This window comes from Thunnus thynnus, chromosome 10 (assembly GCF_963924715.1).
Source record: "Thunnus thynnus chromosome 10, fThuThy2.1, whole genome shotgun sequence".
NCBI classification, from domain to species: Eukaryota; Metazoa; Chordata; class Actinopteri; order Scombriformes; family Scombridae; genus Thunnus; species Thunnus thynnus.
The window spans coordinates 4,891,243-5,035,421 of NC_089526.1; the positions used below are offsets into that span (position 1 = coordinate 4,891,243).

The 144,179-nt window shown below is 38.9% G+C and overlaps 8 protein-coding genes and 2 long non-coding RNA genes across 14 annotated transcripts; 5 read left to right on the plus strand and 5 right to left on the minus strand.

The window, feature by feature from the left end:
* Positions 1–1,418: 1,418 nt before the first annotated feature.
* On the minus strand, positions 1,419–6,397 carry LOC137190851 (programmed cell death 1 ligand 1-like). Its single transcript, XM_067600539.1, has 4 exons — positions 6,294–6,397; positions 2,928–2,983; positions 2,241–2,600; positions 1,419–2,107 (listed from the first exon to the last, which is right to left on the minus strand). Exons 2-4 carry the CDS (start codon positions 2,974–2,976, stop codon positions 1,896–1,898), a joined length of 621 nt encoding a protein of 206 aa, XP_067456640.1. The 5' UTR covers positions 2,977–2,983; positions 6,294–6,397; the 3' UTR covers positions 1,419–1,895.
* Positions 6,398–7,670: 1,273 nt separating this feature from the next.
* Positions 7,671–10,533, plus strand: LOC137190852 (uncharacterized). Its single transcript, XM_067600540.1, has 3 exons — positions 7,671–8,347; positions 8,675–9,034; positions 9,168–10,533. The coding sequence occupies exons 1-3, from the start codon at positions 8,299–8,301 to the stop codon at positions 9,377–9,379; spliced, it is 621 nt and encodes a 206-aa protein (XP_067456641.1). The 5' UTR covers positions 7,671–8,298; the 3' UTR covers positions 9,380–10,533.
* A 3,529-nt stretch (positions 10,534–14,062) lies between these two features.
* On the minus strand, positions 14,063–30,688 carry LOC137190853 (uncharacterized). 4 transcript variants are annotated; one of them, XM_067600544.1, is made up of 10 exons: positions 30,526–30,688; positions 17,473–17,542; positions 17,212–17,255; positions 17,060–17,125; positions 16,714–16,953; positions 15,678–15,707; positions 15,506–15,589; positions 15,098–15,182; positions 14,933–14,992; positions 14,063–14,835 (listed from the first exon to the last, which is right to left on the minus strand). In XM_067600544.1, the coding sequence occupies exons 2-9, from the start codon at positions 17,475–17,477 to the stop codon at positions 14,944–14,946; spliced, it is 603 nt and encodes a 200-aa protein (XP_067456645.1). In that variant the 5' UTR covers positions 17,478–17,542; positions 30,526–30,688; the 3' UTR covers positions 14,063–14,835; positions 14,933–14,943. The 4 variants fall into 4 exon arrangements, with proteins under 4 accessions (XP_067456645.1, XP_067456642.1, XP_067456644.1 ...); XM_067600541.1 differs by having other exon boundaries at positions 17,054–17,125; XM_067600543.1 differs by lacking the exon at positions 30,526–30,688 and adding an exon at positions 18,843–18,993 and having other exon boundaries at positions 17,054–17,125.
* Positions 30,689–32,577: 1,889 nt separating this feature from the next.
* Positions 32,578–34,508, plus strand: LOC137190556 (uncharacterized). Its single transcript, XR_010930236.1, has 3 exons — positions 32,578–32,717; positions 33,042–33,401; positions 33,528–34,508. It is a non-coding gene; the product is annotated as an uncharacterized lncRNA (long non-coding RNA).
* A 4,326-nt stretch (positions 34,509–38,834) lies between these two features.
* Positions 38,835–61,369, plus strand: tmod4 (tropomodulin 4 (muscle)). Its single transcript, XM_067600553.1, has 10 exons — positions 38,835–38,943; positions 51,542–51,718; positions 52,684–52,840; positions 53,911–54,030; positions 58,994–59,086; positions 59,665–59,795; positions 60,062–60,169; positions 60,265–60,408; positions 60,704–60,848; positions 60,961–61,369. Exons 2-10 carry the CDS (start codon positions 51,617–51,619, stop codon positions 60,981–60,983), a joined length of 1,023 nt encoding a protein of 340 aa, XP_067456654.1. The 5' UTR covers positions 38,835–38,943; positions 51,542–51,616; the 3' UTR covers positions 60,984–61,369.
* Positions 61,370–61,761: 392 nt separating this feature from the next.
* scnm1 (sodium channel modifier 1) lies at positions 61,762–66,539 on the minus strand. 2 transcript variants are annotated; one of them, XM_067600555.1, is made up of 8 exons: positions 66,381–66,539; positions 66,133–66,203; positions 65,921–66,009; positions 65,035–65,129; positions 64,598–64,698; positions 64,363–64,511; positions 64,145–64,232; positions 61,762–64,016 (listed from the first exon to the last, which is right to left on the minus strand). In XM_067600555.1, the coding sequence occupies exons 1-8, from the start codon at positions 66,429–66,431 to the stop codon at positions 63,905–63,907; spliced, it is 756 nt and encodes a 251-aa protein (XP_067456656.1). In that variant the 5' UTR covers positions 66,432–66,539; the 3' UTR covers positions 61,762–63,904. The 2 variants fall into 2 exon arrangements, with proteins under 2 accessions (XP_067456656.1, XP_067456655.1); XM_067600554.1 differs by having other exon boundaries at positions 64,145–64,256.
* Positions 66,540–67,559: 1,020 nt separating this feature from the next.
* Positions 67,560–70,921, plus strand: lysmd1 (LysM, putative peptidoglycan-binding, domain containing 1). Its single transcript, XM_067600557.1, has 4 exons — positions 67,560–67,681; positions 67,950–68,179; positions 68,783–69,099; positions 70,057–70,921. Exons 2-4 carry the CDS (start codon positions 68,000–68,002, stop codon positions 70,238–70,240), a joined length of 681 nt encoding a protein of 226 aa, XP_067456658.1. The 5' UTR covers positions 67,560–67,681; positions 67,950–67,999; the 3' UTR covers positions 70,241–70,921.
* A 413-nt stretch (positions 70,922–71,334) lies between these two features.
* On the minus strand, positions 71,335–77,781 carry tnfaip8l2b (tumor necrosis factor, alpha-induced protein 8-like 2b). Its single transcript, XM_067600558.1, has 3 exons — positions 77,392–77,781; positions 72,461–72,784; positions 71,335–72,164 (listed from the first exon to the last, which is right to left on the minus strand). Exons 2-3 carry the CDS (start codon positions 72,776–72,778, stop codon positions 71,922–71,924), a joined length of 561 nt encoding a protein of 186 aa, XP_067456659.1. The 5' UTR covers positions 72,779–72,784; positions 77,392–77,781; the 3' UTR covers positions 71,335–71,921.
* Positions 77,782–81,018: 3,237 nt separating this feature from the next.
* On the minus strand, positions 81,019–101,687 carry LOC137190866 (soluble guanylate cyclase 88E-like). The gene is made up of 18 exons (XM_067600559.1): positions 97,328–101,687; positions 96,973–97,029; positions 96,631–96,808; positions 95,950–96,082; positions 95,467–95,641; positions 93,323–93,414; positions 91,907–92,164; positions 91,603–91,747; positions 90,756–90,881; positions 90,384–90,504; positions 88,327–88,456; positions 87,778–87,924; positions 86,654–86,800; positions 85,913–86,069; positions 84,055–84,164; positions 83,479–83,568; positions 82,970–83,088; positions 81,019–82,229 (listed from the first exon to the last, which is right to left on the minus strand). Exons 3-18 carry the CDS (start codon positions 96,756–96,758, stop codon positions 81,860–81,862), a joined length of 2,448 nt encoding a protein of 815 aa, XP_067456660.1. The 5' UTR covers positions 96,759–96,808; positions 96,973–97,029; positions 97,328–101,687; the 3' UTR covers positions 81,019–81,859.
* A 33,155-nt stretch (positions 101,688–134,842) lies between these two features.
* LOC137190867 (uncharacterized) lies at positions 134,843–142,839 on the plus strand. The gene is made up of 3 exons (XR_010930312.1): positions 134,843–137,830; positions 139,836–141,644; positions 141,912–142,839. It is a non-coding gene; the product is annotated as an uncharacterized lncRNA (long non-coding RNA).
* Positions 142,840–144,179: the final 1,340 nt, after the last annotated feature.

A 144,179-nucleotide genomic window follows, 5' to 3' on the forward strand; every position in this document is an offset into this window, starting at 1 on the left:
TGATAATTATTTCTGTATAACGTTGGTGAACAGTGTTAAAATTTAACACCATTTTCGAGAAGTACAATGTCAATAAGCGTTTGTTTATAATGACCACAACAATCTTTTCATCACGTTTGTTGATCGTCTAACGTCATGAAAACTGTAAAACTGTGAGTTCTGACCTTCTTTCCAGAATTTATATCTTTAACTTCTCAACATTGATCTTTGTTGATTTATTGTAATATGTAATTGAAACAGAGATTTACTGTTGCTGTTTTTAATCCTGTCTGTTACAGTGAGCTCTTATTTACTGTCTGTTATTGATTATCAGTCTTTCACATGTATGTTTGAGAGAAAACCTTTGAACTGGAAACACTGGTATTAAGGATAAAGACCAGCAGAGGGAGCTCTTCACTGGAAGTCAGCTCATCTTGTTTAGAGATCCTCACCTGGCTGCAGGTTACAGCTGTGTGCTCATTTACACCTTTAGGCGCATTGAAACATAACAGATGTATCACAGAGATCTGCTACTGTTATGTGTTTTATCTGTGATATTTACTTAGAACTTTTTTTTGAGGATTTTTTTATTTGCTGACTGAGATTTTTTTGAAATAATTTAATTCTCTCTCTCTCTCTCTCTCTCTCTCTCTCTCTCTCTCTCTCTCTCTCTCTCTCTCTCTCTCTCTCTCTCTATATATATATATATTTACAGTGTATCTTCTTTTCTTGTAACATCTATTTATGTGTTTATGTTTTGTGTAAAGATCATAAAACAAAATGTTGTGGCCCTTTCTTGCCAATAAAGATTCAGACAGTCTGGTTCAGAGCAGTGCCTCACATGAACTCTTACTACAGATTCTGTGTTGTAATTAAGTATATGAAATATATACAATAGAACATGTACAAATACATAACAGTAAAGCATACTTAGAGTAACAACATGCAAAAAATTATGTGTGATTAGTTGTAACTTAGTTAAAACATACAGAGGTGCTAGTAGAGAACACAAGTTTGTAGAGTGTTTGGTTCATTTCAGACTTGTTTGAGGTTTGAACATCACAACTCATTGTTCACTGGGTTGGATTACCTATCAGGATGGACACACACAAGAGTCAAACTTTCTCTCATAAAAATAGGGATTTATTTACAATATGTACACATTATAAACTGTACATGAGGAAAGGCAATGCATTGTTAAATTAGATTTTGGAAACCTTACACCCTAAATAGATGAGACATATTATTTGACAAGAGCTTGGAACTCCTAATTAGCACAATAAGTCCTCATTAAGGATGACTGTCAGATGGTTGTGTTAAGATTAAGATTTCTTTTTTGTCTCAGCACTCACATACACTGAAACGAAATTTGACCTTTGCATTTGACCCATCCTCTACACTAGGAGCAGTTGTTTTGCCAGCACCAGTAGTCAGGGGAACTGACAGGAGCACACCTGGTAGCACCTGAGCCACGCAGCTCAGACGTAACTGCAGCTGTGCATCATCTAGAGATTTGGTGTGTTGCCTATTTTTTCCCGTGTGAGGCTTTTCTCAGCAAAAATAGAGTGAAAATGATCTGTTGACAGTCATATTGACATCATACCATCAACATTACACCTCTTAATATGAACTTAATGTTTATCATGAATAGTCCAACTAGACACCCTGGTGTCCATCATACACAACTTAAATAATTACCTTTATGTTCATCCTCTTTATACATACATAATCAATGTGTAAGTGTCCAGCATGTCCCAACACTCACAGAAAGCATAAAATCAAGGCAGGATGTGTTTTAATCATTATTAGTTTTTACAGTTTGTAATTTAAGTGCATGAAGCATCAATGTTGTTGCTATGGTTACCTGCCAGCCAATGGGAAACTGGTAGGTTTTGCTTCTTTGGTATAAAATTGAATCAAATTGTTTCCTCTGATCCATCTGCTAAACTGTCAGTTTTCTGAAATCCACCACTGGACCAAGTATAAATCTTGTTTAACAGGCAGAGAGTGAATGAATAAACAGCCAGTACAGATATAGCTGCTGCTGTCAGTCCCAGTACACAGTAGAGGCCTATCCTTTCCCGACTCGCTGTGTTTGGTGTCTCAGGTTCAGGCCAATCCCTCGCTGCTGTAAAGACACCAAACACATCTGTGTCATTCATGTGAAGAAACAACATTTCACTAAAGAAAACTAAATAACCACAACACATTAAGTTGAAACATATTTCATAGTTCTGCTGAGTTTTACTGAATCATCTTACCAGTGACATTGAGTCGGCCTTTTCCTCTGTTCAAACCATAATTTGTTTGCACTTCACACAGGTACAGACCCGAGTCATCAGTCCTGATTCTGGACACATGAAGTCTGATTCGTCCTTCTCTGAGGGCGTCTTTGTCACACTGAACTCGTCCTGCAAACTGTCCATCCTGAAACTCTGAGTCCTCAACACCCTCATATAGATGATACAGGACCAAGGGTTTAACATCAGTTAACAGTTGACAAATAATTATAAGTACGGTGGAGGAACTGTCAGCTTTGGTTGTAAACATCCATTCCAGTGTGATGTTGTGGTTCTCCTCTGCCTGGTAGGAGGTCTCTGTCACGTTCAATACAAATGTTCCTGTTGAGGAGACAGAGAGGGAAAGTGAGGACCAGACAAACTAAGAACTTTAACATTTGAGCCCTTAAACTCCACCTATATATATTTAGAAATACAGCTAAGTGTTTAAAGATACAAGAGTATAAAAAGGTAATGCATGATGCCAATAATTAATACAATCTAATCAATAACTGAAGATAGAGGATCTTCCCAACTGTCATCTACCAGCTTTAATAGTTCTAATGTTTTCACTGACATATTTTAAAATGGAAGTCATAAAATATGTTTGTGAGGCTGAAGGTTTATTCTGTTGTTCATCTTTATGTCAAACTGAAGGTTTAAACTAACCACAGACACAGGAGGTCAGGCTGATGAGCAGAAGGATCCTGCAGATCATCTTCTCCCTGTGAGAGGAGACAGAGGAGAGGAGTCATCAACACATGAGGTCAAAGTTCAGTCATCACACTTGTGAAAAGATAAGTCAGGTTTCATTCATGCATCACAACATGTGCTCATGTTCATCTTCCTTATTCTACATGACTGACCAAAGGACTTTTAGTCAGATCTCAGTCAGTCTACAGTTTGTTCTTCTATGAATTCAGTTCAAGTAACATGTTTTTAAAAGCCTTTCTCAGGTGTCTGTGTGCAGTAATGTAACTGTGCTACAAGATGCTGCAGGTTAAGTTGATTACAATATCTGAAGGTGCAGTTAATATTTCAGGGTTCTTCGTGTGGTAGGGAGCACTAGGAAACACTTCCCCCAAACTGATCTTGAACGCAGCCCTTGTCTGTTCACTTGCCCATCCCTTCCTATCAATCCGATTCTGATTATTGTTGATTGTTGATTATTGTTTTAGCTTCCTTGCTAGTGCTCCCTGAGTCTTACCTTTGCATACCACAGTGGTAAGTAGGGCCTGGACAACTATTTATTATATTGTGTATGAACAGGGCTGTACAGAGACCTTTAGAGGGGCAGGTGCTCAAACACCAAACCACCAACATAATTTACAGCATGATCTGCTGAATTATAGCAACACATATTCAAACACAATGTAACATGAAATCTTGTTCTTCTCTCATGTGGGAGACTATGATTTGCTCTGTGGTGTGTGTGTGTGTGTGTGCAGGTTGGATGATATATATATGTTCAGACGCAGCACTAGAGCAAGGGGCCTGTTTCAGAAAGCAGGTTCAGTCAAACTCTGAACTCTGAGCTGATGAATGCTGAGATGGGAAACTCTGAGTCTTCGGTTTCAGAAAAGATGATCAGAGTCAGTTCAATCAACTCTGACTATGTTCACTCTGAGTGAAGCACATGCGTGATGAATAAAAAAAGTCATCATCAATGGAGCTCCGATACTACGAGTCACTATGGCAACAGGTAAATAAAAGGCAGGACCTCTATTTTAATCCAGTGGACATAGAGATATGAATGCATGTGTGTGCGGACGCTGCACATTTATCTTTAAAAAAGAGCCTGTGTCAGAGCGGGAAAAGTGTCAATAAGTTCACACAATAAAGTTTTATTCAGTGTTGTCCATCAATTCATCATTTACCAGACTTACATTTCCTTGATGATGATAAAGTGGAATCTGACTGTGTATCAGGCTGCAGCTACATCGCATTTTAAATATATTTGTTCAGCTTTAATCTGACGGACAAAACACAGGAAGCAGCAACTGAAGATGAAAAATATAGTTAAAGATTTAAAACATATATAGATCAAAGACATAGAGACATGACTGTAGCTCTCAGTCTGATCCAGTAATAACGTGTTTGGTGATTTGCACTTGAAAAGGCGTCGAGGTTAAAATACAGAATATTTTAAATATTTAGACATCTATTTGTATCTCAGCTCAACAGCATTCAGTGACTTTATTTCAGCTTCTTCAACAACTGTAATAAATTTAAATATTGTCACTAAAATGCTGTTAAAACACGTTAAGATTATGCTCCCTATTTAAAAATCTCACTTTCAAACTACATTCTTCATCCGCATCACAATGCTGCTCACTCAGCATATTAACATATAATCTCCAATATTATAGGAATTATATTCCATCAGTGTGACCAATCACATCATGAGTGATAGAGATAATTATTCATTGATCCCACATGTCTAAAGCTTCATACCGATTGTTTAAATTGAAACTGAGATTACACATTATGTGCAATAAAGATTTCAGTGCAGGAGCTGCTCTAACAAACTGACAGCTGTCTTGTGCACAGAGTCACAGAGTTTAAACGGAAGGACAAGCAGAGGTTTTATTCTGAGCTGAGGGTGAATTCACACTGTGTAATATTTGAATGTGAAGGAAAAAACCGCTGTTCAAACTGACTGATGCGCATAAAAGCGGTAACTTTAGAAAGTCCTTGAGTAACTCAACTAATATCCAACCAGATAGTAAACCTCCACCAATGAATGTGCTTCGATATGCGCTAAAATACGGACTGAATGAATGAGGAGATGAAACAGCGTGTCTGAGTCTGTAAGAGAGAGGAGACAGAGAGAAACTCCGGGTTTACTTACTTACTTTACAGCCACCTCTTAACTCTATATTGTCTGTTTCTTTATCCACTAATTTTCTTTTCAGTCACATTTACCAGTTGTTTTATTTGATTTAATACTGTAGTTGTTGGGGGTAGGTGGACGGAGTGCCCAGCATGTGAGACATTGTGTTTACGGACATAAGTTTAGGTAAATTGTGTTCTAAATCACCACAGATGTTATCTGGTACACAGTGATTAATGTCACTGTTCTCCACACTAACTCTACGATGTTTCTAGTAGTTAACAGTTTGCTGTTATAGAATAAAGCATCTTACACTATGAGTGAAGTTGTGTGCACGGTTAGTTACTTCCTCCAGAATGCAATCAATGGCGATAATCGTCTTTCATCATATCATTTCTTGATCCCATAATGCAGGCAGGCAGGCAGGCGACCGGGCGACCGGGCGACCGGCAGGCAGTTGAGTAAATAACATGATGTTGTGAATGAGAGACCGAATCACAACGGTGCATGAAGGAGCGGACAAACCACAACTCTATCAGTTACCACTCATTAAAAACGGCCTATTCGTTTCCTCTCATTGAACGGAGAAAGTAGAATTCTTAATGATAATTGTACCTTCTTCTTACACTCACCAGGGGACCGTGTAAATACTACGCAGTGATGTCCTTATGGACAGGCGGAAAAATTGCATGTAAAGGCATGCAATAAATCTAAAACAATTACTCCTTACAGCCATGTGAAAAAATTCGCTCTTACATGTCACTGCCCACGATCATAACCTGTTCCATTCCCAATAACGAGTACTTTTGCATGACATAAATGAACATTGTTGAAGCTTAATACGGTTATAAAGAAGCACAATGTCAACAAACACGGCTACCATGAGAGAAAGAGCAGTGATGATACACTGCAGAGTGTACTTAATACACCAAATCTCTCAATGTTAATGTTCATCGTTGGATTGAGACATGAAAATATCACCTCTTGGCAAAAGTAAAATCAAACGTGCCTAACTCGAGAGTTTTTCCTCACGTTTCTGTACAAATAATCCAAAATGTAATTAAAATCCAGGAATTGACGGGATTACTCCAAACACAAACTCCAAACACAAATATCAGGTAGGCCCTACAATAACTATATCATTTCGATCATTTCAGTAAAATGCATGTTACACGTTTTAAAACGTAAATTAAAGTACTTACAGTGTGACAACAGCAGAGTAAAGTGCAGAGAATGTGAAAACGTGATGGTGTAAACAGCCGCAGAGCTTAACGAAGAACGTTAATAAGCTATGAGAGGCAAAGAAATTCCCTCAAAAGTACAGTTTCTTTCACTCACCCTCTTTCACTATTAAACATTGGTAACTCAACAAATCGGAATTCTTTTGCGTCATCAAAGACGAACAGTTTTGATGAAGTCTGTTTGAGAGGCGAATGTGTAGCCGTTCGCTTTTCCTACAAGTGCGAATGTGCAGTCATTAGCTGGTCCTGCGAGAGAGCATGAATATCCATTTGCTCTTCCTGCAAGTCGGAATATGCAGTCATTTGCTGTTCCTACAAGTGCGAATGTGTAACCAATTGCTCCTTCCTCAAGTGCGAATGTGTACTCATTAACTGGTCCTGCGAAAGAGCATGAATACCCCTTCACTCTTCCTGCAAGCTGGAATGTTTAATCACCCCCTGTTCATGTATGTGCGCATGTGCTGCCATTCCATCCTCCGACAACTGTTGGAACTGTCCGTAAGGGTAGTAATAAACCGTGCACACAACATCACTCATGGTGTAAGATGTTTTATTCCATAACAGAAAACTGTTAACTACTAGAAACATCGTAGAGTTAGTGTGGAGAACAGTAACACTAATCACTGTGTACCAGATAACATCTGTGGTGATTTAGAACACAATTCACCTAAACTTATGTCCGTAAACACGATGTCTCACATGCTGGGAACTCCGTCCACCTACCCCCAACAACTACAGTATTAAATCAAATAAAACAACTGGTAAATGTGACTGAAAAGAAAATTAGTGGTTAAAGAAACAGACAATATGGTGACGGTATTAATAAGTATTAATGACAATCTTTTACTATTAGATTCTGTTGAATTAAAATTGACTTCAGTATTCAAAAGAAAGACAAACAAGACTAAACCCTGATGTGCTGAGGCTGGTAAATGGGATTTCAGGCTACACTGAGGAGAGCTTAGAGGTGTTGCTGTATACTCACCATGCAGTCACAACAACCTAAACACACTCACACAGTAAACACATGAACCACTCATGTGTCTTAGTGTGTTTAACTACAACTATAACAGGGAAGAGACAATAAACTGGTAAAGAAATAAAACTACAGTTTACCAAACAAAGTAAGGATAGCAGTTGGTTCTAAAATGTGGAACAGTGTTAAATATGGCTGACACTTAGAACAAACCTAAAATTAGACAAAACAGCAGCAAGAGGAGACCAACAAGAGACATTTTACACATTAATATGGTCCTCCACCTTTATACACTGGCACATGCAGAGACAATATGCAGCATCAAATTATAATGTGTTTGACAAAACACAGCGAAGTAGCAGCGAAAACTCTTCAGTAAAGCTAAAGTTTTTTAAATTGACATTAGTGTTGTTTTAAGCGTCCCATTTATCTAGTGCTGTTCCTTTACATGACAGTAATGTTAATGCAGTTTGATAGTTTGGATAGCTTGACTGCTTATGCATTCCCACTGTGTGTTGTTTGTCCACAATTACTGTAATTATCACCATACGTGTTAAAGTTCTGCTTCATCCTCACTCCGATTTTTACATGGAAGACTTTTTACATTTCCAGAGTGAGTGAAGGAATCAGGAGAGAGAAGACAGAAGTGAGGAAGAATTGCAGGATGTAGTGGTGTTGAAAGAAAGAGAAACAGTTTACACCTGAATCATCTTGCAGTCTTGTAGCACAGTTACATTACTGCACACAGACACCTGAGAAAGGCTTTTAAAAACATGTTACTTGAATTGAATTCATAGAAGAACAAACTGTAGACTGACTGAGATCTGACTAAAAGTCCTTTGGTCAGTCATGTAGAATAAGGAAGATGAACATGAGCACATGTTGTGATGCATGAATGAAACCTGACTTATCTTTTCACAAGTGTGATGACTGAACTTTGACCTCATGTGTTGATGACTCCTCTCCTCTGTCTCCTCTCACAGGGAGAAGATGATCTGCAGGATCCTTCTGCTCATCAGCCTGACCTCCTGTGTCTGTGGTTAGTTTAAACCTTCAGTTTGACATAAAGATGAACAACAAAATAAACCTTCAGCCTCACAAACATGTTTTATGACTTCCATTTTAAAATATGTCAGTGAAAACATTAGAACTATTAAAGCTGGTAGATGACAGTTGGGAAGATCCTCTATCTTCAGTTATTGATTAGATTGTATTAATTATTGGCATCATGCATTACCTTTTTATACTCTTGTATCTTTAAACACTTAGCTGTATTTCTAAATATATATAGGTGGAGTTTAAGGGCTCAAATGTTAAAGTTCTTAGTTTGTCTGGTCCTCACTTTCCCTCTCTGTCCCCTCAACAGGAACATTTGTATTGAACGTGACAGAGACCTCCTACCAGGCAGAGAAGAACGACAACATCACACTGGAATGGATGTTTACAACCAAAACTGACAGTTCCTCCACCGTACTTATAATTATTTGTCAACTGTTAACTGATGTTAAACCCTTGGTCCTGTATCATCTATATGAGGGTGTTAAGGACTCAGAGTTTCAGGATGGACAGTTTGCAGGACGAGTTCAGTGTGACAAAGACGCCCTCAGAGAAGGACGAATCAGACTTCATGTGTCCAGAATCAGGACTGATGACTCAGGTCTGTACCTGTGTGAATTGAGAACAAATTATGGTTGGAACACAGGAAAAGGCCGACTCAATGTCACTGGTAAGATGATTCAGTAAAACTCAGCAGAACTATGAAATATGTTCCAACTTAATGTGTTGTGGTTATTTAGTTTTCTTTGGTGAAATGTTGTTTCTTCACATGAATGACACAGATGTGTTTGGTGTCTTTACAGCAGCGAGGGATTGGCCTGAACCTGAGAGACCAAACACAGCGAGTCGGGAAAGGATCGGCCTCTACTGTGCACTGGGACTGACAGCAGCAGCTATATCTGTACTGGCTGTTTATTCATTCACTCTCTGCCTGTTAAACAAGATTTATACTCGGTCCAGTGGTGGATTTCAGAAAACTTACAGTTTAGCAGATGGATCAGAGGAAACAGTTTGATTCAATTTTATACCAAAGACACAGAACACACAAGTTTCCCATTGGCTGGCAGGTAACCATAGCAACAACCTTGATGCTTCATGCACTTAAATTACAAACTGTAAAAACTAATAATGGTTAAAACACATCCTGCCTTTATTTTCTCCAGTAAGTGGCCATGGTATCAGAGCCATAATGAACCACTGATATACAACAATAACAGACTTGATGGAGGAAACAACGTTCTTGATCTTTACCTTGTTTATCATTTTGATATCAGGACTCCTCGTTAAACTTTGTTAGATCTGAAATGTGCACTTTGTTCACTTTATTGAAATAATGCTGAGAAGCACATCTACCTCATAAATCACCTCATGTGTATGATTTATTTTCAAATGAAATATAACATTAACATTTATATCCTGTCTATCGTGTGTTTGAAGCTTGTAATGAAGTATTCAGGTTAAGACCTTTCAGAGCTGCTTGTTCTCATGTGTTATGAACACTAGTGTTAAACTAGTGCCACACAGGAAGTGATGCGTTTGTTTATAATGACCACAACAATCTTTTCATCATGTTTGTTGATCGTCTAACGTCATGAAAACTGTAAAACTCTGAGTTCTGACCTTCTTTCCAGAATTTATATCTTTAACTTCTCAACATTGATCTTTGTTGGTTTATTGTAATGTGTAATTGAAACTGAGATTTACTGTTGCTGTTTTTAATCCTGTCTGTTACAGTGAGCTCTTATTTACTGTCTGTTATTGATTATCAGTCTTTCACATGTATGTTTGAGAGAAAACCTGAACTGGAAACACTGGTATTAAGGATAAAGACCAGCAGAGGGAGCTCTTCACTGGAAGTCAGCTCATCTTGTTTAGAGATCCTCACCTGGCTGCAGGTTACAGCTGTGTGCTCATTTACACCTTTCGGCTCATTGAAACATAACAGATGTATCACAGAGATCTGCTACTGTTATGTGTTTTATCTGTGATATTTACTTAAAATAACAGAAACCAGCAATTTCTCTGTTTAATATCTCAAACTACAACACTGGTGAAAGTGCTTTGTGGATGGACTGAAAATGACTTCAAATGTGTTCCAAGCTGTAAATGAATAGTGTCAGGCAAAGCAGTTTACTCCTTGTACCACAGATTAAATACCTTTGAATCACAGTGTAGAAGTTAATAGTCCAAATTCACCCATTCACGATTCTCACAATATCTTTTTTTTTTTTTTAAATTTGTAAACAAATTTTATCAGACTTTGTGCACACTAAGTGGCATCCATAAAACATCACTGGTGTTGAATTGTAAAATGTAACCATTATAGATTTTTTTAGTGTTTACAGTGGAAAAGTAAGTTTCTTGTTCATGAATCTGCTTGGATACTGACCTGCACAGACACATTGAAAAAAAGAGGATCCAAAACATAAAAAACAAACAAGAAATGAATGTCTTTATGTTAGATTACTATATAAAGAAATTGTAGACACACATCCTTTTATCAGAAATGCAAGTTTTATATGTGTACAATCATTGACAGTATATAATAAAGTCATTGCAGAAAGGTTGTTTTTTTTTTAATTGATGAATTAGAAATACTGTATGTTGTCAACTATCTGTTTCATTTCAGACATTTAAGGTAAAATCCCTGTTTCATGTCATTTCAAAAGCTTTTTTGAATAAAATGACATTGTGTGATTCAACAAAAGAGTGAAATAAATGCAAGAAATCAGTGCTGTAATTCCCTGTAATACAAGGGTGGAATATAAAAAACATCTATAACTTTACTGTCTATGTTAATACTTTGAGGGGAGGGGAGTGTGTGCAGGCAGGCAGCTGACTGTGGGAGGGTGAAGAGGGAGCTGAGAGACAGATGATGGGGGGGAGTTGGTGGTAGGAGCAGCCATGGGGGACAGTCCTCTGTGGCTGGGGAGGGAGAGAACCTCCATGTGAGGTTCAGAAGGTGACTGGGGACCTTGCTGTTTGGGTCCTGGCTGTTGCTGCAGGATCTTGCTGTTTTCAGCCAGCAACTGCTCTCTGTCCACCCTGACCAGAGCTCTACAACACACAGTCAGAGCAATAGAAAGGACTGTGTACATGCAAGTAGAGACTAGAGACATAATTAATGTGTTATATCAGTTTGGGAAAAGTATTTGTGGTGGACCTGTTTGATATTGTTCCATGTTGACCAGTCTACATTTTAGTGTGAAGAAATCATGTGTGTTTGGGGGGAAATCATAGGATTTTGTTTTGCCTCTTTACTGCCACATGCTGTCAAAAGTGTCAATAGTGCTGTCAAAAAGTGCAGTAATTATAAAGTGAAAACGGCTCTTATTAAACAATAATTTGCTGCATTATAAAGTGACTTTATCAATAAATGTGATACATGTCCTGATCACATTTATGGATTATGCTAGTCAAGGCAGCAATATTTCTCTGAGCAGTTATGAATATATTTAGAAAACAGGATCCAATGACTCCCTGAACGTGAGGAAAACAGGGAAGAGAATAAATAGTAGAAGCTGGTGAGTGTTGGAAACGCATTAGATGGTTTTGGACTTTTTACAGGCAATGTTGGACGTAAGAAAAAATGAAAATTAGATGAGTGTTAAGGGAACGAATAGAGAGAACCACTTCCTGAAGGAGTGTGAGTCTATGTAACCCTCTGGTAACTTGGGAACACTCTCTTTATTATATGGTCCCCCCGGATTGCCCCTATCATCCTGTAGATGATAAAAAGGTAAACACACACTTTACCTTTATATTTCAACATGACCACATCCGCAGCTTCTGTCTCTGTTTCATTCTCTCACTTACACTCTCCTCCATTCACCAGCTTAGAAAGATACAAAAAAACATACAAACACACAGAATTAACAAAAGTCACTGTCTATTTAGAGTCTAAACTCAGAGAGAACAATTTAATTGCATAATACCAGGTAAGGCTTAATTTAAGAGTAATGACTGACTATCTTGCAATACGATATAATATGGAGTGATCCATTTTTCTGTGTAAATATACAGTTCGTTAAATAAAAAATATGATGCACACAGCTCGCAGCATGACTTAATAGTTAGGGAAGAACGGGATAAATCGAGCCAGTGGGTAAAATGAGACACCCCCTTTATCTAGAAAACCATAAACAAAAGTAATAATGTGACCACAAATAAAGAAAGTATAGTTCACATCACTCAATCCATCTTGGACTCCAGCACATGAAAAAACAGATTTTTGTCATGTCAAGTGAATTCATCATGTTACTAAAGTTATCAGTCTTGTATCTTAATTAAGTTTTGGACATTATTACATGTTGATTTAAGTCAGTGTAAGCTACAAAACAAGGTCACAAACTGTGGATCTGAGCCACTGTGTGAAACAGTTTTGTCAAAATGGAGGTTGTGGGGTAAAATGTGCCAGTGATGTTGGAGCATGTTGAGTCAATGGTTCAATTTACCCCCCAAAATTATTTTCTGATATTCTAGAGACTAGAGACCCTGTTCATGTTAATGTTTAATCACCGTTACAAGTGTTACAATGTTGATGAATAAATACCTAATTGTTGACTAATGTTAAGTTTAAGCCAAACACAAACATGCTGTATATACAGACGAGTGACAGATTAAAGGAGAAGCCAACATAAAGTGTTTTAGTAAGGTGTTGGACCACCATGTGCCACCAGAACAGCTTCAATACACCTTGGCATTGATTCTACAAGTCTCTGAAACTCTTCTGGAGCGATGAACACTATTCTTCAAAAAGATATTCCCTCATGTGGTGTTTTGATGATGGTGGTGGAGAGCGCTGTCTAACACCTCAGTCCAAAATCTCTCATAGGTTTCAATTGGTTTGAGATCCGGTGACTGTGAAGGTCATAGCATATGATTCACATCATCTTCATAGTCATCAGACCATTCAGTAACCTCTCATGTCCTATGGATTGGGACATCCTGGAAGAGACCACTCCCATCAGGATAGAAATGTTTCATCATAAGATAAAGGTGATCACTCACAACATCTTTGTATTGATTAGCAGTGATTCTTCCCTCTAAGGGGTCAAATGGACCCAAACCATGCGGGCAAAATGCCCCCCACAGCATAACAGAGCCACCAGACCCCCTCACTGTAGGGGTCAAGCATTCAGACCTGGACCAGTTTTTCCTTTAATTTGTCACCTGTCTGTAGACACAAAAGCACATTTACACACACATTCTTTCTGTAGCTACAGTAACACACAAAGATCACAGTTACATCTTTACTGAAAATGTGTGTCCCTGCCCTGCCTCTTTACATACAACCATGCCATTCAGTACAACACTGGAAACAACATTGAAAAGTGACTCAAACGTGCCCTCTGCAGACCTGAACCAGTGGACCAGATGTTATAACTTCTCATCATTATTATATCTCACAAATGTAGTTTACAAGATGATACTTTGAATATTCCATCTTTTTGGAACATGAAATCAATTAAAATCCCACTTTTACAAAAAAAAAAGTAAGCTGGTTGCATGATGTGAGTTTGGGACAATATATAGTAACTGGTGGTGGAGGTATGTACAGAAAAAGAAGGTAGCCTGTTTCACACTTAATCCTTTTGTTTTGTTGACATTGACTTCACTTTCTAAATGTTTGGGGTCACAGTACAGACCCTACTGCTGAATGAGTAAAAATAATAAAAACTGCAACAAATTTCCCCCTTTTATTCATACTTTATTAAAACCAATATGTAGAAACGTATTGAATGTTTGCCACAAACTTGCACATTTTCTGACAGTGAGAAAATACAGAATACAGAAATGGCCATAAAGCATTGTTATTACACCAAATAAGGTGATATTTCTTGTTTTATATATGCATGAACAAAGTCGTTTTGTTTGGCAAAAAGTCATTCACAGACAGAAATGTACATGATGTCTAAATGTTCACATTACTTATATTTGGGTTTAATTACACCCCATAGAGGTCTAAAAGGAGTGAGAGGACTAAGTCATTGACTTCTTATTAACAAACTGTTATAAAGCTTCAATAACTGAAAGGTAGTGCTGTGTAAAAACTACTACCAACACCAATCACAGAAAATCAACTGTAATTATCAATGTTTTACAGCTGGGGACCCCTAACAGAAGTAATGCATAATTTTCTGCTGCGGACTTCTGAAATATGTCATCAGTTTAAAATCATGTTTATATGCATTTCTCATTTCTCAATTATGCAAAATCATTAAATGTCAAGCTGATAACACAACAGTAAGTACAGTATGTGTGTGAGCTGTTAGAATAGACTCCAGGACAACCAATAGAATGATGGCATGTTTACTTAAAGATATGAAAATACAAAATCTTTAGAGCTCAAACAAACCAATTTTAGAATTGATATAAGAGAATTGATTAGCAGAATTTTTAGTTTAAGCTGCATGGACACGCTGAGAAGGAGGGCTGTCATCAGTCAGTCCAGGATCACAGTCAGCGTCCCTGAAGGTGTAAAAAGTCAGCCCAGAATCAGTTCCCTTACTGTATCTACAATTGCACGTACTGTGGGGAATATGCTGCCTGCTAAATGTTCACTAACCTCTCACTGGTTTATCCAGAGCTTTGCATGCTTCTTAGGGGTTCAGTCACACCAGAGTCACTGAAACAAGTTCATATTAAAAAGCAGAAAGTGTTTCTTTTCTGTAACATCACAGTTTAAAATATGAATAAAGGAATTTTATGAATAAGACATAATTTCACTTACTTTGCTGGCTGTTGATTGCGGTCTCTGTTTCTCTTTTTACAGCAGAAATATGCAGTGAGACCAAAGACTAATATTAGTGCTAAACCTGTGGAATCAAGAAGTTGACATTTAATATAATTGTATAAATATACAATAAATGCAGCCCATGATAAAATTTAGATCTCACCTGGCTGTCTTTAGTTTAGGCAGCATTTGAAAGACAAGTAATTCAGTCATGAGAGAAAGCAAGTAGACAGAGGATGGCAGAGTAAAAGCAAGTAGGATTAGTAGCAAAAAGACAGATTTTACAGAATTGAATAATAACACTTCATGGCAGACATGGGTAACAGTAACAGTAACTTAGCCAGAAGTGGAAAAAACATGACATAGACAGACAAAGTATCACATTTATTGGTGTTCAGTACTTACCAAAAACTCCCCAAAGTCCCCATTTTGCATGGTCCTCCCTGACATTTTGTTGATCCTTGGTGGAGATGGGAGGTGATGTAGGAGCTGGAGGAAAGAGGAAAAGCTCCAGTCAATAGTCAATCACATCAGCGGGCAGCAGGATGAAAAGTGTGTATCTGCATGAAAAGCTTACCATTGATAAAATCACAAATGTTGCTACGGTCTAGTTGAAAAAAACAAGAGAAGTGTTACATAGTGTCAATCAACATACTGTACGAGTTGGATAGAAACATTTCATTGAGAACACATATAACTCTAGGATTTCATTTGACATGAAGAGTGTTTTGTTTTGCTTTTTGTGACATGTGCACTGATTTCAAGTCAGTAAAAAGTGGCAGCAGAGTGTTTTCAAGAGTTCAAATGTGGATGGTCTGGTAACTTTTAGCAGAGGGCAGAGATTTAATTTCTCTTCAACAAGAAATGATTACAACAAACAGCGCCCTCAGCTGGAACCATCAGTCCCTGACAACAAAGAAACTTTAAAACTGTATAAAGCACCCTCTCATCAGTCGACTGCTATCTTTACTGTGAGAGATTATAAGCCTGAGCATGATATGCAGCACCGAATCTAGTTTGAAACAATTACATTTACATGCACACTAGCATCCTGCTTTTATCCTTTGATCATATTCAGGATGTAATGTTCCCATTGAACAGGAAAAACCTCGTTCCTCTCCCTGTATCAGCAAGTGTGTGTTTAATTCCTCAACATCCCTGCTGCTAGTATGAACCCTGTGTGGTTTCTGGTTGTCTTGGTAACAAAATAATAGAGTAAATAAACAATGTATACAGGTGTCAGACAACATGTGTCATCATTACAATGTTGTTCTTCCTTTTGTTTGTTTTACGGACAAACTTCACATGACAGACTGAACAAAAACCTGGATAAGAGGTTTACATGACAGTATCTCTACCTCCTTCACAGTACAAATGTAGAATATTCAGGTTTTTCAATATTGTGTTGAAGGGTTATTCAGGTTTCTGAAACTTAGATATTAAGTTTTTAATGTGCAAATACAATAAAAACTCCTAAAACACCATCAAAGCTGGGATACTGGTGTGCATGTAAACACACTTGATCTGTGCAATCTGTTGTTTTCTGAGCCAGGTGTGAATGATTTCAAGAAAATCACACTGAACAGTATTTTAAGGGCTTAGAAAGTAAATACCTGGACATTTTTTGGTCTTCATATATTCATTGGCCCCTTCAAACTGACAGACACTATCTGTATCCCTGGAAATGAATGCTCGACCGGCATGCTGGCAGACAGTATTGGGTGGTGGAAGGCCTGTGCAACTTCTGATGTCAGTGTTACTGAAGACTAGCTCATCATTGCAAAACACACGAGTTACATCAGTGGCACATCCTGGGGTCTCGCAGAAAAACAGCTGCACAGGACTGTGTCCACCTGTAACATCATACATCTATGAAGTAACTCACATAAACTGAAAGGAAACATCTTTTTTTTTTTTTGATGAAGAGAATGACATAAACAAGAGAGGACGTACCCTGACCTGCAGTCACTGGAAAGCACTGAGTGAGTGTAAGAGCACACAGCAGCAGAAAGAGGAAGATTTGCTCTGTCAAGACAAAATTACAAACTCAATCTAAGGCTGGTGGTTGAGATCGGACCCAGTTTAAAGTTGGTAAATTGTCAGAAACCTACCTTTCATGTGAGAGATCGGTACTGTGAAGCTTTTCTGGGCTGTCCTATTAGAGACACATTCAGTTTCCCATCAGAAACTTCGCATCACAGAATTTCTAATTATCCCCCACCATGACACCCTTCATGTTGAGCACAACCTTTACCGCACACCACTTCCCTTACTGGAATTTGGTGTTAGCCTCAACTGAAAAACAAAATTTTCATGTTGCCATTCAAACATTGGATAGCACCACTTAAAATGAACTATAACCAATGACTTACTCCATTTCCTGCTCTGAGATAACGTTTCCTCTCTCCAAGTGATGGTCCGCTCAGTACGAATATACACGTCCTAAACAATAACACAAAGCACAAATGTACGTTTAGTTGGATTGAGCAGTGCTACAGACAGCAACCCCATAAGACAGGAACAGGGGGGCGTGTTAAATTTTTTCATATGATGCTTTTTAGATATATACACAATGTTATTACATATATTGACATCATTTTTTTCCCCTAAATAATGTGATCTAATAAAATTTCTAAAGCATTTTATGGGTCCAAACACCACTTTTGCTAGTGTCCCACAACTGTGGTCTCAATGTTGAGATATGTAAAATGAGCTAATTCAATTACAATATGACATTATTTCAAACGAAAGTGCTTCCTATACATATTAATTTACACCATATTAATTTTTTTGTTTACTAATCATTTAACCTCTGTAGAGTTAACAGTTAACAGTTTGCTGTTATGGAATAAAGCACCTTACACCATGAGTGAAGGTGGGTGTACAATTAGTTACGTCCTCTAAAATACGGGCGCTTCACAGCTCTGAGCCTTCACATGAAAAAGTCATTTTCCTCTCCTAATTGAGGTGGAGTTCAAGATAATAGTGCTTCCCCTGGCTGCATCTCTTACGTCAAAAATTGCGGACTTGAAACAAGTACCCCACTTTGGTCAGTACGAAACTATCCCAACATCACAAAAAATACCCCTTTCTTGAACGGCAAGAAAATAAAAGCATGAGTATATTTGAAGCTTAAAACTTATTAATTGTTACATGTAGCAAAGATCGCCCTTACATGTCAATATGCCCACTATTATAACCTATTCCATTCACAATAATACTTCTGCATAACGTTAATAACAGTGTTAAAATTTAACACCATTATACAGAAGTACAATGTCAAACAAGGCTATCATGAGAGAAAGAGCAGCGATGATACACTGCAGAGTGTACTTTATACACCACATCTCTCAACATTAACGCTCATCGTTGGGTTGAGACATGAAAATATCACCTCTTGGCAAAAGTAAAATCAAACGTGCCTTACCCGTAGTTTTTCCTCACGTTTTTGTGCAAATAATCCAAAAATTAATTAAAATCCAGGAATTGACGGGATTACTTGTGAAACATCACCGTGTTGGGATATTCTCTACTCTTCTCTTGTATATTCGGTAAAGTACCGGTATGAACGTCCTGAGAGACAGCTGTGGTATTATGATTATAACAGAAATCATATAAAAATGCAGTCAGCTTTTGTTTGTTTTCACAAATATCAGGTAGACCCTCCGATAACTATATCATTTCGATCATTTCAGAAAAATGCATGTTTCATGTTTTAAAAAGTAAATTAAAGCGTACTTACAGTGTGAGAACTGCAGAATATCTGGAGACGTGATGTTGTAAATATCTGCCGAGTTTCACGATGAAGTTGATGAACTATAAGAAGCACAGAATTCCGCCCTCTTTTGAACGATATATTTCATTACCCCTCCTCTTCTAGCAGGAGGGGAGATCTTGCCAGTTATGTTCATGTAGTGACGCCCAATAGTATCAAGGCTTTTCTAATACTTCCTAGCCCTATAGGGTTGGACATAGTTAATTCCCAGGTAGGGATTGGTTCATCGTCTTCATCGTCATCATCATCATCATCATCATCCCCGGAAATGTCACTCCGCAACTTTGCAGTCCTGTTACTCACAAGCAGTTGGCTCCAGTGAAAAGGTAGATCCGGAGGGTAGTAAGAGACCGTGCACACAACGTCACTCATGGTGTAAGATGCTTTATTCCATAACAGCAAACTGTTAACTACTAGAAACATCGTAGAGTTAGTGTGGAGAACAGTAACATTAATCACTGTGTACCAGATAACATCTGTGGTGATTTAGAACACAATTTACCTAAATTTATGTCCGTAAATACAATGTCTCACATGCTGGGAACTCCGCCCACCTACCCCCAACAACTACAGTATTAAATCAAATAAAACAACTGGTAAATGTGTCTGAAAAGAAAATTAGTGGTTAAAGAAACAAGAAAAAGAAAAAGTTAAGGTCAAAGAGAAACAGTTTACACCTGGCATTGACATGCGTCTTGAGTGACTGCTTGTGATCAGATCTCACTTCTGCGCTCTATATGTAAATAAACACGTGCATAATTTCTGTTTGCAAAGACCAAATGAGTTGTTTTTAACCGGCGGAAGGACCGGGGGTCCAAAGCTGTGTTCCACTTGTTCAATAACAAGATGAACAAATATCCCGTCTATTGATCTGCTCTAGCGCTGCGTCTGAACATATATATATCATCCAGCCTGCAGAGAATGTTGCCTTTGGCTGTGTGATGTTTATTAGGTGACAACAGCACACACACACACACACACACACACACACACACACACCACAGAGCAAATCATAGTCCCCCCTACACCAAGAAAAAAAAAACTTCACACATGAAGAAATAATCATCCTGCTCTCAAAATATGAACAAAACAAAGAATGTGAAAGAAGTGAGGAAGAAGTGGAGCGACCTTAAAATGCAGGCAGTTGAGGATTTCTACGACATGTCCCAACAGGAGGTGGACCAAAGCCAGATATGGGGCCATACTCTTCACTGGTTTTGGACACTGTTGGAGAGGACTCCCCCTCAGTAATTGGGATTTCATTTGGGATTGAAAGCGGCACAGCAGAAGAAGCTCCAGCGCCTGTTTCAGAAGCATCTCTCCCACCAGCAGCAACAGCAGCACCACCCCTCCCACCAACAGCAGCACCACCCCTCCTTCATGCTCCTGAACAACCCCTGCCCCCACCTGCAGAAGCATGTCTACCACCATCCCACCAACCTCCAGAGCCCACCTTTACTGGACTGGATGCAGACAGCCTACACAGTCCCCTGAGGATCGGTCCTGCAGCCACCCACCACCTGTTTTCATACAGATGCAAACTTCCTCCCATGTTATTATAGGGCTGTTATATTTACATTGCAAGACACGCTCTGCATAGCATTCAAGCACTAGGATTGGCCAGGCGTCCATGCTATGTACTATTTGCATGTTCAACACTGTATTATGTACAGCTTTGAGGTAGTTCATTGAGTATTTCCATTTTATTTGACAGTGAAACTCGCTTTTGTTTTTACATCACAACATTTATTTGACAGCATATTGACTTAGTCAGATTAGGATTTTACTTACAAACACAAATGATTAGTCAATAACATATGATAGATTAATCTACCCAACAGTATGTAAAGTTATTATTATTATTTTATTTTGACACAGAGAATATTTTGTGGGTAATTATTTGCCAATGTGCCACTTTCTATCCAAAGTGTCACAAGGAAAAAATTTTATTATTATAAGTCAGACATTAGCATTTTTTGAAATGAATACAACAAATATAACATAAAAGATAAACTGATCACAAGATCGCTTCCATATTTCAAAAGCAGTTAAGTTGGACTTCCAGCCTTGTTCAGGATAATAAATTTGTGATATACCAGAGAGACTTTGTAGATTAGTGTCCAGAAATGATTCACAGCCAAGGAATGTCATCATACAGATCACAATGTTGGGACGAGGTGTGGTAATTCTCAGCCAGAGCACCATGAGAAACTGAAGCAAAAGAGTTGTCAGTTCAAAGAGTATCCAGCTATACCTAAAGGAGTAGTTTGACTTTTTTTTTTTGGAACTATTCTTATTTGCTTTCTTGCCCAGAGTCAGATAAGAAGAGCCATACCACTCTCATAAAGATGTGAAGCTACAATCAGTAGCAGATTAGCCTAGCTTAGCATAAAGACTGGAAACAGAGAGAAACAGCTAGCCAAAGGTTTACATAAATGAGTTTTTGCTGGTTGCATGGCAACCTCATGGTGACAACAAGACTCCAGGATGTCACTGCTCCCAAAATGTTTCTTGAAGTACATTTTGCTGATAAAACTTTGCACTTTTACTTAAGTATAAGTTTACGTACAGAACTTCTACTTGTAATTGAGTAATTATATATTGTAGTATTACTACTTTTGCTTAAAGATCCCCTCCAGACAATATGTACAGATACTCTGCTTGGGACAATAATGGGCGTCTGATATGGTTATTCCACAAAAAAGTATAATTACCACTTTAAATGTAAAAAAAAACAAACCATCCACTTCCCTCTCCCTCATTAAAAATCCAGAATATATGAATATGCATGTATATTTCATTTTGGAAGTTTAACTGTTGGACACAAGATGTCTCCTACTTCACTGAAAAGTCCATTCCTGTCCTTCCACATCACACTTGTAAGTGAATATTAGACCAGGATTGGCTCCCAAACTAACTGTGATGTCACAAATCATAATCATAGGCCCACCCCTAAAAATCAGGTTTTCATGAGCCAAGAGAAAATTTCCACTTTCAGCAGACAAATGTGAAAACAGCCTTCAAGTGTCAAACTCTGGATATATGTACACCGATCTGCACAGTGAAGCTCAAACATCTAACTGTAAGACCAAGAAGAAAAATATATTTCTGAGTGGAGGCGGACTGCTCCCACCGCTTCAACTACAACATTTACTTGTGCCAGCTTGCACTTGTAGCTTATCATTAGATTAACAGTTGCCTGTTTGAGGGCAATGATTTGAAGAACTTCAGAGCTTCTGCATTTACATTGTTCGTGTCTACATGCTGCCATCTAGTGGCGGCAGGGGAGAGTGGTTTGTGTAGATGTAAACAACATACATCTACAAGTATATAAAATGACTCAAACATTTGTGATTTGGAAATGTAAGATGATGTATTGTATACAAATGTCCTAACCCAGAAATTTAAATTAGGAGATACTTAAACAAAGCTTTGAGACTGCAACTTACAATGCTCTTATCAAAGGGTTATTCAGGAAAAACAGTGGAATTACAATGTTACAAAGTTTTGGTAAAGTGAAATAGTCTCTCATTTTACTCTCACAGATGAATTCATCATCTTGTGCTAGTTCTCAAATGACAAGCCTGTAAATTACTGTAAGTACTTTTGCTTCTGTAAAATGATAAAAGAGATTTGACAGTTGTATATCTGAGCTCAAAAAACGAGTAGGCTCAATAAAATTGTAAAGTGGTGAATGAAAGACTTGTAGATGTTATGAGAGAGGAAAGTAGACATACACGTGTCAAACCAACAACTTAACCACAGCATTGTATTCAAAAGTAAAATGACAAGAGAGGAGATATTAGGTGGGGAAGCTTTGACTGAGACTGTTAAACATTAAATACAAGGAAGGTGTCAAGAACGAGGAAACAGTGAAAGAACTCCAAGAGAAGAAACTCGGAAAGCACCAACAAAAAGAAGATTACAAAGTTGACCATTGAGCAAAAATATTATGAATGTTAAAAAATGAAAGGATGAAAAGATGAAACTTAAATATGACCCAGGATTAGGTTGTGACAACTATTCCTAAATTCATTACTTACTTACTTACTCCTTCAACTACTAGTTTTAAACTAGTGATGTCAGACTGCATCAGTAAAACGTAGCTATAATGTCTTAGCTAGTAAAGAGTTTAGTATGCTAATATGTAAATCTAATGCTAGGAAACATCAGTAGCCATCCAATCAAAAGCAATGAATTATAAACTATAACTATAAAATCGCATCATGAGCTGTAACATCACTTCCAAAAATAACAGTTTTAGGGGAGCAAAACAGTATATTAATTACAAATCCCCAGAATGAGAGGGACATATGCTAACGGTGTGCTAACCTAACAACAGATGTTACTTGGCATTTGTAATTGGAGATATACTGTGTCCTTTTTGTATAAAGTAGTTTAAAAAGTAATTTAAAAACTTCCCAGTTAATATAACCTAATTACTAAACAGCATTTCAATCAAGTGTCAGCTATGTCAACCGTAAACTTCTTTTATGCTTCATTGTAAGCTAATGTTAGTTTTGTTAGTTATCTATGTGACAGTTACATCTGGCAGTTATTGGATGTAAGTATTCAGTACCTCTAACGTTACACATGAGCTAGTTTGTGTCTTGCAACCTATTTTAATTTAGTGATGTGTAAATCCCCATTTAGTAAACAAATTATAACTTAGGCTAAGTTTGAACTTACTGGTGCAAAATACTACAACTACTGCAATGGTCTTTTATTGTAAAGCATGTTGTGATATCTACTCTAGAAATGTGCGACAACTTTTACCTCAAGGAAAATTTGGGAAATACACTTATTCAATTTCTTGCTGAGAGTGAGATAACAAGATTGTCTGTACTGTAAATATGAAGCTACAGCCAGCAGCCTTTTAGCTTAGCTTAGTATAACAACTGAAAGCAGGGGGAAACAGCTAGCCTGGCGCTGATGGAAGGTAAATCCGCCTAACAGCACCTATAAAGCTGACTAACATTATTATATCTTGATGCGTCATCTGTCCAATAAAGCAAAATGTAAAAAGTTAATCCACAAATATGGTAGCATTGTTCTCATTTAACTCTAAAAAAGTGTTCCCAAAGTGTTGTTCCTTAAAAGGTCTCTGTTAGCATGAGATTAGAGTAAAAGAAACCCAAAAACTTTGAGAAGGGAATCACACTTGTGCAGAGGAGTTAAAAAGTGTCTCATTCTTATGGTGCAACTCAACTAAAAACCACTAGATGTCAGCCCTTCTCTTTATGTCTTCACTACGTTTTAATTGAATGACTGACGAGCACATGCTCCACTTCTCGCCCCCCTCTTTCTCTCTCTATGTGACTCTCTACCACCCCCCTCCAAGTGTTGGGGGGTGGAGTGGGGGGGTGGGGGTACAACTCTCTCCGGTCTCTAACTGTAGGCTCTGCCTGGCCGAGGGGCTTCAGCACTGCGCTTCTGTGAAGGTAGGTGTGAGGCTGCTTCCTTCTTTCTCTGTCGCTGTGTGTGTGTTTTGGGGGGATCTCGCCAGCACGCCGGGGTTGAACAACACTTTAATCTTTCCCTCTGGCTTGCCTGTTTGGGGGGCTTCATTTTTTCAAGCCAGAGTTTCTTGTGAGATTCTGGGTTTGTGGAATAGGACAAAGTTGCAGCATGAATGTGGGACATATGAGTTAATTGCTGTCCAAAACTCAAGTCCTTTTGTGCAGAAGTTTGGTGACTTGATAGTGAACTTTTCAGGCTGAAATGATCAATTTATGTCACTTTATGGAAGGCTCTTTTTTCCCCAGCTGCAGCTTCTGCAAAGGGCCAGCCAAAAGAACCAAATACTGTCACTCAAATGAAGCTATCAGTATGGTATGTGGAGGGGTTAAGCTTTCAAATAGCTGTCCATCGTTGTGCAGTTAATTCGTCACAGAGGATTTGGAGATGTTGTCTCAGTGGGCTGTAGAGTTTAGAGACCGGGAGGGTTAAGTTTGCCCTCTGCCTGTACATCCCCTCCAGCTAAGACCCATTAGTGCCTGACATTTGTATATCTGAATTGATCAAATTGTCTTTTTGTGGTACAAAAATAAGGTGGGTGGCCTTGTGACAATGTGACAAATATGTCTCTGTGTCTTAAAAAACATTTCCACTCATTGCTTCTTTTGAATATTTGCATCAGGGGCTTGCAGGAGGTGTAAACTGGCGCTGTCTTTTGTTAAAATATTATGAAATTAGTGTGAAATTAGTGAAACTAGTGCCACACAGGAAGTGATGCGTTTGTTTATAATGACCACAACAATCTTTTCATCATGTTTGTTGATCGTCTAACGTCATGAAAACTGTAAAACTGAGTTCTGACCTTCTTTCCAGAATTTATATCTTTAACTTCTCAACATTGATCTTTGTTGTTTTATTGTAATGTGTAATTGAAACTGAGATTTACTGTTGCTGTTTTTAATCTTGTCTGTTACAGTGAGCTCTTATTTACTGTCTGTTATTGATTATCAGTCTTTCACATGTATGTTTGAGAGAAAACCTTTGAACTGGAAACACTGGTATTAAGGATAAAGACCAGCAGAGGGAGCTCTTCACTGGAAGTCAGCTCATCTTGTTTAGAGATCCTCACCTGGCTGCAGGTTACAGCTGTGTGCTCATTTACACCTTTAGGCTCATTGAAACATAACAGATGTATCACAGAGATCTGCTACTGTTATGTGTTTTATCTGTGATATTTGCTTAGAACCTTTTTTGAAGATTTTTTTATTTGCTGACTGAGATTTTTTTTGAAATAATTTATTTTTGCTCACCTTATATTCTTTCTCTCTCTATATATATATATTTTACAATGTATCATATTTTTTTATAACATCTATTTGTGTGTTTCTGTTTTGTGTGAAGATCATAAAACTAAATGTTGTGGCCCTTTCTTGCCAATAAAGATTCAGACAGTCTGGTTCAGAGCAGTGCCTCACATGAACTCTTACTACAGATTCTGTGTTGTAATTAAGTATATGAAATATATACAATAGAACATGTACAAATACATAACAGTAAAGCATACTTAGAGTAACAACATGCAAAAAATTATATGTGATTAGTTGTAACTTGGTTAAAACATACAGAGGTGCTAGTAGAGAACACAAGTTTGTAGAGTGTTTGGTTCATTTCAGACTTGTTTGAGGTTTGAACATCACAACTCATTGTTCACTGTGTTGGATTACCTATCAGGATGGACACACACAAGAGTCAAACTTTCTCTCATAAAAATAGGGATTTATTTACAATATGTACACATTATAAACTGTACATGAGGAACGGCAATGCATTGTTAAATTAGATTTTGGAAACCTTACACCCTAAATAGATGAGAAATATTATTTGACAAGAGCTTGGAACTCCTAATTAGCACAATAAGTCCTCATTAAGGATGACTGTCAGATGGTTGTGTGATGTGACCTTTGCATTTGACCCATCCTCTACACTAGGAGCAGTGGTCAGCCGCAGTGCCGCACTCAGGAACCAACTCCAGTTGTTTTGCCAGCACCAGTGGTCAGGTGAACTGACAGGAGCACACCTGGTAGCACCTGAGCCACGCAGCTCAGGCGTAACTGCAGCTGTGCATCATCTAGAGATTTGGTGTGTTGCCTATTTTTTCCCGTGTGAGGCTTTTCTCATCAAAAATAGACAGTGAAGATGATCTGTTGACAGTCATATTTACATCATACCATCAACATTACACCTCTTAACATGAACTTAATGTTTATCATGAATAGTCCAACTAGACACCCTGGTGTCCATCATACACAACTTAAATAATTACCTTTATGTTCATCCTCTTTATACATACATAATCAATGTGTAAGTGTCCAGCATGTCCCAACACTCACAGAAATCATAAAATCAAGGCAGGATGTGTTTTAACCATTATTAGTTTTTACAGTTTGTAATTTAACTGCATGAAGCATCAATGTTGTTGCTATGGTTACCTGCCGGCCAATGGGAAACTAGTATGTTCTGTTTCATTGGTATAAAATTGAATCAAACTGTTTCCTCTGATCCATCTGTTAAACTGTGAGTTTTCTGAAATCCACCACTGGACCGAGTATAAATCTTGTTTAACAGGCAGAGAGTGAATGACTAAACAGCCAGTACAGATATAGCTGCTGCTGTCAGTCCCAGTACACAGTAGAGGCCGATCCTTTCCCGACTCGCTGTGTTTGGTGTCTCAGGTTCAGGCCAATCCCTCACTGCTGTAAAGACACCAAACACATCTGTGTCATTCATGTGAAGAAACAACATTTCACTAAAGAAAACTAAATAACCACAACACATTAAGTTGGAACATATTTCATAGTTCTGCTGAGTTTTACTGAATCATCTTACCAGTGACGTTGAGTCGGCATTTTCCTCTGTTCCGACCATAATCTGTTCTCACTCCACACACGTACAGACCCGAGTCATCAGTCCTGATTCTGGACACATGAAGTCTGATTCGTCCTTCTCTGAGGGCGTCTTTGTCACACTGAACTCGTCCTGCAAACTGTCCATCCTGAAACTCTGAGACCTCAACACCCTTATATAGATAATACAGGACCAAGGGTTTAACATCAGTTAACAGTTCACAATTAATTATAGATACGGTGGAGGAACTGTCAGTTTTGGTTGTAAACATCCATTCCAGTGTGATGTTGTGGTTCTCCTCTGCCTGGTAGGAGGTCTCTGTCACGTTCAATAAAAATGTTCCTGTTGAGGAGACAGAGAGGGAAAGTGAGGACCAGACAAACTAAGAACTTTAACATTTGAGCCCTTAAACTCCACCTATATATATTTAGAAATACAGCTAAGTGTTTAAAGATACAAGAGTATAAAAAGGTAATGCATGATGCCAATAATTAATACAATCTAATCAATAACTGAAGATAGAGGATCTTCCCAACTGTCATCTACCAGCTTTAATAGTTCTAATGTTTTCACTGACATATTTTAAAATGGAAGTCATAAAATATGTTTGTGAGGCTGAAGGTTTATTCTGTTGTTCATCTTTATGTCAAACTGAAGGTTTAAACTAACCACAGACACAGGAGGTCAGGCTGATGAGCAGAAGGATCCTGCAGATCATCTTCTCCCTGTGAGAGGAGACAGAGGAGAGGAGTCATCAACACATGAGGTCAAAGTTCAGTCATCACACTTGTGAAAAGATAAGTCAGGTTTCATTCATGCATCACAACATGTGCTCATGTCCATGATCCAGTAGTAACGTGTTGCACTTGAAAAGGCGTCAAGGTTAAAATACAGAATATTTTAAATATTTAGACATCTATTTGTATCTCAGCTCAACAGCATTCAGTGACTTTATTTCAGCTACTTCAACAAATGTAATACATTTAAACATTGTCACTGAAATGCTGTTAAAACACGTTAAGATTATGCTCCCTATTTAAAAATCTCACTTTCAAACTACATTCTTCATCACAATCCTGCTCACTCAGCATATTAACATATAATCTCCAATATTATAGGAATTATATTCCATCAGTGTGACCAATCACATCATGAGTGATAGAGATAATTATTCATTGATCCCACATGTCTAAAGCTTCATACCGATTGTTTAAATTGAAACTGAGATTACACATTATGTGCAATAAAGATTTCAGTGCAGGAGCTGCTCTAACAAACTGACAGCTGTCTTGTGCACAGAGTCACAGAGTTAAAACGGAAGGACAAGCAGAGGTTTTATTCTGAGCTGAGGGTGAATTCACGCTGTGTAATATTTGAATGTGAAGGCAAAAACCGCTGTTCAAACTGACTGATGCGCATAAAAGCGGTAACTTTAGAAAGTCTTTGAGTAACTCAACTAATATCCAACCAGATAGTAAACCTCCGCTAATGAATGTGCTTCGATATGCGCTAAAATACGGACTGAATGAATGAAGAGATGAAACAGCGTGTTTGGTTCTGTAAGAGAGAGGAGACAGAGAGACACTCCGGGTTTGTGGAAGAAAACCTGCCAGCGAGCAGGTTAGCTTCACAGAGTCAGTTACTGCGGTAACTGACCCAAAGTGTAAGTTAGCTCTCTTCTGAAACTGAAAATCAAGACTTTCCCTCATCTCAGGGTAAACAAACTCAAGAGTTTTCACTAAACCCGCTTTCTGAAACAGGCTCCTGATCAATAGACGGGATATTTGTTCATCCTGTTATTGAACAAGTGGAACACAGCTTTGGACCCCCGGTCCTCCTGCTGGTTAAAAACAACAACACATTTGGTCTTTGCAAACAGAAATTATGTACGTGTTTATTTACATATAGAGCGGAGAAGTGAGATCTGATCACAAGCAGTCACTCAAGACGCATGTCAATGCCAGGTGTAAACTGTTTCTCTTTCTTTCAACATCACTACATCCTGCAATTCTTCCTCACTTCTGTCTCCTCTCTCCTGATTCCTTCACTCACTCTGGAAATGTAAAAAGTCTTCCATGTAAAAATCGGAGTGAGGATGAAGCAGAACTTTAACACGTATGGTGATAATTACAGTAATTGTGGACAAACAACACACAGTGGGAATGCATAAGCAGTCAAGCTATCCAAACTATCAAACTGCATTAACATTACTGTCATGTAAAGGAACAGCACTAGATAAATGGGACGCTTAAAACAACACTAATGTCATTTTAAAAAACTTTAGCTTTACTGAAGAGTTTTCGCTGCTACTTCGTTGTGTTTTGTCAAACACATTATAATTTGATGCTGCATATTGTCTCTGCATGTGCCAGTGTATAAAGGTGGAGGACCATATTAATGTGTAAAATGTCTCTTGTTGGTCTCCTCTTTCTGCTGTTTTGTTTGGTAAACTGTAGTTTTATTTCTTTGCCAGTTTATTGTCTCTTCCCTGTTATAACTGTAGTTAAACACACTAAGTGTGAGTGGTTCATGTGTTTACTGTGTGAGTGTGTTTAGGTTGTTGTGACTGCATGGTGAGTATACAGCAACACCTCTAAGCTCTCCTCAGTGTAGCCTGACATCCCATTTACCAGCCTCAGCCCATCAGGGTGGACATTTATTGAACACCTGAACAGTATTTCTCACTAAATATAAAGTAAATCCTACTTAAGTCTTAACGTGTCTCATATTTGTATCTGTCTCTTACACTTAAATGAGTATTTACGCATAACATAAACGAACTTTGTTGTAGTTTAATACCGTTGTAGAAATGCACATAGTTAACAAACACGGCTCACATGAGAGAAAGAGCAACGATGATTCACTGCAGAGTGTACTTTATACACCAAATCTCTCAATATTAACGCTCATCGTTGGGTTGAGACATGAAAATATCATCCATTGGAAAAAGTTAAATTAAATGTGCCTTAGCCTACCCGAGAGTTTTTCCTCACGTTTCTGTGCAAATAATCCAAAATGTAGTTAAAATCCAGGAATTGACGGGATTACTCCATGAAACATCACCGTGTTGGGATATTCTCTACTCTACTCTTGTATATTCGGTAAAGTACCGGTATGAACCTCCTGAAAGACAGCTGTGGCATTATGAAAATAACAGAAATCATATAAAATTGCAGTCAGCTTTTGTTTGTTTCACAATAATCAGATAGGCCCTACAATAATTATAATGCCAATCATTTCAATGAAAAGCATGTTTCATGTTTTAAAAAGTAAATTGAAAAGTACTTACAGTGTGACAACAGCAGAGTAAAGTGCAGATAATCTTGAGACATATAGAAGCAAATTGTTGTAGAAACTCCCGAAAAATATTGAAATGCAGGAGACACAGAGAGTTCTCTATCATGTCTACTTCAATTTTTGTTCTTGAGCAGCTGTGAAGGTCTTCAGTCACACAGTTTACTGCTGACCACCAAAGCATGGCACACAATTTTATATACTTCTCCATGATATGCTGTTCTGAAAGTAAGAAGTGACTTCGCTATATTCTATAATGTGTTCTCTGCTTAAATAGAAACAGGAACTGTAATCTGCTGATCAGTGTGTTCTTCCGGAGGGAGTTACTAACCGCACAGCCACCTTCACTCATGGTGTAAGATGCTTTATTCCATAACAGCAAACTGTTAACTACTAGAAACATCGTAGAGTTAGTGTGGAGAACAGTAACACTAATCACTGTGTACCAGATAACATCTGTGGTGATTTAGAACACAATTTACCTAAACTTATGTCCGTAAACACAATGTCTCACATGCTGGGAACTCCGTCCACCTACCCCCAACAACTACAGTATTAAATCACATAAAACAACTGGTAAATGTGTCTGAAAAGAAAATTAGTGGTTAAAGAAACAGACAATATAGAGATAAGAGGTGACTGTAAAGTAAGTACGTGAACCCGGTGTTTCTCTCTGTCTCCTCTCTCTCACAGAGTCAGACACGCTGTTTCATTTCCTCATTCATTCAGTCCGTATTTTAGCGCATATCGAAGCACATTCATTAGCGGTTTGGTTTCGGTTTGTTCTCTGCTGCAGAAAGTTACTAACCATCCACCTGCCCCTCCTCTTCCTAATAGGAAAGATCGGCTCATATAGATCACATGTGAACTACGTCACTTTAGAAATGTTGAGATGATACGTATTTTGGAGATTTCGATATAATACGTTTTGCAGAAATGTTGATGTGATAAATTTTATTGAAATGTTAATATGCTACGTATTTCACGTGTTGAAACATAGATATTCAACGTTTCTGTGATTTGCAGAAACGTACAGTGCCAATGTTTTATTCTGGCGACCAGGCTGGACAAACAAGACTAAACCCTGATGGGCTGAGGCTGGTAAATGGGATGTCAGGCTACACTGAGGAGAGCTTAGAGGTGTTGCTGTATACTCACCATGCAGTCACAACAACCTAAACACACTCACACAGTAAACACATGAACCACTCATGTGTCTTAGTGTGTTTAACTACAACTATAACAGGGAAGAGACAATAAACTGGCAAAGAAATAAAACTACAGTTTACCAAACAAAGTAAGGATAGCAGTTGGTTCAAAAATGTGGAACAGTGTTAAATATGGCTGACACTTAGAACAAACCTAAAATTAGACAAAACAGCAGCAAGAGGAGACCAACAAGAGACATTTTACACATTAATATGGTCCTCCACCTTTATACACTGGCACATGCAGAGACAATATGCAGCATCAAATTATAATGTGTTTGACAAAACACAACGAAGTAGCAGCGAAAACTCTTCAGTAAAGCTAAAGTTTTTTAAATTGACATTAGTGTTGTTTTAAGCGTCCCATTTATCTAGTGCTGTTCCTTTACATGACAGTAATGTTAATGCAGTTTGATAGTTTGGATAGCTTGACTGCTTATGCATTCCCACTGTGTGTTGTTTGTCCACAATTACTGTAATTATCACCATACGTGTTAAAGTTCTGCTTCATCCTCACTCCGATTTTTACATGGAAGACTTTTTACATTTCCAGAGTGAGTGAAGGAATCAGGAGAGAGGAGACAGAAGTAAGGAAGAATTGCAGGATGTAGTGGTGTTGAAAGAAAGAGAAACAGTTTACACCTGAATCATCTTGCAGTCTTGTAGCACAGTTACATTACTGCACACAGACACAGAGAAAGGCTTTTAAAAACATGTTACTTGAACTGAATTCATAGAAGAACAAACTGTAGACTGACTGAGATCTGACTAAAAGTCCTTTGGTCAGTCATGTATAATAAGGAAGATGAACATGAGCACATGTTGTGATGCATGAATGAAGCCTGACTTATCTTTTCACAAGTGTGATGACTGAACTTTGACCTCATGTGTTGATGACTCCTCTCCTCTGTCTCCTCTCACAGGGAGAAGATGATCTGCAGGATCCTTCTGCTCATCAGCCTGACCTCCTGTGTCTGTGGTTAGTTTAAACCTTCAGTTTTACATAAAGATGAACAGAATAAACCTTCAACCTCACAAACATATTTTATGACTTCCATTTTAAAATATGTCAGTGAAAACATTAGAACTATTAAAGCTGGTAGATGACAGTTGGGAAGATCCTCTATCTTCAGTTATTGATTAGATTGTATTAATTATTGGCATCATGCATTACCTTTTTATACTCTTGTATCTTTAAACACTCAGCTGTATTTCTAAATATATATAGGTGGAGTTTAAGGGCTCAAATGTTAAAGTTCTTAGTTTGTCTGGTCCTCACTTTCCCTCTCTGTCTCCTCAACAGGAACATTTGTATTGAACGTGACAGAGACCTCCTACCAGGCAGAGGAGAACGACAACATCACACTGGAATGGATGTTTACAACCAAAACTGACAGTTCCTCCACCGTACTTATAATTAATTGTGAACTGTTAACTGATGTTAAACTCTTGGTCCTGTATCATCTATATGAGGGTGTTGAGGTCTCAGAGTTTCAGGATGGACAGTTTGCAGGACGAGTTCAGTGTGACAAAGACGCCCTCAGAGAAGGACGAATCAGACTTCATGTGTCCAGAATCAGGACTGATGACTCGGGTCTGTACCTGTGTGAAGTGAGAACAGATTATGGTTGGAACAGAGGAAAAGGCCGACTCAATGTCACTGGTAAGATGATTCAGCAGAACTATGAAATATGTTCCAACTTAATGTGTTGTGGTTATTTAGTTTTCTTTAGTGAAATGTTGTTTCTTCACATGAATGACACAGATGTGTTCGGTGTATTTTTTACAGCAGCGAGGGATTGGCCTGAACCTGAGAGACCAAACACAGCGAGTCGGGAAAGGATCGGCCTCTACTGTGTACTGGGACTGACAGCAGCAGCTATATCTGTACTGGCTGTTTATTCATTCACTCTCTGCCTGTTAAACAAGATTTATACTCGGTCCAGTGGTGGATTTCAGAAAACTTACAGCTCAGCAGATGGATCAGAGGAAACAGTTTGATTCAATTTTATACCAAAGACACAGAACATACTAGTTTCCCATTGGCTGTCAGGCTTCGCGCACTTACAAACTGTAAAAACTAACTTCTCAACATTGATCTTTGTTGTTTTATTGTAATGTGCATTTATTTAAATATTATTTATGTCTTTTTTTTTTGTTACATTTTTTTTTTTTTTTTTTTTGGACATTTTTTGTTGTTACAATACGCCCGCAAGAGGGGCATGTAAACACATGAAGCAGGAGAAGTAAGAAAAACTTAGAAGTTGTTAAGTTCAAGAAGAGCAACATTGTTGCATTGTTGAAGATTTATGTTTCTGTTTCAAGAAAGATATTTTGTGAAAGACTATATTTTTGTTTCTCAAGATTTTATTTGGTCAAGTGGACTCATTCCCTCTCGGTTGTGTGCAGCCAGCGAGGTTTGTTTGTTCACATGTTGTGTTGCATCACGCAGATGAATTTGCAGTCTGTGTGTGATGAGAATGTTTCTTTATTCTGTACAAATGTTTATTTGAACAGTTCGACGGTGGCTCATAGCGATTTATGGTGGTGATGATGATGAGAAATAAAGCCATCTGTAACTGAAGAACCATTGTCACGTGTATTTCCTGGAGGAAGTGATAGTGTAATTGACACTGAGATTTACTGTTGCTGTTTTTAATCCTGCTTGTAAACCTTTGAACTGGAAACACTGGTATTAAGGATAAAGACCAGCAGAGGGTCATAAATTTGCTTACAATTTATGCTTCAGTGTGATCTGACTTATGATCTTGCGGATTATTTTTTTGAATATAAAATGTTACTTGTGTATTAATATGTATTGCAACATATTAAAATAAGAAATTCAGGTGTACAAATTGAGGAATCCACTGTTGTTTTAAGTTTTTTCCAACTTTAAGAAATTAAAGTAAATTCTCTTTATCAATACTGCAACACTTAACGTCAATCACCAAACAGCAACAAAAAGGTGAGTTAACATTATGATTAGATGTTAACTGACTTACAACCTTGGTCTACAGCTACAGCTAGTGAAAAATAACAACGGTGATATTGAGTGGTGAAACCGTCAACTACAGCATAGGGTAACGTAACGGTACACTGTTTGAGATGAAATTGTGATGTAACACACACATAATGATAGCCCACACTGGCAAAAACTGTTATAAATTAGTAGCTGTTAATTAGAAAGTTATCTAACCCTGTATATTTGCTCGCCAACACTATAACGTCAATCTTTCAAGTTCAGTGCTAGTGCTATAACATAGTGTAATAAATTACTATGTTGACATTACTTTGTGTACTGTTTCAGGGATTTGGCCATGTCTGATCGTACACCAAGAAAAAAAAAACTTCACACATGAAGAAATAATCATCCTGCTCTCAAAATATGAACAAAACAAAGAATGTGAAAGAAGTGAGGAAGAAGTGGAGCGACCTTAAAATGCAGGCAGTTGAGGATTTCTATGACATGTCCTAACAGGAGGTGGACCAAAGCCAGATATGGGGCCATACTCTTCACTGGTTTTGGACACTGTTGGAGAGGACTCCCCCTCAGTAATTGGGATTTCATTTGGGATTGAAAGCGGCACAGCAGAAGAAGCTCCAGCGCCTGTTTCAGAAGCATCTCTCCCACCAGCAGCAACAGCAGCACCACCCCTCCTTCATGCTCCTGAACAACCGCTGCCCCCACCTGCAGAAGCATGTCTACCACCATCCCACCAACCTCCAGAGCCCACCTTTACTGGACTGGATGCAGACAGTCAGCCTATACAGTCCCCTGAGGATCGGTCCTGCAGCCACCTACCACCTGTTTTCATACAGATGCAAACTTCCTCCCATGTTATTATAGGGCTGTTATATTTACATTGCAAGACATGCTCTGCATAGCATTCAAGCACTAGGATTGGCCAGGCGTCCATGCTATGTACTATTTGTATGTTCAATACTGTATTATGTACAGCTTTGAGGTAGTTCATTGAGTATTTCCATTTTATTTGACAGTGAAAATCGCTTTTTTCTTTACATCACAACATTTATTTGACAGCATATTGACTTAGTCAGATTAGGATTTTACTTACAAACACATAATAATAACATATGATAGATTAATCTACCCAACAGTATGTAAAGTTATTATTATTATTTTATTTTGACACAGAGAATATTTTGTGGGTAATTATTTGCCAATGTGCCACTTTCTATCCAAAGCGTCACAAGGAACATTATTTATTATTATAAGTCAGACATTAGCATTTTTTGAAATAAATACATAAAATTGACAAATAAAATCATAACATAACATAACTCGTATAAAAAATTGTGAGTTCATAAACCGATCGCAAGACCGCTTCCATATTTCAAAAGCAGTTAAGTTGGACTTCCAGCCTTGTTCAGGATAATGAATTTGTGATATACCAGAGAGACTTTGTAGATTAGTGTCCAGAAATGATTCACAGCCAAGGAATGTCATCATACAGATCACAATGTTGGGACGAGGTGTGGTAATTCTCAGCCAGAGCACCATGAGAAACTGAAGCAAAAGAGTTGTCAGTTCAAAGAGTATCCAGCTATACCTAAAGGAGTAGTTCGACTTTTTTTTTTTTGGAACTATTCTTATTTGCTTTCTTGTCCAGAGTCAGAAAAGAAGAGCCATACCACTCTCATAAAGATGTGAGGCTACAATCAGCAGCAGATTAGCCTAGCTTAGCATAAAGACTGGAAACAGAGGGAAACAGCTAGCCAAAGGTTTACATACATGAGTTTTTGCTGGTCACATGGCAACCTCATGGTGACAACAAGACTCCAGGATGTCACTGCTCCCAAAATGTTTCTTGAAGTACATTTTGCTGATAAAACTTTGTACTTTTACTTAAGTATAAGTTTGCATACAGAACTTCCTCTTGTAATTGAGTAATTATGCATTGTAGTATTACTTCTTTTGCTTAAAGATCCCCTCCAGACAATATGTACAAATACTCTGCTTGGGACAATAATGGGTGTCTGATATGGTTATTCCACAAAAAAGTATAATTACCACTTTAAATGTCCCCTTCATTAAAAATCCAGAATATATGAATATGCATGTATATTTCATTTTTGAAGTTTAACTGTTGGACATAAGATGTCTCCTACTTCACTGAAAAGTCCATTCCTGTCTTTCCACATCACACTTGTAAGTTGAATATTGGACCAAGATTGGCTACCAAACTAATTGTCATGTCACAAATCACAATCATAGGCCCACCCCTAAAAATCAGGTTTTCATGAGCCAAGAGAAAATTTCCACTTTCAGCGGACAAATGTGAAAACAGCCTTCAAGTGTCAAACTCTGGATATATGTACACCGATCTGCACAGTGAAGCTCAAACATCTAACTGTAAGACCAAGAAGAAAAACATATTTTTGAGTGGAGGCGGACTGTTCCCACCGCTTCAACTACAACATTTACTTGTGCCAGCTTGCACTTGTAGCTTATCATTAGATTAACAGTTGCCTGTTCGAGGGCAATGATTTGAAGAACTTCAGAGCTTCTGCATTAACATTGTTTGTGTCTACATGCTGCCATCTAGTGGTCATCAAGAGTCATCTATACAATGACTCAAACATTTGTGATTTGGAAATGTAAGATGATGTATTGTAAACAAATGTCCTAACCCAGAAATTTAAATTAGGCTTTGAGACTGCAACTTACAATGCTCTTATCAAAGGGTTAATCAGGGAAAACAGTGGAATTACAATGTTACAAAGTTTTGGTAAAGTGAAATAGTCACTCATTTTACTCTCACAGATGAATTCATCATCTTGTGCTAGTTCTCAAAGGACAAGCCTGTAAATTACTGTGAGTACTTTTGCTTCTGTAAAATGATAAAAGAGATTTGACAGTTGTATATCTAAGCTCAAAAAACGAGTAGGCTCAATAAAATTGTAAAGTGGTGAATGAAAGACTTGTAGATGTTATGAGAGAGGAAAGTAGACATACACGTGTCGAACCAACAACTTAACCACAGCATTGTATTCAAAAGTGAAATGACAAGAGAGGAGATACTAGGTGGGGAAGCTTTGACTGAGACTGTTAAACATTAAATACAAGGAAGGTGTCAAGAACGAGGAAACAGTGAAAGAACTCCAAGAGAAGAAACTCGGAAAGCATCAACAAAAAGAAGATTACAAAGTTTACCACTGAGCAAAAATATTATGAATGTTAAAAAATGAAAGGATGAAAAGATGAAACTTAAATATGACCCAGGATTAGGTTGTGACAACTATTCCTAAATTCATTACTTACTAAGTTTGTGTGTAAAATCCTTCCTTCAACTACTAGTTTTAAACTAGTGATGTCAGACTGCACCATTAAAACGTAGCTATAATGTCTTAGCCAGTAAAGAGTTTAATGCTAGGATCTGTAGCCATCCAATCAAAAGCAATGAACTATAAACTATAAGTATAAAATCGCATCATGAGCTGTAACATCACTTCCAAAAATAACAGTATTAGGGGAGCAAAACAGTATATTAATTACAAATAATTACAAAAGCTGACTAACATTATTATATCTTGATGCGTTATCTGTCCAATAAAGCAAAATGTAAAAAGTTAATCCACAAATATGGTAGCATTGTTCTCATTTAACTCTAAAAAAGTGTTCCCAAAGTGTTGTTCCTTAAAAGGCTTCTGTTAGCATGAGATTAGAGTAAAAGAAACCCAAAAACTTTGAGAAGAAGGGAATCACACTTGTGCAGAGGAGTTAAAAAGTGTCTCATTCTTATGGTGCAACTCAACTAAAAACCACTAGATGTCAGCCCTTCTCTTTATGTCTTCACTAAGTTTTAATTGAATGACTGACGAGCACATGCTCCACTTCTCCTTCCCTCTCTCTGTCTCTCTCTCTCTCTCTCTCTCTCTCTCTCTCTCTCCCTCCCTATGTGACTCTCTACCACCCCCCTCCAATCTCTCTCAGCCAAAATAATAAAATGCTGACATCTCAAAGTGCCGTCTGTATGCCTGTCTCAGCGCAGCAGAGCTGAGAGCTGAAGCCTGACAGAGAGAGAGAGAGAGAGAGAGAGAGAGAGAGAGAGAGAGAGAGACAGAGAGAGAGAGAGGAGGGGGGGTGTTGGGAGGTGGAGTGGGGGGTGGGGGTACAACTCTCTCCGGTCTCTAACTGTAGGCTCTGCCTTGCCGAGGGGCTTCAGCACTGCGCTTCTGTGAAGGTAGGTGTGAGGCTGCTTCCTTCTTTCTCTGTCGCTGTGTGTGTGTTTTGGGGGGATCTCGCCAGCACGCCGGGGTTGACCAACACTTTAATCTTTCCCTCTGGGTTGCCTGTTTGGGGGGCTTCATTTCTTCAAGCCAGAGCTTCTTGTGAGATTCTGGGTTTGTGGAATAGGACAAAGTTGCAGCATGAATGTGGGACATATGAGTTAATTGTTGTCCAAAACTCAAGTCTTTCTGTGCAGAAGTTTGGTGACTTGATAGTGAACTTTTCAGGCTGAAATGATCAATTTATGTCACTTTATGGAAGGCTCTTTTTTCCCAGCTGCAGCTTCTGCAAAGGGCCAGCCAAAAGAACGAAATACTGTCACTCAAATGAAGCTATCAGTATGGTATGTGGAGGGGTTAAGCTTTCAAATAGCTGTCCATCGTTGTGCAGTTAATTCGTCACAGGGGATTTGGAGATGTTGTCTCAGTGGGCTGTAGAGTTTAGAGACCGGGAGGGTTAAGTTTGCCCTCTGCCTGTACATCCCCTCCAGCTAAGACCCATTAGTGCCTGACATTTGTATATCTGAATTGATCAAATTGTCTTTTTGTGATACAAAAATAAGGTGGGTGGCCTTGTGACAATGTGACAAATATGTCTCTGTGTCTTAAAAAACATTTCCACGTATTGCCTCTTTTGAATAATTGCATCAGGGGCTTGCAGGAGGTGCAAACTGGCGCTGTCTTTTGTTAAAATATTATGAAATCAAACTTGTAAACTTCTCGTTGGGTGCAAAGTCTATGCAGTCAAGATGTTCACGGGGGCCTCAAAATGGTTCCTCTGACACAATCTGAAGGAACCTAAGGCGGGGAGGATTCACACGGCTGGAAGTAGCTGACTTGTGAAGCTAAAATTAAGCTGAGGGCTGATATGGAATGTTACACTTGGGCGGTAAGACGTGGAGAAGGCGACCTGTGGATGGTGACAAATCTGGTGGCAGAAAGAAGACTTGGTCTGGTCATTTAAAAAGCCTCTCCACCCCTGCTACTATTACAGAAGAAATACACCTCTGCCCAAAGAAAAAAAAAAAGAAAGAGCAGTAAAACTAAGAGGGATGACTTCAAAGTTTATTTTCTGCCCTAGTTAATACAAATGCCCTGGAACAGGAGCCGAGTGTAAATCATTTTAGAGCATTTATGAGAGTATAACCTTTGTCACTGTGAAATCTAAACTCTTGTAATGGTCTTGGTCCACTTATTAAACTAAAGGGTAAATCCTCACTGTTGCTCGCCTCAATGCAGTGCTTTTCAAATGGAGTTACCCAATCTCCTTCCCATTAATGTTTAATGGATGAGAACAATACAAAACTATACAAGCTCACATGCCCTTAATCATGGTTTTACTGCACGAATCTCCAAAATAAGTCCCCCTTTTTCCCAGACTTCCACCCATCTTTGCTAAAAATAAAAAAAAATAACTGTCAGCGTGTTCTTCAAATGACTTTGTTAACTGACAAACTGAATCAAACTGAGGCACTAAGCCATGAAATAATTTTGTAACTTTACCCTTTACCCCATCAACAGATTGTTGAGAATGGAAAACCAATAATGGTTGCAATAATCATGCCATGTTAGTTGTAATTTTTGACAACGCAATCCACACCTCATGCAGTTAAAGTGTGGTTACATTAGCCCTCTTTTGAACTAAATTGCCTCTTCATTCATTACAAATACTGTGCACTGACAATATAACACTATATTCATTAAATGGAGGTTTAATCTGCTTGAATGATGGACTTTGGCTGATGTGAGTCGTCCCTATTTGCTTGACTTCCAGACCCTTCCGTATTATGAAGTGCCAAGTCGGATATGTTGGAGCTTCCTTTGGAAAAAATGAAGTGAAAATGTTCTATAGTCTATCTGGCCACTTGAGCTTTAGTTCTTTGGATATCCGTCTTGATTTTAGTTTTTATATGACATTATTAATCATTTTTAAAAGTTTGGCTCATTGTCTCGTCGTTCAGACAAAAAAAAAATAGATTAAAGGATGACCTCTTGCCCTACTTTCAGAAATTGTATACACTAAACAAATAATCCTCTCACCAAAAAAAAAAAGCAAAACCTACAAAGATATAAAAAAATATATATTTGAAAGGATTTATATTATATTCAATAGACTCAGATTTGATCAAATGCAACTGAACTTCAGCCTCACATGGAAGTGTAAATTATAAAGAAGCTCAATGTAAACTTTATATCTTAAAGCTGTGGTCACACCAGACTTTTATTTTCTGCATTTTCTGCAAATTCACTAATCTGTTTTTATACATACATATCCCTTACTCACCAATATGTGAAACATAAACCGCTCCGTTGTCAGTATTCTATTCTAAAGTCGTGACTGTTATGTGAGCCACTGAAGCGCTCAGCCTGTTTGTAAGAAAAAGTGGATGAAGATTTCAACAACAAAGAAAGATTATACTTTTTATTTATTTTGAAGGAGACGGAGGTCATATGACAAAAACAAGATGACGAGGAATTAATACATTTGTACATCAACTGTACTGAGATAAACCATCGTGTCTAATCATCCAGTAAATTAAAAGACAGTACTTAAATTCAATTAAATTCATTTTCAGTTGTTGTTCACGTTGTCAGACAGGTGATAATTCTACTTATTTATTACTGAGGTTGTAGTGGGTGGTAGTGGTGCACTGGAGTGCATTATATTGGAAAGAGTTTCTAATATTAGGTTTAAATAAAGACATAGCAGTGCATAAAGAAAATAAATGTCTATGAGCTTAATCTTTCCTCTTCACTTTGATGGTGTGAACAGCGTAGGAATTATAGCTTTAGTTGTTACTTGTGACTAAAGTTCTCCAATTTTAGTAGATCAAATATCATTTGACCAATTAAAACAAACTTTAGTAATGATATATAATATTTGGTGTCAAACTGTTTTCAGTCATTGATTGATTGATCCCAGAGGACACTTATATCTCTCCTGGTGATTCTATGCCAGACCTGAGCTGGAAACTGGACTTTTGCCTTTGGTCTGATTTTCGGTGAGTGACACACCTGCTCAGCTGGACTGAGGTCAGGTGAATGACATTGCCAGTGGAGAACATCCCACTGCTGGGTCATAAAAAAACTCCCTGGCAGCATTTGCAGTACATTTAGGATAATCCTCCTCCTGCATTGTCCTAAAATGACCTAAAAAGGGGGGCTACAGTTGCTTCACTGTTTACCCAGTATGGATGTGAACACAAAACTACTTAAAACCAAGTCAGCACTCTCAGTTTCAGTCATTGTTTTATTTCAAATGAAACATGCTGGTGCCAAAACAACATAAATGTGTCACTGTCTAAATGATGGACTCTACTCTCTATTTGCCATCTGATAGTTTCCCCCTGGCTGTTTACAGGTTATCCTGGTGCAGTCAGAGGGTGAGTTTATGCATCAACCTACCAATGGAGGTCTCACACCTGTCAAATAGGGACACATGACATCCATTACATTATTTAGAACATTTCTTTACTTTGTAGTCTGCATGCACAAACCCATTGCTGGTAATATACACATTTGTGAACACAAAGACCACACTAGATCTTAATAAACCAACAATGCATGTCAAAACACCTCTAATTCTTACATATATGACTGAAGAGGGTCCAGTTAACTCATTTATACCATGAATGTAAACACAATACAACATAGCATTAAATCTACCTTGAAGACAAGCAATTGCACCATAAATTGAAGTCTCTAGTGACACAAAGTTTAGCTAACAAGTAAGCCTGACTAGCTAACGTTAGCTGCTTCCACGCTAGCCTCAAACTGAAAGGTTGGTTTTGGAGTGAAAAGCACAAAAATACAATGTTACACGATGAAAGCTGTGAAACATCCAATGCACAACACAATATAGCATTAAATCTACCTTTGAATCTAGATAAATTGGACTTTCTTGGCAGATGCCGTTGCCGTTGAAATGTTCCATGCATGAAGGTCCTTCGTCTCTGAAGAAAAGCGTTTCTTGTCCGAAGGACAAATCTGTGGGCACATTTTACAAATCTGTGTGCATGGTTTACAAATCTGTGGGCACGAATAATGAATCTGAGAGCACGGTTTATAAAATGTGCGCACAGATTTACGCGATTTACCCCAGCAAACCCCAGGGGGGCTCTGTAGTATTCAGTATTAATTTTATTCACTGCATTTTCGTCACAGCTTTAGCTCTCAGGTTTTGTATGAATTGAGGCTTCTCATTAAATCTGAGTTGTCTGTCTCTCTGTCCCTTCTTGTTCCTCACTGTCCTGGATAGTTGTGATTATGACATTAATCTCAGGAGAATAACATTTGCTCATTGTTGGAGTAATGAAGAGAAATTCTAATCTGACTTGTTAAGGAGTCACATGTAGGTTGAATGTCTCTGACTGTACAACTTGTTCCAGGTCAGAACTTGTTTGTTTGTTCTTGTCAAACCCGACATCAGACCTGTGTCACATGTGAGGAACTAGCATACTTTCAGTTACAGTTTGAACATAGTAAAAGTGGTTGAGATGCAATAAGCTGTCGTTAATCAAAACTCAATAAAAGTTAGACATACCAGGCTCAACTCATGTCACCGCTTCCATAAAGAGAGCAGCTGCAGGTGCAGGAGATGGTTGAGATTTTGACTGGAAAAAGAAGCATTCAGAGCCAGCTGGCAGCGGCAGGTGACAGCCACCACCATCCTCCACTCCCAGTTTGTTTTGGTTCATATAGAATTCCCACTGGGACTGCTGGGGACAGATGCACATTCAGTCCAGTCTGTTTCCAGTGTGGTCAGAGGCTTCCTGGAATGTGCCAAATTAAATGTCAAAACAAATGAAAACACAAAGTTCACTCTTGCTGTTCAGTTTTCAAGAGTGTATTATCTGCTAGTCTTTGTATTTGTTCATGTCTTACCTATTGTATATTTCAAAGCTGACGACAAATATTCCCCAGGACTGTAAATATGTAAAATATTGATTTAATTTGGATTCGTACCTCTCTGTAAAAATCTAAAACAGGAAATATAATTTCATGGAATCCCAAATCAAAGTCAACATGAACCTTTGATAAAACTGTGTATAAAAGTATTAAGCTTTTCGAGTCTTTAACTGGCAGGCTGATATGCAGTCTGTAGCCCTCACTGTAAGCTCAGAACAATGAGCGAGGCTCAAAGGCTTGTCTGCGGGCAAACCACAGACTGTTCTTTGCATTAAAGCTTCTATATGTAAGAATCAGAAATTCCTTCTCATTAGTGACACCGGTGACTGAGCTGCAGTCAGCATCTTGTTGCTCATGCTTGTGCTTACTCTGAGAGCCAATCCGCACCGCCCAACCTGCAAAAATATGTGTTAATCAACCACCTGAACCTGACCCAACCCGCAAACCGCCAACTTTTTTTTACCAATTGTGTTTACCAAACACCGGTAGACTCAGTGAGCTGTGGCCGGGGAGGAACATGCTGCGGTTTTGTTTTGAAATGTGTGCTTATTACAACCTTTGGACCACCAACAGAAAAAACAAAAGGGGTAAGCTATGTTCTGTTATCACTTTGGAGCTTGTTTTCTGCTCCTTTTCTGAGATAATAGTGTTTTAGATGTGTATGCTCAGGAGTGGACGATTTGTCATTGCGGGAGTGTTTTGTTGTGAAATGTGTGGTGATCATAGACTATATAAAGTATGGACATAGTCACTGTGATGTCACCTATTGGTTTCTGAAGAGCGGTTTTGAAGCTCAAAGTGAGCCACTCTGGCCATCGCCATCTTGGCAGTGACTGAGTTCGCCTCACTCCCAGCCAATCCAAAATGGGCAAATAGGTGAGCCAAATGGCTGAAACAAGCCACCAAGCAGCTGGCGGACCTGTCACTCAAAGCAGCCATGTCCATCATTATGCATAACTTTACAGCTCAATAAAATTTAAACGGGTGAGTTATAAAAAAATTCACCCCCTGTACAGTTGTCATGAAAAATTAGCTATAGAGACCAAAACCATTTTTTGTACCAGGCTGTAAACATGTTTATTTCTGCTGTAAAGTAGGGCATTTTAACATGGGGGTCTATGGGGATTGACTCACTTTTTGAGCCTCAAGTGGCCATTCAAGGAACTGCAGTTTTTGGCACTTCCGCATTGGCTTCATTTTTCAGCCCCAGAGGTTGCTGCTTGGTGGTGATTGACGGAGGCAGCTAGCTGTCTCATTAGCTGGAGAACTAATATCTGCAGGGTGTTTCTAGTCAGATAGGACCATTTTTGTTGTGTTGTGTTGTGTCGTTATGCTGGTTGTTTGTTGATGTTAGTGGGAGAGAGGTAAGGCTCACAGAAAACCGTCCTTCACACAGAAATCAGTCCACAGGCTGTTACAGACAACAAAGAAAGTAGGGGAAGGTATTACTCATTGGCAATAAAAAAAAGATTAATACATGTAAATTGCTTCACAATTCTTATATATAGGACCTTTAAATGAAGTATAAACACTGAGAAACTATAAAAGGAAAGGTTTAGGTTATGGCTGATATTAATTATTACTCATTTTCAACATTTAAATGCCAAAACTAGATTTAGGATAGAGAATTCCAGACAAATGTTTCTGCAATACTAGCTCAAATCTGCGAAAACAATGGCATCTAATGTCAGGGAGAAAACTCCAATATACTGACAGTGATAAGAGATAAAGATAAACAAAGAGAGAGAGATAAACAAAATTATATAGTATTGGTCCGATTGAAAAAGGTTTGTTTTTAACTTGTCTCAAGATATATGACTAGAGTCTCCTCTTTCTTTAAGGTCACTTATGAAACCAGTTTGGAAATCACAAATTACTGCAGGCACAAGAGGTATCTGTTCTGCTCTTTTCATTTATCCTAATGGACACAAGACTATCACAGTTTGACTGATGCCACTTCAAAATAACCTTGTAAAAATATAGTATAATGTATGATTGACAACCAGTGTTGGGCAGTAATGCATTACTTTGTAACATGTTCCAGTAATGTTATTACTTTTTTCAGTAATGAGTACTGTAAAGCCCATGGCACATCAATCAAACATTCTCCAACAACAGGGAACATTCTAATGTTGGCAGTTGTCTAAAATGTTTCTTTGAAAACTAGCTGCTCATGGCACCCTGATCGAACAAAACAAACAAAACAGTTGACCAAACTTAACAGGTCAAACAGTTGACAAAAAGTCAAAATGGAAAGTGAAGAGGACATCTACTGTAATTTAGAGCAAGACATATTGGAAGAAAATCTGGAGCAGGACAACACAAGGGAGCTTTTCATCTTTGTCGTGAGCTGGAAAATGAAGACGGATTTTGTTTTGTAATCTTCTCTTGATTCGCACCAGAGCAGTACTACAGGCTGTTGGAAAAGGTTACACCACTTATAAGATGCCAAAATACTAATCACAGGGACTTCATCTGTACAGGGAAGCGACTGATGGTCACTTTGAGGTTTTTGGCAACAGGTGAGTACCAACTAGGCTAGCTTAATCGCGGCGCTGTGGCGGCAGTGTGTTTTCAGCTTAAGAGTCTTCCAGCTTGAAAATGGTGGTAAAACCTTTCATCCCGCACAAAAAGTGAGTTGAGTCTACATAGATTTATCCTCAACCTTGTCCTGAGCCTCCTTCAGGCCATAACCACCACAAAACAGTGCGTGTCAAAACACCTGCCCCTATTCTCTATCTACAACCCCCACACCGGCGGCTAGGCACACATTGATGTGCTGCCCCTAAAAAAACATATTTTTTTTCCACAGAAAAAGTTGTTTTGTACTTCAATACAATGTTGGCCAAACTACAGTGGTTACTAGTTGGTTGCTTGCTTTTCACTGTAGTTTAAACTATTACATGGATGTAGGAATGCTACATGATCATTGTTTGGTTCACAGAGCATATTCAGTGTATACGACTGCATGCACTGAACCGTAACGTCTGTACCATGATGGTTCGGGACAAATACACATAACATTACACCCCTACAACTCACCCATTGGCATTTCATTGTCCTGTGCTGTACTCATAGAACTTGAGTTACGTCTAGGTAACTACTATATTGACCAGCTGCATCGTGATGCTTCTTATTGGTGCCAGGGGTGGCACTTGATGTGTTGAGGTGGTGTGTTTTCAGCTTCTCCTCATCCTTTAAATCTCCTCCATCTTCCTCAACACTCAGTGTGATCCCGTGTTTGTGTCATTGGCTTTACACATTAGAGCCACACAGAGCAGATAAGAAGCTGTTAGGCATTAAGGAACATGTTTTTAACAGGTGTTTTTTATAGTTTTAGTTCTTACTGTAGTTAAATAAGGGGTTTGCATTCTCTTTTTATATCTCTGCAAAGCTTTGCATTTCTGTCATTCATATTAGTTGATTTGTATTCCAGCAAATAAAGTTAAAAGAAGCCCTGATACAGGAATACTTTTTTCTCTGCTAATGTGATCAAAGATGTTTAGAATTTAAATCAACTGGATCGTTGCTGAAAGCTGAAACATGATGCTGCCCTTTTGTGTCCATATTCTAATCTAGAGTGAGTATCTACTACTGTACTGGATAGGAAAAGTTGAGCATCTTATTATAATTTATTTCTAACAAAGAAACTGCCTTGAACTGTAGACTTGTTACTTGACAACAGTACAGATGCTTGGTCGCCATGGAAAATGATTCCAGTACCTGTAATGACTTTGCAGTTACTAAATTAAAGGGGACATAACATGATTTTTGTAATTTTCGGACATTTTTATATTGTAATACTGTTGAATGTCTATGTTAAACATGGTCAAAATTCTTGAGGTGAGCATATGTAGAATTTAGCCTTCAAATCAAAATCCAGGGCTTCAGTTTGCTATGAACGCTACGTTAGCAAAGTTACCTCTACTTCCCCAGTCTTAGTTGCTAAGGTTATTCATGTTCTCCACTCACATATTTCGGATCAGATTCGAGTTTGAACATGTACAGATGTATCTGAGAAGTTTATTTCAAGTACAGAAAGAGAAAAAGAAGCAAAATCCGACTACTATTGTTTATTTACGTAGCCTCTGGAGCTGGTGGAAGTTTCCTGAAGCTGGCCAATCAGAACAGAGTGGGCTCATTAGGATGGGGGGATCTTAAAGATACAGGAGCTAAAAACTGCTTTTTTGAACTGTAAATAATGATGAAAGATATTCCAGTAGAGCCCCAGAGTAAAAATACCTGAAACCTGACCTGGAAATGAGCATGATGTGTCCTCTTTAAAAGTGTTTCTCTGATATAAATTCAGAGTACACGTCTCAAAATTTTAGGCTCAGAGAAAAATACTGCATATTTTAAATATGCACATGATTCATTGAAGGTATTGTTTCACCAGCCATACGGTGTTAAGCATGTGAGTACAGACAGTCATGGGGAGTATCTACATTATGCATGTGTGTGTGTGTCTGTGTGTGTCCTCTCTAATATAGTGTAATCTGATCTGTGAATCCAACCAAACAGACGTTACCTTGAGACGAACAAGGTTATAATTACATGGTGTTTGTGTCACTGGAGCAAAGCAATGCAAGGTACACAGAACAGAACAGAGTAGAATAGAATAGAGTGTCCAAGCCTAGCATGTCTGATAACATTCATTAATTGCAGGGTTATCATAGGTCCTGGAATCGTTTTGGAGTACCATTCCCATGGCGACCGAGCTTCTGTACTGTTGTCAAGGAAACCTGATCATTTGGTTGTGGTATGTCAGGACCTTATGCTCTACTGTATAAGTCTTTGACTTGATCTGTTGACACCACAACCTCAAAGTAACAACACCTGCTGTCTTGATTCACTTTTACTTTACATTCAGTTTTTCATTTGAAGGGCCACAGACAGGACACAGAAATTTCAGTATTAGTATAATATATCTCCAGGTTTGTGGTCATACCAGTTACTCCTTGATTACTATATCAGATGCTGAAATTTGCTCTTTATATAATAAAGCAGCATTCATGTGGAAAGCTGAGAGACTGACAGCAGAGAGACAGGTTGTAGTTCTGATTCACATCTGGAAGACCTACATTCAAATTAACTTAATTTGAATGGAAAATCTCAAACAAAACTTCTGACTCACATGGCCGACCTCTAAGTCAATGTCAGTGGAGCTGATGATGCTCTCATATCTGGCTAAGAGATTTTATTCATGTCCATATACATCCATAACTCTACTGTGCAGATTCACTGGAATAGCACAAAGTAAATTCTGTTGCAGTGGAAATTCCAATATTTTGGAAAGTTTTCAGTAGCTTTAAGACAGCTGTGTATTACCATTTCATGAGACACTTTTCTGGGCTTTCTGTCCTGATGAGAATAGCTCTCTCCTCCTTATTGAGAATTGCCTCTTCAATACTAAATCCAGTTACTAGATAATATTATTGAGGTTGTTGTAGGGGCTGGCAGAGGTAACAAATGTTTATGTAGTTGAAGAAAAGTTGTGCTGATGGAATTCCTACTTGTTGTACACATTGAACATGACTCAAAATCCCTTTAATCAATCCAATATACACATGATTATATACTGATGCAGAAAGCCATCTTCTGTAAAGTTCTTGAACTCTTGTTGCCATCACAGATGTTAACTGTTACTGACATTGTACAAGCAGATTGGCTGCATGAAACCACATTCTGACCCGGACCGTGATGGGTTTTCTTCTCTGGCCAAGTTGGGATGAAATTTGGACTGAAAATGAAAACATTGGACCTCAAACCTGATAGCTGCATTACTCATACTTTGACCCAGAGGTATATGTATGCTATCGTTGTGGTATTTCCTCGTTTGAGGGCCCTGTGGTGTAGTTTGAACTCACTGCTCTTTGCTGTATCAAGAGACTGTTTTTATATTTGTCTTTAGGTGTTTGTGGCTTTTCATCACTGGGTGTAGATAAGCTTCGGGTGGGTCCACTACTGTATGAACGAGTGTCCGTCAATGATAAATAAGGGATCGCACTTTCCACCCTTCTCTTCTCTCATTCTGCTATTCTTAGTTGCTGTGTGGTGAGCTAAGGGTTTAGAGTTACAAAGACCTTGCTCTCTCTCTCTCTCTCTCTCTCCTTCACTTTCTTCACTTCTCCGCCTCTTCGCCTTTCAAACCGCAGGGCATCAGCGGTTTGTTGTTCACCTCTCATGTGTTTTTAAGATGAAAATAAGGCTCACGTAAGCATGTGATGGAAGCTGCTGCAGCATGTTTATACAGACTTTCTCCTTCTGAGTTTTGCAGATGTATTATTGGAAATGCATCTATTATTATCGTCACCACATTATTGAAGTGCTCTGGATAGAGCAGCTGATAAGCTCAATAAAACTATTTGGCAAGGACGGCGATTCACAGTCAGGGAGCCCCAGTGGTCCATGAGAGGATTCCAGGGGGTTCCCAGGTAAAATATCATTGAGTGTGCATAAAAAGGTTTGGTTTTTGAATATTCTAATCGGAGGTTTCATGTTTTCCATCTGCTGTGTTATCTGTTTACTAGAAATTTCGTAGGACTGTGTCTTATCAAGCAGCAGTCTGTTGCTCAAACTTCTTCTATTTACGATACGATACAAACTTGATATGATATGATACAACTTGGTACAATATGATGTGATACGATACAGTACGATGCTGTACATTAAGCATAGAAACAATAACATACGGTATAATATAATATGACACAAGATTATACGACAAAATATTGTGTGTTCTGTTTTGATGTGATATACAATATGAAACAACTGTGATAGGAAATTAAATGAAACAATATGATACAATATGATAAAATACTGTATGTAACAATACAATACAATACAGAAAATACAAAACAATACAATACGAAATAATCCAATATGATGCTGTACAAAAAATGCAATAAAATATGTACAATATCATAAATGATAAATGACAAACACGATAAGATAACATATGATATCATATAACATGATTCTGTACAATGTGATGTGATTACATATAATACTTTATGATATGGTACAAGACAATATTGTTATGTAATGATACAATATACAATATTATACAATAAAATAGTGTACATTATCATACAATGCGATTTAAAAAATGGTATGAAACAAATATTATACAATACTATACCTTTCAGTGCAATACAAAACAGTACTGTACATTACGAGGCAATTTTATACTGCAGAATATGGTATATGATGCTCATACGGTATGAAATGAAACAAAACAATACTGTACAATACAATGTGAAGCGCTACAATATGTAGATATGTCAGCTTTTTGTCTTGCATCAACAGGTGCCACAGTTTGTTTAAAGCAAATATACTGTTAATGTATGAAATGTATAAAATATCACTATAATTACATTAAATTGTTCCAAATACATTCAAACTTTAGGGGTTTTTGACATGAAAAAAAAAATACAGCAACTCACTAGTCACAAGTCATGATGAATTTTGATACATGAACAGAGGTTAGGGTGCAGATTCAGTTCAGTCCTTAAGTACTAAATGATCAGGGATGTTTTGGATGTCACACCAAGAACACAAGAAGAAAGAAAGAAAGAAACAAACAAAAAATCATTCTCATTGTGAATCACCCCTCCTCTCTGTCTCCTCTCTCCTCTCCCACAGTGCCATCCCACCCAAGGGTGCGTAGCAGTGTGTATGAGTGAGTGTGTGTGTATGTGAGCCAGAGCCTCACGAGCCATGTCGGATCCCAGGGACATTGACGAGGATGCCATCCTCAAGGGCCTCAGCGCCGAGGAGCTGGATCAGCTGGAGTATGAGCTGCAGGAGATGGACCCCGAGGTACGGTGGAGTGCTCGATTAGTCTTAACCTGCCAGGCAGTTGACTTGTGATCACTTTCTCTAATGCCACAAGGCCTTAGTGGTCAGATCTGATGCCTGAGGTCCTTAAATCCTTCATGTTTTTGTTCCTCCAGGTGGTCAATCAGTCTGTTCTGCAGCTAATTGATACCACTGTCTGAGGAACAAAAACCTGCAGGATACAGAACATCAAAAACAAGAAGTTTCAGTTAGACTTTCCTGCAATGATGTCTTCCTTTCAGTGAACCCACCAGTGATTACATTTGTAATGGACACAAGAAGTGAGCAAAGAAAGGCCCCTGCAGCCAGTAAAAGGAAGTGTTGCCACTACAAACTTTCTGTAATTAAAATAATGAAAGAAAGTGCTTCAGGCCTTTCTTCCTTTCAACGACAACCTGTCTAGCAGAAGTTCTTCAATTACATCTTAGATTTCAGTGTTTTTAATTCTGAAACTTAAAAATCAGCTCACATTTGTCGCCAGTGTTCTCGCAAAGTGCACCTACAGCGTGTGACCTATGTGATGTAATGTTGCTGTGCATTGTGGGACACTCAAACTATGTCTGATTACTCTGGGAAACCAAGTGCCACAGAGAGCTGGGAGAGAAACCAAAACTTATTGTGTATAATATGCACATAACGAAATGAAAAACCACAGATTTAAAAATTACCTCACAGTTATGTACATAGCTTAAACTGGTATACCCACTGCAGAGTGGTGTTACTTGGTTATTGCAGTCAAATAAAAACTAATTTCAGTAATCAAAGAAATTATTGCCGAAGTGTTTTCCATCTTCTAATGATAGATGAAAAGATCTGGATGTGGCAACACTTTGCTCACTTTCTACTCTCATTTAATCCACCCGGGCACTAAAACGATGATCCCGTCTCTCCCTGTTCTCCAGTCTTAATGCCACATCAACATAACATTTGACCTCCTGTTCTCCCAGAATGCCATGCTGCCAGCTGGTCTGCGGCAGCGTGACCAGACGAAGAAGAGCCCGACGGGGCCATATGACCGTGACGCTCTGACCCAGTACCTGGAGAAGGAGGCCCTGGAGCACCCGGACAGGGAAGACCTGGTGCCCTTCACTGGGGAGAAGAAAGGTGGGAAGAACTGTCACATTATATTTAACATAGCAAATTTACTTTTGCATTAATTCTTGTTGAAGGCAGGATTTTTATGAGTAACACATACAGAAATATAAACCACATGATCCTTTAATGGTGGAAAAAACAATTTTGTACTTTTTGTGCGCAAGCAGACAACATTAGAGGCATGTTATTAAAGAATTACAGTATATATGTATTGAATGGTCACAATAGCTGTTAACCTGTTTACATAAATCTCCACAGGTCTTTTCTTTGTCATCAGATAGCTGTTACAGTATTGCACTTTGTGATGCACCGCTGCACAGCTGCACTGGCTCTTAGTTTCAGATCTGTGCAGGGTTTTTGCAGCTCATTGAGTTTTGAGGCCATTTCCATCATAGTCGCACAGGCTGACATGTCCGATCTATACCAGGAAAATGACTTAATTGAGAACATTTGTGCTGCAGTTCCTGTGCAACTCATCTAATGAATGGAAACTGATAATAATAGAACGGGCATATGTAGGTTCTGTCTAAAATTAGGGTTTTTCAGAACAAAAACTGTGAAGATGAATGAGCACAGCACAAAGAAAAAAAAAAAAAGAAAGCACAATCTGGCTCCAGTGGAAAATTAAGTTTATTAGAGTTGCTCCACAAATCCGTGATAAGCCCGGGCTTACTCGTGTTTTGGGAAACATGATCCGAACAGAGCTTTTACCAAAACAGAGACAAATTTATGGCTTGAGACTTTCAGCTCGCAGAAATCCCATTAAGATCTTTAATTCTATGTCAGATGTCGCTTTCGGAAATTTTGGTTTGCAGACTACACATGAATACAAACATCAAAAATGTCAATCATCACTGCAAAATTACTTTTTTCTAAAATACTGGAACAACAAACTAAATCCTCTCTCCTCTCACTCTGTCTGGCTTTTTCAAATGCTTATTTCTATCCAGCTCTCACTTCTCTCCATCATCTATTTACAACAAAACTTCTCTTCCTTCCTGTCTCATTCCTGATCGTCTCTGTCTGTTTTGCCCTACTTTTCATCTCTTTACTCATCTGTTCTTTATTTCTATCTCCAGGAAAAACCTTTGTGCCCAAGGCAGCGGCGGAGATCCCTGAGCATGAGCAGGTGACACTGGAGCCGGAGCTCGAGGAGGCTCTGAAAAATGCCACAGACGCAGAGATGTGTGATATCGCAGGTTAGACAACCACCATAACTACTAGTAATAGTAATAGCAGCGGCGGTAGTTCTCCGTTCATCTAGTCATTTCACTTTTTCAGGTTCACTCAGTGCCCCATTGCCACATCAGACACATTCAAAATATCAAAAAGCCTATATCTTGCTTTGGATTTTATTTGCACACAAGAACCACGCAGTTCATGTTATTTCATTCAACTTGTTTTTGACTCCTTTTGTTAATTTCCTCAATATTATTTTGTGTTAATAGAGATGCAATTCATTTATATGGGATGGGTGTGAAGGGGTAAATGACAGGAGAAGTTTGGGAACCACTCTTTGAGATAATTTGAGCTGTGATATCACAAATCATGCTCATAGGTCCAAATTTTAAACTCTTGCCACTTTCAGCAGACTAATGCAAAAACAGCTTTCTAGATTCAAGATTCAAGCTTTAGTTAATTGTCATTTTCTTGTGTGCTTGCATACACACACAAAAACCGAAATGCTGTTCCTTCCAGGCCACAGCAGTGCAAAAACAACAAAAAGGATTAAAATATGTATCTAAAAAATCCCTTAAAAATGATAAAAACATATAAATCCCAAGAGTGAAAAAGAAAGAACAGTTAGCAGCACAGTGCATTTAGAGAGAAAGTGCATGTTTTAGTTCAATGTTGACAGCTGCTGCATGTGAATGACCAGCACTGATAGTAGGGGTTATATAATCCATTTTGCTGTCTAGAGAACAAACATTAGCCAGCATGATTGTTGGAACTGCTGGTTTGTATGGATTAGCAGTTTTTAGCCTAGCTCGCCCGGCTTCCGCATCCTGTCGCACTGCTTTTGGTGTTTCCTCTCTGGTGCAGCTCGGCCGTGGTCTCCTTTGGGCCCACTGGGCGTAGCAGACCAAGCTCACTCAACTGATTTAGCTCTCCAAGCTACTATTTTGGCCACTCTTCATTTTGGAGTGGTTATTAGAGATTGGAGAGTAGACTCTCAAAGGGCTAAGCCCCCAAGTGGAAGTGGAGTCACCCACCAGGTTGACTCACTGCCACAATGGCCATCAGCGATGTAACGATGATATTCAAGCTGAAATGAAGACCAGGTTTCATTGTCACACTGGGATTTGATTGACTCTTCTTCCTGTCATCTGTTTGTCCTCATGCTGCTTCACAGCAACAGGTGCTTATTAACCCATTATGACATACACTGCATAGTGTGACCTCAGTGACTCTGTGACCCAGATAATTCTACTTTACAGTAGTTATACAGTCTCTCTGCTGTTAGCTTCACATTGTTTGCCTCAACACTGAGACAGCTCAGTAGTCCCAGGCTAACAGACATGGTCAGACATGTGATGGGCTCCAATTCCCCACGCTCAGCAACACAAAAATAAATAAGCCTGGACTGAGGCCACCAAAGGAAGGGTGGAGTGGACGTGGGGATGGCGGGGGCAAAGATACAGTATCTGTTTGTAACAGACAAGTGGGCAGCAACTTTGTTCACAGATAGAAAAGCCACAGCTTTTCATGTTTCCTGAACCTGAAAATCATATTACTGACGCTTAGAATCAACAGTGTGATGAGAGAAGCATCTTGTTTGGAGTCATTTGGAAACAGTTCTTTATTGAAACGTCATTTAATCAATACAGGAGGTGTAGATTTGACAATTTATTCATGTACTGGAGCTGATCTTTAAGTAGTACACGCTATAGTAGAATAATTCCTAGATCACAAGTATTACAAGCAAACATTAAATTACATTACAGGGTGTTGTCTGCCCATCAACTGTACATGACAATTTGCCATTTGGCTAAATCTGACACAATTACATCATAATTATGGTAATTAAAGTGCCTTTTCCCATATATTTCCCCTATGTATTTAGCTACGACAGCTAATCCAGGGGGCGTAAGTCTGTGTTGGATTAAAAATTATTTCTTTAAAACTGAAGTTTATTTGCAAAGCTTTAGGAGGCGTATGTTGCTTGTTCCAGTAAACACAATGTTTGGATGTAGTCTGTCTTTCCTGAATCTCCACATTAGAGATGATGAGCACAAAGTTAGAATGATCTATACTCAGAATGGACACAATTATAAGAGTGAGACCTAGTTTGAAAAAAAATAACTTAATTTCCCTTTAAGTTACAGTAACTGATGTATCAGACTTACTGATTCACCTGAAAGCCATAAGTATTATGAAACCTTCTACATGTATATAATCGTTACGCTGAATAAATGCTAATGATATTATAATTGAGATTCAATTGAATCATAAACCATGTTTTCTTTATTGAGTGTGATCCTTTGACCACCCTGAAAACCCGGCCACACTCCTCTGACAAGCCAAACAGGCAGGCAGGCATCCGGAAAGGCAGAGCAGGGGAGCCTGTTTGTCCGGCTCCATCAGCCTGTCAAAGAGACCGTTCTAACCCTGGACAGAGTCCAGATGAAGATTAAACCTCAGTTAGCCTGTGTCAGTCTTTTGTTTGGGCTTTTTGGCAAACAGACTAAAAGGGGATGAATAGCTTGGCCGACCTGCTCCATGAGGCCAGAGAGAGAGAGTTAAGTCACCGTGAAGACTTAATTTTCACGTTTTATTCATGATATTAACACGTTGCTATATTGGGCTTTCTAGTTATCTGCAGTCTAGTTTGTGCTGCAAAGCTACTGTGGGTTATTCTCAGGGCCAAACTGATGACGTGAGGGTGTTCATGGCCAGTAACGCCCATCTGAGCAGGCAGCTGTCTCACTGGCCTCCCTCTCCTCACAAGGCCCTTCCCATGGTTCCCCACACCGGGTCAGGAGGCTGGTGGGTGGGAAGGTGGAGGGGTGGCTCCTGTCACGGCAGTTGGTGTGTGACACAGTTTGGTGCCGGCGGGTTACAACAAGAGCATGAAAAGAATCAGCATGTCTGCCTCCTCGTGGTCATAAACAGTAAAAACAGGAGAAATCTCAACATTACCAGTTCAGTGAACGCAATGTGGAAAATATTCACTCATTCATTCATTCTGGGTTTAAGTGTAAAAATGTAGGAGACATTTTGAAGAAATTATTCTGTTTTCTTTCAACACATGTAACCACTAATTAGTCTACTACTAATAAATCAAATTTCAAATTTTAAATAAAGTTAAAATACTTAAAATAGTGAAAATAAATAAGCTAGCTGGTTGAAAGTAAAATATGATACCAGTGGTAGAAAGTACCTTCTTCACTACATTTGGGAGATAATACTGTTTATTTACAGATTTAGATTTTACATATTCAGTTTATATAATATAATGCTATAGATTGAACTACCCAATAGTATACTGAATAAAATCATATAAATTGGCGCCATTTTGACCAATTTTAGCATCAAAATGCATCATTAATTCAATGAAATAATTTAGCACTCTGAAAGGGGCCATTCTGCTTAATAACTACTCTTACTTTTGATACTTAAAGCTACTGTAATCAATATTTATATATTAATAATGGATCAAGTGACTACCTGTATGTGAATGGGGTCGCCATCACTCGGCACTGCGGATCCCTACAACTCTGTTGCGCTTTTTAGCGTCCTTTAGCTCACTGTTTTGGTTTTTGCAGACTGCAAACTTTCTGTTTTGGATTACTTTCCAGACGTAGCTGTTTCGAGTGCAAAAAAGCCTCGATAAACCCTCTGTGTGCTTAGTGTCAAGCACTAAACAGCAGACAAAGTTAGCATTTAGCGGCTCTAGAAACACATATTTCTCCAAGGAGTTAGTGGACACCAAAACGGAGAAAAATTTAGAGTAAATATTACACTTTTATCCACCAGGTGGCAAGACACATGACTTCAAATCAATATCAATGTTCCTTTGTGTCTGTTAAGTGTGTAGATAAGCCACTTTGTTCTAGCGAGTTCACCAAATCAACTTAAGAGGTGATAATATATCAGACATGTGTTTACAGCTTGTTGTGCTGCCCCCAAGTGGCCAAAAATAAGTTAATGCACGTAATTTTACTTGAGCAAAATTTTTAATGCAGAACTTTTACTTGCAATGGAATATTTTTACATAGTGGTATTAATACTGCGTGATTAATTTTGTGCGCTACCTTGTGCTTTTAGTGTGTTTTTGTAGTTTAGGATCTTTTTAACTTGTGTAAAGCGTCTTTGAGTATCTTTAAAAGCACTCTGTAAATTAAGTGTATTATTATTAGTATTAGTATTAGCTAATACCAACCAAAGGATAACCAAAAACCAAAGGATATGAATATATTCTCCACTATGGCCAATTCTATGACAGAATGACGCATTGAGAGGATTATTTTTTTCAGTGTCTACTGTGTATTTTAAGAGCAGTTACAAAGTAAGAATTCAACATAGTGTATAAAGTTCATATTCTATCTCAGATAAGAAATAGTTTTGTATTGTATGTCATGAAAAATGTACCAAAAATGTACAGAAAGTCTCTGAGACTTAAGGGTCAAATCTATCTTCCCAGTTCATTCTCTATAGACCAACGCTGACTCTTCTTTCTCTAAACTGTGTGTGGTCTTTAAACATGAACATGATATCAACAGATGATATCACAGAGAAAGTTATTTCCACCCTCTCAGCCAGAAACATGTGTATTAAGTGTGTAAATATGTGGTATCATTATTTCCTCCGGGCCCCTGGAAACTGTGCGATCACAGCCTGTGACCGAGTTTCCTGCTGAGCTCAGACAACAACAATATCCTTATCTCGTCAAACAGACACACAGAGTTGAGCCACACATGAGCTGAGGGAACACCTAACTCTTTTTGTTCAAAATCTCTTTTTTTTGTCAGAAGTCAGAAAGTTGCAAATGCAGCAATGGAGATGATGCATAAATCGGTGCTGCCACAAAGCAACGGCACAGATTGGAAAAACAAACATGACAATTAAGAGTACAACCCAGGACATACACTATAATCTCACTCAAGCATCACAGATATTTTTATCTTGTCTTCATAGTGACTGTTTTTCTTGTACTTGCAGCTATCCTTGGAATGTACACCCTGATGAGCAACAAGCAGTACTACGACGCTTTGGGCACCCAAGGAACCATCGCCAACACAGAGGGCATCAACAGTACGTATGACCCGGTTTTATAAACATTTTTCCTTTTTTTTTTTTAATGGCAAAGATATTTTATGATCTACTATTGACACTGATAAGATGATAAGTTAAAAAGTTCACCACTAGTCAGATTCTTCATCTTGTTTACTTATTCTTTGATCAGAAAATGTCCTTATTTCAGTCATCATTTCGCTTATTTTACTGTACTTAACATTACAAAGTTCTTGCACATTTGTTTTATTTGAAGACTATATTAAACACATGCATTTGTGCACACAATAAGAAATTGGAAAAAAAGCATTGTTTTGTAATTGGTACTGAAACTCAGGTATGGTATTAAATGGCTTTAAATGTGCTGGACAGTAAGTGATTGGAAGTTACTGTATATAAACTATATGAAGAAAAAGAAAAAACTAAATATCAAAGGAAAATTTCATTGTCATTTAATGAAGGATGGAATGCAACTGTTGAACTCGATTACAGGCCGATCACAATCCATGAAAAAACATTCAGATATAGTATAGTGACCATAACATTGCGCTACAGTTTGTCACTCTGTAGCCTAAGCTGTTACGCTGTGTTTTCTTTAGGTGTCGTGAAGGCGGATCCGTTCAAAGTCTTCCCCGATGAGCCGCCCAACACCACCAATGTGGAGGAAACCTTGGAGAGAATCCACAGTAACGACAGCAGCTTGACTGAAGTCAACCTCAACAACATCAAGGTCAGCCCAGCAAGAAGAAACGGATCAAATGACCAGTGTGTCTTGTGTTCCCAAATCGCTTTTTAGACCCACACAGTTTTACTTTTTGCCATTCACAAGCTCTGAAAGTGACAATCATGCTTCCTGATTAACAAATATTTAAAAAAGAGTAAAGGGTTTAATCACTGAAATAAGCTGCTGTAGTGATCAGTTGATTGGTAAAACCTGCAGATCTGTGAGCCTCAGCCAAAGCTCGTAAAGGTGAAGCCCCTTTGTTTGTGTTGCAGGACATTCCCATCCCAACGCTGAAAGAGATCTTTGAGGCGATGAAGGGAAACTCTCTCGTGGAGTCTCTTAGCATCGCCGCAACCCGTAGCAACGACCCTGTGGCCTACGTGAGTACATCATTTTGTACGACAGCCGACGAACACTATTTATCGTCATTGTTTTGTTCTTTATAGCTTATATTTTCTACGTCTCTGTGTGTCAGGCATGTGCTGAGATGCTGCAGGAGAACACCAGCTTGCAGAGTCTTAATATCGAATCCAACTTCATCACTTCAGACGGCATGATGGCGATCATCAAGGCCATGGCCAACAATGCCACACTGGTGGAGCTCAAGATCGACAACCAGGTATGAAATAAAACATTACAACTGTGCACGTTCTGCACAGTAACTAATGCGGTGACACATAAATAATAAATATGTCAGATTTACTGTATTTTGAGGTGTAATCACCTTGTGTTAGTCAAGCATTATGAGCATGCGTGCAAAACTGAAAATCATCACTTTCATCTTGAAAAATGTGTAATAATTGATTTTTATCCAATTATACATTCATACGATGTAGCCAAAGTAATTTTTTATGCACTTGATACGGTTGACACTCTTTTTGAATGAGCTGCTTCTCGTCTTCTCTCTGGTACAGAGGCAGAAGTTGGGAGACTCAGTTGAGATGGAGATCGCCTCCATGTTGGAGAACAACTCCAGCATCCTCAAGTTCGGCTATCACTTCACCCAGCAGGGTCCCCGTGCCAGAGCCGCCATGGCCATCACACGAAACAACGACATGAGTAAGAAACGGATCTTCTTGCCTGCTTAGAAAATCAATTTTTAATGTGCATGTAGAGTTCTGGAAAGATAGAGGTAAATATTTATTTAATCTGATCTTTCTTCTCTCTGCAGTTCGCCAGCAGAGATTAAGATGAAAGCAACAAAGAGCGAACAGAAGAACAACCCCTTCAAGCGCCTGGAGCCTGCAAACAGACCGCCGTCGACAACCTTCTGCTAGCTTGTCAGTGTGGAGCACAAGAGCTGAATGAACTGCCAAACATCCATTTCATTTCATTTCATTTCATTTCATTTCATTGACCGCAGCCAGCTTTGTGTAGACTGCTGAATTCATCATAAAGGAATGTATAGGTCACAAGCAAAATGTGAAGTGTCTTTTTTTGTGCTTTTTAGTTTTGTGCGTCGCCTAAAAAATCATCCAAAACAAAAGGTTAACCCTTTTCATTCATGAAAACATTTTCAATATGGTGCTATCTGTGGGAAGAAAACTGTAAATACTTTAAATAAAATATATATTCAAATATTTTTTGTAAATGTTTGGCAAGTTTAATTTCATTGTTTCTACACCTTATTTTGACATGAGTATTTTATATTGGATATATGAGTATTACTCTTAACCGAAGCAGCACATACTTTGGTGCATTTCAGTATCTGCTGCTACAACTAGACATAATTGTTTAGCAGAAGCTCACAACAGGTGATCTTCTAATTCTTCACCATAATTAATCTGTATTAGATCCAGATGATGTGTCTAGTGAATAATAAACATTAAATGATGATATTCCCCAAGACTGATGTATACTGCAGCATTTTAAGGATGAACTCTTCATGTTAAGAAATGCAGCGCTTTAATCCCTTAATGTCTCTCCTGATCCTCTGACTTCCCCCAAGCACCTGAGCTATTTTTACCACCCCAACCCCGATGTGAAACATAACCTAGTCCACTGGTCTTGAGTTACCTTGTTCCAAATATAAGAACCAACTTTAAGAGGGTCGGACGAATGGTAGAGGCGGGGGGGGCACCCGTGTGCGCCCGTAGAGATTTATGAACAGAAACAGCTGCTAACCTCTGAGGATTTTGACAGCATTGCTTAGGTTCCTGCCTTCCCTCCGTCCCTTATTTTTTAAAACTTATTTCTTCATTTCTTTAAAACACTCTGACTTAATGTCAAGTCTGACATGACCAAGTAATAAACAAAAGGTCATGTTCAAAGCCAAGCAGGCTTCACGGACATTTGGTACCTTATAATGATTTAAAGTCAGCGTCACAGTCTATTCTGGGGGTTTTCCTTTTTGATCATTGTTTGGCAGTAAAACACAAGTGTATTTTTGGATTGTAATGCTGGGTGCCATGCATGCTGTGACAGATGTGTTTACCATATTGTGTTCCTTTATTTCCCTTTATTTGTCATATTTGCATCAGAGGACTATGTAAGTTGTAATGCTGTAAGAGCAAATACGATATTAAAGGTAAAAAAAAAAAAGATTATTTTGACTTCAAAAGATTGTACTTCTCTCATCATAACAAGTGTTTACACGCATACTGCCAAGTCTCCATGACGTGTGGGAAAGATCTTCAACATATCAAGAGCCTCCCCATGAGGCGGTGATGCTGTGAGCCCCAAAATAATGAAGTGAGCTTGCTTTAGACACGCATTAGTGGTGTCATCAGAAAGTAACCCATGCTAAGTCCTTCTGCCCCCTTTCACTAACCCTGACGGTGTTATCCAATTTATACCAACTCTACAGGAAGAGGCACCGAACGAACACCCTGTGAAGAACACTAACCGGTGGCTTCACTACCCAAATTAGCACCAATACCGCCCATCTGCTGCTGATTTACGGTTAAGCTGACTAAGGATTAGTCCTACCAGAAAGAGGTGATGGAACTAAATTGAAAGGCACGAGACAGGAAATAAAGGGGGATGAAAATAGTCTCACCCCTTCTATAGGTGACGAGAGTCAAGCGTTTGTTCAGTTTTCATTTCTGTTTTTCTGTTCCTGAGGGGTCCATGAGCAAGACATATTGACGCTGATGCTGGTGAGGTTAACATACTCAAGTCTGTAACACTGTGTAAAGTCACAAGAGAGCAGCGTTCAAGTGACATCTTGCCTCCAAGGTGGAACAATTTTTAATTATATAGCCAAATATCACAATTTTGCTTCAGGGGGTTTACAATCTGACAAGCATATCACATCCTCTATCCTAAGGCCCTTCAAGTGATTATAAAAATTATAGTGATAATAAAAATTGGTGTTGCTTTAAAGCACCAGTGTGTGAGATTTAGTGGCATCTAGCGGTGAGTTTGTAGATTGCAACCAAATGAATACCCCTCCCCTCACATTCACCTTCCAAGTGTGTAGGATAACCTACAGTGACCACAAACCTTGCGAAAAAGGCGAAAGTGTGTGGTTTGTCCATTCTGGGCTACTATAGAAATATGGCGGTGCAACATGACAGGCTCCGTGGAGGGGGAGCTGCTCCCTACGTAGATATAAAGGGCTCATTCTAAAGTAACAAAAGCACTATGATTCTTATTTTTGTGGGATTAAACACTAATTAAAACATACTTATGAATATTATATTCCATTTCTGCAAAGTCTGTTCTGTTAGATGCCACTAAATTCTACACACTGCACCTTTAATGTGCTGAAAGCGAAAGCGGCACAAGTGTCTTTTCTGATAGTGTCAGTGTGAGGTCTCTGTTGGGATTTTTGAAGTTCTACACATAGTGGCTTTAAAATAATGGGAATTTGATCTAAAAGCATACAAGCATAAAAATCATTTTCTGAGCTGAGAAAGTAAAAAAAGTCATTTTTCATGTAATTGTGAATTTAATAGCACAGTAAAAGGACCAACAGATGCCACTGATGATCAGTGGTGACTAACAGGATCTCTTACAACTTATCAGCAAAGTGAAAGATTTCTGGATTGTAAAAATCTGTTAAAAAAAACAGTCCTTGCACATGCAGCTGTTTCAAAACAGCGCTGTGGCCTCTAAACGTACCACTGTGGTACAAGTTAATCTGTGTTTTTCCCGCACATTTCTCAGTCCTCTCAGTGACTTGCAGGTGAAGGGGCGAGCGAAGGAGGCTCCTCCTCATCTGAATCAAACTCCACATTCTCATCTTTAACCCACTGGCCGCTCCGGTCTTGCAGCCACCCGTCACTACAAAAGCACAAAGCAAGATGACTAAGAATTATGAGATTGACATTGAACTGACATCCAATAGTGAGAATGTACAACTTTAGCCATTGTTGCTACGTTCCAGGTCAAATAAGAACACAATCCTGTACCTTTTCAATTTGAGGTAATGCTCCAGCTCTCTTCTCCTCTGGGGTGTTATAGGCTCTGCCTCCTGTGTCGCTGCAGGCTGAGATCCTTCTGTGTGTTTTGATGGATACGACTCTTTATTGGTTACAGAAGACAAACCGTGTCCAGACTTAAAGCGCGACCAGTCCTCGTTCTTTGTCAACACAAAGTTAACTAAAAGATTTCCTGTGACAGACTTTACCTGCTGTGCAGCTACTAGAACTGCTTGGTGATAAGTTGTTTGAAACTTCAGTTGTCCGACATGCTTTTTCTTGTGCAGATGGTGTTTTGCCGCAAGCGCCCCCATTGGGATCTGAGCCGATGCTCGCTGGTCCTTTTTCAGGTTTTGTACTTAAAAAGAATGATAGAATTTTATTATGTGTTTTTCCTTTTCTAAGATTTAAAATATACGTGGACGTGTACAACATCTCACTCACCTGGTTTTTCTATGGCAGCTGTTATATGGTACAGTCTTCAGTAAAGCATGATGGGTGAGCTTCCGTGTTTGTTCCAGTAAAGGGGCTGAAGTGGAGGGCTCCTATAAAAAACAACAAGCTGTATGTGGACTTGTAGAAGTGTCTCGATGACTAATGAACACTCACTTAGTATTAGTACTTGCTCAAGTGTTGTTGCTCTGACATAAACCCCACAACAAACAGTTGGCAGGATATAAAATGTCAGAGTCATACGGTAGTCACAAGGGCACCACCCAAAGCTTTTGACGCAAGATAACAACACGGATCAACAGCCTCAGTTAGTCAAAGAACTAAGACCGAGTTCATTCTGCTGAATTATCTGACTAACTCTGTCTGTCTGTTGTTACTGTTTTCCAGAAGCAACTTTTCTGTACATGTATCATCATGTTCTTACCAACCTCTTTCCTGTCTTCAGCTTGGACAAAGTTTTCCTGTTTCCTTTTTGTTATTTCATTCTTCAGCCGTGCTTTCTTGCCATAGAATGACTTTAATCCTGAAAAAACAGAACGTATAAAAAGTTTATTTTCATAGTCATGCATAATTACTTTAATTTTATGAATTTGTCAACCTCAGAGATTTTGGCATTATACCATGGTAGCTATCGTTGTTATATGGCTGGGAGTATTATGCCACTGTGGGTAATTTAAATGGTTTTGCACTATTGAGATGAAGTGACTAAATTAATCAGATATTCAATTTATTTGTTGAATTAGCCAAAAACAGACTGTCTTGTTATTTTATGCATACACAGTCTCTCAATTGATGTATCTCAGTCATGATGTAGACATAATGGTTCAGTTGAAACTTACCCATAAATAATAAACAGTGTCAGGACAAAGCACTTGTATAAATAATAAGGAACACAGTACTTTTAACAGTAAAAATAGATCTTATAACTCAACAACTATGCTGAACATCAGCTATTAGTGGTGAACTGCAAACTTGGGTTAATTTTGATGGTTGTCAGTATGTTTTTTATACTTCTACAGTCCACATACTTCATACAGTAAAACTATAATTTTACTTGGAAATAAAACAGTGATCTAAATCATTCATACTGCTAAACATCACTTCTCTAGAGCAGCATTTTAACACTCAGACCAGATACAGAGATACATTTTACACCTAAAGTAGACCAGAATACAATGCTGCTACACGACAGGCTGCACAGTGAGAAAGTTGCAATATCGGTAATCTTAGGAAAGATGTGAAACAATAATTAAAACAATAACTCTCTCACCAACATTTGAGTCTGGTTTGAGTTCATAGCGTTTAATGTGTCACCTTCTAGATGCCTTTTCCCGTTCCGGTGGACTGTCAGCATGTCAACGGTATCAAACACCGGCCGGTAGGAGCACACAAGACAAGTGTATCTACAGAGTGAATTAACAGATAAAAATGTAACTTAATGCCATCAATTATTTATGTGTTTAACAACCTCAAGTTACACGAGTGCCCACCCAAACATGGCGTTATAAAATCTGTGTTCAATTCACCTTCCATTTTTCATAAGTGTTGCTTCATCTTCTGGAATAAAGTTAGACAGAAGATCGGCAACCCGACGTTTCTGAAATAAACGACAACAACTCTGAGTAACAAACCACGGGACAAGAGGTTATAATTCAGTTTCAAACAAGCATCACTCGTTCATTCAGGTAGCTGGTCAGCTAACAAGATGCTAACAACAACAACAGGCATAATCTCAACTATAAAAGGAGATTTAAGATATAAAATAAAGATTTACCTTCAGGATGTTTAACTGACTCTTGTCATCACCTTCCCTTTTAAAAGACATTATTATGAATGATCATCTGAAAAAGAAATGTCAGTAAAGATTTAGCTAACTAGCTAGCTACTTCACGACTGTGTGCGAGCTACTTTTCTCATAGCAACGATGCCTTCATGTAAAAGAGAAAAAATGGGAAAAACGAGTTTCCTATTTGAAAATACCGTTCAGCCCAGCTTTCCGGTGGTGAATTGTTTTTTGACCTCAAACAGTTGTTACCGGTTTCTACTTGTTTTCTTAATTTGGAAAGTCCACAAAACCGTTAAAACCTCATGACAAAGAACAGCCACTTGTGTATTTTGCATTTCTTTGGTTTGGAGATGTTCGTTGTACATTAGCTACAATATACGTTCAGAAAATTGTACAATAGGAAGTCATGATGTTGCAATGGATTCAGTGGAGGAAGAAGCATTCACATCCATCATGTAATTAAAAGTACCAATAAAGCAATGTAAAAATACTCCATAACAAGTAAAAGTCCTGCATGAAAAATCCAACTTAAGTAAACATACATAAGTATTAGTGACAAATTGTAGGTACAGTCTTACAGTAAAAGTAGTGGTTTGGTCCCTCTGACTGATATATTATTATATATGACACCATTAGATTATTAATACTGAAGCATCAGTGTGTAAGCAGCCTGTTACTGTTGTAGCTGCTAGAGGTGGACCTAGTTTGAACTACTTTATATACAGTTGGCTAGTTTAGTCCAGTGATTCCCAACCTAGGGCTCGGGCCCCTCCAAAGGGTCACCAGAAAAATCTGAGAGGGTTGTGAGATGATTAATGGGAGAGGGAAGAAGAAAAAACAAAGTTCTGATACAGAAATTTGTTGTATTATCCATTGTGTCAGATCTTCATCTGAGAAGTAACTAAAGCTGTCAAATAAATGTAGTGGAGTAGAAAGTACAATATTTCCCTCTGAAATGTAATGGAGTGGAAGCATAAAGTAATTAAATTGAATGGAAATACTCAAGCAAAGTACAAATACCTGAAAATTGTACTTAAGTACAGTACTACTACTGAGTTACTTTCCATCACTGAATGGATTTGACAATTCAATTTCAAATCAGACAGCTTCAAAGTAGTGTTGGTTATTCCGAGGGTCATGAAAGCAGCACCTGTGAGGGATCATGGGACTCGTCACTGAACACGGCAGCCATGGCAACATATGGCAGCAGAGCAGACAGCTGACCACCGCGGAAACATACACATTACAACTTTGACAACGAGTCGTCAGGTGTTTGTTTGAGGGATAAGGTAGGTTAAATTTGTAGTTAAGTAAATAAGTAATTGTCACCAGCTGTGACAAAGTTTCGTCAGGCAACGCTAACAAGATAAAGTCACAGTTTGACACGCGAGAAAAAGAGCGAGCGTCAACGTTAATTAACGCTAAATTGATCTTTAGCTCGCAGGCTAACTAAGCTGCTACTTTGATAACTAAAACTCACATGTAATTTAGGGTGAGTTAGCTGCATTGCCATGACGTGAACAATATTAACATTTGCTGGTAACCGCAATTTACCAGCGTTTGGTCGGTTGACAACGTTATAAACACCAGCGAAGTGGTTCAGGGCCATGTCCGGGGAGCGGGCTCCTTTACCGGCCGGTAGGAACGGCCTGCTCCGCGGGGGCCGGACGAGGTCTTACGGCAGTTTGGTCCGGTCTCCGCTCTCTCCGGTTCGCCAGAGACAAATTGAACACAAAATACAGCCAGGAGACACACTTCAAGGCCTGTCCCTGAAATATGGAGTGTCTGTAAGTATGAACCAGCTGCTTATTAACAATTACCACTGAATTTATTATTGGTCAGTTAATTTTAAACTGCCTGAAATATCACTTCTGCCTACTGGTATGCACAAAACAAGCATATTTAATTATTTACAGTTTGACTATGACTTCATAAAGTAAAATAATATGTTTTAATAATGCTAGTTTTCCTCATTGTTGTATTTATTTTGTGTTATTTGTTTATAAATCAGGTTATGGTATTCATTTGTACAATTTTGAACTGTAATATCATTTTACTAACTCAATGTTCCAGTGTAATTAAGTTGATAGTGAATGAACACGCTCAACTCCTGTATATGTAATAGGGTGCTGAATCCTCAAAAGCTAAAATAAAAAAAATCACAAACAGATTAGCAGTGGAATTAAATTGTTTGTTGAGTTTGCACGCTGAGGAAGGGCGTCTGCCCAAACTGTCCGTGCATGAAGTAACAACATAATTGGAGTCCTGCTAATGGTTTCAGTGAAGTAAAGCAAAAAGTGTGAACTAACTTTTTAGAATTAAAATAGACTAGCTTCAGTCAACCTTAAATTAAGTCTACAAAAGGCTCACAAGGTAATCCTCTATTACAGATGGAGCAAATTAAAAGAGCAAACAGACTGTACACCAATGACTCGATATTCCTGAAGAAGTCCTTGTCCATTCCTGTGCTGTCAGACTTAGACGACTGCAGTAACGGTGTAGATTTGGCAGAAGAGGACTCAGAAGAGGGTGCTGGCGGTGCTTCTGGTCAAAATGGGCACACGGCAAGGTCTTCTCAGATGAAGCAAGACGATGGAAAAGAAAGGGCGTCAGACCTTACTCCAGTAGATTTTTTGAAAAGGTTGGATGGTTTGATAAACCAGTCCAAGCAGGCTGCTGTTAAAGGATGCCGGGAAGCAGAGAAAAGGTATGATTGATTTTTTTTTTTTTTTTTTCATGGTTCCCACTGAAGGCATGTTTATACTGGTTGATCAGACACAATCATGTTTGTGTTGTGACAAACATGGAGTCTTAAAGCCTTACTTTTTGTTGTGTTAGTCATCTCTGTATCCCCCATTTGTAAATTTTATGTCACTCCCAAAGACCCACCTGGTTATGGACATTTTTTTCACCTGGCTGACCAATAAAAGTATTGGTGTACTGTAAGTATATAAGCCTACCTTCCTAGACGTCCTTTTAGCTTTTGTGTTGTCTTCTTCTTTTGTTTGCATGAACAACACATACAGCTATATCACCTTTTACACTATTATGTTTTACACCTCTTTGTATTTGTTTACCAGAGTTTTTCTCATAAATGTTTTTTCTCACCTTTTTGACCTACCACATCTTTTCAGTTGTGGCACATTATGTTTATATGCACTTTGCATTACAGAAATACATTTTTGGGGTAATGTCACCTAGATTACATTTTTTTATTTCCATCGGATAGAAAGTTCACATTCTAAATTGTATCTGCACAATGTATTTTGCATGTATTTTGCAAATACTGTGTGTTCAGGTTGGTTCACTTGGTGAGGTGTAGAAAAAGATTGTGGTCATGCTGAAATAGTATAAATTTTGATGCTGATTTCTGGTATGAGAGGCTACATGAAACTGACTCTCAAAGTCAAACATTTTATAAACCCTTCCACCTCCCTGGCCTCCTCACACATATTTATCACTTCCTACTTTGGCACTAAATATTGCCATTGAAAGTAGAAGTGTTAATGCATAATATTTGTTTATGAGTGTACTTCATGTGAGACTTATTCTCTCATAGCAACAGTCAGTCTCTTAAAATATGACCAAAAGCTGTCGGGGATAAATGCAGACTGATTGCGTGACTTCAGACTCGCTGTATCTTCTCATCTCTTTTTACTCACAGGGTTGCCGATCTAGAAGCGGCTTGCACCAGCAGGACATCAGACTGGCGGCCGCTCACAAGGTCGCAGAGTGTCATTACATCTTCCAGGATGCAGCAGCAGGCAGCACATGGGGCAGTACCCCTCACTATCACCAAATTCACCAAGAAACTGAGAGACAGAGAAGATGAGATCTTCGAGCTGTGACACGTTGTTTCTGCTTTCTCACTCTGATCATTAAAGAAACTTTCCCAGAACTCCATGTCGCAGGGTTTGACCTCCAGGATAATGGAGCATTACTGATAAAGGAATATTTCTCAATATCCCCCAGCTGCTGTATGGACTTGAAACTATGACAAGAAGTGTCATACTGCCATTTAATTTAGACCTTTACAATGGGATGGTTTAAAAAAATATTTACACATATTGCATTTTGTAGCCTTGTTATTTATTTGTTGAGACAGATTGTAGATTATGAAAAAGCTTTCATATAGCCCATAGCTGTGTTTGGCTTGCTTTCACATGCAGAAAATAGGCAGTCACATGTTACTTTAGTCATGTGAGTGTTCAGATGGTCAACTCAGCCAGTGATTTGTGTGTAATGCTACCTCACATCCTGATTATGCAAAGCTGGCCAAGGTTTCTGACTAGAACATTTAGCCATCGCATATAAAGTATATAAATCATTTTCACTGTAATATTAAGAACACAAAATGACTTGGAAATGCGTCTCTTGTCAGTTACTGCTGAATAATTAGATCTCTAATGTAGCCAAAGGTCGTGTGTTTTAGAATATATTTTTTACAGCAATTTTTTTTTGTTGTTGTTTAGTATGGGTATGTTTTTGATTAAGTTTTGTATAGTTCATTAAAAAATGTTTTAATACCATTTGTGCAGGTCTGAATATTCTCCTGGCCCTCATAAAGGGAACTGCAGAAAGTCACTTGATATCTAAAAACCACTTTCTGTAATTTAAGAGCTTAATGGACTTCATCTTTTCTCCAAGTTAATGCCTACAAGAAGAAGTCAAAGTTTTAGTACTTAGTTGCTGAATCGCAGTATTTGACTACTATATGAGGTGGAGTGTCCCGTCAGGATGATATCTGGTGTCTTTATGATGTAAAACCAAGAATAGCACCTGTTTTAATATCAGCTAGCTACTGTGAGCCAATTCTCAGAAAAAAACATGAATTATAGGATTAACATTCAAGCTTGTGCAGTCAACATCATTTAAGAGTCAGTCTTTTTGTTGATGTTTCTAACCATGTTTTGAAGCAGAGACTACAAAGTGTCGGTACGAGTAATTGTCCACTGTGGGGTTATTTGCTTTATTATTAGCTGCATTGTCTTGTGGACACTTCTGTTGATACAGTGTGTTGAGCTGCTGAAGCATCATCTTGACCACTAGATGGCAGTCTTGTATTACAGCATTGTTCCCTGTCTGCTCTCTTTATGCATTCTGTCCAGCTGTTTTGACTCCTCCTCTCCAGAATACATGACATCAGTAGTTCTAAATGAAACATTTCAAGGTCTCAAATATTAAACATTTGGATGACATTTCAAATACTAATAAAACCGCCGATTTAGTATGAACCAGTTTATATTCAAGTCTGGTTTCTGTGATCTTTGCCTTTGTAGACAAGCATATATCACAATTATACAGTATATACCACCTCTAAACATTAAAAACTTGAGGAAGGACTCAAACAACCTATTAGCCCACATGTTTTTTGAGAACTATGAGGCAACGGTTGTGCTCTCAAATCAAGTCTTACAGTGCCAGTCCTCAACAGCAGTAAGACTAATTTGTCCAACAATTCTGAGTCTTAGGTGAGTCTGCCTGTTGATCTCCCAGTGTCTGTCGGATACTTTTTCTATTACTTCTGCATCATATTGTCCCATCCTCAACCAGTTTGTTGAGTCCTTTGCAGATCTTGGTGAGATTGGGTCGGAATGCGCCGCTGGGTTCATACAGTTTGGTCAGGAGCTCAGGGTTGGAGTAATGGTTGAAGACGTGGTTGATGCGACCGTGGGATTTAGGGGTCAGGTGGGTGTTGACCAACTTCAGCAGCAGATCCCTGCAGCTGGTCAAGAGGTCTTCCATCACTCCCTTGTCAAAGGTGAAGTCCACCTGCGTCAGTCAGGAGATACATTTATGTTAGAAAATTGACTAGAGTGTGATACGATACATGAGCAAAGTCCAGAGGCAAAATCATGTATCATGGACTAATGAAGTCCTGGATCAGGCTATTTCTTTTTAAGTCCTTAAAAAGAAAAATAAATAAGATATTAAATACACTTAAATACAAGTGCATGATGTTTATAGAGGTAAGGCATTTTTTTATCTAGTAATGAGCCACATACAATACAAGTTGACTCTTGAATAAAAAAAATAGAAGTACTATATACTGGTATGTGGAAATGTACCTCATAGAAGCTGATGGCCGTCATGGCGCCCTGGTGCAGCTTCTTCTTAAACTCTTGGGCCACTGCCAGCTCTTCTGTGCTGAAACGGTTGTTTCTGAACAGCACGCCAATCTTCACAGCAATCTTGACCAGGTCTTTGATCACCTTTTGGGCCTCACTTTTATTACCCGAGTACTCTTTGGAGACGCGGTAGAGTTCATCCAAGATCTCACTAGAGGTGTCGTCAATGAACATTTGCACCGAGCTCTTGGTGGCCATGCTGCTGAGGATCTTCTTCTGTGCCTTTAAGGCCATGTCCTTGGAGCTGAAGGCGTCCATGGTTGCCTGAATTGTCGGGAAAAAGTATATTTCACATTAATTACAATGTTGATGAATTCAAATGTTGGTATTCTAATAAACATGTTACTGCTCACAAAATTCTCACATTGTGCCCAGAGACTAACAGTCGATTGATTAAAGCTACTGTGTAACTAATTGTTCCAAATTAGTGGCCTTTAACAGTGATGACAACTAAAACATTGGATTTTATGCCCATAAATCCTCCACCATGACACCAGTAGACTACACATAATACTCCCAATCACAAAGACAAAAAGATCAAACTTTGTCCATTTTTCCCTGAGTGGTTTGATTTCTCACAGATGTTTGTATTTCACACAAGAGTTAGGATTATCACTTTTCGGTGTCCATAATGTCCATAATTGAAAACAGATTACAGACAATTGAATAAAGAATAGGAATGGTTACACACTCCCTTCTCTCCATTACACGAATAAGAAGAAAAGTGCTAAATGTAAGAGGAGTTCCCACTCTACTAAAAATAAATAAGATATTTATAGATGCAAGAGGAAGTACAAGTTCATCCTTGCACCTGGTTGCCACTCGGCACAACTTCAGTCGTTTACTTCCAGACAACGAGCAGCTCCAGTGGAGTAGTTTGAGGTTAAGTGCCATGTTCAAGGGTAAACGGTTTGTTGTTATGGAGACTGGAGAGGCCAACACATGTTCACCTCTCCCTTCCAAATTTCCCAGATCATCTGGGGATTTTGGACTGGCGACTCTCCAGTCATTACTTTGACTCTCTACCCTTCATATTGTCCTCCATCCTGACACTTCTAAACGCACATCATCGAGGTCCATGTCGGCATCACCATTGCAATCTATTTAAGTTCAGATATTACACTATTTTTAGAATTAAATGTAAACATGTATCACCACAATGCTAAATTAACAAACACTGAATACACAGTGTCAAATTTGAAATGTGCTTTTATGCAATGTTAGTTCCAGTGTTTGTTTTTGTATCCAACATGCACATATGAAGCCAAAAGGGAAATGCACCATGGAAGAGACTCCACTGAGGCTTTTAATTTCTCCACTGAGGTTTCAACCATACCTAGCGTCATCCATCACAGAGAACCCCCCGAGAGGTCATCAGCATGCATACAGCACACCATGACACAACCACAAAATCCACTGTTTGTTTTTGATTGTCAACACAGTTTGAATTAAGTCCTTTTTAATTCCATTTAATGATTCCTTAATCTCTAACATGAAAGGAGGCAGATTCGGAGTGGATAATTCACAGAGGGAAAGGTCCATTTACATTTTAGCTATTTAGCTGATGTCGGTATTAGAGAAGTGTAGAGAGACTGGGCAAGCAAAAATAAGGTTAAATTCCCACATCAACAAAATAACAAAAAATTGAAAAGATCAGAATAACATGATTTACAATAGATTAAGCAAATGTGTGTCCTTGTAAAAAATACTTATGCTTGGTAGATAAGTCCTAGATACATGCCCAGTTCCACAAACACACACAAAGAAATACTTGAGTCTTATCTAAATGCTTTACTCTCAATTCATCTTTATTCGAAAGTATTTGTGATGATTGAAACAGAATCAGCAAAGACATACAGTATCTCTAGCAGGCGTTGGTGCTACGAGACCGCTGTATATCCTCTCCTACTTCCTGTGTCGTTTGGCCTTATATTCAGAAATTTACAGAACCTGATTGTGCAAACAGGCCTGAAATTTGAAGAACAGCCACTGAGTATGTTTCAGTGTAATTTTCCGCACTGAATCCCACTTGTGGCCTGTGCAGACAAGCATTTGAGGTAAGCAGGTAGGCTGCATAGCTTAGGCAGGTCCATGCCTGCTGTTTCCAGATTGCATCGTTGCTGGGGCCACAACAGAGAATGAGCACTCTGAACTCAATAGCTACCTTAATTACTGGCCTAGAATCTGCCTTTCATCACTGACTCTATTATTACAACATCCTGCGCATTAACAGCTACATCTGACATGTTGTTCATAAACATGTCAGTTGAATGTCTGCCTGATTTGTGGTATTTTCATGCCTATTTGTGCATATTAGACAGAATTATTCAAATGACGATGTTCTCATTGTCAGACACCAATGATGCACAGTCAGCACTGTGAGCAAACGACTGCACAGCTCACTAATAAACGAAAAAGTGATCCAGTCGCATTAACGATCATATAATGCAAAACGGCAGCGCTCGCTGTGATTCTCCCCATCCCTGCCGTGCACGCCGATCCCAGCTGCAACATCCATAATAAGCAAACAGTCACTTTTATAGGATATCTCACTAGGTCCATTTACATGCACAACCATTCATTTTGAGTGTGTCACATTTCTAATAGCCCGCTTCGTTACAAAAGCTTCGGGTTCCCTGTGGGGAATTAAAGAACATTCATTAGATTAATTTCCCTTAACAGTGATAATGGAAGTGGAACAGCGTGATAGCTATTTCAGATTCATGCTTCAATCTCATTTATTTGCTAAAAAGACTACAGGGATTTGAGGGACGTCCACAGTGTGTAGTCATCAGCCGGTATTCCACATAGTGAAATGTAACTCCACAGCTGGAGACTGCTCGCTGCTTGGCTTTTTGTGTGTCTATATTGTTTATTTTATGCTGATCTACCAGGGGGTTCAGACTGTTAGGAGAGCGTTGAAACATTTCTATGTTGCAGCACATTGCCATGAATCCACTTATATGTAATGGACGTCGTTTCGGTGGGTCACATCAAGGACACTTTCACTGTTGAGCATCCATTTTTCTGGTACAGATGGATTGAAGAGGGCCTTTAAGCGTTAGTTTGTTGTTGACATCCACCAGGGAGTGACAGTGTTGCACGTTCAAGTGTTTGTTCTCTCCCAAATGGCTGCTTGAATTGACAACACCTGTACACTGTGGGGGATCTAATACCGTCAGGAGGGAAAAAAAAAAAAAAAGGAAAAGTAACGCAGAGCAGACGGGGCACTATCACAGTACAGAGTTACCGTAGCGGCCAGGTGGTGAGGAACCTTTAAACGGTTAATGGACAGACAAACAGAGAGTGCTGATTGGTGGAGCCACCCAGGCAGGCAGGAGAGGTAAATATTTAGCATTCCTCAGATGACTTCAGCATGGAGTGTTTGTGTACATGTATGAACTTGTGTGCATGTGGATGCGCATTTTTGAGTAGAAGTGGTTTCCGGTTGGTTTTGTTTTGAGGTATTTTGCAAATAAAAGAATGTGTTGGATTTTGAATGTGTATTTTTGTACTGTTGTCATTGCTCAATCTGCATGTGCTACTGTGTGTGTGTGTGAGTGTGTGAGTATGGATATAAATCCTCTCACAGGGCTTTGAAAGGGGATGCATGAAGCCCCCTTTTGACTCATTTGATCAAAACGAGCCTTGTACTGTTATTAGAGTGGAGCGGGGGCCTTGTTACTCTGAGCTCGGCAGATAGACATCCTCACTGATTTTCATCACCAGGCCTGGGGTTGTGTAGACTGAGTTGTAGCTGGTGAGACTGAGAGGAGGGGTTAGGTCTCTTTTAGCTGTCCGCTGCCTTTGATCAGATTGAACAATGAGAATGTTCCAGAAAAAAAACACACAGAAAAGCCATGCCAGTCAATCAGATGAAAACAAGGAGGCCATTGTAGAAAGGTCATCACTGAGCTACAAGGCTTGTTTTGAATTGAACTAGAATTTTTTTTTTTTTCTCTCCTGGTGATGATTCAGAGACAATAAACAATACCAGTAAAACTACAGTACAGTAATTATGTGTCTCTACACAGCAACTTTCTGCAAGATGAGTATTGCAGCAGGATGAAATGTCACTTCCGTTGTGTGTTTTGAAAGGGTGGCAGTAGTACTGTTGTAAGATGATTTAATTGTAAGATCTTGTTTTTAACTTTTTAACTTATCACTACTGATTGCATATTAAATTCTAAGATATAAGTCTGTTTCTTATTTCTTTTACTAACTGCCTTCTTCATTTAATAAATCCTTTATTTCCACAAAATTTCCCGTAAAATTTTTAGTTATAGACGAGAAAGCCTTTTGAAATTCTCAAAAAGTACATATTGCAGTTTCTGTTTCAACATTGCACAACTCTTATGAATTGCTGTTGCTCAAGCCTGCCACCCATCTGCGATGCCTCAAAAGGGAAGCGAAACAGACAGCAGTTGGGTCTGTAGAGGGGATTCGTCTGCAAAGGCCCACAACTTGTATTTGTCCCTTGACATCACGACCTTTCACTGTCTTTGGCTCTGACTTTACATACTTCATATCAAGTGCAGGAGGGAAAGTCCACTGCCTCGAGATTTGAGTTGAGCAACTCCCAGTCTGTGCAAACAAAAGTGTGAGCTCTACATCTGTGCATGTCACTGTACTTGTTCCAGCATGATCGAGCATACATGCATATCTCCCGACTCGCGCTCAAGATGGGGAAGTGGAGAGAAGTCACACAATTTGTTCCAATCATCCCTCAACTGAGCTTCCCTCTGCTGGGCGCCAACAACAAATACTCTTAATTTTTTCCAAGAACAAAAAAAAAAGGGGACATAACACTAATCTGGGTCCAGAGGATCTTTTTTTAAAATGGCACATGAACATGGCAGATTGTGTCTTACCTGTGGGTGCTCTGTCCCCCTCCCTCCTCGTCTGTGTGTCAGATATCTCTCTCTCTCTCTCCCTTTGCTCTGTGTCTCACGTTGACAGCAAAGGCCGCTTGATTTAATGAGATCCCTTCATCTTCACCACGAGTAGAACCAAAACACAAAAAAACAGCCCTCCTGCTGCGCTTCTGTCAGTGCTTGCCACCCTGTCTTAAGATAATGTTGAGTTGTACTTCCTTGAGGAACTAAATTGCTATGACACACCCCTCAGCGTGTGAGTGTGTCTCTCTCTCTCTCTCTCCCTCCCTCTCTCTCTCTCTCTCTAGCCTATCTTCTATTTCCCCCTGAAATTCAAATTCAAACCCTTCAAAAACAACTGTATTTTCTCTCTTGCCCTCACTCATCACACTTTGGCACTCTCTCTGAATCTCTCCGCCTCTCTCACTGCTCTTCTCTGTATTGCTGACGTTGTGCCTCTGCTTGTTCTGACAAGTGAAAACCCCAGAAAGAATTTAGCAATAATCCAGTGATGCAGCCGGTTGAAAGGGGAGCGGCTTAACCCTTTTTTTTGTGTTCACCTTCGCTGGAATGCGGCTCCTGTCAGTGCTGAGCGTGACATCCCTCCCCGTGTGTCTCTTATTGAAGGTAGAATCAAAACAATGAGTAGCCAGAAGTGTCTCAGTCTGACACACGTGCACACAATCACAGCTCACCAACTACTGAAACTTAACACATGTAGCAATCAATAGAATATTTGATATAAAGTTTAGGAACAAACAGCAATGCTAACATGGTATGTGACAATACAAAAGTCTTTTATTTGCCTCATTTGCCTGTTGAATGTAGTCTCCTCAGTTGTTTTAAAGTTGCATAATTGTCATATGTGCTTAGTTAATTTTTTTTGTAAGACTGACTGTTATTTATCTTTATGTATCTTAAAGTTTTTAAACCCTGGTGCTGTGATTTGTTGTCCTTTAAATGACAAATAAACTCAGCTGAAGATTAAAACTAGCCACATGGCTAAATCTGGCACATTGACATAATAATGGTGTAACTTAGTGCACTTTGTCCCTGGTGAATAATCAGTCACGGTGAGAAATAAACTTCATAAAGGAATTTCCCCCAGAGTGGCGAGTTTAATTGTAGTAGCAAAGGCTAATAAAACCTGAGGGCTTGCTCTCTTATGAATTATGCTTTGTTTGAGGCGGTTGCCATAAAGCTTGTCAACCTTTTAGAACCTTATCTTGAATGAGTTAGATATAAATACACATGAGACAGGATACAACCCACCCAGGATACAACCCAGTGTAAGTAATATTTAGCCTGGATTTGTTCACAACAGAATAATCAGTCTTTGGGAGTACAGCGAACATGTCTGCAGCTCTTAAGTCATGAATTCAACGATTCATTTAGAATGAGGAAGTCCCCTGATGCTAAAGCCGTGTGTTTATCTGTAGGTTTTATCTGAATGGTAACCAGCTGTGCTGAAGGGCAGTTGGCTAAAGCTCAGGCCATTCAGAAACAACCGTCCAATGAACACTCATAAATTTTAATTGTTGTCAGATGTCGGGGTTAAAGGTTACACTGAGACCCAGCTGGACTAAGAGGAGTGTTTGACAGTGCCTGGACGGGATACCGGCCCTCTAGTGTGCGGCGTAGACTGAAGCACACCTGCCTCTTTGTTTTGCCTCCCACTCAGCCCTTCTGCAAGAAATTAACTTGGTAAAGACTCGGGTAAACTTTGCAACTGCAGAATGAGGTCTGTCACCGTGGCAACAGACAGGAAGTAGTGCTTAAGCGGTTTCCTGATGGCTTCCTCTTTATCGTGTAATGACATCTCACAAGGAAACATCAACAGGGAGCACTCGGCTGAATATCTTTACGTGTGAGTGTGCAGGCTTGTGCACATGTGTTTGTGTGTGTGAAGAAGCGCACTTGACCTGAAATGAGCTCTTACCTGTGTCACCTTCATACTGTACACAGGTTCACACATTTGCCTTTTTTGGTTATGAGATAATAAGAGGAACTTCAATTATGCCACTTATCTTTCATTAAAAGATCACACACATACAGTCACTCACATAATGGCAGTGTGTTATCACTGGATGACTAAGGCAGGAATAACCGACCTCATAACCGCTGAGGTCAGGGAATTGCACTGGAGATTTGGAGCCTGAATTGGATGTAGGATTTGGTGAGCTTAGGTGCTTTCTGCGCTCGTGCTGTCTGTTCGCTCACAGTGTTACACGATAGATGGTGAGCACAAATCAAGATGAACGGATGCTGGTTCAGAGGAGGCCAGAGATTTAATTTGATCAGCTAACAGGGATTCACTTTCTCCCCACAGCATGATCAGACTAAAACCCTTCCATCTCACTTGTTTTTTAGATCTGAAGAACCTCAGGGAACAAAAGAATGACTCACTCATTGTTCCTGGTCCCTGATTTATGGAGTCATTTATTTATTATTTAACTTGTGGTTAGCCTATCACCTCCTAGTGGCTGTTAAAAGGCATGGCAGTGTCTATAGATGACCTGTCAGTTGGTAATGATCCTTACAGCAGTGGTTCTCAAAGTGGGGGTCTTTGGGTGGGGTTTCCAGGGGGTCCTCAGCAAAAAGGGGAATCATTTATTTTCACTATAATCTATCCTTAAGTAACACAAACAGAAGGTATGACTTTTTTGGTCATGGGTTTCATACACTTTCTGTAATAAAGTATCTAAAAGTAAAATTCTTATCAGATGGGGGAACTCTGGGACAAAATCTTATCAAATGGGGGTCCGTGGTCTAATTTGTGTCAGTCTGACAATTGGGGTCGTTGATGTGAAAAGAGAACTGCTGCCTTACAGGATCCTCACAGGATCATTCACTCACATCCTCTTTGCAGCTCTGAGGAACTGTGTGGGCTGCTGTATGTGTGTAACAGCTTCACAAATGTGGAGATTTGCTGCATATTTCTGTTGATGTGATTGTAAATTGAATCTTTATATAAATTAATCGAAAAAATGATCGAATCACAATGTGAAGGTGATAATCGGTAGTTGCAGTTGAAATTTCAGAATAATTTTATAGGAAATGCTCTGTAAAGAACTTTGTAATATGTCAAATAGAGACGGTGTTTGATTGGTTCACTTCCAGTTTGTTTCCCAATCTATTAGTCTTTTAGTCTCTTTGCCCAGTAGGTCAGTTGAGCATGCAGAAATGTGAACTTTGTCCAAAGGTAAGCATAATATTCAACGCAGTATATGGAGAGTAGGTTTCAAATATGAATGAATGAATATTTACTCGGGGTTTAATCAGGAGGAAATGGCTATTTTCCCTATCATTAGTACCAAATTACACAGTTCTTTTAAGAAACTGCTTAGGAAATTATTAGAAAATCATGCCCTCATAAAATATAGCATTACCCATATTTCATGCTTAGCAAACAGGATGGAAAGTTTACAGTAGCCACAACCCAAAGGCAGCTGTATGTCGGTTGCACCTGATAACAGGCTGGTGAATAAATAGGTTTGTTTTTGAGTGTTTTCGAATGTTTAAATATGAACGTTTTTTGAAACCACCCACCACTTCAACCTGTATGTAAGTATGAGGGTCATGACCTAGTAAAAAATTAAAAACATGAGAGTTTTAGTGGCTGTACATACAGTTTTATATAAATAAACACTATCATACAGTGAAACAAATTCAGTCAATTACATACAGAAAGTAGAACCAGAAGTCTTTAAGACAATGTTGTGAATATCTAGTTAAATGCCTACAAAATAACAATACGCCTAGTTTAAACAAAATAAAAGGCAACCTCTGATGATGTCTACTCTCAGTGAATTTAATGAAGCATCCATAGAAGTAGTTTTAGACATAATTCCTGTAGCAGTGACTTCATGGATGAATTATACAGCTGTAAAATAATACAGCAAATAGCATAAAGAAAATCAGAAATAAACCCATTGTCATGGCTGTCATTGCCTTTAGCACAGTTGTGAAGTTCTGTGTTTCTCTGTGCATGTTCTCTTTGTGTGTAGAGGACATTGTACTTCCTTTTTTTTATAAACAGTCGACATAAGGAAGACATGTTGTGAAACCTGTACATTTTCAGTATTCAGGGTGGTGATAAAACTGATCTTAAAAACAAACTTTCCTGATCTCTAAACCAGACATCCTTTGATGCACAAAATCAATGAAACAAAAGGAACAGCACTTGGAGTCATGAATGTTGCAGAAGTTTTACCTTACTTCAAGTGGACTTTAACTTTTAAACATGTTGGTTTTCAGTTTCATTTTCCACATAAATCTTATTTTACTCAAAATGTCACATAAAGCCTTCATCTCTCAAAAACCCTTGGCATTCAAAATGAATTGAAATGCTGATCATCAGTAACCATAAATGTTGAAAATGTTCTGTCTGTCTTGTCTCTTACTACACTTCCATGACATTTTTTAATATCAAACCCTCGTCATATCTTGGAGTCATCTTGTATTCTCACAGAATGGAGCAGGCGGTGCTTCGCATGGGCAGGTTGGTGGGCAGCTTGGCGTACTGCTGCCTGAAGCTGTTTCTCTTGTTGTTAAGTAAAGGACCCGGGTTCTCCAGCCCATCAGCCGGCGACAAACTCTCCGGCATTGCGTTTCCCTGGGGAACATCCAACTTTGCCCCCTTGTTGTTCTTAGTCTTTTTGGCTTTCTCCTTTTCCTGAGGCTCAGTTGAAATGACGGGGAACTCATTAGCAGCCTCTGGTGGAGGCATGGTGTCCAGTGGAAGGTCGCTGGGGCTTGGCTTCCCCTCTGCTTGCTCCTCGCTGCTGGTGATGTGGAGGTTGGAGGCCATGCGCTTGGCATTGGTGCTTGTGGAACTAGTGCAGTTACACATTAGTACAATTTCACAGTGATTCACAATAGAGAGAGACATCAGAGACAGTATACCTGTAATTTTGCAGTCTGAAAATACATTGTTTCCATGATAGGAATGATAGTTGTACAAATCTTGGTTTCTTGGAATCATTTAGTCCGTAATTAAGCCCTAAAAGCAAATAAATCTGTCGGTGGAGTTATGTTATTTCAGCTATTTTCGATCAAATCAATACATTTAAAGTCCCCTTCCACTAAAAAAATGTGTTTTGCTTGTTGTTAATCAACTTGGATGTTTGACCTTCACTGTGCAGAATGATGCATTTACACAGATTAATAGGTGGTTCTCACTTTCATCTGTTAAAAGAGGAAACAGTGCTTTCCTTAAACCACAACGCAGAGCATCATTTTAGGACAGAACTATTTCTTGTTGTAAATGAATTGTGGAAAGTTTTTGCAGTGCAGTGTATCTTGTCTGTTTTGTTTCACAATGTTCTTGTGCTGCTTCAGTAACCCTAGAGGTTACACTGCCCCATATGGGTAAAAATGTTGTTTTCGGTGGTCAGCATGACTCCCTCAAACAAACAAAACGCCTGAAACAGCCGTTCAGTTTGCTTGCTGTCTGGTGCTGCGGGGGGCAATAAGCGCAGCTCTGACTGAATCAACAGAGGACATGCTGAGTCTACACTGTGTATAGAAGAAAAGTGATTCTTTGGTGCTGACTGCTCTCCCCCTGTCTACTCACCCATTAGAGCTCTTATCCTCAGAGTCTTTCTGTTCACTGCTGTAGCGCAGCTCTGCCGGGGTCTTGAATGATAGGTCTTTCTTTCCTTTCAGCCAGTACGTCTTCATGTAGCCTTTACCCTGGAAAATGTTGGGGATAGATAGAATGTTTTGATCAAAAATTCTCTATATATATGTGTTGGAAAGAACATTTCATCTAAAATTCATTGATCAATATTATAAGACTTGGAATGTCAGGTTCAAAACGTCTCTCAGCTGGCTCAAGATAATGAGTATCTTCATTAATACTCAACAGGAAGTCTCCAAGGGACGGCAGGTATCATATTTTTAGAATTATACACCTTATCTTGGAAATAAAATATGTTGAGTATTATAACTACAAGACTGATGAAAAGCAAAGTATTAATCATAACGCACATCTCAATCAGTGGATAAGAAAAGCCATCATTTGCAGAAAAAAAATGACAGATAGTAGAAGGTATCCGTCTTTAGCTGGTATTAACCACTCACCTTTACAAAGATTTTGCCCCTCTCCTCAATGATATAGGGCTCATGTTCCAGGTGGTCTTTGGTGGTCTGACTGATGTGTATCTGCATGCCCTGCTCAGACAGACACACATACAGACAACTACTGCTATGGCTGGGTATTGAAATACAAACCCCCTTTATTTTTTTTTACTGAAACTTTTTAAATCATCAAAAGGCAGTGAAAAATATTTAACTTATTAGACACTTAAAATGAGAGTTCATTCAGAGGTTTCGTCCTTTGTAGGAAATTAAGCCTAAACAAACTGCTTCCTTTTTCATTTATTTTCTGTTCATCATAGAACAGATTTCCCACTCAACATGACATTAACTTCTATTACTGTAAGTAATGGAAAGCAAATGAAGTGATTAGCCTGTTGCATTAACTAAAAAGCAGCATGCACAATGGCACCATTAAACAGAAAATGGTTTTCTATACCAATCTACATGAATTTGACTGAGGGAAATTGTTAATGTTATTGCAGTTCTTTATACCATCGCTGTGGGTTATTTAGCACATTTTGCTGGGCTATGGGTTGTTAAGTATGTTAGTGTAGTCACCACTCCGTTGCTCTCCATCCTCGAGGCTGTGTTCACAGTGTCGCCGAACAAACAGTAGCGAGGCATCTTCAGGCCCACCACGCCAGCCACCACCATACCTGAGTGGATACCTGAGAGAGGAAAAACACTTCAGCATGAGCTGATTTATTCATAAACTGCCTGAATCTATTTTTATTGCAGCTACTGTCAAATTTCCCCACAAAAATTGGTTTACATCCCATCATTTAGCTTGCACTCATCACCTAGCCAACATTTATCCAGACACTTAAATTCCAAGCTTGTCATTAAACAGTAAGCAACCAACAGCGACTGCAGCAAGGGTCAAAATAATACATTGTTTCTCTCCTGTGTTAAGAGTGGAAAGTACAGTTGCATCATCATCGCTTCATGTGCTGCACCTCATATTTCACGTTGAAGATGCAGCGGTTTGAAAAGGTTATTGTTACTGCTTGTCAACATAACCGTAATATATTGGTGGTTGGTTCGTTGTCTGATGCTAATGATTCAATTGTTGCTTTCCAGCCTGGACTTTAAGGAGATTTTTCCTGCTGTTGAGAGTTTGAAGGTGTTTAGCATTGAGACCATGCTACATTTTAGCTCTATGCATGCTGGGATAGGCTACAGCCCCCCATAGACACTGATACAGAATAAGTAATTTACAGAATGGATTGATGAATGGATGTTTAAAACACATCACTCTTTCACTTTCACTTACTATCACTTATAGACGATAAGATCGTTATATGTCCTACAGATAATGTTCTTCTTAGTCATAAATTATTTAATCCTCCTTTAATTCAAAATATTAAGTCACTAAATTACATACCCCTAATTTCCAGCTGCCTGGTGGTCTGAAGACCCCAAGTAAAATAATCAAAATAATTAAAAACTTCCATATCCATATTGGGAAAATCTTTTTTTTTTCTTTTTTACAAACAAAACATATGACAGCACAAGACAAACAGGAGAACTAGACTAAACTAGAAAAAAAAGCAAAACAGCAGCAACAATAACGACAGCAACAGAAAAACAGCATAATGTTTGGCTTAGATTTTCTTATTGTAGTACATGTGTGTGTGAGTTTGTGTGGGCAAAAGGGGGAGATGATATTAACTAAAGGAAGAAAGAAAGAGAAATAAGAAAAAAAAATATTTATCTTCCCTTCCTTTTTTTTTTACTTCTTATTTTTGTTCATTTGCTTGCTTGTTGTTGCTTGCTTGTATCCTTTTTTTTATTCTTACTTTTAAATTTTTAGCTCTTTCTCCCCTTCTCCTCTTCCTTCCTTTCTTCTTCTTCTCTCACCTGCTTTAGGCCGCCACCGGGCTCGAAGGATGTGGCTGGCCTGTTCCGGGTCAGATCCTCTTTATAACAGCCCCCATTCCTACTGGAGGGGTCTGTTCGACTGTGTCTGAGGAGCAGCTTTCTATTTGAAGAAGGGCTTAGCAGGGACCAGGTCCTCTGACTCCAAACATATTTGGAAAATCTTGTTTGCTCCAAAAAAATGTCAGTGGTCAGGGTTGATTTCAGAACGGCGACCCTTTGAGGCGGTAGGAAAGTGGTGTCTTGATTTACCCGAGCCCTCTGTTTGAAGGAAAATCCTTCTATTGTGCCCCAAGATCTTAAGATTGTATTTTTTGGATCCATTACTTAAAGGTGGCAGTGGTTGAGTGGATAAATAGCCCGACCTCTAACTGTCTGAAGTACATGGATGAAGACACTGAATCCCTACCAGTTCAGAGGCAGTCATGTGTGGCCTACCTTGAGCCATGGCTTCCCCATAGACAGCAACAGGCAAACCTCAAAACATCAAAAGAATCCGGATGCTTTATCACAGTTGAGCCATTAAAGTGCTACTCACCGACTCTGATCTGGATGTTATCCCCGGTGGAGGGGTCTTTAAGGTGGTCGATGGAGCTGAGCATATCCAGGGCCATATCGCAGATGTGGTGTGCATGAAAAGTGGTCTTGTTGGGAACGCCCGCCACCACCATGTAGGCGTCACGGATCGTCTCCACCTGGACACAATTTACAATTTACAATTTCATTTAGCAGACGCTCTTATCCAAAGCGACACATGGACACAAGGGAGAGTGACACTTTCTAAACTGTGATTATATTGTGAATAGATCTTTTTGACTCATTTTAACTCTACTCCTTCATCACTCTTCCCCTTCTTGATGTATTTACCAGGTGTTTTTGCATCTTTAATTTCTTACTCAGACTAAAACACACCAGAATGTGTTGTGTTTATATTTTTTAATAAGTACATTTACTGTATATTATACAGTTAGACTGATAAATGGTTTGCAAATAGCCCTTCAACTGCAGATTTGCCTTTTTGAACATAGCCACATAAGTATGGCCTGTAGAACCTTCAATTAAATTTTTGTATTTATTTATTTATTGGTTTCATTTTCACCTAGGTTTTAGTGAAATGTGTATGCCCCATGGTGTTGAAAATGATGTGTCAGACATTTCCCTTAACAAGAAACAGGAAAATTAGGTCAGTATCATTTTAGATTCTGAAAATATAATTAATAGGCTTCAAAAACCAACTGAATGCAGATGCAGCTGATGTGTGCTGCTTTCCTGTACTGACCTTGTAAACATTATGTTTCTCGCTGAGTGTGTCGAAGACGATGTAGATCTCATTGAGCATGTCCACCACCTGCATGGGTGTGATGTGGATGCAGATCTCGTTAAATTTGACCACATCGCTGAACAGGATGGTCACATCTGGGAAGACCTGGGACACAGAGACGTACGTAAAGTTGTTATAATCTCACACTGAGAGCAAAGACCAGTAAACTCGTTGGGTACCCACGCCAGAAAGAGATGCTTGTGAGTCATTCGAGCACAGTCAGTTACAGGTTACTTGAGTCATCAACTGAATGTTTGTATTTTAATGTAGGTGGATATTTGTTCAGGGTTAGTTTATATTGATGTAATTTGGAGTTTGGAAATCAGTTTTCTCAGCTTTCTTTTTCATCTGATGAATTTTATATATAAGTAAATGAAATCACACCACATTGTTGAGAAGTTGTAACTGCTGCAGTTGAATTCAAATCCAATTATTCAAACTTGTGAGAAAATGTCAGTTCCATTTCCTGTGGAGTTCACGGCTAAGCTGAGGCTACTGTTGCATGGCTAACCTCAGACTTCCTTGTGGCAAAGCTTGACGGAACAAAAAGTACTCAAGATGCAAGACGTGTGTTTCCTGTGAGTGAACTGGGTGCTTTAGTCACAACATGTTAACTAGAATAGCAGAACTCCATAAGCACAAAAAATCTCTGGCCTTGATGAGGGCTGCAACTAATATTATTTTTATCGATTCATTTGCAGATTGTTTGTTTTCTCAATTAATAGATTCATCTTTGAGTCTATAAAATATTAGAAAAAAGGAAAAGATCCCATCAAAATTTGCCCAAAGCCTCAGTTAAGTGTTGTTTTATTCGAACAAAAGTCCAAAACCCTAAAATATTCAGTTTATTTTCATATACAGTATGACAAACAAATGCATCAAATAGTCAAATTTGACCGGCGAATTTAAGCATTTTTTCTGAAAAAATGGCTGAAATGATAATTCGATTATCAAAATAGATGCCGATTTATTTTCTGACAACCGACTGATGGATTAAATGTTTCAGCTTTAACCTCAATTAAACTAAAGTCAGATTATTGAGAGATATTTGGCGGTTTTGGAGAAAAAGCGTTGTCATGTACCTGGCATGTTTCCAGTGCGGTGATTCCCTTCCTGAGGCGGTCGGCCACAGCTTTAGGGATCATGGCGTACAGCAAGGAATCTCCTCTCTTCTTCTCTTCGTCCAACTTCTTGATGATTTCCTGCAGCTGAGCGTACTTTTGTTGCTCCTAGAGGGTCAGAAAAAAATGGACAGAAAAAGTCTACAGTTACATTCTCACCTCTCTTAAAGCTCAAAAATCCCTCTTTGCCTTCTATAATCCTCTTAATCCACATCTCTCCTGCATGACTGAAGTGGATTTAATGGGTGAAATCAATAAGGGAGCAGAGCTTCCATCTGAGCTCACCTGGTCAGGCTGTTTCATGCTGAGCAGTTCTTACATTGTGTGCACTTAGCGTATCATATACTGTAATATGACCTCTGCTGAATAATATGAGTATTATAACAGAAGAAGAGAGAATATGTGCAACCTTAAACTGTCTTCTTTGTCCATGGTTTTACTAGGAGTTCCCTCTGTTGAACAAAACTCATGACTTTATTAGTATAATACTTTTTTTTCTTCTTTTTTTACCTGATCGAGCGCCAGCTGTAGCTCAGCTGATTGCTGCGTGCCGGCTAAAATCAGCTCTCTGCTGGAGTCATGCAGGTTCAGATCGTTCACATACACACCCATCTTTATCATGTCCTCCACTGTCTCAATACTGTGAGAACAGAAACGAAGAGACTGATGTAAGATAAGATAAATGTACAATGACAGAAAAGAAAGAGGATGTAAACTGATGCACTAAATAGTCATACAAAAGCCCAATCTCCAATCTGATTTCAGTGATGAAAAAGTACATTTCAGATTAAGTGTCAACACAGAGCTAAACACAGATGAAGGCCAGGGTAGAATATGGATTGTTTTTTTCCTGCAATGGGAATAAAGTGACCTGCTGCTTTGCAGCACTGTTACAGTTAATAACACTAAATTGCAATTGTCTTTAAAATACCCTAAATTCTCAAAAAAAAGGCCAGTATTCACAAAATAGCCCAGCTGGTGTTGTTGTCTGTAGCAGCAACAGATAATGGCTTGTCCTCAATATACTGTGGGCTTGGAAAAACAGAACAATCAGAACAATCTACTAATCTGTTTCCACAGTAATAACTCTGTCGTGGTTCCGTCCCAGTCTGGCTCTCTGTTCCTCCACCAGTCCATCAGATGCTCTCTGAGTTTTTCCCTGTTTGTTGAACTGGACTGAGTGACAGTAGGCCCTTGAAGTTGAAATTGAAGTTTGCTTTCACACCAGTTGTGAAACGTGATTGCAGAGTTTGAAACACCTTGAAGATGCACCACACGTCTTCTGTATTTACATTTATGGCATCTAGTGGACGTTCTTATCCAGAGACTGACAGGTGTTTGTTCAATGGCTGGACTGTCTTTAACTCATCCTCAACACATTATGAAAAAGTTTGTTAAACATTTGTTTCTGTAGATTTGGATCATTTGCATTTACAGCCTCTGTGTGCCATGTTAGAAGAACTACATCATCATGACATTATAAATACCAGTTTGCAGGTTATAGTGTACTTGTGTATTTAAGTTTATTCATGCATATTCTTAGATGGGCTTATTGGATATCTAAGAGGATTGTGTTTTGGGTTTTTTTGGTTTTCTGTTTGCACTGTGTTTTTCCTCCTGTGTCTTCAGCCTGTTTTTCTTTCCACACTTCGCTTCACACCTGCCCTGCATCAGTCTCATAAGGCCTGCTTTGCTCCTTGTGTCTTCCCCAGCCTATCAGCTCCTTTCCCATTCTCCTGTTCCACCTGCTTCTCATCCCTGTGTCAGTTTAGTTTGAATTTAAATCCTGGTTTTCAGTTTAGCGTTGTTGAATCCTTTGTTCAGTATTGTTCAGTTCGGTTTCGCTTTGCCTGCACTCTTGAGTTCTGTTCTCGAGTTAAGTAAATAAGTTATTCTTCAGCCTTGCTCTGCCTGCAGTTTATTGCATTTGGGTCCACCTGCTGCGCTCCGCATAACAACAACAACAGCTACTAATGCTCACAGCGAAAACCAGCAAAGGAAGTAAAAGAAACACACCCTGTCAACCTCTAAAAATATTTGGGTGTGAAACAGATGAAGGAAATGTTAAGTTCACAGAGACGTTGCACAGCAACAGCAAATTAGAGCAGATTAAAAAAAAAACCCCCAAAATATACCAAAATATCAAATACACTTAGAAACAGGGAAAACCAGAATGAGAGGTCTTTCTCTTCTCTCCTAAATAACAATAACAAAAACACAGAAGGTCCCACTCTGAGGTAGACCTGAGAATAATTCACCTAAACTGACCCTAATAGAGAAAACACCAAGTCATGATGCAACTCCTATTTACCAAGCGTCTTGAAAAGAGAAGCAACACTGGTGATTCACCTCAAAAAACACCTTTTTTTTTCCTGCGATGAGTCTGATGCACCTCATGATCAGAGCTGATAGCGAGTCAGCTCGGATTCATTCAGCTATTAGACCCGCAGACCCAATGCACAGGACCCTTCCTGACCTGATCAGATGAAATTTAATTTGCCGGTGCCCGGCTGGGTTTCGGTTACTGGGAGTGGTGTATATAGTCAAAGCATAGGCTGTTGTCTTACATGGGTGTCCCCAAGAAGATGAGGGAGTCCCACTGGGGGACATACTTCATCTGGCCCTTGAGGTGGAGAGGCTTCTTTGGTGGCTCCCGCATGTCCTCGAAGATTGTCTCACTACATTTTCCTGAGAAGAACCATGAAGGACAGGTTATCATGATTGTGAAAGTTCAAAAAACATGGTAACAAGACATTAAATTATTATTGGATAGGGCATCTTAAAACAGTTGACCTGTGCACACATGGTTTTGACACATAATGTCCATGTTAAACCCAAAACCAGTCACATGATAGGAATGTAAGAGACGTTTTTTTTAAAAAAAGAGTTCATAAATACTTTTTCGCAAAGGTTAGAAAGTAAATGTAAAATGTTCTGACCGGTGACGGTCTGGAATGCCAGCAGTTCAATATCCTCCCCTCCAGAGTTGGCAGAGCTGTTGTATTGGGTGAGAGCACTGCTGTACTCTTGGTCCGTGCCCTTCATCTCCTCCACTGCCTTCGGCTCTGATGGAGGGCAGACAGCAGAAACGGTGAGAGGACGGATGACCGAACGAACCGAGATGTGAGTTAACCATGTGAGTTAATGAGGGCTTAAATGTGTGAGGACGGCGCGGTGAATTCCAATCACACATTCCAGTCGGTCGATGGCAGAATAACAATATTCAAAAGGAGAATATATTAAATATTCATCACTTTATTATAAGTTCTGTTCTACTGTGTTCTTCATAGTGATGTTCCACATTATGTCCAAATCAAAATGTGTTTCATTCATGCGCATAACATTAAAATACAAATTATGATTGTCATCTTCTCTTGAAATGATTACATCCTTAGCAATATACTTCAAATCTCGTATTTCTTCTCTTCTCTTTTTATTCTGGCCACAAAATTAGTACAAAAGTTCTATTCAGACTGTTGGCATCTTGTTTTGTTAACGTACTTTGCATGCAAAATGTATTTCAATTTACACTGTATGTATATGAGCTGTGAAGACACTTGCATTTAATTTTATAGTTATATGGACGATAGTGGTTTGGCTTTTCAGTTTGATATGCATCCCCCCTGAATATATTATAGATATTTTATTTTGTTCTCCCCACATAAAATAACAAGACAGAAATGAAGGTTGATGACTTGATGGACATATAGCGATTCCTTCCATTCGACATGTACCTTTTTTCATACATTATGCATCTGAAATGTAGAAAAATAATTGCATCGGTACCTCTTTCTTCTTCCCTCTTTGCTTTCTCATTCTCCTCCTTCTCCTCTGGTTCCTCTTTGCTCAGTTTGGGGATGTTGACCTTTTGCTTGCTCTCCACCACTGCTTTAGACAACAGCTCAAACACATTGTTCAAATGGGTGTAGATCTGATGAGAGTAAGCAAGAGATTTTTGTGTTGCTGAGCAGTGATGACAAATAAAGCAAAGGCGAGTTAATGTACCTTTCAGTCAGTGAGTCAACACGTCTTTGATTTAGGTCACACGACAAATATGAGAACTAAATTGCAGAGCTGTCTCCAAACTCACATTGTCCCAGCTGAACTCCAGCATCGGCCTGACCAGAGTGAACTCCTCGTTGACCTTCTTGCCCTGGAGGTCAGAGAAGACCTCTTTGAGGCCGTCACCGATTCGATACATGGTCATGTCACGGCGGAAGATAACGCTGAAGGGGAACATGTCAAAAAAGATACCTCGCTTCATCGGTAGCTTCTCGTAGCTCGGCGCTGTCTTCTGTTGGGGCATGCGATGCTTGAAGGCGGCATTGTCAAAGTTCATCTTGTAAACCTGGACAAGTAAAGGAAAGATATTGAAACCTGTGAGATATAAGTCAATGAGTATTAATAGTTTGTGGTGGGATGTTTTTCTTACTACAGTTTACATGGTCACTGATGTAATAAAGCCCACGTGTATCATTTTAATGGGTTCTCAGTAGGGAAATTACTCAGAATATTTTCGGGGCTTTCCTCTTGCTATTGTTGTGCGCTATTTGCCCTTAAGGGTAGAACATAACATTGAATGACTTCATTTATTTCCTCTTGTGACATTATATGTAAAGAAATCTTTTGCTACATGTAGCTTTTCTCATCAGAAAGTTATACTGCTGAAAATCGATTGAAAATCTTAAAATACCGTGTTTTTGGTTGATCAGAATGAAGACACAAATCTTGTTTCTATACGTTATTCCATATGTATTTCTAAAGAAAGTAAAAGGTACCATTTTCTAATAAGGCATACTTTAAAACTAGTCTATTAGTTGTAACTAATTGTAGTTATAGATTAGTAATAAGCTATTAGTAAGGACAACTTTTGGGCTGTCAGGTCACTGGAAAAAAGCCCCTACCAAAATATTTTTATTAACACCTTGTTAAGATGTAGATTTCCTGAACTGATAGATTATATGGGAAAAAGCCTTTATTAATAAGCCATCAAATTTGATGTTATATGTATTAGTAAGTCACTGATAAAGGGTTTTCCACTCTAGAGCTCATCAAGTCTGCAATTAAACAATTTCAGTAAAAGTAAAAGTAGTCCTTATTAGAAAGTGGACCCCATTAGTTGCTATATAAGTGCAACTTGGGTTTGTTTCTTCATAGCAAATTAAATATGGTTTCTTCATTTAGATTTTTGAATAGTGAAGGAATCAAACCAGTGACTGTCAGCTTAAGGGACAATCTCTGGAAACAATGGCATTGACACTGATGTTAGTTGATGCTAGACAGTATAACAACACACAGTTGCACATTTCAGATTTACTCTGCTGTAAATTATGAGTTTACCCAGGGTCCCTTCCCAATAAACACTTCATCTCCATCCAGTAAACACTTGCTGTCTGGCGTCTCATTGAGGATGATGGAATCATTTCTATGCTGATAGAACTGATACACGGTCAAGGTCAGATGCCCCATAGTTTGACTGATACTTGACCTAAGGCCGAGTACATACCACATATGTCATTTTTTCGGTTTCCTCTTTAGACAAGATTTCCACTTCGATGTCTGTGTTGTAGAATTGGCGCCCCACTTGAGAGAGCTGCCCTGCGGGAGTCAATAACACACACCGGTCATGGATGTGTAGAGGTCAACTTGGCTTATAAGGGATTCAGTCAAAATGGTCTTGTGTAAGCTTAATTTCAGATCAAACTGTGGAGGTAAGTGGAACCTCTGTTATTATTTTGTATCAGCACTTTGCCCTGATAGATTAATCCTCTTTCATTTTTGCCAATTTTCACAAAACCCAGACTTTTTAAAATGACAGGAGAAATTGAAGAGGAAAATGGGCAGAAAACACCAACGCTAGAGCTTCTGATTATGCACCAGAGTCTAAAAAATAAAGAAAGGTGAAAACAGTCTATTAATAATGATATTCACCTGTTATTTAATATTGCAAAATAATACAATTATAACTGAATATGATCAGCTCGAAAAGTACAGTGCAAGTCTTTTTTTGCATGTTTTAGTCCATTTCCTACAAATTATATATAATCAAATATAATTTACATTGCAGCAGACGATTTTGTACAGCACACTCTAGTGTTATAAATGTGTCTTTCAGCCTTTCAATTGATTTTACATCAGTATGAACTACATTTGCAAAGAGTTGGAAATCGTTAGATTGTCCATCTCAGTGAATATAATTTTACTTTTTATGCCTGTATGTCACTGAAGTTAAATCATCTTTTTGTGCTAATGTAGCTGAAAGTGCAGATTATTTTTTACCATAAAGCATTACAACTTAACAATAAAACTTTGCCCTTGCATTGTCTGTCTCAAGTTAAAATGCCCTAGAGGTTTTGATTTTCGTACTCTAATGAATGGAAACCTGTAGCTGCGTGGAAGGTAGGAAAAATGTATAATAACATTTAAAATTAAGGCATGTTTTGGAACGTGGTGTGCTGTAATCAAGTATGTGTAATTTGTATTAAATGAGCTAAAACAACTTGGGCCTTTATATTGTTTCTGTTCCTGTGTGAATGTTTCCAAAACTAGCCAAAGACTTGAACTGAAAAAAAAAAACTTTTCCATGAGCAAAATGCATCCCCCCTTGTTAACATGCCATCACCTAGTAGCAGGGAGAGAGACTGCAGGGGCAGAGGGGTTGTTTAGTAGAATATGAATAAAGTCTAGTCTGCGACTGAGGTTTGTGCAAGTTAGAATCTATGGCCACGACCATGGCTCTGAAATATCAGTAGCCTAACTGTGCTGTGTATTGATAAATCCATGGAAAAAGGCACAATTACAAATCCGACTGCTATTTCCGTGGTGCTGAAGTTGCAGACAGATTTGTAATTGCACTTTTTTCTCTCAGTCCCGCCCTTTTGTCAGTTTCATCTTAGATCTATAATATTCTCTAAACTATATACTATAAATACTCAAGTCTATACTATAGTGTCACCTTCATGATCAAAGTGACAAGTAGCAACATGTAATGTTGCTGAAGAGCAAGAGGATCATAGAGACACACTGCTGCCTGTAGTATTCCTATAATATTCCTGTAATATTTCTATGATCATTCAGTAGCATCTGTGCTGTTGAAAATACACCCCCAGACAAAGCCACTTCTGTAACAAAATATTTAAATGGAGACATGACTGCAGATATAGTTTTTATTGTAGATGTTAGGTGTAACCTGGGAGTGGAGCAGGTAATGTGACTGAAGAAATTAACCTGCACTGACTGCTCCACGCTCAGCTGCTACAGTTACGAAATTTAAGGTAACGTTTATACCGTCTAGTTTATTACAGTTTATTAAAATGCTTAATGTCCACATAGGCCTACACAAAACATGTATTTAGCCTAATAGTAGTTGTTAAATCAAAATTATAATTGCAATTATAATATCAAGAATTAGCCTAGGCCTGTATGATAATCCTGAAGTCCTAGGGTCAGGGTACACTCCCATTGGGCAATCCCCCTTGTTAAAAATAAACAAATCATACTGCCTATCCCAGCATGCAAATGGCAGAAACCCACATAACCACAGAGTGAATATGTAATTGGGTTGGGGTTGAGGACCAAACCTGGTTTCCTGTTGATGTGGTAAACTGTTTAACCCCTAGTGTTTCCACCGCTGTGCCTTTGACTTGTTACCTTTGACAAACTGTGTGAAGCCCTTGCGGGTGCTGCGGTAGTGCAGTGTTAGGCTCGTCTCACATTCCTCCTCCACACAGAAGCTTGGTGGCTGCACTTTGGGGAAGGAGAAGCGAAAGTACTCGTGCAGGTTGTCCAATTCATTGATGAAGTCACGCACGTTTCGCCCCAACACCTGAAAGACATGGAGCATGGGGATATTTAAACAGTAAACAAGAGTTGTAGTTTATAATATTAATAATATTCATTGGAAAAGTATTTTTCATGTTGTCAGAATACTACTACAAGTCGTTTTAATCTATGTTAATGTGGATTAATGATATAATGTAAGTGCCAGGGGGAAAAGGTCAGATGAACTTGGTATGGATTGAATCACACATATATTATTGATCATGTTTAATCAGTCAACAATAGAGAGAAAAAAGGAGGACTTTTATTTATTGCTGTTAGCTAAAGACAATCGAATGAAGGTCACTTAATCACCTTCAAGATCCGCTCATATCCATAGTTTCCAATCCTCTTGACCATATAGACCCCGAAGGCGTACATCAGCTCATCATGGGTCTTTCCCAGGACCTCGCCTGCTGCCTTTGCCAACCGCAGGATCAGATTGTCACTGTAGAGACAATTATTTGTTTTTTTGTATTGAGTTAGCTGCTATTTGTTCCGATGAGATTAACAAAAGCCAAAAACTTAAATAAGTACAATTAATCAAAACCAAAAGCAGGAGTGAACATAACATCATAGAGTTTCTAAACAGTCTCCAAATATTTGCAATAAAAATGTAACATTACAAGCTTCACAGATGTGTAATTATTACTGTATTATATTGCATTGTATTGCACAGCTGTTTATGATATTGTGTCGACATTGTGTAGTTAACTATTTCAACACTCGATAGTCAGCAGTCCACCTACAGACTAAGACATTGGACACTAAATAGAGCTTTGTCTAATTAAAACAATTATTTCCTGAATGCAAGTGGCAGCCGTTGTTTTGCACTTTTTTCAGTTTTTAAACAATGCAGTCCAACAATCAGAGCACTGACAGTTTGTTGTGCTAATATACAGTATGCTTGATAGTTCTCAATCTGTGCCTAGACAGTCTTTTTCCAATTAATACATCTGTTCATTGCTGTTCAAGCTAAAAAAAATCAAGACTCACTTGTACATCTGATGTCTGACAAACTTGAGGTGGGGTATCTCCGCTCGGTTCTCAATCAGTCTCCACACATCCTCTCCGTAGGATTCATTAATGTAATCGTTCACTGCTTCCAAATACAGGCCGTACATCTTCAGAGGGTTGGGAGACCTCCAGACTGCTGCCCAAGTTAACTGCTTAACTGAGGAGAAACAATATCCAGTTGTTGTTCCTGTGGTTGTCTTCTGAGATTAAAATTAAACATTTCGCTCATGTACACAGATTAATTTCAGTGCCAAAAACAAAGTTAATGGCGTACTATTCTATCCGCCTGCATACGTTGAAGGAAATAAATATAATTTTTACCTGTGTCACACACAACCTCATGAAACCTCAGGTAACCTCCTCAGACACCAGCTACATCTAAGAAAAGAGCAAGATTCTCAATAACTGAAGTACTTTTTAAGGAAAAAACAAAACAAAACACACCAACTGAGGCTGTTGTGCATGTAAACTGCTGCTTGCTCTAAACTTACTGTTAGATTTCACCAAGCAAATACTAAGCTACTGAAAAAAACATCACAGTAAAATCAAGCAGCGTGTAATGCTCTCATCTCATCAGTTAACTACACTGGATAACAAATAAATAAATAAATAAATAAATAAAACCGAAATGTTAAAAAAAAAAAGGGTGCAAAGGTGAAAAGAGAAGTCCCCTTACCTGCAGTCCCTCAGTGCTTTGTTGTCCTGGGCTCCAACTGCCACGGCATTGCTCCCTGCTGAGAGTGTCCACCTGCAGCTGACATGTGCGCTCTCCCTTGACACTCGTCTGTCAGGTCAACAGGTGACCTCGGGCCAAAATAGCAGCACCAAGGCATGTTTGTGGCAGGTAGCAAAGAAAAGACTAAAGAAAATGTTTTTCAGTCTCTCAGCTGCATGTACTGTCAACCATACTGGGTCTAATTTGTAAAGTATTTGTATGGAGATAAAGTCTGTGGGTGGCTGTTACTGTATTCAGGAATCCCTTCGAAAAAAGACACTTAGTTTCTGTGTAATGTAAACCGCAGCACTCTATGTGAGGCTCATTATCCGAAATTAGCCTGTACCTCTTTTGCAACAACTCATTAGGGCTACCAGGTTTCTTTGCTAATTACTTCAAATTTGAATAATTACAGTCAGGTGCACATTTAACTGACAGCCTTTGTGCTAAGATTGGCATATGAAAGGTTTTGTATTGTTTATTTGTGAAGTGAAGCTGAATGAATCCTTTCCAAACATTCAGGTCTCCTGTCAAGGCTGCCACTACCTAACGCCAATCAGGAAAGTGAAATGTGATGAACATTCATGTTTTGACTCACTATGATCTCTGTCTTGAACTGTGAAAACTATTATTTTCATTGCTAAAAGACTCTCAACCAGTGTGGCTGATGCACAGTCTTAAAGTGAAGTGAAATACATACTGAGCACAGGATAATTCAAGGTAAATGCTCCACTTTTCTCACAGTATCCACTAGGGGGCAATGTTACAACACTCTTGATTTATCACTGGTCTATCCAATGCTTCCACTGGGCAAATGAGCTTGAAAATTAGAAGACGTGTGACTCTGGCCTTTTGGCAAGTCCAGACAAGGAAGATAAGGCATTCTGTTATTTTATGACATTTGTGGCCTTTTATATCTCTCATGCTGCAAAATATACAGACCTGACTCAAAACATAATTTCCCTTCATAAATAGGCAACATAAGGGCATGAACAATGAAAATGACTCAACTTTTTCCTTTTTTTTTTTTTCATATTCTGACCTGGAAGGTTAGAGGGCTCACACCTATCATGTAGAGACCTAATTAGGAAAACGCTTTCAGCCAGAATTGCTTTATCCAGCCACCACTTTCCCCCTCACACCTACACTCCACCAGGGAACCAAAGGTGTGCCGACAGCCAGCCTGTAATACCAGCTCTGAGCGATAATGAGCCGCTCGCTGTACCATTTCTTGTGTGGCTTTTTTTGCTTCTTCTTCCTCCATTTCCTCAGCCTCCCCAGTGTTCCCCTATTTGCCAGGTGCTGCTGTCTGTCTTTAATGGCCTCTAGTACACTGTGCCACACAGCGGCCTGGGAGGTCTGCCGCTGCCTCTTAGCCGGGGAACAGAGGTAGATAACAATGTGCTGATGGTGCCAACCATAACTCCACACAGATGCCGCGGGCTCTTTCATTAAAGATGACATGACTCATCTTCTTTCACTCCGCCAATATTACACCCTGCCTTCCTTCCTTCCCACAAAGAAAGAGGTGCTGCTGTTTCAAAAGGTGTCCATTCATGTCATTTTTCAAACGCTAACAGGGAGCCAAGGAACACCTCCCTCCCATTGTCTGATGTGAACAACACAAACACACACAGATACACACATGCATAAACGGACACGTAGCCCCTGTTTTCCTGTCCCTCCACCATATGTGCAGGTGTCATATATGTTTCCTGTCTGTCCCTGCTTGTTATCTTTTAAAGGAGTTATCAGGCTCAGCCAGCCTAACAGAGGGATGATCCAATCTCTGGGGAATATCAGGGTCACTGGAGGAAACCATGCATAGTCTGGCCTATTGAGCTCCTGCAAAAAGTGAGTTGATATCATTTTTATATTGTCAAAGCAGGAAAAGAGCTCACCATTCAAACACGGGCCATTGATCAAAGCGTCAGCACGGAGCACACGCAGGTTTTTGAAACATGTTGACTGAGTCAGACCGTGAAAGTTATTGGGTGACAAACTCACACCATAAAGCAATTCTAATTGTTAACAACCAGCAGGTCCTCCAGATACAAGTGTAAATCCCTTCGCTGTAGCAGGAAGCTACAGGGATGAATCCTAGGATGTGGCAAAATGGAAATGTCTGCCTCCATGGAGGAGCTGTAACTGTTGTGACCTTGCGGTTGAATACTTAAAGGCATACTATGTACTCCTCCCTGGCTCAACGACACCAGGGTGAGCTGAGTGCATGAACGAGCGGTGGTTGAGCAAGCTAGAGAGTGAATGAAAAGGAAGAGGAAGTAGCAGCAGCGGAAACAAAAAACAAAAAAACAAAGCAGTGAATCAGAGAAACAAAACATTATTTTCTGATTGTTTCATGGCAGTTATGTTCTAAAGCACACACACAAATAAACACGCCCACACCTCCGCACAACCCTGAGGGAAGGTGCCGCATTACCAGATTTTGGCCTCTCTGCTCTGTGTGTGTGTGTGTGTGTTTGTATGTATGTGTGTGGAGCTCAACCCCACCCTTGGGTGAACAGACACAGACAGAGAGCAGAGGAGAGAGACGAAGAAGTAAACATCCCATTTGCGCCGCTGTTTAAAGCCTTTAAGGGAACCAGTGAGGCACATAAAAAAACACAGTGATGTAACCAGGTTGCTTCGTTTTTATAGAGTCCCGACCTCACACCCTGCGTGCTGTTATTGGCTGGGGGCTACACACCTACTTCCCAAAGTTTGACACCCAGAAACGTCTCAAACTCACTTCTAGAGGGTCATAAGTGATGATTGTTTTTTTTTTTCAGGAAAATCCTACATAGTATGCCTTTAATGGGAGTCTTTATTTATCCCACCTATCCTATCTCTCTATCCCCTCTCTCAGCGCCCAACTCTTACCTCCCCTCCTCCCTACTGCAAAAGAATATGCCATATATATTTCCCCTGCACAATCCCATGATACCTCCCTCTTATTGGTTTTACTGTAGACACAGCAGGAGCTGGGCTATAACACTACGCTAGCTGAATGCTAACGATGTCGGGGCATCTTATTGTGGTTTTATGCAGCAACCAAGGGCCTTTCTCTCGCTGTATTTATAGCTCCTCTGTGAGTTCTCCCCCATCTCTCTCCCTCCCTTGCTGCTTCCTCTCACTGTTTCTTTTCAGTTTCACCTGTCAGCATCTCTATCTTTACCCCAGTATCCTTTACTACATCTGCTACTTTTCTCTTTCTCACTTTCTCTCAGCAGACCTGCTCTCAATCTCCTGTAATGCCGGCTGTCTCCAGCTCTCCGTCATTATTAAATGCAGCATTTTGGCGTTATCAGTCCAGATTATTGTTATGGTTTGTCACATCCCTGAACAGCCATGTCCGCCCTCTCTGTCTCTCTCTGCATTTGCTTAATTAAATCTTCCACCGCTGTTTAAAAAAGTACAGTACGTGATGCGGGGGTCGTTCGTTGTTCCTCCTTTTTGCATTGATTTCTACGTGGCATAGTCTGGTGAAGCTAATAGCACCTGACCATAGGCAGCTTCACATTCACTCTGCCTCTCTATAGGCCCTTTCAACTGTAGCCAATGATATACAGCGCTTTTGGAGGTGTAAAAATAGTGTCAAATCCCAACAAAGGCAATTCTAGAACGAAAGATACGAGAAATGTAGACGGGGGTTGCATGCTGTTTGGAAAAGAAAGGAAACTTAGGGTTCCACAGTCTGCATATAAATATTCCATTAACTTCAGCTGGCTCCATAACGGTATGGCAGTGCAGTTATGCATTCAGTGCCTAGAATTTGAAATGAAATTATTGTGGAGGTGGAGGTGGAGAGGGAGGTAGTGGTGGTGAAATAGCCATTTCCTTTCTTCTAATTTTCTCCTCTTCCCTCTTTCACCCCTTTGCCTTATCACGGGTGACACTAATCCAATTTCAGCTCTGCTTGTGACAGCTCTAACGTGGTTTTGTGTACCCATTCCACCCCCCCTGTGTGCACTCACACACACAAACACACGTATAATGCATGCACACTCTGAAAAGGTCACATACAGTTTCCAGACATACACACAGTGTGTGCACACAGATGTGCATGCATGCTCATATGTCCAAACGTACACATGCACATATGCAAAACCTCAGTCCATTACTGCACACAGTACACAGACTAGTGACACACAATCTCCTTGTAGCTGTCATTTGCCAACACCAACTAGCAAGCAAGATATTAGCTCTATGATCTGTGATTTTACAGTCAAACCTCATCTGAAACCAGACAAATCCAGCAGATCTTCTCAGCACTGAGAGGATTCAGATTCTGATCCAGGCTCAGGATGAATACAGAACTTAAAGGGACAGACATAATATATATATTATATTATATATATTATATATAATAATTATATATATATAGGATATATATATTATATTTATCATATGCCCGCTTTTCAGCAGGCACAGGGTGTCCAGTAGGGGCTGTTAGTCGAGGTGCTGCTAATGTTTGCTCAGCTTGTTTCTGTAATAACTTAAGATTCAGACGTTCAGCAGGTTTTTACCGGGAACCGAATTATCTGAGGTTTCCACTTCTCCAGAACAAACAAACCCAGTGATTGAAACCAGTAAAAACACTGAATAAAACAGTTTCATTTAAAAAATCAGTGTTTCTCTGATGCTATTCAGCTGGTACCGGACTTCCAGCAGGGGCTGCTAGCTGAGCTGCTGCTAACATTTGCTCAGCTTGTTTTTCTGATAACTTAAGATCCAGACGACCGATGACTAAAGTCCTTCATCTCGTTAAAATATTTAGTTAAAAACGACCAAGATCTAAAAACTTTATCATAAAAATGTGGCTTAAAACTGAATAAAAGTCAATTTATAACAGTTTCTGTTGAACAACCACAACACCAACGTATTATCTTGTATGTGTTCACTCTTTGGTAGACGCCATTGTGGCAAACAGTCACAACACCGATGTATTATCTTGTAGGTGTATGATCTTGGTGGATGCCATTGTAGCGGACAACCACAACACTGACGCATGCACATTGCATTTCGTCAAATTCCTGCTTTGAATCGCAACCCTCTGGAGGATAAGCGGTAAAGAAAATGGATGGATGGATGGATTACACAAAAGTAATTAATGAATATTACATTTATACATTTTTTCCCCTCACAGCACCACATCCCGGCTCTTTATGAGTTTGTGGAGTGGTGTGACAACTCCTGATTGGAAGTGACCCTCTCCAAAAAGCAGAAGGAACTAGCTGCGGCAGTCATGACCACTATCCACGGGAGGCCTGTAGAAATTGTTGAGGAATATAAGTACATGGGCGCAATCTTTGATAACCTGCTGCAAATTGCCTCCAACACAGAGGAGATCCTCAGGAAACGCCAGCAGCAGCAGCAGCAGCACCTCCTGAGGAAGCTCAACTCTTTTGGGGTCAGCAAGGACATCCTCACATTTTTACTACTCCTTCATTGAAAGTATCATGACATTCTCCTTCACCTGCTGGTTCCACTCCATCAGCCTCCAGAACAGAAACCGCCTGCAGAGCACAGTCAAAGTCTACTCCAAAATTATTGGACTCCCTGTCAGAGCCCTCTCCGACCTATGCGAGCAGCAGATGCTAAGGTCAGCTGGCAGGATCCTACAGGACCCCTCACACATCTTGTACCCTGTGCCTGAGTGGCTCCCCTCAGGTCACTGGCTTCGTTGCCCAGGCTGCGGGACACAGAGGAGAAGGGCAACCTTTGTCCCCAAGGCTGTTCAGCTCCTCAACTCCCAGCCATCCCTGTCCCTCTGCTCTGCCCCCTGCCCCTCCCCTCCGATGGTTTATGCACTGAACCACTTCTCTCTTTCTCCTACACACACACTCCAACTGGCTCGGACTGATGCTGCTGTCATTGAATTACTATGCAACTATATATTATAGAGCTACCCATCAATACATACACTGTGTATGCTATTATACTATTATTCTCATGTCATTATAATTATCATGTGTACAGCATTGTGCCACATCATACCGCTTTATACTTGTTATTGCACTAATATTTATGTGTTATTATTATATATATATTGATATTAATTGCACTAATTTATATCGATATTGATTGCACTATTATTATCATTCTCACATTATCATTATTATCATTATGTGTACTGCATTATACTGTTTTATACTTTTACTGTACTATTATCATTCTCATATCATAATTATCATGATGTACAGCTTATTTTTGCATTTTTACGTATGATACTAATGTCATATTTCATATCATATCATATATATTGTCATATTTTTTACATATTTTATTTTCTTGATATAATTTTTGAATTATAAATGTGCCTTTGATTGGCATTTTACAAATCTCTGTGTAAACGTAAAAAAAAAGAGAAAAAACCACACAATCAGTGTCGCTGGTTATCAACCTAAACAAATGTTTAAATGTTTTACTAAAAGTTTCTTTCTCTCACCTTATATTTCATCTCCACCTCATCACATCACCTTCAGATCGCTTTAGAAAGACATATGGATGCCTGGTCTGAAGAATGCATGAGGTGCACACATTCTGTGTTTATAAATACCAGTTTATGTGCAGGAAATGGAGTGTGCGTGATTTTTGTGTGTATGCATCATTTATGCATCTGGCCCCAGGAGTGACTGTGTCCTTGTACTCCCAACACAACATGCGGCTGTGTTGCATTCAGTCTCTTGGGGCTGCTGTTGGTGGAGAAATTAAGTCTCTGTGTGCCTTATATGATGGATTTCTCCCTGTTTGATTATTGAACGTCGGTGCAAAATTGTGAGATTAGAAATAAGCCTTTGGCTTTTTGATTCTGAGTGACTGACATCACAGCCTAATGTTTGCCACTGATGTTTTAGAAACTCCATTGTAGCTGCAAGACATGAGAAAAATACACCTTCAAATAACAAAACTGGCCCAAAATGGGGAGTATAAACCTTAAATTGTTCTTTAAAGGTACAAAATAAATGTCAACAATGTTGTTTTCACATTTTTTTAACATCAGAAATGTTCCAAAAAGTAAAACAGGCCTGTACTTTTAATTATGATCTGTTAGAAAATACAGAAGTGCTAATTTTTCATGTACAGTTTAAACTCTTGCAACTGTCACATAGAAAATGTGTCATTTATTCAGATGCTAACTAACAAAAAACTAAGGACCATGTAACCATGTAACTTGGGCACAGGCTGCTGTTTATTTCCAGTTTCTTACCAACAGTCCTTGCTGTTTGCATAATCAACTAGTTTATGAGCCTGAAACAAAATACTTACAACTTAATAGCAGATCAGAAAATGCTCATATGTCATGTACCTGACAAACAGTATCATGATGGTGATATAGTCATCAGTACAAGCAAAATATTTTTTCATTTAGTTTGGTGAAAATTGTAAATATACCTCTTATTTACATTGTTAAAAACTGACAGATTCTGTCTTTAACAGGATTTTCAGTGAATTTTCACTTTAAATCATGAGACAATGCATTCATCGCTATCCGATAAGCAAAGACAATCTTTACAGGCACTGTGTAAACAAAAGTTGCCAAGAAAGCATTTTCTTTCCAACCAAGGCATTAGTTAAATGTATTTATTACCGGAGTAACTCCAGGCTGCTGACAGATGCTGCAGCTCTGTGTTTATTTCACAGATCGTGATCGTGTTATTAGCAGGCAGGAGACATCGCATCACTGCAGAGGGTGAAGTGAGGACACTTATTGCGGTCTCATAATTGCTAAATGAATTGTGATAATAGTGATCAGAACTTTATTAATTTGCTCCTTTTATCTGCTTTCTGTCTGTGGGTTTGAGCATTAACTGGCTCTTTATATGTAATTTACTGATCCATCATCTGCCCACACAGATTTTTATGGGCCAAACAGCCCACACTGGACTGAATGAAGCTAAAAAAGCAGGTAATTGTGCCCATTGTTAGTCATGCTGGCAACAACTGTGTTTTGATTTTATGCTAAAATCAGGACGTAACATCACATGTAATCTCATGAATGACAAACATTTGGCACGATAGACACAATATGATTCATATAATAATAAATTCACAAATCTTGATTTGTAAATTCCTGTGTTCTAGGCTCCAAAAGTGGAAGACCTAGTTCCAGTCATGGGAGAGTCTCTTCTTCTGTGAGGTAGCAGACAAAGAGTGTGCAACTGAGAGAGTCTCTGTGAAGTGAAGCAGCAGAAGTTTTCAGTTTATTTCAGTAACTTGAACAAGTGCTGAAGGAAGCAGTTCTCCTGCCGCTTCTCCTACAAACGTGCGATTCTTACAGTGACCACGCCTAAAAGACGTTGAACAGTCTATGCTTCCTCCTCGTCATCCTGTCTAAGTTTGTTACTGCCACACGCTGGCACAGAAATGATCTACGTACACACACTCAACTCGCACACACACACCCTCCAGCACATCAGTGAACATCCCACTCCTCGTTCCTATTTCCCAACTTTCCTTCTTCAATTGTTTTTTTTTTGTTTCCCCCCCCCTCAGAGTAGCGCATTTGGATTTTGCGCGGCTGGGCAGCAATATCTAAATGGGAGACGAGGTCATAGAGTCTTTGTCGGGATACTCCGCAGAGATCACACAGAGAAAACAAATGGCGATGAAACAAAAAGCCAACATCACCCTCCGCAGCAAGGGAGGTAATTGCATCAGAAAATGGTAATTTAAAAACAGGGTCGTGGGAAGGCCGTGATAGGCTGGCTTCTGTGTGTGTGTGTGTGTGTGTGTACGTGTGGTTGTGTTGTATATTGTTACAAAAACACAAGCCTCCAATGGTGAAGCAATTCAGTCAGCATTGTGTCTTGTAAATCATTTACATAACAATGCAGCAGAATCTTGGAGATCATGGCTGAAGTATTGTTTACACTGTAATAATGGATGGATTTAACTCTCAGTCATAACCGCATTTGTCACAAACTGTCATCTAACACAGCCTGAAACCTAAGAATTCATACTAAGCGGGTCGATGATGGCAGTAATGAAATGCTTTGTGGGTAATAATGAGCTCTGCTAGGTCCTCAGCCGCTCTGTTATTATTTCGAAGATACCATCAGAAAGCATTAAAGCATTAGGACATCTACATTTAGTCTGTTTAGTTATGTTGTTCAATAGGTTTGTTTTGATGATAGAAAATAGGATTATTTTCTGAATCCATCAAAAGTACCTAATCATTCAGTTTATAGTTTGGTCCAGAATAATGCATTTCACAATCACCTGTCAATACATCTTGTGCATTTAAAGATATCTTGTATTTTAAACCTATTAACAGTCACAATACTGGTCTCTGATTGGTTGACAGCAGCTCCCCAAACTAAAGAAAACCTGTTGAGTGAAGGGTTTCCAGTTGAAATACAGCAAAGTGGCCTTAACAGACATATTTCTGGAGTTTTCTCTTTTAAGCTGAGCCGTCATGCTTCAGGGGCCACCTGAAATCACATCATTTCTATCAGAGATATTGGTGTATCTTGTTTTTTTTTAGGCTCATGTTGTTTGGTGTATTGCTGTAGATAAGACACAAAACATGGATAATGTGACATATCCATATATTTCCTTTTAGATACAAAAGGGAGCTTAGGGGGAAAGATTTTTCAGTGATCTAAAATACAATAAATATCAGATTGTGGTGTTTGTCCCTCACAATAAAAGAGCAAAAATATCTTTGACCATTTTCCCACTACAGGCAACAATGATACAGAGAGAAATCTATTAGAGAAAACTCAAAAAGACCATTTTCTACACTCACAGTAGTCTCAATAGACCAGAATGCAATGGAGCCATTAGACAGTTTGTGTTTTAAGAGATCAGCAAATCTGACTTTTTATGGAAATGTGTGCTCTTTTTGCTCTCGCTAAAGTTGTTGGTGTCATTACAGCTAATGCAAATAAGTCCATGCGCAGTCTCTGTGGACAGTCAAAAGTAATTCTGGGAAAAGTAAGAAACAAAAGGAGGAGTAGAGGTTGAGAGAAAAGGGGTCCTCAAAAAAGTAAATCACTGCACTTGATCACAGAATAACTGGAATACATTGAATATCAAACAGCTAAGAGAGTCTAAAGTGGGAGTTGTCCTTTAATCCTGCAGCACAGGACTGGTCATCTGGCAGCTGAAGAGTCCCGGTGGCACTCCTGAGCAGGATGAGCTGGTTAAACACCCCCTGCTGGATAAACCAGCTCAGTGCTTCTGTCTGAAAGCTCTTGAAATGGTCTGAGTCTCAGTGGGTCCTCTGCAAGCTCCCTCCCCTCCCCAGCACAGCAGCTGGTGGTGAAGCCCAGCAGCGTGAGTTGGGACCGGGTCCATAATCCTGCATCTCTCTAAAGATGCTTTCTGGAGAGCAAACGATACAAAAACTTGAACTTGACTCACACTGTCCCTCTGCAGTGTGAGGTCTTTTTTTATCATTCATGACAGTGTGTATCAGCATCTGCTGGCAACAGTCAGTTGGCAACACATCTCTGCAGCAATGTCACTTTTCTTTAAGAAGTTTGATGTTTTAGGGCAAATCAACTTAAGATAGAAAGAGTTAGAGAAGAAGAAACATATCTTGTTTGATTTGTTTCTACTCTGTTGCCACCAGGACAAAGTTATGCACATTCATGGTAGAGTATGCATTTTATTTATATCATATAATTAGGATTGATCTGATTTTCCTTTCCATACGCTTTTAGAAAAGCAATATCTCTTTGATCTCTCTGAGTATGGTACAGAAACTGAGATAAAAACTACAACTAAAGTGTTTTTTGATGGGATAATTCCTAACTTGAATTATTGACATGGTACATTTGACATCAAAATACTGCATTAAAACCAGGTAGGCTGTAACCTTTGAAGCGGTTTGTACAAATTTCACCGTCTGTGAACGATGTTTACTTGCAACCCATCAAAAATTCAATTGCTTTGAACTTTTTTCTTAAAAGATTGGGTGTGATATTAGTACTCACTGTGCTCCAGCAATCCATGTCATCCTTCTATGCAGAGGTCTGATATTTTTCTGATTTTTTTTGTGTATGGTAATTTTAACAGAAACGGTGCACACTGTTTGGGTGAAAACTCATCAAACTTGTGTGATACACTGTTGACTATAAAATGAGTAAGTCAGCTAGGATGGTTTTTCCCTTGTAATGTGTGGATTTGTTTGCATGCCAGTGTAGATAACATGATGCTGCGTGTTTTGCCAGTGTGTTCAATGTATCACTGTGCGGCTGGTTTTGGATGCTGCGATGCCAGGTCTCTGCCAAGTGATTGGGTCTTAGCAGGAATCTCCACTTAGGGGGTGAATGGATACCAGAGTGTCAGTCTCATACGTTAAACTTGTTAATGAGATAGATGCCTGCCAAAATACCAACATGCTTGTCTATGTAAAGGCTCTACAGTAGTGATTTACTGTGTTTTTTTAGTATACATTAGTACTTTTTAATAACGACATTGGTAAATATGCTGAATGTTCCTTTATTAAACGTGTACTGATCAATTCATCACATTTTAGAAGCTGAAGCCAGCAAATATATGGTATTTTTGCTTTAAAAAATAATTAAAAAGATGATTTGAATAGTTGCTGATTAATTTTCTGTCGATGGTCTAATCAATTAATCGATTAATCATTGCAGCTCTACTTAGTATAATGTCTGGGAGCAAACAGAAACAGATAGCCTCTGCCAAAAGACAACAGAATATTCCCTCACAACAAAATTGTCTTACTTGTTAATCAGCAAGCTAATCACCATTCAACAAAGAATCACCAGGTCTTTGTTCAGACTTATGAAAGTGTGAAAAGACGGCAACCTCACCATGAGGACAGGACTTAAAAGATGCTACATGTGACACTGGACCCAGCAGATGTTTCACAGTAAATAGTTCCAATGCACAAGCTAACTGCTTTATAAAACACAATGTCTTGTCTCATCTTTTATGAGCTTGTTAGATACACAACGTAGACAGCCTTGGGGTTGTTGGAAGGCACCTTTTGACAGAGCTAAGTTAGCAGTTTCCCCTACTTCCCAGCTTTGCTAAGCTAGGCTAACCACTTCATGGAGCTACCTCAAATTGAGCACTCAGAGGAGGTGAAATTGATATCAACCTTGTACAACTGCTGGTAAGCCAGCGAACAAGTGTTTTTCACAAAATGTTAATCTTATTTTAGTAACATGCTATGTTAGGCTTTATGTGGGTATGAAACATTTCAGGCTGGTTCATTTCCTCGCAGGGAGCTTGCACTGTAATGAGTTCTGTTTGTTGTCTGTGTATGTAAAACATGAGAGGGAGTATGACTCATGCTTCCTACTTGCTGCCTCTCAATATATCTTCAGTTCAAGTACGTAGCTGTAAGTTTCATTAATTTATTTGTGTATCTATTTTCTATATCTCTCTAGTCTCTTTCTGTCTTTGTCTCTAGCTGTGGTGCGTCTCAATCACTGTGGCGGAGGAAGTGTTCAGATGAGTACCACAATCATTATGTAAAACAATACATTATTACAAGTGGAAGTCTAGCATGATAATCAGACTTGAACTGCCATTTTGTTTACACTTCAGCTGCTGAATAAATCTGAGATGTGGTGGCCATTCAGAGGTCTGAACCAGGCCAGTGTAGGTGCTACAAGTTTTTACTTAGGTAGAAGTAGCAACCGGGGGTATTAGGATAAAAAATATAAAAAGTAAAAGTAGTGTAAGTCGCCCTTTGAAAATGTTATTATATTATCAATACTGTGTAAGCAATAATGTAGATGGTTAAGGTGGATAGCTCTTATTTTAACCATTATCTTCATAACAGCCTCTTCAAAGAATCAAGTTTGAGCAAATCAGAACTAGCTTCTATTTCATTTGAATTAATTTAAGTACAACCAACGTAGTCTAATTGTAAATGACTATATGTTGCAGAGTTAATTCAATACTATCATGGTGCGTCCACTGCCAATTACATGAGTGACAAGCTAACATTACTCACAGTTAAGACAGCTGCATTTTGCAACTTTGGCAAACAGTCTTACCTCAGTCTACATTTTTTACATTTATGGTGTTGAATCCAAAATATTTCCAGACAACATTTTTCAGATAATTTGGCAGCATGATTATCTTATATTGCTTTAGCAAAGATAACAATAATAGCCGAGTTTACAGATAGGACAACAGCGATGGTCAGATGAACAGAGCGTTTTACGGACGCCCTCTCTCGGAGCACACGGCATGGCCTGTTGCACTCGTAAAATGAGAATTTTAGATTTGAACAGATAATATCAGATCATTTAGTTTTTCTTCAAGGCTGGAACAGTTGTTTGAATTTGAAATAAAAAATCACCTTGTTGGGTCCCATCTATATCTATGCATTATACTTTATAAAATCATCTTGGGTTATATATATATAGCTATATAGCTGTCTGTAAATGTTATATAGTACAAAGCACAATATATGTGGGGTAGAACTGTTAAGTAGCATAAAATGCAAGTACCATAGAGTTGTACTTAAGGACAGTGCTTGAGTAAATGTAGTGTTTTAAATTCAACCATTGTTCAATCACTTAATCCCATGTGGATTAGTCAATTATTATCTTTGTCACGAGCATTGGAGATCTATTGCAAAGATCTAAAATTTTGTGTTCAGAGCTCAAACAGAAATCGAAACCTGCTCATTTGTTCCCTGTCTTTTGTGCATTTGAGATTGAGAAATAACAACGTTACAGCCATCATTTCAAGATCTACAATAGAAGACCAGGAAACAGTTTTGTAATTACAGTCATTACGACCGACAAGGTCTGCATGAGCAAGATGAACCATGAAGTGTGCAAGGGGTTACCACTGGGGAGCTCACTGTGTACAGCTTCATTAGTTCATTCAAGGGAAGGCTGCGCTGCAGGAGTAAGGTTTCCATCTTGTCAACAAAACCTCTCATTTACTGCAGCTACATCTCTCCTCACTGCTCCTCTTGCCTTTGACCACCCAACCCTGCGTAACACTGTCAGTCTTGGGATGAGATTACCGTAAACCGTCCACATTCATAGCACAAACAGAGAGGCCCCCGCAGTGAGGGGACACACAAGCTGGATTTTCACAGCCCTATTGTCTTCCTGGATGCTGGGTGGTGAGATAAACCAAATATAGAGGAGGGAGGTGGGGTTGTTGTCAGCGACAGTGGTGTTGTGAGGATGTGCGTTTTTCCTGTGCCACCGGTGCCAGATGCTTGCAGTGTGCCAAAGACAGCCACGTGCCACCCCCCCATACCCACCGTCCTTTGCCAGCTTGACACAACCATCTGTGCGTTCGCTTGGCAGCTTTTTCCCTCCAGTCAATTTACATTCTTGCATGATTCTCATTCATTCCCATTTGAGCCCTCGAGGGAACGTGTCAAGGTGTTAGAGTCCAAGAAGTCCCTTGAGTATGCCTGCAAATAAGCTCAGCAATTTGTAATTCCTAAACTCTACCTCGAGCACTAGTATTCTATTAACATTTATTAAAGCATATCAAAGGCCTGAGAGGAAGCACTGAGAAAATACTTTGTTGATGCCGTGCACTGACAGTGCTCAGATTTTAAGGAGGTATGCAGCTCTATCTCTCTACCCCCATCCTGAGTTCAACATCACCTCGAGCCAAAGTTGGCCACTTTCCTTTTTTTTCTTGAAGTGTGATTACATTTTTCTGTGAGGGCTGCAGATAGACTCATTCCATTCTGGGTCGGGAGAAAATGTATCTGGGTAGAAATAGGCCTTTTGTTCATTTCATTTTTTTCATCTTGTAGAAATTGAGGTACAGTTAGACAATCTTGGACACTGTAAGAGCGAAGAGCAACATAAGAGAACAATTCAGTCTGAAAAACAACAGATGGCGAGGCGTATGGAGCAGGAGGGAAAACCTTGGCATATTGTTTTTGTGTGAGATGGAATCAGAGGTAATAAAGGAAATGTAATGCAAACTAATACGTGACCCACATGCCTTGTGTCCTCTCTAAACTTTCTCATTGTGTCCCCCCCCCCCCTCCTGCCATGCCTCATTGTCTTCCCCATCCCAATTAGCACAGTTTCAAATTGTTCAAGTGTTTTTATAGCCAATCAGATAGCCGTCATGCTCCAGAGATCTCGGTTTAATATCTTATCTGCACCTGTGTGGATACCATCAGAAGAGATTTCCCATTCCTCTCATTTCATTTTAAGCGTTCATTTAAACTCCGCTGCTCGGAATAGAGGTATCAAAACCCGGTCTAAATAACGATGATGTCATTAACATGACTAATTGATGCTATGGTACCGTCAGGGCTTGTTCTTTGGAAAACACACAAGTAATGGAGAGCGCAAATCCGTGCTGATGTAGGGATCAGAATCATACAAATTTAGAACAGTGGTATTAGCCAGAGGGGATATACGGTAACTAAATATTCTTTGGGGATACGTTGTCAGTCGTTTCAGTCAGTTATTTCAATAAAGATGTGAGGGTGCATGCTTAATGGGTAGTAGAAGCCAGGATTTTACTTCATTTCATATTTTACAGCATATATTTCAGCTCTTCCTCTTGCAATCAGTCATGGATGGACAGGAACAGTTCACTATGTTACTCATTATCAATGTGAAAAGGATCCTTCCCTCCCTGGTGGATGGACAACAAAACTTTCCAACTGCAAGTTTCCCATTTCCTACTGTGAGTCAACAATGTTTTTTTTAAACTATGACCACACTCGTCCCGATTATTATTATTATAGCCAAGGTCTCCTGACCTTAAAGCAGCTATAATCAATATTTTTCATAGTAATAATGTATCAAATGACATTGGGCCTCATTCACAAACATACATACAGGTCTAAAAGGACAGAACTCCTCATGCACAGCCAGTATTTACAGTCAGGTGCTGGTCGGTCGCAGGAACATATAAGGTGAAAATCAAAATTAACAACAGCACACTGTAATGACTTTACTGTGACTTTATTAAGAGCGAACAATGTGTTTCGCCTGTAGCTTCTTCAGGTTCGCTCAGTGCAACTGCTGAGTACTCACAGCTGTGATAAATACATCTGAGTCACATGACTAATTATCACAGTCTTGAACATTTTACAAAGGAAAATGAAAATATACATATTACAAAAAACATGACGTGATTAATGTTGCACAAAGTTACAAGAATTACACCATTTTATATAATTAAACTTCATCACATCACGTAAACAACTGACTGAATAGGATGAGTAAAATTCCCTCAGCAGAACGGACTACAGGTCCTACAGCTGTCCCTCTACATCACTAAATGGGAAGGGTGAGTGCCAGGGGACCTAGTGGCTCATCTCTCCCTAAGAGTTCAAATAGCCTGTAGAGTGAATTTTGATTTTCAAATTTAGAACTGCCTTAGACCATGTGTATGCACAAATCAGTATATTAGAACCACAATTATTTAAAAAATGATTGGGCCTAAATATACAACATTGAAATTGTGAAATCGCTAACGATACACAATTTATTCACTCATTTTAAAATTAATAGCTAAGACATGATGTTAGCATCAGATCAGATAATGTTTGTATGTGTTGCTCTGGAGTGCAGAGAACAGAAACTTATTTTGTTGTTTAATTTGGAGGACTTGTTGTCTTGTTTACAAGTGACTGCACCAATGGCTTCTTGTCTACTTTTGCCCACAACCTGGATTGGTCTATAGAATAAGATCTCCAACCAACCAATCAAACAGAAAGCTGCTAACATGAAACCCTAGTGAGCTTTATCAAGGTTTCTACATTACTCTCATGGATAGAAGAGAGAGAGACGAGCCTCAAAGGTATTTTGATGTTGAATGTATCTGATTGGTTCCATCTGCAGAATTTGTAAAAAGCTGCAGTGGCTGTTTGCAGTGTGTGTGAAGGCCAGTAGAGGATGGAGGATTCATCATGTTTGCTAGGTCTTAATGATACATGAAAAGCATTTTGATGAGAAAGGCTGAACACAAACAAAAACATATTAATGAAAGCCGCTCAGGGTAACCTCTAAGCAGGGCACTCCAATCCCAACTCCTCCTCTGATTCAGTTGCTCATCGGCCAACAGCAGAAATCTGTAGCTGCACAGGCTCCCAGATGTGCATAAGAGAGTGAATGTGAAATGATGATGAAAAAAAAAAAAACCTTCTTAGAAAGTATATGAAAAGCTAGAACTTCTCTAGCTTTCTACCTGGATGACAGCACACAGACAATCCACTGTTACTTAGAGTTACTGAACAATTTTCTAAGACCTGCAGAGGTTGTTGTTGATGTTTTTGGCACTTAATTAGAGAAGTTGATGTCGCCTCTGAAATTCAGTGATAAAAAGTTGATGGCTTTTATTCACATAAAGCTTTCTCACAAGCCTGTATATATTGCAGTAATTTACCTCTCCCCACTCTCTGGTCTGTCATCCAGCTCACCAGCCACAGCTTTGTTTTATGTCTGTAAAGCTCTCTTATATCACATCACAGAGCGTACAGAATAGCAAAGAGCATTGTTCTCTCTCTCTTTCTATCCATATCTATTTATGAATATATCACACTTTGTACTCACACACGCATCCTCGCCTCCTCTCTCCTACAGTTCTCTATCCGAGCCTCATGCAGAACTCCTCTACCCAAGCATGACCTGGACATTTCTCACCGTTTAGACTTGTAACGGTATTGATCCACATGTAAACAGGGTGTGGCTCTTGTCCAATGGTGCAGTTTCTCCTTAACTCATGCATCAATACGTCACTGCTCTCTTCTCAGACTTCTCCATTACATACTCACAAATTGAAACCCTGCACAGGCTAAATGAACACCTATTAAGGTAAATTCACGTTCGTACATGCACAAAATGTACAAAAACATGCACAACTGGTCCTTTTTTTCTCCTCTATGGCTAATTATGGTTTCACTCCTCATTTGAATTCTCAATCCAGTTACTTCAAACAAAAAGGTGTTTGTGAAAGAGAGTAACAAACACATTGTAGAACAGATCACTACGTGGGAAAAATAAAGAGTTAAATCTCACCCAAAAGCTGCTTATGTTTGATACAAAGCGCTGCACGTGTATCTTAGCTGCTTGGACCCCTGATATGAGCATTATCAAGCCATTGAATAGGTGTTATAATCCACATCTGTCCCATATACACACAGGCCAAAAGGGGTCTCGGGTGGTTTGAGGTGACCCAAATGCTGTGGTGTAGATGAGAATATTGGTTTGAAAATATAAAATATGAAATATAGCCCTGCTGTTCCTCCTGTTTTTTTTTAATTAATTTAAAATTGTATTTAAAAATGCATGTTATAACAGCGTTAAGGAATATGGTGATTTTCTATATGTTTCTTATTGTAAACAAAGTCATGTGCAGAGCCAAACCAACAATGAATTGATCTTACAAGTATTGTGTGTGTATCCAGAGCCTGATATATAAGTCTGAGGCAGTCCTGGTTCAGTTTTATACAAGCCCTAAACCAATTTATACAAGTGTGACGTGGAAACTTGAAGCCAGTGTACATACACTAAGAATGGACTTTACAGTGAAGTAGGAGACATCAGTTAAACTTCTGAATTGAAATATACTTTCATATTTATAGATTCTGTCATTTTTAATGTGGGAGAAGGAGTAATTGTAATTGTAAGGTTTTTAAAAGATAATTGAACTATGAAAAATATTGATTATAGCTGCTTTAAGGTTATAAGACCTTGGCTACAATAATAATCAGGACGATTGTGCTCATAGTTTAAAAAAAACATTGTTAACTCACAGTTTTTGTGGAAAAAAACATATCAGACACAAATTATTATTCCAAACAGAGTATTTTATATACATCTTAAAACATGTCTGGAGGGGATCTTTAAGCATATCAGTACGTCTACAAACCGTGGACATATGGATGTGTGTATGTGAAGAGAGATGGATATGATGACGAAGAAGCAAACCTGGAAGAGAAAAAAAAAGTTTTTATTACTGCTGTACTATTTCTGCTGTAGAACTGCTGGATATCTAAAAAAAAAAAAAAATGAATACAAAGCAGTAGCCGCCTATAGAAAATCAAAAAAGTATTTCAGCAGACACCAGGATACTCAACCCAACCGCCAGAACAAAACGTTGGCATTGAACATTTCTGCAAAGCACAGAAACGTTGAATATCTACCTTTCAAACATTTAATACATATCATACCAATATTTCTACAAATGTAGCATATTAACATTTCTAGACGTTGAATAATGATGTTTTATGATGTGAGAACGCTGTGCTTAAGGTCTGGTTAGGTTTAGGCCACTTGGTTAGGGTTAGGGAAAGATCATAGGAATAAAAATAAAAAATAAAATAAAAACAGCCGACGTCCCGCTAAAAACTTTTGTCGGTTGAAGCGGGAAGCGGGCATTGGTTTGGAGGTGGTCTCGAACTGTGTTCTCTGCTGATTTACAACTTTCTGGAAAGATCAGCTCATAAAGATTGCATGTGAACTACGTCACTTTAGAAATGTTGATATGATACATTTTGTTGAAATGCTAATATGCTATGTATTACACGTGTTGAAACGTAGATATTCACAATTCTGTGGTTTGCAGAAACGTAAACTGCCAACGTTTTATTCTGGCGACCAGGCTGGGATATTATTATTGTTTTATTAGGGGATTACATTAAAAAACAAAAGGAGTGAACTACGCGTTTCCCATGTTGCTTCATCAGATTTGTTCTGTAGCAGCCTATTGTTTGTTGGTGCTGCATTAACAACAGACATTAGCTTATGTTGCTAACATTAGCTGCATTATAGGTTCTGTCAAAAAAAAATGGTAATGCCAACACAGCATCAATATTTAAGTTTTCTCTTGTCTGAAACCCTTGTGTGACTGCAGCTTTACAATATTTAAGTCATACATTTGTTGAAAACATTCGAGATGATTTATGGTTTAATAGATAAACTCTTACCTCCAGTTATTTGAATCCGGGTTGGAACGAATAACCTCTAACCAGGCAATTATTGTCACATTATTGTGCTGCAGTAAACTGTGTTAAATGTCTTGTAATCTTATCTGGGGAAACAGACTGTGTGTGCATGTGCCATATCTGTCTCTCTGTTTTATGATGCCCACTTCCTTTTAAAGAGATTTATATCTTTAACAGATTTTCCAGACATTGTTGGGTGATGTCTGGGTGTCAGCAGACACAGTGTTTCAAGAACTTAGATGATAAGGCCTTTTAATTGTTGTTGCTGTTCTTGCATCCCTCTACTCACACACAGATTACTGCAACTAACGACTATTTTATTATCCATTAATCTGTCAATTATTTCTGCGGTTGCTTGATCTTCTGTTTTGTTTATAAAATGGCAGAAAATAGTGAAAAATATCCAACACAAGTTCCCAGACACCAATGTGACTTCTGTCAATGTCTTATTGTGTCCTCAAATCCTCACATGAACCGGAGCATGATTAGCATTTTGACTGAAAACAGTTCTAGTTCTTAGACGATCGGCTATAATCAACTAATCGTTATGACTCTGATTAAGATTATATATATTCCCTGCTTTCACTCCCTCCAGGAAATACACAACACCGTGGTTCCTCTCTTACTGATGTATTTATCCCTCTTAACTGCACTTCATCACCATCATCGAATCCACCGTCAAACTGCTCAAATACCCAACAATATACAGAATAAGCATTCGTATCACACACGAACTGAAGAAACCTAATTATAAATATGCACGACGAAACATAAAACACGTAAATAAACATGCCTTGTTGGCTGCACACAACCAAGAGGGAACGAGTCCACTTGAACGAACATAAATCTTCAAAAAAACAGCCAAAGCAATGTGACTGTTAAACATTTAGTATTATTCCTGCTTCACGTCCTCTAGGAGGAGTTTGCAACAACTAAACGTGTCCCTGCACAACATGGAACATAAACATACATCCTGCATAGTGTTAATACAAAACAAATCAATGTTCATTAAAACAAATCATGTAAATACTATATGTAAACAAAACATATTGAATAATGACATAAATAATATTTATCAACTACTTAAGGCAGTTCAGAGTTCTGTGCTTTACCTCCTTGGTCTGGATAGAACTCATTTTGAGACTTGAAGCTTTGTTCTCGCTGCTTTCAGTCTTTTCAGCTCCTCCAGATGCTCAAGCTCTCTTTTCGAGTCTCTTTCTCTTCTTGTTGTTTCTTTGAGAGAGCAGCCTCTCGTCTCTGTTTTTCTGTCCTACATCCGGTCTCTTCCTTCTCTCCTTGAAGACGGCAAGTTAATGCAGCTGCTTCTCGGTCTTGCAGCTATCAGCTTATCCTCAGCTTCTCTCGGTGGCGCTCTTGCTCAGCCGTGATCTTCAATGCAGTTTGCGTAGCGTCATACTCAGCAGCAGCTTCTTGTCTTTCGACTGAGGATACATTAGAGCGAATGGTATTAGCCTTAGAGCAATTAGAGGCTGGAGGTGAGTTGAAAATGCGAATACAGAGCTCACATCAGGCCGAATCACTTCCTCCTTTGTTCCTTGAATTTGAGACTAAGCATTCTGTACAACAATCCAGGTGACTGATATATAGTTGTCCAGCTTGCGGTGCATTTCGTGAGCAAAATAAACAATATTCAGTTCAAATAATTCCTTTTGAATAGAGCTGATGTGTTCTTGTAGGATGTTACTGGAATCCTGTTTTATTACAGATTTTTTAGCCACCTCAGTCGGAGCTTCCCAGCGCTCATAAAAACTATCAAAGCGAAGCAGTAGCCCTTTTGTGTTTTCTTTCTGAAATTCCTCTTCCCTTTCCTGTTAACGTGTAGCCTCTCTCACCTTTACGAGGCTCCTCACACTGAACCGCTTGTTGTAGAAACGCTAGAATTATCTGTCTGCTCTGGCACTGCTGCTTGTTCTGCGGCAACTACCGCACACTGAGTCTCTTTACTTGTTTGTGACATTTTTAATTATTTGGAAATTAACTGAACACAATTAACTTGTCTCACACAAGCGGTGTAGTTAACAACAGACATTCTCACAAAAAATACCCAAGTGAATAGGCTAAACTAAATTAGATCACTTAGATCACACAAACCATAGTGTCTGGCTTATGGCACAAGCATGTTAATGAAAGTTCACGCAGGTTACGGGTCAGACTTTCACTCCCTCCAGGAAACACACAACATCATGGTTCTCCTGTTACTGATGGATTTATGCCTCTTAAGTGCACTTCATCATCCACGGTCAAACTGTTCAAATACATGACAATGTACAGAAAAGGCACACATTCGTATCACACACAAACCGTAGAAACCTCACTATAAATATGCACGACGAAACATAAAACACGTAAATAAACATACTTCGCTGCCTGCACACGACCAAGAGGGAACGAGTCCACTTGAAGGAACATAAATCTCACATAAATCTTTAAGCAGAGTATAAAACTTCTCCTGCTTCACGTGTCTTCTTGGAGGAGATTGCAACGACTACTTGCTCAACATGGAAACGTACTTCCTGCATAGTGTTAATACAAAAAAAAAATCAATATTCATAACAATAAATCATATAAGTAATACATCTAAATAAAACATGTCAAATCATATTTATGGCAGTTAAACTTGCAAAAGGGTTATGTAGCAATAGCATGACAGTTTTACTTGTTCACTATAGTTTAAGCTACAGAAGTTTAGGCACTAAAAATAACTCGGTAAGCTTGATTAAATGAATAAAACCTAATTAACATTTCCAATTTCCCAACATTTCCTGGAATGAATTCAGCCAATACCACTGGATGAATACAGTATATCTACCCAGCAGCCAACACACTGACCTCAACACTGTTTCAATATCAAACACCTACCTTTTAAATGTATATCTACTCCTACCTTTTATGGTGATGAAACCTCTCACTTGTCCAGCTTGGTACATGTTTTTTTTTACATGTGAGACATGGTGCTCATTACACAAAGTCTTCTCATACTGTAACTGGGCTGTAGTTGTCCCAGATACAGCGTTTTTTCTGTTAAACCATAAGTCATTCACTGCATGTTTTACTGCAGCCAAACAGCTTCATCTAACTATGCAGAGACCACTCACACTGCTGTTGCTCTGCTACGGTGGATTGCTCGGCAATTCTGATGCTTATCATCAATTTCAGTTTGGAGCGTTTTAATGGCCCAGTCTTATTTCGTTCTGAAAAGGTGGATTATATGCATTATTCACATTGTAATATTGTGGTGCTATTACACCCCCGCCCCCCCACACACACACACACACACACACACACACACACACCCCACCCCCACCTCTCCACCACATGTACACGCATCCACATACACCCACACACACGCATATTCTTGCCTCGCAGTGATGAAATATGTGCATACTGTTTACAGCCTCATAAATTGAGGATGCAGACTCAGACATAAAAGATTTCATAAAGCAATTACTTGTGGTTATTTTTCTCGGTTCATTTTTTCCTCACATGGAAATGAACTGCAGAATTTTTCCTCTCTGAGTCTCGGAGTCCCCCGGTGCGACTGCACGAACCTCCAACTCGCCTGCCGAGCCGCAGCACAAAAACTATTACAAACAGGAAAGCAGAGCGAAGCGCCGTGGGCAGGGAAGCCGGTTTTGCCTGTTCATGTGATGTGTAAAGAGAGGTGCGGTACAGTAGCCTTGTAACTGGAGGCCTTGGAGGCCCCCCAAAGCAAGAGGAAGACTTGACTAGCTGACCACAATCTATTATTAAGCACCGGATCAAAGCTGAAGAAAGATGAGGGCATATACAGGACTGCTGGGGTCGACAGGGTTCATATTGAGGATATAAAAGCACCATGTTGGGTTTACATCCTCAACATATGTGAAGTGTGTTTTAGAGTATTTGGTGGTTTGTTGCAAGAACACAGCAACTTTTCTGACCTTTCAACTTGGTCAAAAGAGCATGGTAGGCAGAAAAAGTCTTTTATAAAGCTGTAGTGGTTTAGTCGACTCAAAACAAGTCATTGTGTTTTTATGTTGTTGTTTTTTTTCTTTGTCTTCAGACTTAAACTTAAGTAGAGCTGGAAATCCACCTCTTAATGTGTGTTGCATGTTTACTCTGAGAAGAGACCCTGTTAAATTCCAAGAGCAGGTTACTCTGCAAAAATGTGTTATTCAGAAATGTTCAGTCTGTGCTCAACACCTCCTTTACAAATAAGAAAAAAGACTACGTACAAGTGCAATAGTTCTGCAACCCGTACCATATTAAGATGTTACATAAATCCAACAACTAAACAAGATGCATAAGAACGGCTCAGCTCCAAATGTAAGTGCTGGCTGAAAGTGCAGCAAAAAACACTACACAGAGAGCCTCCAGCAACAAATTGAGTTTTTCTTGATTTGCATTCAGTCTGAATGCCAGATTTCCTAATGTTATCCACATTTAAAGCAAGGAAACTACAAGGTGTTATCCCGACATGAGACCTCACCATGAGAGATAGAAATGTGTTAAAATATAGGATAGAATAATACATATAGCCTGTAATTTTAGCAGAAATAAACTGAAAAATATGGAGTGTTTATCTTGGCTTGATCATATGAGGCCTGTGGTTTTGCGTGAAAAGAAAGAACAGTTTTACTGATTATTGAGCATTGTGATGATCATAAAAAAAGAACTAACTGCAATTTGGTGGCTTTCACTATGTACAAAGTCAGTTTATATCTTGATTGATATGTCCTTTAGGCGTCTAAATCCTTAAAAAACAGACTGCCGCTGCCAAAAGCAATACAATCAATGAAAAATAGACAGCAGAAACACTATATGCATCTCCCAGCATTCTGCATGAACATCTGGCCAACACCTGTAACTGCTTCACTGCATCTCTTAATTATAATACTCTGCAGAGAAAAGTCTCCATCTTAGGTTACGATAAGTCAAAAGCAGCTTTGAAAAGAGGTAAACAACAATGCCCTGTTTTGTGACTTACCAGCAAAAAAAAAAAAAGATGGATCTGCACTTTGATCTTTTATTGCAATGTTTACCTTACTTGCCCTCTCCAAGGTAAAATATCCATTTTTGGAATGAATCAGATAAATAGTTTCAGATGATTTCTGTTAGGAGGACTGCCAATATTCCATTATAGGAAGAACAGCGTATATGGGCTTGTTTATGGGCATATTTTCCCAGCTGAATATTAGTTTTGGCTCCTTTTACAGCCAGGCAAAATGTCTCCAGACTAGCTGCATAGTTAATAAGGCAGGGGTGCAGAGATAGCACACTCGGCTGTAACCTTTATGCTTCCCTCATTGATGTAACTGGATCGATAAGTTAATACAAAATACAAGAAATATAAGTGCAAGAAGTCACAGTCCACCTGCCTGTGACCTTTTAAAAGAAATCCTGGAATGCTACATCTGAAAACATCTCATGCCGCCTTACAATGTAAAAGTACGGGACAGACAAGGCTTTTGCTGAAGTACTGTGGATAGAGCTGCACAAAGTCAGAATCTAACAAAAAGGATCAGATTGGAGCAGAACAACAACAAAATGTTGCATCACAGTGCTTTTGGCTTCCTAAAACACCCTTTTTTGCTAAATGGTCTTGTTTGTCTGCCGGGGGGTCCTGTCAGGGGCTCTGATGTCATTAATATTTGATGGAGCTCGATGGAGGTAACCTTTAAGGCATCCCACTGCTGTACGCTCCCAGGTGACCTTTTCTTTTTAGCTGGACTCCTTCCTTCAGTAACTAACTTGTCCTGATGCTGGCTGGACAAGGTGTACACAACAACAAGAAGAAGAATCAGACTCCTTTTAGATTTTCATTTTCACCAACATGTTAGAAGAGATTATTGTGTCAGCAGAATGACCTTGTTATTACAAATATAACACAAGGAAACCTTTTCTCTTCTTCATTTTCTTTAACGTCCAGCTGAAATCACATTCAATGATCCTTCTTTGCGGTCAAAAATAATGTCAACATGTTTTAAAAATGTATTGTTAATAGTTTTGCATTATTAGAATGAAGGAAAAGGTCTTTAAAATATCAGAGGGAAACAAAGTAAAAGAAAAAAACAAACTGCTGTAGCTCAAAGTCATGAACAGAGAGCATGTTGCTAACAGGGATTTTGAAGAGCAACGACAAAACCAGCATCTAAAGGGTCCAAAGTGACATTTTCAGGTATGTTTACATGCTGTTTAATATGCTGCAGCTAAACAGCTAATTAGCTATCTAGCTTGCTAACTGAAGTTAGCTTTGCACTTTTCGCCTGTGAATGTTTGTTTGGTGGCTCCTTCAGCAAGTTGAGCTGTAGGACAAGACGTGTGTTCATGTTTGTAAGGTAGATAAAAAGGAGACTTTAGCAGGAAAGCTGATGATGTGGGTTGTTCAGAGTCTATGGCTCATGTGTTGCGTAGCAGGATGCGATCAGGCTCTGTGTGACCGTCTGCTCTGCCTATGATTGAACGCCATGTTATTGCTTTATTCAAGGGTTTGATTTTCTGTATGGAAATAAGGACTCCAGTTACATAAGCAGATGGTGCAACGGTATTTAATCGATTCATCAAATCAAAGCATTTAAAATATTTATTCCTCCCTTTTGGTTTCTGATTTTCTCTGGAAGGACAACATAGGACAACTGATTTACTGAGCAGATTTGTATGCTAGTAGACAAAAAAAAAGGCAATTTAATTTCACTCAGACTTTAAAAGGAAATCAATTACGCGGCAATTCTCTGTTGCAGGAGTGCTCTTGAATGCATCACCAAGGAGAGTTACAGAACCACATGATAGTGTTATAACTTTGACAAAAAAAGAAAAGTGATCCCAGGTTTGAAATCTCTGCAAGTTGACTTTTGAACGGTGGTGAAACAAATCCAAATCTAAAATCAAACTAAACCTGTAAAATATCAATTTAAAAACATGTGAAAAGTTTTGGAAAATGGTCAGCAATAATGTATGTGTTTGCATTTTATTGCTGCTGGGCTAAAAAATGAAAACTCGACAGTAAAATGAACCATCTCCTGTTTCTTTAATGAATCTTGTCGTGTCCATACTGGACTTATTTTGTCCATATCACTAACTGCAGTTTGACGTGAACACGGCATTGAAAGCTCACAGCAACCCTAAGCGCTTTTATTTAGAAAATGCACTTTCTACTACTACAGTATTTCCGCACTAATAAACATAATAGCATACATAAACCTCAATACAAAACATTAATGGACAATATGAGCTCCTCGTCTCGGCAATTCAAGTTCATGTTCATACTCATGTTCATAACCTTTATTTAATCTCGAGAGTAATTGAGGTTGCCCTCATTTACAATGACATTGAGATAACAATAGCACAATAAATAACAATAAGATAGAAAAGCATACACACACGCAAATATGTAAATAGTTGATGACACACAGGCTATTAAATCAATTTAAACAATTACAACTTGAAATACAGGGATCCAGGGTCATGGTTTTAAACTGCCCAGTGCTGAAATTTATTCCAGGTGCTTGAGACACAAGAACTGTAATAGGAAAGCCAACTTTCCTATTTCAGAATAGACACGTGGAACCTGGAGAATAGGCCAATCATAAGAACGTGTATGATAAGGACCAAGCTTCCAGTCCAGCAATGATATAATGTAGGGTGGTAGTTTCCCAAGAAGTGCATTATAGATAAACAGATACCGATGCTTGTTGAGACAGAGACCAGCTGACCTTGTTGTATAGGATACAATGATGAGTATGATAACTATCACCTGTAATAAATCAGAGGGCTGAGTGGTATACAGAGTCCAGGAGCTTAAGTGAGGAGGCAGAGGCATGCCTGTAGATTACATCACCATAATCCAGAACCAGCATAAAAACTGCTTCGATCAGCCTCTTCTTCGTTGAGAAGGTGTCTCTGTTTCTGTAAAGGAAGCAGGCTTTTTGCCGTAGTTTACCACCATGGTTGTGCACATGATATTTAAATGTAAATTTCTCATCTAGCCAAATGCCAAAGTATTTATAGTCTATCACTCTATCAATGTTATATCCGTTCATATGAGCAATATTTCTGTCTCTAGAGAACACAATCAATTTTGTTTTTGTTCGCATTAAGAACTAGTCTGAGATTAATGAGTGAATCTTGAAGGATATTAAAGGAGTGCTGCAAGTTTTTTAGTGGCTAATTTTACAGAGTCAGCTAAACAGTACAATATGGTATAATCTGCGTATAAACGAACATGACAACCATCAAGAGAAGAGGAAATATTATTGCTATAAATCAAAAATAGCACAGGGCCTAAAACGGATCCCTGAGGGACACATTTTACAATCGGCAAGAATTCAGACTCAGTATTTCCCATTTTTACACGCTGTGATCTGCCAGATAAATAGCTATGAAACCAATTACATGCATTTGTATCAAAGCCAATACTGTATAGTCTTTCCAGAAGGAGAGAATGATCAACTGTATCAAAAGCTTTTCACAAATCTACAAAAACGAGCAGCACAATGTTTCTTTATTTCCAGGGCAGATACTATATCATTTATACCTAGTGTGGTGGCTGTAATAGTGTTATGCTTTGCTCTGAAGCCAGATTTGGGCTTAATACAGAGTGCATTGAGAGGTATGCTTAAAGATGATCATTTAATAATGATTCCAAGATCTTTGCCAGGCAGGATAGCTTAGAGATTGGTCGATAATTATTGAGGTTACGTCTGTCACCACCCTTATATAAGGGAATGACGTGCTGATTGACAGGCACAAGGGATTGTGAAACAGAAAGATTAAAAAGATGTGTTATTTGATCAGTAATGATTAGAGCAGCTAGTCTCAGGAAGAAAGGCTCCAATTTATCCTCTCCTGTTGATTTCCTAGTATCAATGGATTGAAGTGCTTCAAACACATCTGTGGAAGAGAAAGGCTGAGAGGTGAACTTGGAGGTGTGACTCATATCCAGCAGACAATCATTTTCTACAGGGGGCCCTAAGTGTGCCCTGTCAGACAGATGACCGGTGTTGACAAAGTGTTTGGAAAAAGCTAGACAGATCTCTGTCTCATCAAAAATTGTAGCATCATCAACACTGACATGTAGGGGTAAGGAAACCTCAGTTTTTATTTTGTTTGAATTTACTGCCTTCAAAAATGTACCAGGGTTAGAATATGAGTTAGTAATCAAATCCAGATAATATTTAGCTTTTGCATTTCTCACAGATGTGTACACCTGTTTCTGATTCTTCTGAAAGCAATGAGAAATGATAGCAGTTAGTTCATCAAAGGGGCTAGCATCAGCAGAAGGGGCTCTATAAACACCAACAAAAATGTGAGCATTATTAGAAGCAATGTTGATTTTCAAAACAGTGCATTCAAAATTTTTTGGCAAACTGACAGAGTGCAGGATGGAGGCAGAAAAAATAGATTTGATGTAGACAGCCACACCGCCTCCTCTACCCACCCTGTCAATTCTAAATAAGGTATAGTTATTAATAGCCACCTCTGCATCACTAATACTTTTCTTTAGCCAGGATTCAGTAAGAACAAGGATATCTGGCTCAGTCTGAGATGTTAAAATGCTTCCTTTTTTTTGTAATAAGCTTCTTATATTTAAATGTATCAAGCTCAAGCCTTTCCGTTACTTAAAAGAGTGAAGGTCTGTTTGGTTTGGGGTGGTGCTAGATATACTTGGAGCTGGAGGATGATGCCCAGATATGAAAACAGGTCTTACTGGGATTAAATTATTAGGGTTTCTGCAGTAATTCAGACCATTCAATGTGGAAGATGGTCTGTTGGATCTGTCTTGAGATGCCCTCTTGTGCTCGGCCCGCTGCAGAGGAAGGACCGCAACAGCCATGAGCAGACTTTTACTGTTTTATCTCCCTGTTTTCCCACTTCTTGAAGTTAGGTGTGTAACCTAAAACAACCATATGCAACTTCAACAGACACCCTGCAGCGGGCCAGTTCCTAGTTAACCAGTTTTAAGTAGTTTTTACACCACACACTCAATATCTACAATACAAAAAACACTATATTCATTTATATTTACTCCAACATCCAGCATACAGGTGTTTCTCTAAGTTACACAATCCATATATGAGTGCAGGTGGTGAAGATGTGCCGGTGAGGTGACTGGAGAGGGCAGAGTGTGTGTGGCAGCCACCAGCGTGATCTGTGTGTCTGACAGCGCAGTCATGTGTTCACTGCAGCAATTTCACAAACAAAAACTATGTAAAAACTAAAATCATACCTGGTGATATATGCACAGCACTCTGCTTTGCAATTATTTTTTAAGTTTGTTTAAGATTAAGTTATTTGATGTCATCTTGGATTTCTATAACTGATGATAATAAGTTGATCTGTTAACGTGGTTGAGGTAAAAATGAATCAGTATAGGTTAACATAGGAGAAAGGCAAGCCAGACTTTCCAGAGTCCTGCTACCTGCCACATCCTGACATCATTCATTTCAGCAGCTCCTGTGCTGCTCCACAACTGTCCGTCTCCTCTGCGCTCTGGGTGAGACAGCGCTGATGAAATGTTGAGCGGACTTTGATTTAAGATTTGGGTCGGCTTATAACTTTTCAAATCGAAAGGTGCAATACAAGCGCAAGCACAGATGACACTGCTGCTTTGAATGTTTATGACACACGTGGATCTATAATTAATGTTTGATATGAAGTGAAATTAAATGTGTGAGAGGAATCATTATACAATCTGGCTTGAATTAGCCACCTCACCATCCCTTGTCTCCAAAATGTTCGTACACATGGGTCAGAGTTTACGCTTTATAGATCAGGGCCAGTAAGAGTTCCAGATTGAGTAGAAGAAATTTTAGTTAAGGATATGTGCAGCAACAAATGTACTGACTCTGTTTACATTGATATTTACTGGACTGATGCATTTGTAACTATTTGTAGACTGCGGCAGTAAAATGTGTTTTTTGAGTAGTGCTGTGTTACCATGGTTTTTTTTAAATCTATGAGTCCATTTTTCAAACAACATGGCACTCTCTGCTTCAGAATCCTTGTTTGATTTCCCAAGAGACACTTAGCACCTTACCAATTGATGTGAACACAATTACCTCAAGATTAACGTGAAGAAAACAAAGACATGATCACAATACTCAACTGAGATGTTACCAGACTTGCACCACTGAAAAGTCCCCTCATTTTAATATGTTGGTCTTTAAAACAACGGTGTATTTTAGTTAAGTATACAGAAACAAAAGTTAACACAATGCAGCTCACCAGACATTTTTACTGTAAAGCTGTGGTGTTTTGTATTAAGACTGACATGCACTGAACACTACTGCTCCTACTGTGGCTACTGTTTCACTTCAGCTGCAGTCAGACTCTAAAATAAGTCCTTCAGAAATTAAATTCAGCTCAACAGCTGTACAGCACTCCACTTTTTTTTTTTATCACCAGCAGCATCACCTGTTGAGTCCTACTGAAGTGTCCTTTTCAGACTTAAGGGACTGAGGCAGCACAGAAGGATATTGAGTTTCTTTTCTTGTGGCAAAGAAACTGATTATGTTTTTCATTGTGAAGGGGGGAGGGGTGGAAAGGATGGCAAGGCTGTTCACAGCTGAGCTTAGATATCATCTTGTAGTGTGTTTTTAAGGTGGTAAGACAGACACAAGAGAATCACACAAACCTACCCAGAAAACGTTATTACTCTCTAAAAGAACATTTCCACAGAGACGTGCTAAAACTTATGATAATGATAAAAAACACAGGGGTTTGACATATTTGCATGTCAATTATTTCCTCTAATAATATTAATTTATTTGCTTGCTCCCCATGAGATGTACCTCATTGTATTACTTTTCTATTATACAGCCTGAATAATTGCCTCATTTTTACTTTGCAAATTTGGGATAACTCAGGTAACCTACCTGTGTTCCTCTGGCTGAATGATCAGAATAATTGTTTAACGCAGTAGGCAGGAGTCATACATTTGTTTTTTTTTTTCTATTCAGTATTCAGTATTTTTTCTATTCAGTATTCATCATTTCTCTTTGAAAAATTAAACCATTTTCCTCCTCTTGCAGCATGTACAGGAACTGGCTTGTTTTGCACAACTTTTTCTTTTATGCTTGTAAAACATTTTGTAATCTCTGGTCTTATAAGTGCAATATAAACAAGACAGAGAGTCTATAGCCATACTAGCATCTGTGTGAAGCAGTAATGCTCATTTTAAAGAAAACCAAACTGTCAGATAAACCAACATATTGGACAAATTGAGAGGAATCCAGACTTCACAAATAAAATGAACGTCTGCATCAAATTGCATAGTAATCCCTCCAACAGTTGTCTCGGAAACACAAAAATTAAATTAAAAACCCAGATTATAAAACAGGTAGTTCAAATCTTATTAAAATTAAATTATAATGACTTTTATAATACATGATAATTGCTGGTCACTCACTGACTTTTTTTTTGCAAGTATTATAATTGTAATACAATAGAATCATTTTATAATGCATTATAGTCACTGTGATAATACATTATAATTTACTTTAAGTGGTCACTGGGTGCTTTAAGTAAAGTAATTAAATTCATGAGATATAGGCAGATATAATACATTACAAGTCACTATAAGTCGTCATTGTTTGCTTTAAGCGATGTCAGAAAAAAATGATTAAATCTATGAGTAGCGAAGGAGGGCTCCCACAGTGGTTCTTGAACCCCAGTTTCCCAGACCACAGACACTGTGCTAACCAGTCAACCAAAAGATCATCTCATTGGCTTAGGGCCAGCGCGTCTAGTCATCCGTGTTCATCACTCTCTAGAGGTCACGGGCCTGCACCATGACACTATGCAAGAACGACACACAAAACATTGTAAAATTAATTCATTTTTTAACGGGTCATAACAGAAATTGAGAAGCCTAATCCAATTTAACGTTTTAATGATGAACAACAGAACTCAAACTGTAGATAATAACTGCAATCTGTGTCTTTACAGGTTTATGACCTTTGATCAATATAAGCAGATCTGGTCAATTTGTTGTAGGTTTTGGGTGTGCTGTGTGCTGTGTGGTTACCATGGTTACCTGCTGCTTTGCTGGAGGAAAGATTCTAAACATTCTGTTAGTTGACAGTTGGTCAAACTACACCTCAAGGGCCAAACACACTGAAAGCGATAATTTACCCGCGTCATTTGGTGCTCATATGGTGCACTGCGGGCATCGGTTTTGAAATGCCAACTGTTGTTCTTTGCATTTACTGCTGCATTAGTTGGATGCGATGAATGAATGAAAAGGAGTAATGCAGAGGAGGAACTAAGAACATCTGTTTCCACGGTAAATCATCTGTTGAGTGTTTGATGGTTATTTACTTGTGATTGAGAATGTAACCGACGTGAAACAATCAGAATATAACATTTTATTTCTCTCCTTCACCGGTTTGTTTCTCACTACTGCTTAGTGACTAGCTTGAACTTTAGTTTAGCAGGTAATTAACGTTTCATAGCAACCGCAGGCAGCCGGTAGCTACTTTCTTGTAAATGACTCTTGTAATGTAATTGGTATTTAATAAAACCAATTTTATTAGATAGATAGATATAGATAATAAACTGTATTTGTATAGCATGTTCCCAAAACAAGGTTTGAAAGGTGTTTTACAGGGCAAAAACAACAAAAAGGGAGTTGTAATAGTCTAGCTGCGACGAAATAAAAGCATGAATGACTGTTTCAAGGTTTTTGGAAGACAGAAATTGCTTCATTTTACAGATTTTTTCAATTTGGAAAAAAGCTGTATGACAGATTTGATATGGCTGTTCAAGGTGAGGTTGCTGTCAATTAACACCAAGGTTTCCACATTGCGGAGTAACAAGTTGAGAGTATGAACCTGGTTGGTTTGTAATTTGAGTGTTAGAGGAGTCAGTTGATAGAATTAAAGGCAGAACTGAAGTCTATGAACAGGATGTGTGTTTAGACGTTTGGTGGCTCCAGGTGTTGCAGGGCGTAGTGGAGTGGAGTGCTATGCTGACTGCATCCTCAACAAACCAATTGGCTTGGTAAGCAAACTGCTATCGGTCCATCAGTGATGAAGCACAGGATTTCATGTATGACAGAATGATGCGCTCAAATGCTTTCATGGCCACAGATGTTCGGGTAACTGGTGTGAAGTCATTGAGGCAGATGATCTTTGACGACTTTGGCGCGGGAATGATAGTAGAGTTTGAAGCACTGAGGGACTGTACATCGCCTTATAGAGGTGTTAAATATGTTGGAAAATACTGGGGCCAATTGAGCTGCACAGTGGCTCAGCAGAGCAGAACTGATTCTGTCTGGCCCTCTCTGACCCTGCTGCATTCCTAATGTGTGTACAATTTCTATGTTGTAATATTTGATAACCATTTTATGAAAGCAATATCTCACTCCTGACGGTGGTATATTGTGATTATATCACTGCAAAGGGGGTTGTCAGCGCCCCTTAGCTGCAGATATTGCTTAAAGGTATAATATGTAATTATTACACATTAAAATGTCTAAAAACAACTAGACCTATGTTATATATAGTGTTGAGTTGTGTACTTACATTATCCCAAATTTTTCCAACAATTTTCAAACCCAGAGAAATCTGTAATTTTAATCAAAGTAACGGACCGGACCGTTTCATTTGGTCACATGTCAATGGCGTCATACCTCCTCTACCAAAGAGTAAACACGCACAAGATGCATACGGCGGAGCTGTGTTTGTCCGCTACAATGGCGTCTACCAAAGAGTAACTTACACACATACAAGATAATACATCGGCGTTGTGGTTGATCCACAGAAACTGTTATGAATTGACTTTTATTCAGTTTTAAGCCACATTTTCATGATAAATTTAGGTTGCTCTTAACTATATCTTTTAGCTGGAAGAAGGATTTTAGTCATTGGACGTCCAGATCTTAAGTTATAAGAGAAATAAACCAAACAAATATTAGCAGCAGCTCGGCTAACAGCCCCTCCAGGAAGTCCGGTGGTCACCAAACATTGTCGGAGAAACACTGATTTTTTAGGTGAAACAGCTTTATTCAGTGTTTTTACCTGTAATCACCGGGTCCATTTGTTTTGGAGAGGAGGAGACCTCTGCTGGTTATTCAACAACGAAGACAACAACTCCCATGATCTCTTGCTACTTCACACCATCATCACACTCCGTCTTTTGTTATTGTTTTGATTGAGAGACCCCCTAGCGGCTGAAATTACATATTGTGCGTTTAAATGTCCTCATGGTGGCACTAGAGCAAAAGTCAGGGACTAAAGAAATTTAGTATGATTCATCCTCTGGGCACCATGAATATCTGTATAAAATTTCATTTCAGTCTATTCAGTACTTGAGATATTTCAATTTCTACCAAAGTAGTGGACAGTAAGACAGACTGACCTTGCACAGCACTTGCATTGCTAAAAACTTTATTATTATAATAATACTTAACAATAACAAAACATGAGTACCTACATTTATTGGAAACCAGCAGTAGAGAGTATTAATTAATAGTACTCAGTTGGGCAGAAATCTAACATGCCAGAACTCTACTGGTTAGCGATTTCCCAATTCTAACACTGATAAAAAAGAAACAATGTATGCTTTGGACGGGTAACTGTAATTTTATTTAGATGAATCAGTTTACTACATTAAAGTACCTATTGATATAAAAAAGTAATATGATCTCAGACATACTGTTCATCCATATTATCAACATTTTTATCACTAAAGACATCTGAAAAAAAAGATTCTGTCCTGTTTTTATGTCAAGTGTCACCTTGTTTTCAAGTTTTGAGATTGTCTTCAAACAAGAATATTAGTCTTCTTAAACAGGTCAATGGATGTTTCTCTTTACGCCGTGTGAGATTCAGAAGATGAATGGGTGTAAAATAGCACCGGGAGCTGCAGGATAATGATTTTATTTCATTCTCAGTGCAGTGTCCAGCAATACTCTGGCAGATTGTTCAGGGAACGGATGTGTTTGTGCCATTGATCTTGGCCATCTGATAAGGAAGCCCAGCGACAGGCTGTTAACCTCAAACGGTGGGAGCATTAATCCATTTCAAAACATCCTGCCGCTTTTCGCTTTGCGCTGCTCGATTTCTCCTGACAGACACATAGAGAAGAGGCAGGACTAAACTACAGCTGTCTGCCTCATAACTGATTTTTTATTTTGTCCTCGAAAAAGCAGCTTGTTTGCGGTTTTATGAAAAACAATCACAACGAACGAAATTTCAGAAATACGTTATCAGTCAGTGAAAAGGAATAGGGTTGTTTCTCTACAATCCAGGAAATTAGATTTGTTAGAGCCTACAAGCTTTTCATCTGACTGCAACTTTATACTGGTGGCAGATTTAATAGAGAGAATTATTTAGCCCTACAGCAGTTTACAGGCTCTTTGAGTTAACAGGTCATCCTGTTTCAAATGTTTACTACTGTAATCAGAAACGGTAGCTCTGAAAACCATTTCGCTTGGGGCGCGCCTGAAGAAATATACAGGATTGGGCACTAACAGATTTGTTATAGGAAGTTGCATTGAGGGAATTTTATCGTTAATGGGTGTGTTTTAAAAAGAGCTGAAGGTTAATGGAAAGTGCCTGAAGGCAGAACACCATATCACTTAACATCGAGGGATGGTTACTAATGAATTCTGTGACTGATAGCTGCTTTGAGATTATTGTATGTCGTTATAGTTGTGTGCCACGTTCCAGTACACAGAATCTGATGTAACCATTTCCAATTAAACTAAAGTCAATGGAAAGTCAACAGGGTGACAGTCCAGATGAGAATTGTGGGATTCTGAAAACTGATTGAAAGCTTCAACAGATGAATAAGTGACAATGAGAAAATGATTCAGTAAGCTCATACACTGACATGAAATTAGCTTGTCTAATGAAACTTCTAAATTTGTTTTTATCTGCTGTATTTGGATCTGAGCCAACCAACCAGTCTCCCTCTGGTTTATATGCCTAAAGGCTTAGTTCACTAGAATCACTGAGGTGGCTGCAGAAATAAATACATAAACAGACATGCATGCATATATGCAATAGGGGTGTGCCTGAATACAAATACATTATTCAGCAAAGCAGAATAGCATAGTGGGTTTTATACAAATATTTGTTTCATACAAATATTTTAAAAATTATTTGTTTTTGGGAAGAAAAAAAAAACATGTCAAATACCAGTTCATAGGTCTTTCTCCTCTGCTCTGCTGTTACATCTATCAGGGGTAAGTCCCAACCTGTTGTTCCCTGTTTCCTCTGCACAAGGTTGTAAAAGATAAAGGCAATAAATGAAAAGTGCAAAGCAAGAATCACTTTTGAAGTTCTTCTACATGTTACATGCTGTGCTGTCTCTGTGTTATGGGTGCATAAATAGGTAGAGGTCTGCCTGCAATGAGTCAATGAATAAAGCTTTAGCTCAGTAGTCAGTGCAGTCGTCTATGATCCAGGAGACTCCAGTTCGAGGCCTGGTGTGGGGACCTGCTTCATAAGGCAGTTTACTCATGAACACTTATTGTAACATTTTAATTTTCTAAAATTAAAAGTGTCATAAAAACAAAAACAGGATTTTTAAGCCTCTTTCCACTTTTATTCGAATACAAATACAAATACAAATAATTTTGCTGCCTCAACAAATACAGATACAAATACAAATACTGGGATCTTTGCACATCCCTAGTATGCAATGACAAGAATCTACATGTACATCATTTATAGTGTTTGCAGAAATACAACCGAAAACACAGAATTTTAAGGGAAACAAACTTAAGTATTAGTTTATTCCGCATATCCAAGAAATCAGGTGTAGAATTTGGGAACCACAGACCCATAAAAAACGCTGCTAGAAGCTACAGATTTAAAGCAGTGTATGTCTTATAACAACATACTCTCACTTTTTTTTCCTGTGTTGTTTGCTTGTTGCAAGTCTGACAGCGATGCAGTAATTATCTTACGCTGCATATTTACATCCTGCCTTATCCTGTCAGTTCAACTGGCTTCTCTGGGTTTCAGTGAACCAGCATAAGTAAGTAGGTTTACCTGCAAATATTTGGAGTATCGGGAGCAAAATAGCTGGTGAAGCACTCCTTATGTCCTCGAGGCTTGGCAGGACATCAAACATGATCTTCAATTTTCGCCAGACATCATGTTTGCTCCTCAAATGCTCACTGCTCTACTTGAGGCCGGACATTCAAGCGGTTGTCTGAGGAGAGAATAAATCGTTACAGTACGTTTCTCTGCAGAGGGAAAAATCTTCCTGGGATTGTATGCATGTGTGAGTGAAGTCTCGTTTACCTTTCACTGACACCCATTTTCTGTGTGCTGTGGACAAGCCTGCCTGTTTGGCCATAACGATTGGGGTGTCTGAGCATAATGCAATTTGACCCGTTGCTAATGATGTCCTGACACTTGCTTAGCGGACCTCTACATTTGGATAGCTGGCATCTAATTGGAAGTGACAGGACAGCACCTGTAGCTTGCCCTGCACAGTGTTTACTAGGAAAATGTTAGAGGTGACTGTGAGGGAAAGAAGACTGAAATGATCTGTGGTGGATTTTCTTCTGCACTTCATTCTTTTGCACTCACACTGCCCAGTACAGCCACAGTTCATCACTGTCGGTTACTGAGCAGCTTGAGTAGAGTAACAAAGGGATTATTCACGTTTTTGTGCTGTGTGTTACTCACTAGTAGTGATAGTCATGCATGGACAGCCAGTTCATGCTCAGGGTCCAGTAGCTAAAGATATCCTATTAACAAATGTAGACATTTAAACAGGATTTTAAACCGCAGTAGCTCTTAGAAAGGTGTTGCTGGAGCTTGGAAGTGAAGTCAGCTGTTTGCCATGATGAAGTGTAACCTAGATGTCTAAAATAAGGTTAGATTATTTGACAGTCACACAGTTATCAGTGCAGTTGACCCAGCGGCCAGAGATTGTAGTGCTGTTTTTTTATCTTGGAAAAACAACAAACACTAAAGCCAATGAGGTAAACTAACTTGGCACTGAGTACACCAAATAGAGCTATGACTGCTATCTGGGAAAGTCAGACTAGAAAGGCAAACTCAAGACTCAGCCACCATGAAAACTCTGGCAGAGATACAGATAGGTGACAGTCAAAGGAAAGCCTAAATAAATGAGTGGAGAAACATAACAAATACAGGTGCTTATACAATATATAGGGCATTAGGGCTTAGTGAATGGTTCAATAAGTATGAAAATGTGAGTCACATAATGTCACCTTAGCAGTTACCAGATCTCAACCCAACATATCACCTATGGGAGACTTTGGAGCAACATGCTGCATTTCAGCTGCGTTTTTCAGTCATCCATCACATACACATCTGTAGAGACAGAAACAGTTATATCTTAATCAATACAGCTGTCTACACAGGTCTCAATGTGTAACCCAAAGTATCTTTTTAGGCTTGAAGTCCATTTTCTTCCCTTTTAGGCACCTACAGTGATTTTATATTGGGCCAAAACACAGTTGACCACACAGTACTGTAGCTGAACACCTCATGGGCAGAGGACTGGAGCTTTTCTAGAGGCTTGTAGTGGGTCAACACCTTACTAAGATATTTCATGTTGTTGTTTTTTCCTTTCATTTGTCACCCATCCATATCTGTGTGTGTACAGGCTCAGTGAAAGGTTACCATCCAACCCAGTGTGACATTATTTCACTGCTGTTGCTGATACAGTTTGGCCTCTGAACTGCTGATTGGGCGCTCAAAAAGCCATGAAGCATAGTCATCACCTTTAGGATGTGATTTTTGGATCAGTTTCAGTTCCTCAGTGTTTCAGACCTGCAAGTCAATGTGTTTTGACACTGAGGTCAAAGTTCATTTGGAGACGTGCTTTCAGAAGCAGATTTATAGCTGAGGTTTCTGGATTTTGTAAGCCAAAAACAACTAAACTATGGTGATATCTGTGACAAGCCCTTTCCTGTGATTGTTTAATCTTTTTTAAGTTACAAAATATTGTGTTCTGTCTTCCAAATGCTCTCAAACTTTTTTAAAGTATTCTGTTTTTAAGAGCTTGTCACCGGACAAATTTCTGCCCTGTTCAATAAATTAATCTGGTTTTAAATTTTGAAGGTTTAGAGCAGACAGGGCAAACTGGAGCAGGATTCATTTAAATAAAACAAAGGAATGAGAAAACTAGCAGAGGGGTGAAAGGCAAATCTGTGTGAGAAAATGAAGCAGCAAACTCTTCACTTAAAGTCAGGCCGACAGTTTTACTTGATCAATAACAGCAGCGAAGCAGCTGAAGGTTGTTCCAACACATTTGTCCATCAGTGCAGACGACAGCACCTTTAAACTTTTCTATTTCTGGAAGCTTCCATCTCTGCTGCAGCCAGCTCCATAAAATGAACACCATTTTTTCTCACTCTCTTTATCACCCCTGCCCAGGCATCTCAAGGAGTTAAGAAGGAAAAGAAAAGACTCCATATTTTTTCTTATCCTCATTAGGCGCTCGCATAGAGCCCCCTTTTTTTCTTGCGGCCATCCCGCTTGCCTTTGTCTCTTAAATCTTTCTCCAGGCCAGGCAGCAGGAGTTGTGATGGAGCTGGTGCCATACAGGGTGTGATCTTCTCCGGCGATACTGATGCTCTGAAAAAGGTACTTCAGGAGGAGGAGGGGAAACAAATGTGCTTTTTGAGCTCACACATCCTGCGGCTTGGTATTCACAGTCGCAGCCAACTTAATTTCAGTAGGAATGGCTACTAATCAAGTAGCGAAGGCGTCATTTCACATTTTAAAGCTCATTTCAGTATCTAACATGCCTATAAATTCTGCAAGGGTGGTTACAGTTCTCTCATTTCAAAACGTCAGTATTTAGTTTGGCTATTGTGAAGTCACAGCCATCTGGATGCAGCAGAAATTGGCAACATAACAAAGGTGAAAAATGGAGGTGTTTATCATGTTTAAGCCACAGTAGGTACGATTTTAGAATAGAATTGAATTTATGCCACCCGTTCAGCCTAAATAATTTTTAGCTGCAGGACTTTTCTTAGATGTTCCATTTTGGGAGACTTTTACTCCACTACAATTCATAGAAAAATACTGTACATACTATTCTGTCATATTTATCTGTTAGATATAATTAATAGTGAGCTTTACATGCAAACACATGATATAGGTAACATGACTACATAAAAATAGACTCTCAGTTTTAAGCCATGATTACATAAAGCAGGATTTGCTCCAGCATGCTCAAATGTAAGGAGCAGGTGTGAGGAAGTTGAGACTACTTAAAGGCCAAATTGAGCTCCATAATGTACTGTGAAGTAATAATGGGCTTGAAAAGAACATTGGCTGCAATGAGTACAACTTTCATTCTCACATTTTACTGAAAGTTGTTTAATGCGTAGCTTATTTAATGAAATATTGTGGTGCTGCTTTAATTAACCTGGATTAACTAATTGTTGAATGATGATGATCACTACTGAATCAAATGACTGCATGGTTTGCTTGTTGTGCTGAAATTCTGCAAAATATCACCCACCGCTGCAGCTCTACAGGCCTTTTTGGCCTTTTTAAGCATAGCAGGAGTTTCGATGAAACATGCTCTCATAAATCCGCTGTACTCTTCTTGAACATCATCAAGCGGCAGACAGAAGTCAGCAACTAGCTGGTCAAGACAGCTGAACATCTAGTAGCTATAATTTTCTCAGGAGCTGGTGGAGATCAAGCCAGACCTAAAAGAAGAGTGAAGATCAGGCTTAAATTAATCAGGTGGACAGAAACATGACAACAAATGAATGCTAATGTTGTCCCATATCTGCTGGTTGTGAGAATTAGCAGCTATTGGGAGTGTATCTATGTTCCCCGGTTCAATATTCTGTTAACACATGTTAAGTTAACTTTAAAAGATTTTATGTTGTCTGGGATTCATTTTCCCAGGACCCTATATTCAACTCCATGATATGTTCCCTGAACATGCCCGCACATACAAACACCCATTCTGATTTTCTGATATAAGTTAATAATATCTGTAATTATGTTTGTGCATAATTTGATTCCAGGTAATGTAGGTTCCCATGCTGATGCACATTTGAGTCACGGGCTAAATTCCACTGGGGAAGAATGACAATCTACACCATACCCTTATTGCCAATATCTAATTATTATTATTTATTATAGTCAAATGTATGCACCAAAATGAAGAAAAGGCCATACCGTAGCCTATAAAAAAGAAAAATTGGTTGGTTTTAGTATGAATCTTTCTCAGTAAACAGCAAAAAACAAACAAAAAAAACCCAGAGAAAACATTGGGGTAGAATGAAAATAATAACCTGATAGGCAGGATCTCATTATTATGATTGTATTTGAACATCAGTGCCATGCCATACTGTAGACTGTAAAACACAGTAAATGGTCAAAAGGAACAAAATGTTTAATATGAACATGTCCCGGAGATAAATTGGGTTTAGTGAATGTGACAGGGAGAACTAGTAGCGACATGGATGAAAGTGAACCAGCCAACACTGCCGATGGAGCAGATTCATATATATGATATAATTTATAAAACAATTATAATTCTGTTGGCTGAATTGCTTTTTTCTTCTCTATCGATCTCTGTGTGTATCTGTCTGTGGCTTGTATGTGCATATTGTCACTCGAGAAAGCATATGAATCACCTGGAGAGGTATAAAAACCTCACTTCACCTGCTGTGAAAAGGAGATCAATGTCAGAGGAAGGCCCTTCACCGAAGCAACTTAAATTCTGGGAAACTGTGAGAGTGTCACAGAAAAGTGTTGATGATGCCATCATTAACTTTGTCATTCAAGATATGCATCCCCTCAGTATTGTCAAACAGGAGGGTTTTTATGCATCACCTACAACTAGATGTGGTTGTAATGTCTCATGGTACAGTTAAAAACAAAGTTGAGAAAGCAACACTGGCAATGAAGAATAATCTAAAGGCTGCCATGATTGCTGGACAGCACACAGATGGCGTTTCATTGGTGTCACAGCACATTGGATAGAGCCTGAAACTCTGGAGAGACGCTCTGCTGCTCTAGCATGCAAATAACTCAAAGGATCTCATACCTTTTCTGCACTAGCTGGTGCCATGAATGACATTCATGCAGAGTACAACATCCGTGAGAAGACTGTACACACAGTGTAATGGCTCAAATTTTATAAAAGCATTTCCAGTCTATGGTGAGATGGATGAAAACAATGATACAGAAACACTTGAGGGGGGCCAAGTCAAACAGGAGAAGGAGATAACAGTGAAGAAGAGGAAGAGGGGGAAAACATTGTGGGCGTTGAGTTTGTTGACGCTTGAACCATGTTGGATGAGGATGATGGCCTGGAATACTAACTGCCAAAGCACCATCACTGTGCCTGCCACCTTCTAAACCTGGTGTCAACAGTTGATGTCTTAGAAGCAACTGCCAATACAGTCTATAAGAGGCTCTCGCTTTCAGTGTTTTCAAAGTGCTGGACTCTCTGAAACAAGAGCACCAGATCCACCACAGCTGTAGGGATAATCAAAGAAAAAGGCAAACTCCAGCTCTTGAGGCCAAATGAGACAAGGTGGAATAATCATTTCCTGGCTGTGGAGAGTATTGTAAGGATCATGAGAGAACAAAGAGAAGGAGCCATTATAACTATGTGCAGTGCGCTAAAAATTCCCATGTATGTGCCACTTTATTTTCAAAATGTATTTACTGCAATATGAGGTAATATTATTTATCAATATATGTTTTACAGTTAAGGATAGATTGGAATGGGCTTTTTTGTAATTAACACTTTTTCACTATGTATGAAAAGTGCTATATGCATATGTATTCACCTAAGGCAACTAACATTACAAAACAAAATTACCTTGAGATTTGGCTTCACCTGAAATACATGCAGATATTGATGAAATAATACTATCCAGAAAAAAGACACACATCTATCTATCTATCTATCTATCTATCTATCTATCTATCTATCTATCTATCTATAGTAGTATCGATAGTCACTAACTACTAGTCACTGATGTCAATCTCCTTTTAAAAAGACACAGCTTTAGTTGTAGCTGGGCAGTCATGTGTAAAAATGTTTGACTTTTTGTAGCCATTGATAGTTTTGATAGGGGGGGGTTTCTGTTTTTGACAGGTTCACTCCTGCTGAGATTGTGTTTCTCACAGAATATGTGAAGAATATGTGAAGCATTTGCAAAGGCGGTCGATGTTCTTCAGGGAGAGACAAGTGTGCAGATGGGATCACTGGTACCTACTGTAACACTACTCAAGGCTAAGCTCCAGCACCCTCACATTTCCTTCATGTTCTGTGGGCCTTTGGTGGATGCTCTTCAAGCAGGATTTGAAAGGTGTTTTGGACAGATGGTTACTGATCCAGAACTTATTGCTGCTGCCATTCTTGTCCCCAAGTTCAGGACATGTTGGCCAAGTGGCGAAGGCATCCGAAAACTTGGTAAGTGTTCTACCATCTGCTTTATGCTTTACATTTATTGAAGATAATGGAGGAAATTTTGGCATTTGAAGTATCTATAACATACTGAGCAATTGTTTTTCATGCAATAGCAACTAAAGGTCACATTCACTTGTGCAAACAAAATTACAAACCTTTGCTAATTCTCATGAATTGTGTATCAAAAATCATTTTACAAAACAAAATTTAATTCCATTATCTATTTTTTATGGGGGGAATGGTAAAATCCTTTGGTTTTGTATTGCATAGGTATTACATCAAAAGCCGTCTGAAGGAGCAACCCATGGTGCATCCAGTCGACACTTCCCATTCTTCAGAGGAGGACTTCTTTCTGCCCATCAAGCAGTGCAATGCTCAAGAAAACACCAAGCAGCTTGAGTTCTACCTGGTCTGGCCAGCTGATACCATGGATGTCCTGAAATCTTTCCCCAGCAGTGTGCAAATTTGTCTCTCAAGCTCAACACACTTCTACCTGCCTCAGCTGCGTGTTAGAGGCTTTTTAGCACTGTAGGACTGATTTTTAGACCCAAAGGGCACACCTTGATTCAAAGAACTGTGAGAACCAGCTTCTGCTGAGGTTGAACAAAAGGTTTTTGTAGTCTTGTAGAGATGAGAGAATTTTTAACAAAAGAGTTTAAGGCTTAATTAGACCTGAAGAGTGTTCTCATGTTCATGTTTCGAGTTCTGCTGCTGACATTGAAAACTGTGAATGGTGAACAGTACATGTAGAAAGTGTAAGTGGGGGAAAAAAGACTCATTCTTGGCTTCAGGGGGGCCAGTTGACCCCCAAACCTGCCTTGTAAAAAGCTGTCAGCCACAGAAAAGGTTACAGGTTACAGAGAAGTGAGAGAGGTGACCATCATCAGGAGTCTGATCTGTACTAAATGTTTATCCAGCTGCTGAATGAGGAAATTTATCATTAGGTGAAAAGTGTTTTATTTTCTAATCCTGATTATAGTTGAAATTTCTTTTTTTTTAAGATATGTTTTTTGGAGCAAAGTTAATGTTCATTATTTTAAGTATATTGTTTTTTATTTTATTTCAAGTTAGAATGATTTAATTTTAACAGTATTCAAATTATATTAATATGACATAAGGTTCAGTTAGCTTTGTACAGAAACAGCCTGTAGAAATATCCTTCAGACAGCCACATTTATACTTTTGAATACATGTCAGAGCCTGTACTTTTTTTTACTTTCACTTGAGTTAAAGAGTTGAATCAGTACTTCTACTTTTACCAGGGTCGCTTTCTCCCACAAGTATCTGTACTTATACTGGGGTAAAGAATGTGTATACTTTTGCCACCTCTGTCTCTATCATTTCACTCAGTTCTCTTAAAAATTAAAAAATTACAATTATCCATACAGAAAAATGTCAAAACCTGACAATTTTAGCTTAATGTTCAAGTCAACATGTCAGCTTTGTTTATGTGGCTTACTATTTACAATGACATTGACTGAAGAGATTGGCTACAAATCAGAAGTGAAAGGTCAAGGTGTCATTGTTCCTAAGTGGCACGATGTAGATTGTATTGTATCTTCCTTTTGTTGTGTTTGTTCTGTTTTCATATGACCGTTGGCCTTGTGAAATAAATCTTTTGGACGTTCCATTGATTGATAGGAAAGCAGCCTGTTGAGATGCGATTAACTGTGTATAACACATCAGATACAGGCTGTTTGCCCGCAGAGTCCTCATGTTGTGTTGAGTGTCGTTGTCAATACTGTGGATTAATGCATGGAGATAATCAGTATGTGTGAGTGTGTGTGAGCTGAGGAGTCGTTCTCTTTTCTATTACAGCCTATGGTGTGGATGGTACCCATCCATCAGTTCAAAGAGCAGAATAACCAAGAGTGACATTCAATTACGGTATGCTAATTTGTGTTCTTTATATATTTATTTGTGCTTCACCATTCATTTACTTAATTAACAATTTTGGACGTGAGCTATCATGAGCAGATTGCAATATTCTTTCCAATAACGGGCCATAATGAAATATATTATTAGCAATAAAGTTAATGGAACAAGCGAAGTGAGACTCCTCATCACCATTGGATGGATGGCAAATTAAGGATAATAAAGGGAACAAACAAAGAACACAGACTTTGGAAAATAGCTCCTGTAAATTATTGTTAAAGATTTCTCTCAAACATCTATAGGATGTGCACTGTGATCTACACTTGTGTTGTATCATTGTGACACACAATGGCACCTACATTGTCCACCTGTCACTGGAAGGCCTAAAGAGAACCTTTTCCCTGGGTGGTTATTGCATATTGGACCTTGTTCTCAATTAAAATATAATTAAAGGGCTAAAAGAGAGGGCTGGATGCTTTGACAGGTCCAATAGAACTCAAGACGCTTGAAGTTAATTAAAAATATTTAGCTGCACTGTTCAATGTCTGCCATTCACTTGGAAATTTTCACTTAAGGCTTGATTGTTATTGTCACTAGCTCCATTTTACGGCAATTTATCTAATTTTATAAAAGAACATCTTCCAAAAGAAATGTTTCTTTGTT

Excerpts from the sequence above, each read along its gene's own strand:
- tnfaip8l2b (XM_067600558.1), bottom strand. The coding sequence starts at position 72,778 with ATGGACGCCTTCAGCTCCAAGGACATGGCCTTAAAGGCACAGAAGAAG. Across the intron at positions 72,165-72,460 it reads CGGCCATCAGCTTCTATGAG|GTGGACTTCACCTTTGACAA; the intron begins GTACATTTCCAC and ends TGACTGACGCAG.
- LOC137190853 (XM_067600541.1), bottom strand. Across the intron at positions 15,708-16,713 it reads GAAGACCAAAAAATGTCCAG|ACCGTAGCAACATTTGTGAT; the intron begins GTATTTACTTTC and ends TTTTTCAACTAG. Across the intron at positions 14,993-15,097 it reads CGCAATCAACAGCCAGCAAA|TGACTCTGGTGTGACTGAAC; the intron begins GTAAGTGAAATT and ends AACTTGTTTCAG.
- tmod4 (XM_067600553.1), top strand. The coding sequence starts at position 51,617 with ATGTCGGATCCCAGGGACATTGACGAGGATGCCATCCTCAAGGGCCTC. Across the intron at positions 54,031-58,993 it reads AGAGATGTGTGATATCGCAG|CTATCCTTGGAATGTACACC; the intron begins GTTAGACAACCA and ends TTGTACTTGCAG. Across the intron at positions 59,087-59,664 it reads CAACACAGAGGGCATCAACA|GTGTCGTGAAGGCGGATCCG; the intron begins GTACGTATGACC and ends TGTTTTCTTTAG.
- LOC137190852 (XM_067600540.1), top strand. The coding sequence starts at position 8,299 with ATGATCTGCAGGATCCTTCTGCTCATCAGCCTGACCTCCTGTGTCTGT. Across the intron at positions 8,348-8,674 it reads CCTGACCTCCTGTGTCTGTG|GAACATTTGTATTGAACGTG; the intron begins GTTAGTTTAAAC and ends TCCCCTCAACAG. Across the intron at positions 9,035-9,167 it reads AGGCCGACTCAATGTCACTG|CAGCGAGGGATTGGCCTGAA; the intron begins GTAAGATGATTC and ends GTGTCTTTACAG.
- LOC137190866 (XM_067600559.1), bottom strand. The coding sequence starts at position 96,758 with ATGTACGGCCTGTATTTGGAAGCAGTGAACGATTACATTAATGAATCC. Across the intron at positions 84,165-85,912 it reads TAACATCCAGATCAGAGTCG|GTATCCACTCAGGTATGGTG; the intron begins GTGAGTAGCACT and ends TTCCTCTCTCAG. Across the intron at positions 83,089-83,478 it reads GGGGCAAAATCTTTGTAAAG|GGTAAAGGCTACATGAAGAC; the intron begins GTGAGTGGTTAA and ends AACATTTTCCAG.
- scnm1 (XM_067600554.1), bottom strand. The coding sequence starts at position 66,431 with ATGTCTTTTAAAAGGGAAGGTGATGACAAGAGTCAGTTAAACATCCTG. Across the intron at positions 64,512-64,597 it reads AGCTGCCATAGAAAAACCAG|TACAAAACCTGAAAAAGGAC; the intron begins GTGAGTGAGATG and ends ATTCTTTTTAAG. Across the intron at positions 64,017-64,144 it reads CATTACCTCAAATTGAAAAG|TGACGGGTGGCTGCAAGACC; the intron begins GTACAGGATTGT and ends GTGCTTTTGTAG.
- LOC137190851 (XM_067600539.1), bottom strand. The coding sequence starts at position 2,976 with ATGATCTGCAGGATCCTTCTGCTCATCAGCCTGACCTCCTGTGTCTGT. Across the intron at positions 2,601-2,927 it reads CCTGACCTCCTGTGTCTGTG|GAACATTTGTATTGAACGTG; the intron begins GTTAGTTTAAAC and ends TCTCCTCAACAG. Across the intron at positions 2,108-2,240 it reads AGGCCGACTCAATGTCACTG|CAGCGAGGGATTGGCCTGAA; the intron begins GTAAGATGATTC and ends GTGTCTTTACAG.
- lysmd1 (XM_067600557.1), top strand. The coding sequence starts at position 68,000 with ATGTCCGGGGAGCGGGCTCCTTTACCGGCCGGTAGGAACGGCCTGCTC. Across the intron at positions 68,180-68,782 it reads CCCTGAAATATGGAGTGTCT|ATGGAGCAAATTAAAAGAGC; the intron begins GTAAGTATGAAC and ends CCTCTATTACAG. Across the intron at positions 69,100-70,056 it reads TGCCGGGAAGCAGAGAAAAG|GGTTGCCGATCTAGAAGCGG; the intron begins GTATGATTGATT and ends TTTTACTCACAG.